This window comes from Medicago sativa, chromosome 7, assembly GCF_051527215.1.
Source record: "Medicago sativa cultivar Bolivia chromosome 7, Bolivia_mono, whole genome shotgun sequence".
Lineage (NCBI taxonomy): Eukaryota > Viridiplantae > Streptophyta > Magnoliopsida > Fabales > Fabaceae > Medicago > Medicago sativa.
In genome coordinates, this window is record NC_140755.1 from 75032801 (window position 1) to 75176979 (window position 144179).

The 144179-nt window shown below is 32.8% G+C and overlaps 10 protein-coding genes and 2 pseudogenes across 19 annotated transcripts; 6 read left to right on the forward strand and 6 right to left on the reverse strand.

Annotated features, from left to right (window-relative positions):
• Window positions 1–15631: 15631 nt before the first annotated feature.
• Window positions 15632–20201, forward strand: LOC146908467 (LOB domain-containing protein 30-like). Of its 2 annotated transcripts, XM_085725014.1 has the most exons (3): window positions 15632–16060; window positions 16381–16700; window positions 19567–20201. In XM_085725014.1, the coding sequence occupies exons 2-3, from the start codon at window positions 16383–16385 to the stop codon at window positions 19960–19962; spliced, it is 714 nt and encodes a 237-aa protein (XP_085581140.1). In that variant the 5' UTR covers window positions 15632–16060; window positions 16381–16382; the 3' UTR covers window positions 19963–20201. The 2 variants fall into 2 exon arrangements, with proteins under 2 accessions (XP_085581140.1, XP_085581139.1); XM_085725013.1 differs by having other exon boundaries at window positions 15635–16700.
• A 1288-nt stretch (window positions 20202–21489) lies between these two features.
• On the reverse strand, window positions 21490–24648 carry LOC146908468 (pentatricopeptide repeat-containing protein At1g01970-like). The gene is made up of 2 exons (XM_085725012.1): window positions 23948–24648; window positions 21490–22408 (listed from the first exon to the last, which is right to left on the reverse strand). The coding sequence occupies exons 1-2, from the start codon at window positions 24446–24448 to the stop codon at window positions 21626–21628; spliced, it is 1284 nt and encodes a 427-aa protein (XP_085581138.1). The 5' UTR covers window positions 24449–24648; the 3' UTR covers window positions 21490–21625.
• Window positions 24649–36018: 11370 nt separating this feature from the next.
• LOC146908469 (protein FAR1-RELATED SEQUENCE 5-like) lies at window positions 36019–36830 on the reverse strand (annotated as a pseudogene).
• Window positions 36831–39320: 2490 nt separating this feature from the next.
• On the forward strand, window positions 39321–39557 carry LOC146908470 (wound-induced basic protein pseudogene; annotated as a pseudogene).
• Window positions 39558–41848: 2291 nt separating this feature from the next.
• Window positions 41849–52744, forward strand: LOC146908471 (brefeldin A-inhibited guanine nucleotide-exchange protein 2-like). The gene is made up of 11 exons (XM_085726076.1): window positions 41849–43155; window positions 45334–45651; window positions 45855–46200; window positions 46296–46718; window positions 46806–47098; window positions 47479–47752; window positions 48575–49080; window positions 49586–49907; window positions 50037–50418; window positions 50869–51548; window positions 51862–52744. Exons 1-11 carry the CDS (start codon window positions 41942–41944, stop codon window positions 52471–52473), a joined length of 5370 nt encoding a protein of 1789 aa, XP_085582202.1. The 5' UTR covers window positions 41849–41941; the 3' UTR covers window positions 52474–52744.
• Window positions 52745–53320: 576 nt separating this feature from the next.
• On the forward strand, window positions 53321–54579 carry LOC146908472 (putative calcium-binding protein CML18). Its single transcript, XM_085726080.1, has 2 exons — window positions 53321–53410; window positions 53688–54579. The coding sequence occupies exon 2, from the start codon at window positions 53688–53690 to the stop codon at window positions 54144–54146; it is 459 nt and encodes a 152-aa protein (XP_085582206.1). The 5' UTR covers window positions 53321–53410; the 3' UTR covers window positions 54147–54579.
• A 1125-nt stretch (window positions 54580–55704) lies between these two features.
• TTN9 (titan9) lies at window positions 55705–62239 on the forward strand. 2 transcript variants are annotated; one of them, XM_085726077.1, is made up of 8 exons: window positions 55705–55998; window positions 56071–56140; window positions 56277–56367; window positions 56850–56911; window positions 57866–58116; window positions 58271–58310; window positions 58408–58539; window positions 61502–62239. In XM_085726077.1, exons 1-8 carry the CDS (start codon window positions 55951–55953, stop codon window positions 61690–61692), a joined length of 885 nt encoding a protein of 294 aa, XP_085582203.1. In that variant the 5' UTR covers window positions 55705–55950; the 3' UTR covers window positions 61693–62239. The 2 variants fall into 2 exon arrangements, with proteins under 2 accessions (XP_085582203.1, XP_085582205.1); XM_085726079.1 differs by having other exon boundaries at window positions 55708–55998; window positions 58277–58310.
• A 1060-nt stretch (window positions 62240–63299) lies between these two features.
• Window positions 63300–76734, reverse strand: ARK2 (armadillo repeat kinesin 2). Of its 2 annotated transcripts, none has more exons than XR_015017642.1 (19): window positions 76575–76734; window positions 74507–74607; window positions 74249–74371; window positions 73865–74050; window positions 73468–73689; window positions 73182–73335; window positions 71828–71977; window positions 71496–71584; window positions 70736–70939; window positions 69831–69938; window positions 68531–68665; window positions 68305–68436; window positions 67493–67631; window positions 66901–66993; window positions 66048–66173; window positions 65768–65893; window positions 64797–64940; window positions 64144–64256; window positions 63300–64059 (listed from the first exon to the last, which is right to left on the reverse strand). XR_015017642.1 is itself a non-coding variant. In XM_085722992.1 (19 exons), the coding sequence occupies exons 1-19, from the start codon at window positions 76717–76719 to the stop codon at window positions 63899–63901; spliced, it is 2667 nt and encodes an 888-aa protein (XP_085579118.1). In that variant the 5' UTR covers window positions 76720–76734; the 3' UTR covers window positions 63300–63898. The 2 variants fall into 2 exon arrangements, 1 of the variants encoding a protein (XP_085579118.1); XM_085722992.1 differs by having other exon boundaries at window positions 64144–64272.
• Window positions 76735–91164: 14430 nt separating this feature from the next.
• Window positions 91165–94152, forward strand: LOC146908475 (4-hydroxy-tetrahydrodipicolinate synthase, chloroplastic-like). Its single transcript, XM_085723332.1, has 3 exons — window positions 91165–91336; window positions 92485–92565; window positions 93079–94152. The coding sequence occupies exons 1-3, from the start codon at window positions 91245–91247 to the stop codon at window positions 94004–94006; spliced, it is 1101 nt and encodes a 366-aa protein (XP_085579458.1). The 5' UTR covers window positions 91165–91244; the 3' UTR covers window positions 94007–94152.
• An 8274-nt stretch (window positions 94153–102426) lies between these two features.
• On the reverse strand, window positions 102427–103359 carry LOC146908476 (protein LITTLE ZIPPER 1-like). Its single transcript, XM_085727060.1, has 2 exons — window positions 103126–103359; window positions 102427–103010 (listed from the first exon to the last, which is right to left on the reverse strand). The coding sequence occupies exons 1-2, from the start codon at window positions 103215–103217 to the stop codon at window positions 102815–102817; spliced, it is 288 nt and encodes a 95-aa protein (XP_085583186.1). The 5' UTR covers window positions 103218–103359; the 3' UTR covers window positions 102427–102814.
• An 11744-nt stretch (window positions 103360–115103) lies between these two features.
• On the reverse strand, window positions 115104–123391 carry LOC146908477 (SMAD/FHA domain-containing protein). 4 transcript variants are annotated; one of them, XM_085730042.1, is made up of 13 exons: window positions 123109–123391; window positions 121943–122115; window positions 121723–121826; window positions 120607–120687; window positions 119993–120096; window positions 119818–119904; window positions 119389–119591; window positions 117895–118096; window positions 117757–117807; window positions 117565–117663; window positions 117415–117474; window positions 116841–116962; window positions 115104–116455 (listed from the first exon to the last, which is right to left on the reverse strand). In XM_085730042.1, exons 1-13 carry the CDS (start codon window positions 123379–123381, stop codon window positions 115270–115272), a joined length of 2745 nt encoding a protein of 914 aa, XP_085586168.1. In that variant the 5' UTR covers window positions 123382–123391; the 3' UTR covers window positions 115104–115269. The 4 variants fall into 4 exon arrangements, with proteins under 4 accessions (XP_085586168.1, XP_085586167.1, XP_085586170.1 ...); XM_085730041.1 differs by having other exon boundaries at window positions 116841–116965; XM_085730044.1 differs by having other exon boundaries at window positions 121943–122739.
• Window positions 123392–132389: 8998 nt separating this feature from the next.
• Window positions 132390–139236, reverse strand: LOC146908478 (zinc finger protein-like protein). Of its 4 annotated transcripts, none has more exons than XR_015020453.1 (8): window positions 138878–139236; window positions 137791–138227; window positions 136621–136735; window positions 135296–135967; window positions 134932–135009; window positions 134348–134561; window positions 133248–133334; window positions 132390–132783 (listed from the first exon to the last, which is right to left on the reverse strand). XR_015020453.1 is itself a non-coding variant. In XM_085730046.1 (8 exons), the coding sequence occupies exons 1-8, from the start codon at window positions 139142–139144 to the stop codon at window positions 132532–132534; spliced, it is 2073 nt and encodes a 690-aa protein (XP_085586172.1). In that variant the 5' UTR covers window positions 139145–139236; the 3' UTR covers window positions 132390–132531. The 4 variants fall into 4 exon arrangements, 2 of the variants coding, with proteins under 2 accessions (XP_085586172.1, XP_085586171.1); XM_085730046.1 differs by having other exon boundaries at window positions 134397–134561; XR_015020454.1 differs by having other exon boundaries at window positions 132744–132783; window positions 134340–134561.
• Window positions 139237–144179: the final 4943 nt, after the last annotated feature.

Genomic DNA, 144179 nt, shown 5'->3' on the forward strand with positions numbered 1-144179 from the left:
GTGTGCGCGTGCACGCGTGTCTGTTTTCAACAAAAAAAAAATTTAAAAAAAATACATTCGAATAATTAAATGGGTGTGACTATGAAAGCTAAAGAAATAAAAAGTGAATAAAAAAATCAACAATGTTTATTTGATTTTACTGGTTGTTTGATATGGGAATGATGGATAATGAAGAAAAAAAAAGATTAAAATTTCTCTTTCTGTATTTGATTGAATGAAAACTGAGATAAGTTTAAGATACATATTTTGTAAATGACATAAATATTTCCATGTAAAAATGAGATTTACATATATGTGTGTCTATAAGTTCATAATTTCCTCTCTAAAAAGTTCATAATTTATAAACATCAATTTAAATGCTTAAGATTTTCATTATCCATTTCAAGTAAATTTATTTTACCAAAATGTTATTTTTCTAAGAGACCAAAATGTTATTTTTAAAATATAAATGTATATATAAATGATGTAAACTTATTGTTATAAAAATGAGACAGTTATAATAGTTTCAACTTTCATAATAATTTTTAAATTTCACAACACTTGTCGTTTTTGAGAATTTACATATATCAAGAAATTAAATAAATTCTTTTTTTGTATTAAATTTTATGTTTTTCTATAATACCCTTAACTATTTATTATTTTATTCTATTATTTCTCTTTCTACGGTAAATAGGTAAGAGTATTATTGGCAAACCAATAATTAGTGTTGCATTGAAATTTGAAAGTGTCAAGTAAAGTGAAACAAAATTGTTCTTAAAAAACGACAAATATTGTAAAACGGATGGAGTATTTTGCTTGAATGTCGAGGAACGAAACAAAAGTCAAGAACCACTAGTAGACGGAAAAATATTTCATGTCCGAAAATAACCACCTAAATTTTGTATTCATGGCTCTCCCAATGATTATTGGTTCTTAACTATGTTATGAATGTACCATAAAATTTAGGGTAGAATTAAAAGATATACTCACTCCGCCTCAATTTATAAGCAAATAAAAAGAAATCATTTCACACTTATTAAGAAAATCAACCAATTCTTACTACTTTTTACTTAAGAGTCATAGGTCAAACTCAATAAGAATTTTCCATATGCAAGAGTCATATATCAAACTCTGACCATTTACTTAAGAGACTCAAGTCACTACCACTTAAGCAAATTTATTTTTAGTATTTGCACTCTCATTTTAACGGTTTTGAACAACAACAAGGGTTGAAGATCATATTATTTTCTTAAAAGAGTATATTAGAAAATGTGATTTTCAAATTTCTCGACTTCAAAACAAATGTTTCCATCAAATTCCCTACAATCATGAAGGAATATATTTAATGAACAACATATATTAGCGTATACATAGATATGATGATATTGAATAGATGTTATAGATTAGCAATGTGAGACGGTACAAAATAATTTTGCACGCACAATCAATCAAAACTTTTTAAATTGGCTCATAAATTAAAAACATTAATTAATATGGCGATTCTAAATGTTTTGATTGGTTCTGTATGCAAAGTTATTTTAGAGCGTAAACCCGCCACCATTAATCTCTTAAATTACGATATGAAAAAGTACTTTTTTTCTTCTTTTGTAACTTGCTTTTGGCCAAATCGGTTCAGCAACTTCCTTTTTGTTTTATAGAAGTATCACTATCGGGATCGAGGAAAGGGCAGCGAAGCACGATTATTTTTTCATTTCATTTTTTAAAAAGTTGGGACCAATACATAAAATTTTATGGACACTTTGACTAAATTAATTTGAGAAGGAATATAAAATGAGAATGTTTGATGTTATGATTGATCTGGTCTTAAACCATTCCTATGATTCAATACTTAATTGACAATAATTAAAAATTATAACATAGATAGTCTTCTTTTGCATCAAATTCCCTTCATCCTATCTTTGTTTAAGAACTGGAATCCACTGCTCCTCCCTAGAACTGGACCAGAAGATAGTGATTGACAAGCACACGGTAAATGTGAGAGTGAACGTGTGTTTGATCGAAAATTGGTTAAGCGAGGAAAAAGAAAAAAACAAGGGTTGAAATTGAAGGAAAATTATATTGAATTCGAATTCAAATCGGAATTGGAAGAGGGTTTGATGATAAAAATAAATATAAAGTATACCTGTATTAATCAAATAAAGTGTACGTTAGAAAGTTTTTGTAGTAAATATTTTTAAATTAAATATACTTTTGTCCCCTTTATTTATAAAAGAAATGAAGTTTTTTTTCTATAATTTTAAAATTAAAAACCATTTTTTTGGTTTCTTTAAATCTTTAAATTAAATGTTTCCATTTAAATTTCCCTCTACTCTCAAAAGGACCATGTTTTTCCCCTCCACTTTCGAAACCCTATATGCTACCCTCTTCTCTCCCTAAACCCTTCCCATTAACGAAAAATAGAGAAATGGAAGAAATTTCGGTGCCGGAAGATAGACTTAGCACTTTATTGGATAAAGTTTTGGCCCACATTCTATCATTCCTTCCCATCGAACATGTTATCTCAACTTCATTTCTTTCAGGGTCCTTATACAATGTACCCGTCCAAAAATTGTCATTTACCATTGGCACCCATTTTCTGACAAAAATAACATTATGGGATTTTGTATTTTTGTCAATCGGAACTTGCTGGGTTGTTTTGAAGGCAAGTTTTATCTTGAAATAACATATATTCATACCATTTACAAGGAATATTTAAGTTTTATCTTGAAATAACATATACTCATACCATTTACAAGGAATATTTAAGTATGTCGCTCAAGATATGGTCTAAGTACATTGTTCAAAGAAATGTTCAAGAGCTTTCTTTGATCCAGCATTTTATTCTGGAGGAAGATTATCCTACCCTGGAGAGGGCCCACTATCTTCTTATCCCTAAGTTACCATAGACGGTGTTGAAGTGCAAAACGCTTCTGTGCTCAAACTATGTTGGTTCACCACAAAGATAGATGTTGTTGAGTGTATCTTTGTGTTGCGCTTGAATTTCCATTACTAAAGGTGCTTCATTTCGAATTCTTGGAATTCGATACTGATCGAGATTTAGCTTTAATCCTCGCTGCATATCCTAATCTTGAAGATTACAAAGTGTCCCATGTATACAATTCAAAATGAGAATATTTTCGTCGTTTCAGGGTGAAGAGCGCCCCTTTACATGTAAAGTTTGGTCATTTGAGATTCAATCAATTGGTGAAAGCAGATATCACTGGTTGTTTATTGACATTCCAATGCAATCATTTCCAAATCAGATGTTTCTCATAAAGTTAATTGATGATATGCAGCTGCATACCAAAAAAGAAAGTAGATGAGACGCTAACCCTATTAAGAAACTAAACTAGTAGGTACCAAACAAGTATCATCAACTTTACATAAAGGACCGGAAAACAGCATTCGAGGGACCACAAACAAGCGTGGTCCACAATGTAAAATACAAAACAATCAAAATTTCCACAAACCTTAAAAATGACAAACACGCTGACGACAGATCCGTTAAAGTAATATATTACCAAAAGAAGAAAACCATAATCGGTCTCTTTAATTAAGTTATCAAGAACAACAAGGTCAACCCATAAATTGCAATGAGGAATAGGTCGAAAACAACTTACTTGGTGTTATGGCAGGAGCAAGATGAACAACGATCTTGTCTCTTGCCCTTTGTCGTTACAACTTCGTTTGGCATAGTGAGGGCATTTTATATATAACTTTGTAGCACTAAATATATATATATATATATATATATATATATATATATATATTACAATTCATTTTCAAAAGCATAAATATACATCATAAATTTATATGAGCATAGCTTAGTTAGTAAAGACATTGCGATGTGTAGGGATTAGGGGTTTAATCTTCAAATTACCTACTTATTTACTTCAAAGGGTGAATTTTTAGTCATTTGACTACTTAACCGGAAAAGAAAAATATACATCATAATTGTCTATATTGTAAAAAACATTGAATGATTTGTGATAAGTTTTATTTGACTATAAGTTATTCTTTTTTTACTTTTGAAAACAAGAAGGTTGTGTTGTTATTTGTTGTGTCACGTGCGTTTGCATGTGTACGCCAAGAGAGAAAAGATTTGTGATGAATGTGTGGACTATATGATTAAAACATCAATTATTATGATATATATATATATATATATATATATATATATATATATATATATATTTAAAACCTCCTCTAAAAAATTAAAACCTAGTGCAGGCAAAAGCCCACATAAGTTGCAACATGCATCCGTCCCTGATAATAAATATAAAAGATAGTTGAAAACAAATGAGAGAACAACTAAATAATTAGTTTTGTTGATATTCCCCCTCTAATTTTAAAGTGGTAACATTACTAAATATCATGTGATTATTTATGGAAAACTAATTTAGTTCTTTGACAAAAAATAGAAACATAATACATATATGTAATAAGGGTTAAAGTTAAGAATCTCTTTGTATTTCGGACTTATATAATATTTTTTTCTTACAAGTCATGCATGATTAAAAAAGACTTATTATAAAAAGTGAGGAAGATATATATTCTTTGAAATATTCCCTAAAAAAAATCTTTGAAATATATATTAGTGGTTCATGCATGTATAGTTGAAGTTGTTGTTTGTAATTGAAATATATGACTTCAAAAGTCATATTTAATATATGAGGAATTAGACATATATGTATTTATGTCAGATATATTAGTAGGTTGTGCATGCAATTTGTGATTGAAATACAATGCCAAAATTCTTGATTAGTTCATGAACATTAGAGAAAATAAATTGTGTGTGAATTATCAAATATTAATTTCTTAAAATTTAAAGTTAATTATATATTAGGTTAATAAATCATGGAAAACCCCAAAATGTAGAAATTGATTATCAAAATATGGTTTCAATTAGAACATATGTTAATAATTTGTTGAGGAGAACGATGGGGCTCTGCTAGGGTTTTCGTGATTTTCGGTTCAGTCAGCTCCGGCCGCCTTCCGCAACCCTCTCTTTCTTCTTGCTGAACGTAGGGATCAATACACTTGGAAAAACGCAGTCGCGTTAATGCTTTTGGGTGTTACAAAGACTGGTTCACTTTACTTCCATAACTTTGATTCTTACTGACAGTTTTCCACAATTTGAAATTCTGCCAGGGGTGGTTTCACCGCCCGGCGACCCCTGGCGGTCGCCCGGGCTCGATAGATGATTTTTGTACATTAGACCCAACCCAAAAGGACATTAACACACTTACAAAAAGAAAAATTTGGGCAAAATGTGAAAATTCTCACACGCAAATAGGCTCGGAAAAGACATTTACCTCCTAATTTTATTTAGCACACTATTGACGGGTTCATCTTTCTTATTTTAACAGGTTAATTGTTCAAATTGACCCTGTAATATACATTATGTCTGAAAAATGACCCTGTAGAATACAAAACATATATTCTAGCATTGTAACTTGAATTTCTTCTTATTTTCGACCACACTATTATATACGCGTAGTCTAAAAATGTGACCTACATGTTGAATTTTTTCACTATTTTTTTCATATATGTTTAGCACGTTAAAATATAGCTTTACACAAAAAATTAAATTTCTTCGACCAGGGATAAATTAATTATGAATTTTTATTCCCTCATAATTATGAATATCTTAAACAATTTATAATTAATTTGTATCTCGTTTAAAAACTACAAAATTTCATTGTGAAGGTTTTTATCATGTTCTAGTCATGCCTACAAAATTAGGGAACTAAATTTGACTTGTGAGTATACGCTTACGCGGAACAAAATTTCAATTTTGCATGTTTTGGTTGAAAAATCAAAATAAATTTAAACGACTTTGAAATGCTATGTAACTTTACAGATTCTTTTTATGTATCTTTATAGATGTCTCTGCAAATAATGAGCTCAAAATTCGATTTATAGGTCGAGATTTCCGTTGTTTTGTTTTTTGAGATTTTGACACTTTAAAACTTCATAATTAATTTGTCGTTTGTCGAAAATTTATAATTTTTTCTGTGTAAAGCCATATTTTAACGTTCTTAACTCGCCTATAAGAAATCATGAAAAAATTCAGTCTCTTGGTTGTTTTTTCGGACTTCGCGTATATTACAGGGTTTTAAATAATAAAAATCTCGAATTACTTCAAAATACATGTTATTTAATTACAGGGTCAATTTTTCAGATTTCACGTATATTACATGGTCAATTTCAATTAATAACCCTATTTTAAATTGTACTTTTGTTGACAAAATAAGGAACCTCTTTTATTTCGATTTATTTCTGTTTATATATTATGTCACATGGAAATTTGCGATAAATTTTTTGCCCGGGTTCCATAAATTTCCTGGCTCCGCCACTGAATTCTGCACTACGGTTTCTTTTTATCTGCTCTGTAGATTTTCGATTTTCTATTTTGGTTCCAATTCAGCCAGCCCCGCCATGTTTGATTGGCAGGCTTAACTTGCTGGTTTCTACTTCAACGCAGACACGAATTCCTGCTACCGCTGTTACTAGTATTAATCAAATAAAGTGTATGTTAGAAAGTTTTTGTAGTAAATATTTTTAAATTAAATATACTTTTGTCCCCTTTATTTAAAAAAGAAATGAAGTTTTTTTTTTTCTAATTTTAAAATTAAAAACCAGTTTTTTGGTGTTTTAGATCTTTAAATTAATTGTTTCTACTTAAATTTCCCTCTACTCCCAAAATTGGGCCATTTTTTTCCTTCTATTTTCGAAACCCTCTACGCTACCCTCTCCTCTCTTCTCCCAAAACCCTTCCCTTCAACGAAAAACAGAGAAATGGAAGAAATTCCGATGTCGAAAGATAGGCTTAGCGCTTTACCGGATAAAGTTGTGACCACATTCTATCATTCCTTCCCATCGTAGATGTTATCTCAACTTCGGTTCTTCATGAAACCAATCGTTTCTTCACAAAAAAAACAATCAATTGTTGTTTTCAATTATTTTGAGTTTCTTCACTATTAGTAATCTTTTATTCTCCAAAGTTTCTCTGCTTCCTATTTTCAAAAAAATTTATTTTCTTCTGACAACAAATCGTTTCTTTAAAACAACAAAAAAAAATCATTCTAGTTTTCAATTACAAATATTAAAAAAGATCTTAAAACATATATATATTTATTCAGTGGCAGCCAGAAATATTGTAAAGCCCGGATAAAAAAAAAATTTGCAACACATTTATAAGCGTGTACATAAGAAATTGCAAGCAAATAATCAAAAAATATAAAGAAATTGCCCAATTTATAGGGGTTTACATAAGAAATTGCAAAAAATTTGGGCCGGAGCCCAGACAAGTGCCCGGGGTCGCCGGACCATAGAACCGCCCATGTATTTGTTTCACAAAGATAATTTTGTCATTTAAATATAGGGTTAATTATGTTTTTGGTCCCTACAAAATTGCGACCATGTAAGTTTAGTCCTTACTTAATTTTAATAGCATTTTTAATCCCTACAAAAAAAATTACTTATAATTTTAGTCCCTGCTAAAATAAATTTTGTTTAATTATCCTTAAACTCTTAAATTTTTTAACGATTCTTTTTATACAAGTTTAGAACACTATGAAAGGTTCATTTACTAAAATCTATAATTTTTTAACATGAAATAAATTAAATATGAATTTTTTAAAACGACAAAAGTTTAAGATATAAGTAACAAAAATATGGACGTAGAAATCAAATTTTTGCGATATTTTTTTCGGAGGACCTTTTAATAATGTTCTTAACACGCCTATAAAAAATTGTTGAGAAACTTAAGAGTTTAAGCATAAATTAAACAAATTTGGATTGAGTAAGGACTAATATTGAGTGCAGAAATTTTTTGTAGGGATTAAAAATGCTATTAAAATTAAGTAAGGGCTAAACTTACAAGGTCGCAATTTTGTAGGGACCAAAAACATAATTAACCCTTAAATATAATATATTTCTTATCATATCTTATCTTGCCTTTATCATATCATATACACCAAACATACTCCACAGGTAGAGTCCTAAGTTTTAATTCTTCTGTAACTTTCTTTTAGCCAAATGGATTCTGCCACTTCCTTTTTGTTTTTATTGAAGCATAACGGGATCGAGGAAAGGAGCACGGTAGCACTATTATTTTTTCATTTCATTTTTTAAGAAGTTGGTACCAATACATTAAATTTTATGGACACTTTGACTAGATTGATTTGAGAAGGAATATAAAATGAGGATGTTTGGTGTTATGATTGATCTAGTCTTAAACCATTCCTATCAAAACTTTAGATTCAATACTTAATTGACAATTGCTGGTCGGGTGGCAGACTTTGTTTTTGATATATGTCGTTCAGAAAACCGAGACATTGCTGGTCGGGTGGCTTTACTTCTTTGACAAATTTGGGCTGCACGTAATGATGTCATTTGGAATGACGCTCATCATACTTCAACGAGCATTGGAAGGACAGCACTAGATGCATGACAACAATGGCAAGAGGTTCATAAACACCACTCAGCACCGATTGTACAACACGAGCATAGGAGAGTGCAAGGTAACAATTCAGTTTGGGAGAAACCGAACGAGACGTGGTTGAAGTGCAATGTGGATGTCGCGTTCCATGATCGTAACCATATTACATCTTTTGCGTGTTGTGTTAGAGACTCTCGCGGACAATTTATTCGGGCTCAAACGAAATGGCAGCGGGCAAATTTGACAGTTTTGGAGGGGGAGGCAGTAGCCTTACTTGAGGCCATTCACTTTGCTGATGCGAACAGATGGGATCGGGTTTTGTTCGAGTCAGACTCATCTACTCTAGTACAGGCTCTTTCGTCTCTGGGCCATGGTGATTCGGAATTCTATGCTATTGTTTCTAGTATTATTTATCAGTTATCTTTACATTCCAACTTCGAGGTGAAGTTTGTTAGGAGACAAGCGAACATGGTTGCTCATAGTTTAGCTAGGGCGGCCTGTTCTTGGGCTAGTCACCGTATTTTTGATTCTTATCCTTATTGTATTGAACATCGGTTGATTAATGATATTAGTTAACTTTGTTTCGGTTAAAAAAAAAATACTTAATTGACAATTCTTAAAAATTAGTATTCCCTCCGTCCCGGAATATCTGACCCATTTTCTAAAAAAAAGTGTCCCAAAATAACTGACCCATTTCAATTTTCAATACAATTTTCATCATTCCCAATACAATATAACTCTAATTAATATTACTTTCATCATTTCCAATACAATATATTCCACTTTTCACTTTATTTATACATTTTTCTTAATCTGTGTGAAAAACCAAATTGGGTCAGATATTCTGGGAGGGGGGGAGTATAACATAATCTTCTTTTGCACCAAATAAATAATTGCACTCTAGCAGCCAATTTTCCTCATAGTTAGGTGACATCCTGTAGTTCAAAACACAATTATTCAAACTTAATTTCTGGTAAGTAATCACAATTAGAGTTGCATTATTTATAATCATATCTAGGTGTTCACCGCACGGGTGGGTGATGGTCTTCCTTAAAAATAATATATTATTATGATTACCCTTTTTGAACTATATTAATTTTGTTGTTAGCCAAAGTTATTTATAGGCATAGGTCTAATCACAAGACACTAGTGAGACAAGTTTGAAAGAAATTCAAAGAGTAACAATATGGATATTCTATCATGTGTTGCAAACACACAGCATTTTTGTTCAGTATTTTGTACTTGCATGATAATGACTTAAAAATAATTGATATTGGTTACCCTTATTTGGTTTTCAAGTTGACCAATAAGATTTGGGTTCACTTTAATTAAAATAAAATATGTTGGATTATCATGTGTTTGATTAATTGGGAGCAACTGTAATTTCAAAAATAGATTTGTAAGCCAATAAGGAATTTAGATTGGTCTTGCATTCACTTTAGTGACAGTTAAATCAAAATCATACGATCTTGATTTCAATCTCAGTATTTTGATGTTCGTTTTGAGTTATTAGTGGAAAATAGATCAAATTAATAACTCAAAATATGTATAGAAATTTGAATGTTTTAATTTCAATCAAACACTCTTTGTTGTGTCGATTATGTGAATGCATGCACGAGATTGTTAAATTCATGCAATGCAAATTCGCTAATGAGGCTCTTCCCTCGGTCTTCAGCCATGTCCTATAGAAGATAGAAACCCTTATTATTTTCTTTTATAGTCATATCTTTTTCTTTGTGGTGCCCGGGGTTCGAACCTCGAACCTTACCTATATTATGCATTGTCCTTACCAACTGAACTAAACTTACGAGACTTTTGTAGTCATATCTAATCTAATGTTTCAAATTTATAAAATATATAAAAAAAATCCTATTTTGTTTTTCAACCATACTTTTTGTTTTGACAAATCGACCGAGCATACTTATTTTTGAACACTATAAAATATAGAAATTCAAAGTAAGTCAATTTTATATCCCTTTTCTAATATATTTTTTATTGATTGAGTATTTTTATAAAAACTCCAAAATATCTACTACAATAATGTTTTATGAACTCACTTAGGTTGACTCAATGGGATATTCTTCTTTAAGATTTCGGGTTGAACTTCCTTGATATCAATTTCATTAGTTAGTCTATCCAGAGTAACGTAGTTGTTTTTAATTTCATTAGCAAATAGGGTGTATGGGGTTCGAACCCCGGCCCCCGGCACATATTGTGCATTATCTCTTACCAAATGAGCTAAGTTCATGGAGACATGGAGTTTTAACCTTTAATTGAGTAATATTTGACTGATCAAAGACTATTTTAAAATATAGTTTTCTTGAAATTTAAAAGATCTAATTTGATGTTACTCCTTGTATTTTTAGTAACTATTCCTACGTAAGCAAAATGGTGAGGAAAGAAAAGTGATTAAGTCAACCCACGTTTTGACACAGTAGTGTGGTAGAAGCATCTATCTGTCAAGATTTGATTCCACACAAACCGAACGGCGCGGTGACGCGTTCTTGCTTTGCTACCACCAACTCGATCTCTTATACAATGCACATTTTTTTAGCTTTACCTTTTTTTTCTCTTTTAATAAAAAACCGATATTCAATCACATCAAAATTCAAATACAATAACATAATTAACATGCTAAAAAATTCCCCTTAAAAAATGTAAAAAACGTAATGGTTAAATATATAAATAATATGATGAAATTGAAATGACTGTAATACTCATGTATTCATATTTGCAACTTTAACGCTCAAATCAATGATTAAACCTCTAATTGATTAAAGTTGATGTTTCAATATAAACCAAACGGACACTGTAATGAGACAGTAGATCAAACAACGCAACACATAACGACGAACAACATAATATCACACTAAAACATGAGAAAAAAAACCTAAATATCTAAAAAAATCACTTATTTATATTAAAATAGTGAGAAAAAGACGACGATCAATGATTTTAGGTCAAAAATTAAGCTAAAATCACCCTCTCAATGGAGAAAATAGAAGAGAGAATCAAAAAAGAGAAAACTATGACCTACTTATAGAAGAAGAGAGCCTTGAGAGAGGCTTTTTAAAACCTCCTAAAATACTAAAAGATGTCCTAATGATAGTTATTAAAAAAATCATATATAGTAATTATATTTGGAAGGTGCATTTCTTTTTATTTTAATAAATTGGTTGTGCCCCTATTTGGAAGGTGTATAATCAATATTTCAAAAACATGAAAAATGATATTTTTTGCAATATAATTTTATTTTTTTTAACAAATATCCTTAGAGCAATTGTTATCATGACTCTAGAAAAATAGTTGTAAAAAAAATCACCTTGTTTTTCCAAAAGTCCCCGACAAAAACTTGATATCATTACAAGTGCACGGTTTTATCGTCGAAATAAAATATCAACCTCGCACGGACTTGCGAATCTCAATATGTATCCTTTTTTATTTCCTAAGCATGAAAATAAAGAAATATTTTTGGATTGTTTTTACAAATCCTGAACGCTCCAAATCATTTTGCCTTGTAAATACATGTCTAAGGGTGAAATATTCTCTTTTGTATCATTTACTCTATCTATAACAATAGAGGAATGATATTTTGACAACCAATTTTAAAACTTTTAGTGACAACCTTTTTTCCTTCCTTCTTATTGGATAAAAACAATAAAGAGAGAAAAAAGAAGATAGAGAATAAAGTATAATAGGAGTATGGGAGAGAGAGTTGTCACAGTTGTTTAAAAATAGTGGTTCTAATATCGTTCCGAGAAATGATATTTGAACAACCATTTTTAAACAACTTTTGTGACAACTCTCTCATACTCTTATAATACTTTAGTCTCTCTCTCTCTCTCTCTCTCTCTCTCTCTCTCTCTCTATTGTTTTTATCCCATAAGAATGAAGGAAAAAAGTTGTCACTAAAAGTTGTTTAAAATTGGTTGTCAAAATATCATTCCTCTATTGAAAGATTGCCTAAGATTTTGATTAAGCACTATAGAGATTATGAAAATTTTGTCATAAGGATGAGCTACCCAAACAAAATAAAGAGGATGCACAAAGTAATAAAAACAAGAAAACTTTATTAAAACAACTATGCATGTACAAGATATGTTTTATGGTAAGTGGTACTCCCTCCGTTTCTTTTTATAAGCAAATTTTACTTTTTAGATTCATTCAATTAATGATGTATGTGGTCCATATTATGAACTACATACATCATTAATTGAATGAATCTAAAAAGTAAAATTTGCTTATAAAAAGAAACGGAGGGAGTACCAAACTAGGGAAAGCCTAGGCATGTCTATAGGCCAAGCAGTATTCTTGCAATACACTTGGTAGCCTCGTATTGAATGACAGTTACATAAGATTATTCAAGTTCCCAAAGTAAAAACCACAAAATATGAGTTTAATGAGATATTATAGATGTAGATCCCATTATGGCTGGTTGTAACAACTTCTATTATGAATGCTTGATAATTTGGCCTCTCCCATCTTATGTGATAGTTACGGTATTTAATGGTGTCAAATCATAAGTGTTATTGAGTTATTTCCCACTTCTCTTGATCATTGAAAATGGCTTTGATTACCCTAGGTATTGGCTTGATCAATAAGACTTTGCCTTTTAGAAGTTTCTAGCACAATTTTGCACCAATGCTGCAAATATGTCTTATATCGCCTATTTACAACCTTTGATTGACGAGTTGAAGAGGTTGTGGAGTGGTTTTGGGACATATGATATTGCGCAAAAACTAAATTTTGTGATGGGAGCAACCTTGATGTGGTGCATTAAAGATTTTCTTGTTTATGGGTTGTTTTTTGGATGGGATACACATGGTAAATTTACATGTCTTATTTGCATGGAAGACACATAAATTCACATTAAAATTTGGTGGGAAGGTAATGTGGTTGGACTCACATCGTTGGTTCCTATCATCATATTATTAATTTAGAAGGAATAAAAAAACTTTTAATTTAGAAGGAATAAAAAAACTTGTTAAAGGTGATATTGAAAGTCGTGGACCACCTTTAAAACTAATATTAGAACAAGTCCAGAAATCAGAACCAATGGAAGGAAATGCAAAAGGCAAATGTACTACAGGTACTATTTCCTTTGAGCCAAGAGGTTATGGACAACATCACAATTCAACAAAAAAAAATGTTTTTTTTTTATTTTTATATCTGTCATATTATAAAGATAACCTCTTGAGCCGCAATATTGATGTTGTGAATATTGGTCAAAAATTTATTTTACATGGTCTATTTTCATACCTCGTTCAATTTTTTTTAAGAAGCTAAATTAGCCAACTCAAATTGACATTAGGGATAATCGAACCTAAGACATTAAGGAAGAGCATAATTCTAAGTCTCAAGTCAATAACTAGACCAACCAACATGGATTATACCTCGTCCAAATTAACAGAGGTTATTTGAAATATTAACCCTATAATTTATTACTAACATTTTTTTTAAAATGCAGGACAAATATACTTGAAAGCAACAAGTTATGGCCAATTTTAACACTAAATGTTGTGAATATTTCCAACATGCTTTTAGAGGCACAAAATCGTGGTGAAGATTATTGTCGCGGCTTGATTGATGAAATCACATGACCAAAATTGAGGTTGAAGTGGAATAGATCTGATTAAATAAAGAAGCGTGACGTTGCCAAGAAAAATAGTGCATCATAAAGGTGTGGAAGCACACGTGTGTGTGTGTGTTTACTTTTAGGAGCAGAAATTGGGACGACCTTCAACCCTAATTGAGTTGCATGAACGTCTCTATTCATGTTAAACTACGCATGATTTTGTTGATGACGGGTTAAGGAATTATATTGTATTTTCTCCTACTTGTTTTATTAATTAAGTTATTCAACTTAAATTAGTTTATAGCATTATTGTTTCAATTTTTAATTAACTAATTCAATTTTTTATGGTGTATATATTTAAGAAATGATAAATGCATTTGATAAGAGATTTTGATATTCAAGAGCAAACTCTTCTCCCTTATGAGCAAACTAATCGACATAGTTGGAATCAAAATTAGTCTGGATGAATATGTAGAGTTTGCTGGAGGAAAGTACAAAGGTCGTTTGTTGAGTGTTGGTAATACATTTGCACAATATCAAAAGGGTGAATCATGATACATGGATATGAACTCTTCTTGCAATGTCATTAGCACATATTAGTCCTATAAAGAATATGCTAGATACTAAATTGATAGTAAGTTGATAAGCTTATGGACCAAATTGATAGTATGTTAACATATAAGAACTTAGTTGATAGTAAAGTGGTTAAATATAGAGTAGTTGATAGTAAGTGGTTAAATATAGAAACTAACTTAACATTTTAATAGAGTTAGGGACATTTTTAAAATATTCATAAAGTGTCTTAGAAAGTAGGAACAAATTTAGTTGGTTCACTCATTCATTAATTATCGAAAGGAAAAACCTTATTTTTTGTTTTTGTTAATCATGGAAATATCTTAAACATCACTTATTGGGACAAAGGTTAGTTAAAAAAAATATATATATACATGGAGCTAGTAATATATTATAGGGATTAAACTACAAGTTTGTACGTTAAAAAAAATATACATGGAGCTAACAATATTTTATAGGGATTAAATTACAACGATGTAATCTTTTGGTGTCCGGGATTCGAACTCCAAAACTTGTATATATTATGCATTGTCCTTATCAACTGATATAAACTCACGGGGACACACCAATATAATCTTACGTCAATATTACACCATTCAATATCGCTTACTTTATACACCCTCCGGTCACTAATATAAGCAAAAATTCACTTGTTAGATACATTCAATTAATGATGTATGTGGTCTTTATTATATGTCACATACATCATTAATTGAATGTATCTAAAAAATGAATTTTTGCTTATATTAGTGACCGGAGGGTGTACATATTTATATCATATAGATTATTCATGTCAAATTTTGGACAAATTTAAAATCAATCTGCTAATATATGGATCGGTGGCCAATATTATTTATTAAACATCACCAAATTGTCGTTTTGGTTATCCAGTAATTACTCCAAACTCAACTAAATCTCATCAGATGATGTTGATCAGCTGGTAATTGTGATACAACGATAGTCTTTCTAAAAAAAAAAAAACCGAACATAGTAAAGTGTATCTTGACCAAACGAATTAAAGCAACCTCCATATACTATCACATTAATGTCATTTTTCCACCATAACTCCAAAGACTAATTAAGTTTATTTTTGTAGTATATTTTATAAAGAAGTGAAAGACAAAATTGTGAGTCGTTTTCGACAATGTTGTTGTGTGATTGTAAGAAACTTAGAAAAGGAGAGTTGGCGTCTTTTGTCCTCCACGCAGCTTAAAACATGCTATTAACAAATTTAGCCACACCATGACACGTTTCTCTCTCTCATATTAACAAAAACCGCTTTAAAGATACATATACATCACCCTTACTCTAAATTCAAACCTTCTTCCCAATACATAACTTGCATTGATCACATGATATACAACTATATAGAGTGAATAATCTCATTATTTGTGTGTTTGGGGAAGAGAGTGGAAAACAACATGCGTTTATGTTGAAAAAATTCACGAGGAGAAGAAGGACAAAAGAGGAAAAGTGAATCATTCAAGGTATATATAACCATAACTAATCTTATATAAATTTTTATCTTATGTTTTTCTTCACGCAAGAAGCAAAAATGTGGAGGTTAAGCCTTTGCTCCTTCGCGTGGCTTTAAAGAATTTTTCTTAAATTTCCTCATTAAATCACTAGCTATATAACCCCACCAAATATTCCTACAAACACTACCTTAATTCTTTCCTTTCAATTTTTCCTTCATAGATCATATGACTCTCACAAATTTAATCAAACCCTAGTTTCTTTAAACCTAATTATTACATCACAAAAAAAAAAAAACATAACTATAACAAAAAGATTAATTACCCTTTAGAGATGAGTCTAAACTCTAGTGGCAGCGGAAGCGGTGGTGGCGGCGGAAGCAGTGGAAGCCCTTGTGGGGCTTGCAAGTTTTTGAGGAGGAAGTGTGTGCAAGGGTGTGTTTTTGCTCCATACTTTGATTCAGAGCATGGTACAACACACTTTGCAGCTGTGCACAAAGTGTTTGGGGCTAGCAATGTATCCAAACTCCTTCTTGGCATTCCAGCTAGTAGGAGGCTTGATGCTGCAGTCTCTCTTTGCTATGAAGCTCAATCAAGGTTGAGAGATCCTATCTATGGTTGTGTTGGTCACATCGTTGCCCTTCAGCAACAGGTAACTTATTAATTAATGGTTAATTTAATTAACATGTTTATTTTTTATTTTTTATTTTAAATGAGATGAATCAAGATGAAGTTTGTTTGGCATATATCATCATTTTGATTGTTTGTTTGCTTCTTAATTTGAATGTCTTGATTATTCCTTTCCCTAAACTACTTGCTAACCAGGTGAATCATAAGTTGGTCAACTTCTAAGAATTTCCTTTTTTTTTTTTTCTTGACTCAAGAATCAAGCAGCATCTTCATAAGGAATTTTGAAAGTGGTCAAATTGTGATTGTAGAAGTTTTTTTATTTTATTTTATTGGCTATTTAATTTAGACAAAGTTGCAAGATGATGCAAAACCATATATGATCTCATTTAACACCTCCCAAATTTATTTTGTTTTGTTTTTTAGCCAATGAGTGAAAATGGAATTTAACCCTCATCTTCTTATGTTCACATTAATGCTTTTGAAATTCATTTCTTTTATGAAATTTGGAACTTTTTTTTTTTTGGTGTACAAGGCTAAATTTGAAACTCATTTTATAACAGAAATTTGTTTGGCATATCATCATTTTGATTGTTTGTTTGCTTCTTAATTTGAATGTCTTGATTATTCCTTTCCCTAAACTCATTTTATAACAATAATTATGATTATTATTGTTATTGTTTTTTTTAGGGAGATTATTATTGTTATTGTTATTATTATTAAACTTATTTTACCTAGAGCTTATAAATGAAGCTATATATATAAGGATATGGACACACGTCTACATACATGAATAAGTTTCCATATTCATTTTATGCCTCAAAAAATAAATAATTTTCTATACACTAAGAGATATATTATGCATATATACCCTCAACATTCCTTCAACAAAACCTTTTGTGAAAAAAAAAAATATTCCTTCAACAAAACCTTTGCTTACATTGTAGTAGTGCTTTTGTGCCATCCAAAAGAGAAACAAAAGGAAGGTTTGGGGAAAGAGGAAAACAAAAAAGGTAGGGTTTCCCATTTGCGAAGCCATGGAAGTAACTAAAGAAGAGGGAACAGTTTCTATACATTAATTTTAGTGAAATCCATAAATCTTTTAATTGATTAACAAATGATATGTGGTCGGTTGTTACGTACTCAAATGGGTAGTCTACACAAAGTCCTTGGTTCATGCTGTTTTTAGGGAGATGGTCGGTAGTTTCCATAGTTCAGTTAAGCAATTTTGATTGGGAAATCAACAATATTCACATTAATTTGTCCCTATCCTTTTGTGAAATTTATATAAATTACCTTGATGCAAATAATTTCACTCAAACTCTCTTCCGTTCTCTTGAGAATGTGTCACCGTGAGGCAAGTCTCACATATAGTAGTAGTTAATACTTAATAATTCCATAAAATACGGGGTAAAAGTCCCTCAATTTTTTGACATTTTCTTTTGAATAATATGGTTTCAATAGTAAGTCTTAAATTTTAAATTATGTTGTGCATGTCAAGTATTGTGAAGTGACTCTCTTGGTTGGAAACATTTGGAATGCCCTCGCTATCCCTTCCATTATCTGTCATTAAGTCTTAGTCGTTAGATTAATCTAACGGCTATAAGAATGGATATCTTGTTAGTCGATAAATTATTTGGATGACAAGGAATTGATTTTCTTTATTGGAATGTTTTTCATTTTTCTAAAGTGAAATCTAAGTCATCAAACACGAGATTGTATTTTTTTTAAAATAGAAGAATTAAAGCAAGAAGATAAATGGTTTTTCCACTTAGCTATTTGGACTTATATTATCCAAATTATTATATAAACTCTTTTCTTTATAAGTAACTTAATGGCTATAAGATATAAGAAGTAGGGAATCCAGGATTCGAATTCCGACCCTTACATACTAATGTTTATGGAGTTATCAATCGAGTTGCACTTATAGAGTATTTACCTAAATATATGTGCTTCATGATGCTAGTTTTGAACGAAGGATCACAAGATTGAGGAGTGATATGCCAACCAAGTTACCTCTAATTCATACCGTGTAAAAAGTGTTTGCATTTCAATTAATCATTATCGTTAGATAATTGAAAATGTTTAATTTTTATTGTAATTTCATAAATAAAATATTTTAAAAGACTAATTAGTCCCTACTATAAATAAAATATATAATAAGTCATTTTTTCCTCAAAAACAAAACTCGCTTTTTAACACTCTTTGTATATTGTCTTTTTTTACTGAGTGAAGTTTTACGACTCGTTTATTTCTAGTCATTAGATTATTTGACCAATATTTATTTTTACAATGATATATATTAGTAATATATATACTCTACGAATACTATAATTGATTGACTTTAAGTAACCTATATACTAGTATCTCTATTGTAGATAATTTGATAATCCCCATGCTTAAAATAGGTCAATGTCAAAATCTATATAAATTATTTTGTGAAGATTGCTGATCTTAGATATTTTTTCCCTTCAAGCTTAATCATGTTTATTTGTTTATTTTTCCCAAGCTAGAGACTTTGTTTGTACAAAACTCTTATTTATCTCTTCAAGAAGTTTGTTTAAAGTCACACGTTCATACTAGTCAATGTCAATATTCTTGCATCCTAGGTGGCTAGGGTTCCTTATTCTCAAATTAGCTCGGGGTTCTCAACTTATTTTTAGTATTATCATTTTTTATAAAATATTTCAGCATTAACATTAGTATATTTAATTAGAGTATATTTTGTGTATACATTAGAAGATTGGAAGAAAAAAAAGTTACACACATAATCAATCATAAAGATATTTTGAAAATCAATACAACAAAGTAGCATCATGGCAAGATATAATTACATGCATTCGTAAAACTTTTTAATAAATGGAGTTTTTTGTGGGTTCTTTGTTCCACAGGTGATGAGTTTACAAGCTGAACTCTCCTACCTACAAAGCCACATTAATTCAACTGGGCTAACCCAACAAGCACCGCTACCACCACCACAGGCGACTGCGGCTCCAACAGTCTTCTCCTTTGCGGACCTACCACCAACCACCGCCACAACCATGCCGGTCACCTATGATATGTCTACACTTTTTGACTCAATGGGACAACCTTCATTGTCCATGCAACAACAGAGGACCAGTATTGATCCACGTCAATACTTAGCTGCTCATCATCATGCCCCAACATCAACCACCGCTGGGATTCAATCAGTGGCATGTGACCTTACTCATAGACAAATTGGCTCTTCATCTGTACCATCGTCCAATGCCTCATCATCTGCTTCGTATTCCAAATTTTCTAAATGATCAGTCATGTTTTGAATATAATTCATTAATCTATTCTGATGTCTATTACAAAAATCTGTCTTTCTTTTTTCATCTTTCGGCCAGACATGGGATATATATTAGCAAGGGATTTTAAATTTTCAAGCATTTTTCAGTATAGACCAATTAATTATTATGTATTAATCTGCTGCAAAAAAACTATGATGTATTAATCGTGGTTATATCGTTATATTTAATTTCTTCCCTTTCTTTTTGTTTCATTTTTTCCAAAGTATATTGAGAAGTTTTCAATTTTCTTTCACAATTACTTGTTGACAGTATAATATGTGGCTGATGTTGATGAGTCATGAATTATGGAAAGAAAAAGATGCGTGTACAGTATATGTATCCCATAATGATCAATGCATGCTATGTGTGAAAGTGTTATTTCATGTTTGCAAACTTTACATTCTATATTTATAAGTTCTTGCGCATCCAAATATTTATAAGTTCTTGCGCATCCAACTTGTTGTGTATAACTAGGAGTAAAGGGTATATCGCTTTTGGTTTAGTTGCTAGAGAATAAAAAGGTTTAAGATTGGTGAATATTATAGTTCTGTCTATGAATTGGTCTTTCCTCCAACGAGTACAGCATGTATGTGTGTGTATTGAGTTGGCTTTGCATGTGTTTCAAAGCTTGATTATGTGAGAAGTAACAATTTGTTGCTTTGGTTCAAAAGTAAGGCAATGTTTGGTTGTGCATCAAGCTTGCAATTTTCGTGTCCCGATGCTAGTTTTACCATGATTTTGTGAAGCTGGATATCCTAGCTTCCCTTTCACCGTACGGCTGCGTCAAGTTTACCGCCAAAACAAACACCAAGTTTGCTGGGAAGCAGAGAAAAACACACACTTGGTCTCACGATCCCTTAGTTGAGATTTAGAAGACAAAAATAATGTCTTAGTTCATTCTTACAATCTTATATCCATATAGCCACAAAATTTAGTACACAAAAAAAAATGCAACCCCCACCATCACGAACCAAACTCCAAGGGGTTGGTCGAGTGGAGCAAAACAAGTTCTTACATCTGATTTTGAAGAACATTGAGAAACACAAGAATGGTTGAATTGTGTATTGAGATATTTTATTAAATAAAGTTATAATTGACCTTCGATAGCGGTTCTGTATCGACAAATCATGGCAAGATAACCTCTGAGTAAGACTGTGAGATAAAAAATAAAAAATAAAAAAGGGGGGATAGATAATGTACAACAGTTTGTATCGCTAAACAAACTCAAGTAATTTGATAGAAGTCAGATACGAAACTGTTGCGAGATCTGTTTTTTAGTATAATGATTCTGTAGGTGTTCACAATCATGACCATGTCTTAGAGTACTATGTGGATTTCCAATTAGAACCAGCAGTAGAGTGTTTTTTTAACAATTTTGTGCATACGTATAAGGACTAAGAAAATTTCGTGCATACGTATAAGGACTAAGAAAGTGAGAGAATGTACATGTCACAACTCTCTTCAATAGAAGAAATCTCAGCCAAAAGACCAGAAATGCAGTGAGAGAGGAAAGAAAGGGGGTAGTTTTCATTGCATTGCACATTAAAATGGCTATAATACATTGAAAACAAGATTGCTTCCTCAGGGGCATTACTCATACAAAACTTCAAATAAATTATAGTGCAGTACCTCTACATTAGCTTATTTGGTGACTGGTAGTGGTGGCAAAGTCTCTTAAAACAAGCTCTACCTCTTCTACCACCCCGAGTTTCCGGAACCACCCAGCAAGTATTCTAGAAGTTTCTTCCTTGACCATAATGCCATCACTTTCCAACTCTATTAGAAACTCTAATGCTGTATTTAGCATGCTTTCCTTTTCATAAGCAACAAGTACTGAAGATATGCATTTATCAGTAGGTTCGATACCTGCTTTTTTCATATTTTCAAATGCAATTCGAGCCTTTTGACTTTGACCAGCCATACTGTAGGCATAAATAAGAAGACCGCACATTTTATCATCTGGGATGATACCGGCCAGCTGAATTGCATCAAAGACCCTTTCTGCGCCTTCTGCGTTACCGATTCCGGAGTAAGCTCTAAGTAATGCTTTGTAAACCTCACTTCCTGCATATATTTCTTGAGCATCCATTTCTTCAAGTAAACTCTCTCCTTTTTCAGGCATTCCAGCTCTGATGTAGGCCATAATCATTGATCCGTAAGATCTTTTGTCCAAAGGTTCACCAAGCAATTTGATCTCTTCAAAATATTCCTCGGCCCGGTCAAGATGGCCAGCCTTGCTGTACATGTGAACCATGGTAGTCAGAATTACTTGATCACAGATGAAGCTCCTTTGCTTCATTAACGTAAAAATATTCTCAGCAGCTTCGAGTTGATTCTCCTTGCTATAATAATGAATTAACTTTGTATAATCGCGAAGATTAGGTTCAAAGGATTCTTCAACAAGAGCATGCTCTGCCACCTATGAAAGTATATAAATCAAATTTTGTTTCAGATTGTAGAGAATAAAGTAAATAAATGTTTCACTCATGCAGCCAAATCAAGTTGCATATATTCAGGTAAGAAAACGACCACCCACCAAGAAAAGTATTTGAATAAAGTAAAATGTTTCTATTCTTTTTTTATAAAGGTAAATTGGTTCCTTGAATCAAAATTTTAGTAGGACGATGTTTAATTAGGTTGCCAGATGTTTAGAATACGAGATCAGTAAATTGCACCGCACTTCCCATTACCAATAACAGCCATATGATGGACACAACAATATTCATAATACATATTCATTAAACTTCTTTTAATTAAGCAATCGCTACTTTGTGGTATACTATATGCCTAAACCACAAACTTGAATCTAGTTGATGTAGATAAAATGTGAAAGCCATATGACAGAACACAGAGAATGATATTTAATAACTGCATTCTTTACAGTCAAAGAAACCCCAGAATGGCCAATTTCAGGGAACGTCTCACTTTATTCATTTCTCATCTGACAGCAAAAATTTGGGTGACTAAAGCACTTAATAAGATAAATATACAGATTTCTAAGGCTTTGTTTGCGAGTTTGGAGGGGAGGGGAAGGGAAGGCTTTGAGGGGTGGAAAATATGAGGGAAAATGGAGAAATCTTTCAAAAAATTTAAAAGAGTAGTTTTTTAGAGAATGATAAATTAATGCATATGATTACTATATTTTTAATTTTAAAAATTATATAACAACATAGATTAAATTTGAAGAATTCATATAAACCCTCCAAAACCCCCCCCAAAACCCTCCTCTAATACAATTTTTTAGTTCCCCCAAGTGAGGAGGGTTTAATATTATGAAGAAAAGTTAACCCCCCAAAGCCCTCCCCTCCCATTTTTCTCTATTTCTTCCACTTGATCATTCCTTTTTTCCCAAGTCTTCTCTTTCCTTCCCCTCCAAACTCGCAAACAAAGCCTAAAGCAACTAGATGCCGACAAGATGTCTACAACTCCTCCAGAATAAAATCTAGAAACTCCAATACATTAACTAAAAAATTAGGTCCTATTCTATGTTACTATGTTAGATAGAGCAGTAAATATGTCATATGCAAAACAATATACAGAAACAAAAAGTATTGTGGGCCTGTTTTAATTGCCTTATTTGAGTGTCTACTAGCATAAGCACTTGTGAGATTGTTTGGGAGAACTTGTGAAAACAAATTATGTGCATAAGTTTTTTTCAGCTTATTTCCGTAAGTTCTCCAAGATAGCTTAATAAAACAGCTGATAGCTTCCATGAAAATAATTTGACTTTTTTTTTTTATCTTGTGTAATAGAAATATGTTATTGATAAGTGCTTACATATAAGCGCGTATGCGATAAGCTGCAAATTAGGTTTTTTATCCAAACATGGCCTATAATAAATGAAATTAAAAGACGCAAAGTGCAATTGCCATAAGTGCTAACATATAAGCTGATAGATACAAATTACAATCTCATTATCACCATTGTACCAAAAAAGTAAAAGATGTGAAATAAATACCTCAAGATAAAGAGGATGATCCATATTCTTCAACTCTTTCAAAACCGAAAGCCAATCAGCTCTCGTAGGCTTCATAATCTCCACCCAAGCCCTCAAAACATCACATAATCTTCCTTTTTCTTCCGAAAAACATATAATTTGTCTCATAACGGCTTTACATCGCTTAACCATCTTAAAGGGAAGTTTAGCTATAGCCTGTTTTTGTTCTTCCGTGATATTACCCCGTATCTCATTCCACCTAAATTTTTTGTAGCTTCCTTCTATCACTTCTTCTACAATTTCCTCTGCACCGACGCTAACTAATACTGAATCAAAATGGTGTTCATGAATATCAAGATAACTCGGTTTTTTCGATAAGGAGTTTCGTTTGTTATGAATTTGATACAATTTGGTTGTGTTTGAGTAATTAGGATTGTAAAAATTGCATACAAGGTTACTGCAATAGGATCCAATTATGAAATTAGGATTAACACATAACCTAATATCTGCTAAGATATTCATAATGAAGAACACTAAAGTTTCATTATATTGAGAACCTGAAAATGGTGAAGAAAAATGCGAATCCGTTTTATACAAATGTTACTGCCGACACTAACCGCTGGGTTTTCCGGCGAGCATTGAGTTCAGTTAGATTCCAACATGCTTCTCATTCAAACGAAGTGGATTGGGTTTCGGATTCTGTTTTTTATTTTCTTACATTTGAGTGTGATATGTTTAAAATTTGGGCTAAATGTGTTTTGATTTATTTTAATCCTTCTGAAATTTTTCTTTCACTTTTATTTTTTATAAAATTTTTAATCATCATTTTTAAGTTAACTTATGTATTTTTTAATAAAATTGTGCATAAATGTGTGAAACATTGTAAAAATCTCTTTAAAAAATATAATTTTTTAATAAAACTTGAATTAAATATGAATTTTTAACCGCCAAAAAATATATGAATTCATGTTTTGTTTAAAAATTATAATTATTTTGTTGGTGAGATTCTCATAATATATTAAACTATTTTGTAAATTTTGTTTTTTTAAACCAAGAGAAAGGACAGGCATCAAGAGGAAGCAACGACATCTCAACTAGGTTGGCACAAGAATCAGATTCCCTGCTGTTACAGCAGGGTGCTGTAACTGATCCAGACCATTCAATTTAAATTGATGGCTGAGATTATTTTACTGTGTGAAACTGTGATTAAATCTGGACCGATGGATCTCATATCTACAGTTGAGATGTGCTACAACGTGCAACTGTGTGTAAATTTACAGCAGCAAATCCTAATCCGGTTGGCACACTAATGAACCTCCATCATATATCGTCAATCTCAAAATATTACTAAAAAAGGGGGGGAAATGTATATAAGAGGAAGGACTGGGCCAAAACCCTCAAACAAGAAATAAAATGAAAGCAAAATAGCATACTAAGGGAATCTGTAAGTAGGAAGACCACATTTGTCTCTAAAAAAAATGAAAATGTAAAGCAGATGGTAGTTCAGTCAACCAAACGGGGTCTTGTACATAATGGCACATACTAGTCAACATGTCGGCACAACAATTCTCTTCGCGGAAGATGTGAGAAGAGATAACATGAACACCCAGATGACAGGCATTATGCCATCTATTACGAAGCAAAACCAGCACTAAAGAGGCATTCTTAAAAATCAGTAGAGCACTGGTGGAGTCACTCTCTATCAATAAATTTCTCTGCCCATGGTGGGCAGCAAACTCTAGAGCATAAATAAAACTCATAATCTCATAATTAAAAACAGAAGAATGATCCAAATTACAGGTAAAGGCACCAAGGAAAGTACCTAAATGATCTCGGAAAAGACCGCCATAAGCAGCATGACCGTCAATGACAGAACCATCTGTATTAACCTTCAACCAAAGGATAGTAGGGGCCTTTCATTGAACCAAGGTAATTTCCTTAAACTGGGAGTGGTGTGGGGAAACCGAGAGAACATCAAGAAGACCAGAATCCGTAGCCAAACATTTACCAGATGACTTGTTACCACTCATAGCCAACCAAGCGTGTAGCCGAACCTTGGTGGCATGGATCGGCGCCTTGTTTAGTGAGCACTGTGGTGCAAAATTTTATTAAAAAATATGAATTCTACATATAAGTTTATTTAAAAGGAGGGACCAAAAGTGAAAATAGAAAACTTTTGGGAGACTAAAAGTCGAAGAAATTTTTTAAAGGGTCTAAAATGAGAAATTAGTATATTTATAAGTAATACCCTAAAATATAACATAATGTATTAAAAATTAAGGATTAAATATGTAAAAGGTCCCTGTAAATTCGCGTGTTTTTGGTTTTCGTCCCTGTATCTTTTTTGTTCTAAAACAAACCCTGTAAGTTGTTAACATTTTTTAGTTTTAGTCCCTGACGTTAACTTCTGTTAAAAAAACGTTTTGCTGGCAAACAGATACACACGTGGCGAAGGCTGAGTTGGCGTTGAAGGACCAAAACGAAAAACGCAGATTTGCAGAGGGACGAAATTGAAAAAAGATAAACATCAAAATTTGAAATTTAAAAGCTATATCTTCATCCCTCTGTTTCATCTTGTTCATCTCCCTGCCAATTTCTTCATCTCCTTAAAAATGGGAGTTTAATGAAATTTAAAAAACCTAAACTCCAATTTCTTCATCTGCAATTTTAGCCTCACCAAAACAAACCATATATTCTTCCTTCAAATTCATATGTTACCTTTTATTTATCATCATATTACATGTCCTTCTAATTAATTAATATCGAGGAAGTTTCGTGACTCCATTACCCACTAGAAACATATCCCAACTACATGCAAAATATTGGAGTTATTGACCCACCAACAAGTAAGTGACTCCAATGCAGCAGTCATCTCTAAAGACCATCGCGACAACAAAACATACCCGCACCAACCCCAACTTGAAAACTATATACAAATGCTCCCTATGCATCTTTTACTTTGTTACTTTGTAGCTACAAGAGCCTATTTCATTTTCAATGAAGAATCATTCATTCTTCCTAAGATTCACTCATTCTTCCTAAGATTCACTCATTCTTTTCTAAGAGATTAAAAGAAAGACAAAAGAGAAAAACATAACTATGGACAATCAATTGAATATAGTAAAATGAAAATATAAAGAAATAGTTTGAACATCTTTTCACTTGTAGTTGTGTACTAATTAAGAATTTCACTAAAGTTAAACAAGCTTAATTAATTCCATATGATGCTTCATAAATAATACAACTAGCAAATCAAAACAATAAAAAAAAACATAAAAACAAATTTCAGTCATGCAGTAAGGCATAGAACCAACAAACGCAAGCAAGAATAAAAAGATTCATCCCTAAGAAATCTCAATTAGTTTATCCAGAGGCATATGTGCCACTTTAAAAACACCGATGGAGATAACGTGGTTTGTTTTGGTGAGGCTGAAATTGCAGATGAAGAAATTGGGGTTGGAGATGAAGAAGAAAAAATAGAGAGATGAAGAAGGTCTGGTTTTTAAATTTCAAATTTTGATGTTTACGTTTTTCCAGTTTCATCCCTCTGCGATTTTGCGTTTTTGGTTTTGGTCCCTCAAATAGTCACTTATCATCTCTCATGCCACATAAGCATGTTTTGCCAACTCAGCAAGTGACATGTGTGCCTCCATTAGCCAGCACAACTTTTTTTTAACGGAACCTGACGTTAGGGATCAATTCCAAAAAGTTAAGAAGATACAAGGGTTGTTTCCCAACAAAAAAGATACAGGGACTAAAACCAAAAACGCGTCAACTTACAGGGATCTTTTACATATTTAAGCCAAAAATTAATTAATATTATGAATAAAAGAATGATGGGTTATCTTTGAAACATACGAGTAAAGAAATATAAATTAAACTAAACAAATAAGTTGCATAAAATAATTAAAAACCAAAGATTAATGTATTAACATAATATATTATATCATATTAATAAAAAAAAAATATGTACGAAAATGTTTGCCATTTTTTTTATCAAAATGTATGTATGTGGTTTGGTTCGATTTGATTCGGTTTTGAATAATCAATCCAAAATTTGATCTGGTTGGAACCCACATCGCAAAACACCAACGAGGAGAATCTCATATATGCCATCAATTTGAAAGTCTTGTTTTATTCATGTTTGATTATCGTTTTCCTTATATTTGCATTGTTGACTCTCTTTTTTCTTGATCACATAAAGTTGCAAAATATCCATCCGATGGCCTCGATGGCCTCGTCAAGCAACAGTGGAACAAGATGAGCTATCATCAATGTTTCTATGACATTCAAAAATCCGAATAGGTTTTTCTACACTTGCAAAAATGGTGATGAGCGCGATAAGCGCTGCAACTTGTCCTAATGGTGTTAACCTATTGGAGGAGTTTTCGAAACTATGCAGATCTTGGAAAGTACTTTGAAGGTGAAGATTCTACGAAGGGAAATGTAGAAGAATAAATGAACACCTTGGTTTGGAAACACGCAAGAGAGATTGAAGAGTTAAAGACTGATATTGAATTTAAAATCTCCAATATGAACAAAATATTGGAAGATGAGTTGCTATCCTTAAAGGAGTTTGAGATGGAAATTGCAGACATTAAGTAAATGTTTGAAGGTAAAATCCATACATTAAAAAATGAATACGCACAACGTCTTGTAGGACATCATCATGCTAACAATCTATTTTTTCTTATGATTTAAGTATTTTGAACGAAAAGTCACTCTTGTAATGTTTCATTGTTGAAGGAAGAACTGTGAAAAACAGAAAAGTCAATTTCAATCCAAAAGTATGTAATCACGGTGATGATTCTTATACTATTATGCTTTTCATTTAAATTGAAATGGTGAACATAATAGTCGTTGGTGAAGAAGAGTGTGGCCCTTCAAATTAGGTGTTATTGAATTAGTGTTTAATTATTTCAATTATGTTTGTTAATGATGTTTAATTAATGTAATGTAGGAAAAAATAATCAAATTTTAACTTTTTTGTTACGTATTGTCCCATTCAATATCAATCACTACAAAAATTTGATAAATTTATCTCAAGTAGTCAAGAGAAATTGTTATTCTGTAATTAATGTTATTTAATTATGGCAAATGTTACATTAAAAAAGATTATTAAGAATTTTATTTACCTACATAGTCGACTAAACTAAAAAAAAGTCTAAAATAACTAAACAAGTCATATATGTCATAGGTTGAATTATAATGTTATGTTTTGTACACCGGATAATATATATGTGACAATTGTCTGTCATTGATTTTAATATCTTTCATTGATTTTTGTTGTATTACATGTTACCTTGTAGCGTGATGAGTAGTCATTTTCACGGCGTATTGTTTTTCTGCATTTTGCATAAAAGACAAGTTGTTACAATATTAGCCTATATGAATTGAGAGAGCTTGTATATAATAAAAAATTACCCATTCACCTGCTCAATATGAATTGGTATAATATTGAAAAGGACATTAATATTAATATGTAAATTAACATTATAATATAATTAACACAAAATTATCATTTTCAACCAGGAGACATTAATTTTGACATTTAATTTTTGAGATTTTTTTTGGAGAAATTTTGGCATTTAATTTATATACCAATAACACAACATCTTGCAATACATATAGTTTAGATGCTAGCTATATTACCAAGTTTTTTTTTTAATAAAGCCTTCAACTTCAAAATAGAGTTATGTGATTTATAATGATTGAAAAGGTGGAGTTTACATGAATTGGGTTTATTGCTATGAAGCCCGGATACTCCAAAATGGTGCCGTACCAGTGTCGGATACGTATCGGATATCGATACTCCGCGGATACTTCGGATACCGTATCCCAGAAGTATCGGAATTAATTATTTTAATTTAAAATATATATTTTATCGGATACTTAAAAGATACTCGACGGATACACACAGATACTTATAAGATACTTCACACAGACGTATCCAAAAAAAAATGAAGTGTATAAAAATGAGATTGTGTTGTGAAAATTTAAGATACGAATCACTATAATTATTTTTCAATTAACAAATTAAATATTATGATTTTGGTGGATGAAAGTAACGAGAGAGTGGAGATTTAATCAATCAACATTAAACAAACTTTGTTTTGAGTTCTTTTATTGATACATTTGTTGATATCCTAACATATGAATGAAAATAGAATATGATTTATACAAAAACTTTACATTTTTTATTTTGATCATATGTATTTTTATTTTTTTTTTGTAAATTGTAACTTTTATGATTATATAGTATGAGTAATCAATGTTTTTTTTTAGGTATTTTACACGCATATAAATTTTAATATAAATATTTTGTTAACGTATCTTAGCCGTATCGTATCCTAAATTTTAAAAATTTCGCGTATTCGCGTACCCGTACTGTATCGTACACGTATCGCACTACGTATCCGGGCTTCATAGGTTTATTGTAATGCTCAAACAAAGGGATACAAAGACAATGTAGTTAGATTGTATTATAGTGTTGTTGAAGGTGAAGATGCATGGAATTCTTACACAAGCAGTTGCACAACATCCTTGATCTTGAAAGAAAAAAATATTGAATCAAGAATCATCAACAATGGTGCATAGAATAGTGAAATTCTTAGTAATATATATGGAAGAAAAAAAATTTGGGTAGTAAAATTTGTTTTTTATTTTGTTTACAACATATTGATTGTTTCATTCTTAATACATAATTGTAACTAATTTCTATATATATTTTTATGACAGATAATAATGTTATACTACCAGATCTAATCTCGGTTGAAGAAGTTTTTATAAAACATTGTATACAAACTTTGTTCTGTCATGCACGTTTTAAATTTTATTTTATTTTAATGAGTCATTATATATCTTGAATGATATTAAGGTCGATGTTGACGATAACAGATAGTATAGGAAAGTCAATAGGAAAGTCAAGAATGTGTATTAGTAACTTTGCATGCATCGAGGAACGAGCACGTGACAAGACCGCAATGTTTTTACTTAGATTACTTTCGTCTAATGTTTATAAATTTTTTGACTACAACCAACACAATATTATACTACTGAAATATCAACTTCAAAGAATTGCATACTAAATATTAGATATATAGATAAGAAATTATACATTAAGGGGAGAAGAGGAATATTTTAGATTAAAACCTTCATGTAAATATAACAATGTTGATAGTAACGTGGTTGGTGATTAATGAAAATGCACGGTTGATAATATTATTATTTTGTAATCAATATCAATCGTTATTAATTTTACTCCATGTTAACTTATGTCCAAGGGTATTTAATCACTAATTCTTTCTAATATAGAATTTGAAAATGAACTAGTCTAGATAATATAAGGACGTGTATTTACAATCTAACTAAAATCTAAGGTAAAATCAATTTTTTTACTGTGATACATGTTCTATTTAATATCATGTACTCCTACATGAGACGTCAAGCAGCTTTTATAAAGCCGTCATATTTTACGTCAAGGTCAACTGAGTACTTTTCTTTGGTGGGAACATAAACAATTATTAAAACAGTTCAAAACACGTAAATGACACTTCAAATAATGTCGTACATAAAGTAAAAACCAAACAGTTTCACAAAACGATTTCACAAATTAAGAATTCTGATTGGTTGCGCATGTCTCGAAACATAATGGAAGCAGAGATCGTTGTTTTATTAAATTAGAAATTCTCTTTTTAGACCATTTACTTAAGACATTATAAATCTCATCCATAAAATTATCAAGTTAACATAAACTTCAATTGTGAGTGTTTTACACATCAAAAGCTGACTTTAAAACACACAATGAAGTTCTTTAACAACGGTAAGAATGAAGATGTGATTAACGAGTGAGTTTATTTTTATACAAATATAAATAATCATGGAGACTCTATGAAATATGTATCAAGTGAATAATTCATTTTGTTTGACTTGAATATAGAAACGCAAATCTGAAAAATGGTGACGCAAACAGAGGGTTTCATGCTGAAAAAGTGATTGCAAGTCCATTACTCAAGGAACCCACTATACAAGAAGTTATGAATGAGATTTAAAATGTTAAGATTCTCTTGCACCTGATGATGAAAAGGTGGGATGTAAGTGTTATTTTTATCATAACATCTATAACATGGTACTTGAACTATGTTTGTTATTGTTTTTAAAAAATAATCCATGTACAACATTGTATTTTTATCTTAAAATCTTATCTATATGTACTAATTAAGACAATTTCTTCACATTGGTATTTAATGAGAATACATGTACAACAAGGCATCATTTATCATTTGGATTCATATTGTCTTGTGGTATACACTAAGTGGAGACAACTGCGAATTAAAAAAATGGTAATTGTAATAAAAAAAATTATATTAATACAATACATTTAGGGTATTAAAGTAACATCTTTAATCTTCACTTTTATTCTTTTAATAGGCCGACTTGATCTATCATTTACTAAATGGTCTGAATTATAGGTCAGCCTTTTGCATTAAGCAAATTGACTTTATGCATTATAAGATCATTGGGGCAAGAGGCATAACATGCACTGAAAAGTAGGTAAATGATATTGTGATATTGACTTATATTTTGTCATACCCTAAAAAATGATGTATACAAATGTTAAAAAAATGGTGGAGTATTGCATGGCCCATTGTTTAATACTAGTACACATATAAGAATGATATATTTTTTGTGGAAAATTGGAAAATCAGTTGCTCTTTTGTTGGTTCGGTTTCAATTAATTTTCGAACATTTGACCAATACTAATACTAATTAGCACATCCAAAGGGCCAATGCAGATATACAAAGACATGTTTGTGAAAAGTTACTCAACATAGAACATAAACAGTGATTGATAAATATTTGGACATGATCAGAAAAAAAAAATAACCCTATAGATTGGCAGGTAACCAAAGCCAACTTACACACACAAATGATACCCAAAATCCCAAAAGAAAATTCATTAAAGCTAATAATTCTTTCACATCAACAATATGATACAACCAACAACGCCTAAAATTTCAACTCTTAAATGTGTTATCAAATTCATCAAGTACTCCGAATAAGTAAAAATCATAAAAAGGGTAGGTATACCATTCAAAAAAATTGACAAAAGTAAGTTCAAAAAGAGTGATCAATGAACCAAAGTATAAAGTCACCAATCGACATTTAGCATGTATAATTCACACCAACAACCAGCAACATGATTATCATGCCACAATTTATTGACATAAACAAAGACACAAACACCGTCACTAAGTTCAACATCATTATCTAAATCATATTGAATCGGCAATGCACATTTACTTTTCATTTCTATCAGAATAATAAACTCAATATCAAGCATTTCTCATAAAAAATAAATGAAGAATGTTTTCATAAAACAAATATCAAACATGTTATTCTTGAAATACCTGTTGCTGCTCCTTGCAGTGAAACCTTGGGAAAGATGTTGAAAGATCATCAATCAATCGACAAGGGAGGAGGGACAAAATTTGGTAAACCTACAAAAAGATAAGAAATTGGTAAACCCTACACAATAAACAAAAACCCTACACAATAAACAAAAAGTATAAGAAATTGGTATTATTACCTTCGCCAATCAATCGACAAGGGAGGAGGGTAAAAATTTGGTAAACCTACAAAAAGATAAGAAATTGGTAAACCCTACACAATAAACAAAAACCCTACACAATATAAAAAAAGGATAAGAAATTGATATTATTACCTTCGCACTTCAAAGCAATCGAATAAACAAAAAGTATAAGAAATGGTAAACCCTACACAATAAACAAAAAGTATAGGAAATTGGTATTATTACCTTCGCACTTCAAAGGAATCAAACACATTCGTTGGGATCTCGATAAATTGGTTGAAGAAGGAACGAAGTAATTAGGTTTTCGGGATTGCTTAGTTAATGCTCTTGGAATAGGAGAATTAAACAAGGAGATTTGGTCGTCCGCCATTGGAGAAGAAGAGGAACGTGAAAGAAGTGAAGTAATTAGGTTTTCGTTTCTACCAGAATAATGGACTCAATATCAAGCATTTCTCATAAAAAATAAATTAAGAATGTTCTCATAAAACAAATATCAAGCATGTTATTCTTGAAATACCTGTTGCAGCTCCTTGCAGTGGAACCTTGGAAAAGATGTTGAAAGATCGTCAATCAATCGACAATGGAGGAGGTACAAAATTTGGTAAACCTACAAATAGATAAGAAATTGGTAAACCCTACACAATAAACAAAAACCCTAGACAATAAACAAAAAGTATAAGAAATTGGTATTATTACCTTCGCACTTCAAAGGAATCGAATAAACAAAAAGTATAAGAAATGGTAAACCATGCACAATAAACAAAAAGTATAGGAAATTGGTATTATTACCTTCGCACTTAAAAGGAATCGAACACATTCGTTGGGATCTCGATAAATTGGTTAAAAAAGGAACGAAGTAATTAGGTTTTTGGGATTGCATGGTTAATGCTCTTAGCATAGGAGAATTAAACATCGAGATTTGGTCGGCCGCCATTGAAGAAGAAGAGGAACGTGAATGAAGTGAGGTAATTAGGTTTTCGTTTCTATCAGAATAATGTACTCAATATCAAGCATTTCTCATAAAAAATAAAAAATAAATTAAGAATGTTCTCATAAAACAAATATCAAGCATGTTATTCTTGAAATACCTGTTGCAGCTCCTTGCAGTGGAACCTTGGAAAAGATGTTGAAAGATCGCCAATCAATCGACAAGGTAGGAGGAAAAAATTTGCTAAACCTACAAAAAGATAAGAAATTGATAAACCCTACACAATAAACAAAAACCCTACACAATAAACAAAAAATATAAGAAATTGGTATTATTACCTTCGTCAATCAATTGACAAGGGAGGAGGGACAAAATTTGGTAAACCTACAAAATGATGATAAGAAATTGGTAAACCCTACACAATAAACAAAAACCCTACACAATAAACAAAAAGTATAAGAAATTGGTATTATTACCTTCGTCAATCAATTGACAAGGGAGGAGGGACAAAATTTGGTAAACCTACAAAATGATAAGAAATTGGTAAACCCTACACAATAAACAAAAACCCTACACAATAAACAAAAAGTATAAGAAATTGGTATTATTACCTTCGCACTTCAAAGGAATCGAACACATTCGTTGGGATCTCTATAAATTGGTTGAAGAATGAACGAAGTAATTAGGTTTTCGGGATTGCATAGTTAATGCTCTTAGCATAGGAGAATTAAACATGGAGATTTTGTCGGCCGCCATTGGAGAAGAAGAGGAACGTGAATGAAGTGAAGTAATTATGTTTTCGTTTTTCATGCCCAAGGATTATCTTTGTGTATATATTGCTTTGAATATATTGTTGTCAATAATATTGGTCATGCTTTTAATTTAGACCTTAAAAAAAATAGGTGTTTGTTTTTTTTTTGTTTTGAAGAGGGTAAAATGAAATATATTACCACATTAAAAAGGTCTTCATAGCATAAGGTGTGCTAAGGAAGAAACACCAGAATACAGACAGGTTCGAAACAATAATTACAAGCTTTCCTTGCATTTCTCATTGCCAAATCTACATCGAATACAACAGACGCCGAAAGATACTCTTCTTAGTAATTAGGTTTTCGGGATTGCATAGTTAATGCTCTTAGCATAGGAGAATTAAACATGGAGATTTTGTCGGCCGCCATTGGAGAAGAAGAGGAACGTGAATGAAGTGAAGTAATTATGTTTTCGTTTTTCATGCCCAAGGATTATCTTTGTGTATATATTGCTTTGAGTATATTGTTGTCAATAATATTGGTCATGCTTTTAATTTAGACCTTAAAAAAAATAGGTGTTTGTTTTTTTTTTGTTTTGAAGAGGGTAAAATAAAATATATTACCACATTAAAAAGGTCTTCATAGCATAAGGTGTGCTAAGGAAGAAACACCAGAATACAGACAGGTTCGAAACAATAATTACAAGCTTTCCTTGCATTTCTCATTGGCAAATCTACATCGAATACAACAGACGCCGAAAGATACTCTTCTTATTGCATTTCTCATTGCCAAATCTACATCGAATACAACAAACACCGAAAGTTTTCCTTGCATAGCTTCGACAAAAGTTTTCAACAATTAGACATAGCTTTCTTCAGTTTCATTGTCAACAATTGCACTACCAAAAATCACACTTTCATTGTGATGGTTTACTCTTGAGAAAATAACTAAGGATGTATTATACCTTATTTCCCAATCTGTGGCATCAAAGTCAAACACATAACAAAACATTGTGTAGTCCATACGGTTGACGACGTCACACCAAAACAAACGTCGAATCATTCCATTCTCATTGACAGTGTACCTCCAATGCATCATATCATCCATAATACACACCCCTTTAAGAAATTCGAGTGCATCTTTTACACCAGACATGTTGCTTCCCCTGTCTCTGAATTGCTTATTATACACATCTCTCCTTAAAAAACTCAGATTTTCATTACCGCCAGCCTGTATAGCGCAAAATAACCATAAATGCGTAATGTTGGAATGTCATATTTACTCAGTGTTTACATTTGGTATTTTTCATACTAGTTCATCTTCATGTGTACATGTAGCATTCACTTGTACTTGTCATATAAAACTGAAAGGTTGTTGACATCATCAAAACATTTTATGTACCAACATCCACTACGAAAATCAATATGTACTTGATACTTTGTTTCACAACCACACCTACTTGTTGGTGTACGCTCTTTTTTCCTAAGCAAACCTTGTTTATTCTTTTCAACCTTGATACTTTCTCTAATCTCTATGACAAAGGAAATTTTGTTGAACAATGTTGCATTTAATGTTCCCAACAACCCAACTATTTCTTTTGGCGAAGCCATGTGAACAACCATACAAATTGTAAATTAAAAATTAAAAATGCGATCAAGAGCATGTTCAACATCAAAATTGCATCCAAAGGCTTCTTCTGATTAGCAATCACCGCCCTCCGAACTAGAACTACTTCTCATATCATGTACATTATAAATCAATCAAAAGAACTCAATAATGATATAAAATTAGTCGAATATTTAGGAAGACAACATACTAAGTAAATTCATCATACCTCAACATCATCATCGTTAATTTCAGAGAAACGTCATACGTTAAATGTATCTAGAATTTACTTTTTATGTCCATATTGTAGTTTCTAACACCGATAATTGTGAACAAAAAATAGTGTTAGTTGCATATATTTTGTCCAAAATATCGCCTGACTATTACTCCATTTCACATGTTCAATGTTCATTGTCAACTAAACATGATATAATTTTCGAATCAGGGAGACTATTCAAACACTGACTTTCAACAAACCTACAACTAGTAATTATTCAAACTCTAAGGATGAAATAAACAAATATCACTAAACATATCAAACGAATGCAATTAACTTATGAGAGGTTTTATCGTGAATAATTTTCGAATCAGGGAGACTATTCAAACACTGACTTTCAACAAACCTACAACTATTAATTATTCAAACTCTAAGGATGAAATAAACAAATATCACTAAACATATCAAACGAATGCAATTAACTTATGAGAGGTTCTATCGTGAAGTTGGACAATTGACTTTTTCGGTGCAGTCGTTTACTTCAGTCAATCAAATTTCAAGTCATGACACGTCAGATGTAGGACAAATTCTAATATAGACCACTTGCTCCATATGTTCCACCATGGACAAGTTTCTTTCAAGATCTTAACGGTTAGATTTGTTTGGTCTCTATGTTATCGTGGTACACTCTCTACACATGATTTTTCTTCTAATTCCAATTCTCTCTCCTCTCTAATTTTCTTTCTTTATTTATTCACATTCTCTCTCATCCATATTTTTATTAATTCAATCTTCGACATCTTCATCATACCTTCACCATCTTCATCAACTTATTCATCATCTTCACGAGAGAAGGAAAAAAAATCCATAATTTTTAAAAAAAACATGAAATTACATAATAAAAAAAAAACATTTCAACTAATTACATTTTCTTAAAAACACTTCCAATTTCAATTCTCATTATTTACATCACAAAACATCATAGATGGTGATACTATACCGTGCGTAAAGCTGCAATGTGTTTTATGATGCATATGAAGCTGCAATGACTTTTGGGGTACCTAGTTTTCTTTATGAACTGTGTTGTTGTTTGTTATTAGGTGGGGCGCGAGCATTTGGTTTTTTATTTTATGGGGACCAAAACTGAAGGAAACAAAAACTGAATAGAAAATTATGGGTTTCATGGATATTATTAGTACGAAAATTATTAATTCTCAAATTGATACGGGTTTCATGGATGCTGAATCAAAGATGTTCGACGTTACTGTAAAAAGTTGTCAATTCGATAAAAAATAAAGATTCAAATGCGTTTTTTTTAAATAACCCTAAAAAGTAAAATATGTGATTGGATTGTGGATTTGCAAAATAAACTTGCGCTTTCTTCATACCTTTCAATTCCGATCAAAACTACAAAAAATTAGTTGAATTTCATTGAGTACAAAGGGAGATCCGGTCGGGTCGGAACGCGGGGCAAAAAACCAGTTTTACAATCTACGGGCGAAGAAGATGAGTTTAAAAACAATAAAAAATAAAAAATGTACAACGCACGACTCAAACAAGCAACCTAACGCACGACTCAAACAAGCAACCTATCACACAGTAAGACATTAACATCACCAACTGCACCACACATTCCATTGGTTATTTCTAGGAATTTTATTCTATTTAATTATGATTAACTGTTTTGAATTGTGAGCAAGTATTAAATGATTTAATTCATTTAATGTTGGGTTTCTAAGTAGAGCAAGTCTTGCATTGACACAAAGCTAAATAAAATTAATATGAACACACATACATTAACGATAAAATTTAAAAAAGAAACGATGTTAAATAACCCGGTTGAAGACCCACGTAACCCAAAACATTAAAACCACTAATTCAAGCCATTTTAACACCGAAATTTGAGATCTAAACACAGATTCTTGAACAAAAAACATTTTATTTTTGATTTCAACAACGGTCAGAGCACGCAACCAAATGCAATCCAACGATTCGAATTTATAGAATTTAAGAAATTCGTCCTAGCAATCTTGTTCATCCCAAACCCATGAATTCATCCACAAATTCATCTCAAACTGATATATTCATTGCTAACAACACTTTGTAATTAGAAAATCTCACATGTTCAGATCTAAAGAATAAATCTCACATGTTTGTGATTTAAAACAAAGTGAAAAAGTCAGAAAAATTCATCCCAAACATAATCAGAAATTAATTAGTTAGGATCTAAAACAATAAATAAATAAATAAATTGGAATAAATGTGTTGTTGAAATGGAGAATAAGACAAAAACAACAAGAAATATGATTTACGACATGAACTCTCCTATTTTTTGATCCTAACTCAGCCAGAAGGGTGGCTCCTCCGATAAGAGGAAAAACGAGGAGCAGAAGCCAAAAGAACATAGAATCTAAGCCAACGAGAACAAGGCAGTTATGACAAAGTGATAAACATCAACGCTCCATTAGAATGAATAACATGTTAGTTTGTTATTTTAATGGTGGTATGAAATGGAAGATAATTTTGATTGTTTTCTGATATATATGTTCTAGTGACTTTAGAGTTTGTTATTGTAATGGTTTAATTTTGATTATGGTTACATAAACCTTCAACTTTGAGGACAAAAAAATGGAGAAGAAGGAAGAAAATGTCAAAAAGGAGAAATGAAATAAATATAGTATGAAAGACAACCCAATAACACTAGTGAGGTGCTTAAACTGACGGTTCAAAAAATCTAATAAAACTAGTCTATGGTGATACATATTGAGCAGGTACACGGTATATACCATGCAACAATCAGCACACATGACATCATTTAAAAACGTGGCGCATTATTATTGGATGTAGGGTAACTTCACCGAAAAAGTCAATTGAAGAACTTCACCATATAATTTTCCTTAACTTATATCTCGCACAAACTAATTTTTCCACTTTAAATGTAAACATATCGATAGAACCAAGTACCTGTCAGATTTCAAGCTTGGGTATGTGACAAGGTTGAAGACAATCAACACAAGTTGTTTGCGATTCAAGGACTTGAATGGGTTAGGGGTGAAGAGGTCCAACTTCAAGAATGGTAAAGAGGTTCAGATTTATGGTTAGTGAAGATGTTCAAATTTCAAGCTTGGATCTGCGACAAGGTTGAAGACAATCAACATAGATTGTTTAGGGTTCAAGGACATGAATGTGTTATAGATTAATAAGTTCGACTTTTAGAGTTGTGAAGAGCTTCAGATTCATACTTAGTTAAGAAGTTGAAATTCAAGCTTAGGGAAAAAGTTGAGGTTTACACATGGTGAGATTTAACCCTAGTGAATAAGATCAGATCCAATCTTAGGTGAATAGGTTCCGCGTGTAAAAATGTAACTTTGACCGATGACTATTTTTGCTTTCATGAATCTGGGGCATAACTGTCAATATAATGGGAGTAGGGTATGATCTATTTTAATGAAAGTAGGGGGTGAGATTGAAAAAAAGCAGACACATTAAACCGCCATATGTCCTTCATAGAGTGACTTTCCCATGGTGGGGAATTCTTTCCCTCTCCCACCCTAAATGCCACCTCGATACAGATATATGTAAAAACTTACATTTCTTCGACAGAAAAGGATCAACAAGCATGTTGCAATCAACGAACAAAATATGCCAACCTACCTTTTGGACTTAAAAGGTAGAAATCGCCACTTGTACAGCTTGACCACACTTTCCCATACCGGAAAACTATCATCCTTTCCCAAGCTAAATGATGCCTCTTGTTTGCATGATTTACTCTTCAATCTTCTAGTCAAGACTCAACATCTTCAAAAGGCTAAAAGAAATACCTTCTAACATATACATCAAATTATCCATTAGATTCTTCTTTTATTAATTTTTTTGTATATTAGACACAAATTTAGACTATATAGGATACACAAGACACTTAAAAAAAAAAAGACATACAAGACACTAGTAGATTCCTTCAAACAAAAGACAATAGTAGATGTGCTGGAACATATGCAGGTCCAACGGTGTGCTGGATCTTAGCACAAAATGTGGTGATGTATTATTGTAGCATAATCATAGCAATATAGCATAACTTATGCACTGAATATAGCATAACTTATGCTATTGATTTTTTTTTTTCCTTCATATTAACTTTGTTTTATCATAAAAAAAAACAGTACTCCCTCCGTCCCAATTTATTTGACCTCTTGGTTCATTTCACACAGATTAAGAAAAATGTATAAATAAAGGGGAAAGTGGAATATATTGTATTGGGAATGACAAAAGTAGTATTATTTAGTGTTATATTGTATTGGGAATGATGAAAATTGTATTGAAAATTGAAATGGGTCAGTTATTTTGGGACACTTTTTTTTAGAAAATGGGTCAGTTATTCCGGGACGGAGGGAGTAGTAGATTCAAATCTCACCAATACGGTTAAAGAAAATTGCAACGCGCAAAATTGACTTTCACACCCTTGTTTCTACGACTTGTACTCAGATCTACATCTGCATGTAATAATCAACTAAAAATTCATCCAATAGTCATAACTGCCACCATTATACGTTACAGTTTTTCACTTCACAGCAAAGAACTAAAGGGTATTTCAGTCAATCCAATTTCAAACTTCAGTTACGAAAACTTCGGGAGGAGATCCTCTCCAGTGCAGTTTTTGTCCTGTGAAATCTCAACCCCATGTTTTCCTTGTAATCAATGCAATTTTAATCATTAAAAAGAAATTAATGGTGTGGATGTGCACTGGACCTGCTCCAGTGAACACTTCACAGGAGAGAATCCATGCCCGAAAACTTCACACTCACAAAAGCAACCATCATCCACACTCTCTTACACTCCACGATCAGATCCCGTAACAAACTCGTTCTTCAACGAGTCAACTCGCCGCCATTAACGAACTCAATCGACCTTCATAACAAACTTGGGAATGGCTTCTTCGGAAGCCGATTCCCGTCTCAGCCACGTCATCGTCCCTGCTCTCGAGAAAATCCTCAAAAACGCTTCCTGGCGAAAACACGCCAAACTCGCTCATGAGTGTAAATCCGTCACCGAAACCCTCACTTCACCGAAGAATATTCAATCTCCGAATTCCGATGCTACAGCCGATGATTCCGGTGAGCCGGAAGTTTCACTACCTGGACCGCTTCATGATGGAGGAGCGATCGAGTATTCTTTAGCTGAATCTGAAACGATTCTATCTCCTCTCATCAACGCGGCGAGCTCCGGTGTGTTGAAGATCGCCGATCCGGCGGTTGATGCGATACAGAAGCTGATTGCTGTAGGTTACCTCCGCGGTGAAGCCGATGCTGCTGGTGAATGTCCTGAATCGAAGTTTCTAGCGAGATTGATTGAATCGGTGTGTAAATGTCACGACCTAGGTGATGATGCTATGGAGCTTTTGGTGTTGAAGACGCTTTTATCTGCAGTAACTTCAATTTCGCTTCGGATTCACGGTGATTGTTTGCTTTTGATTGTAAGGACTTGTTATGATATCTATTTAGGTAGTAAGAATGTGGTGAATCAAACGACGGCTAAAGCGTCGTTGATTCAGATGTTAGTGATTGTCTTTAGGAGAATGGAGGCGGATTCGTCAACTGTTCCGATTCAACCGATTGTCGTGGCGGAATTGATGGATCCAGTGGAGAAATCTGATGTTGATAGCTCTATGACAGTGTTTGTGCAAGGTTTTATAACAAAAATAATGCAGGATATAGATGGAGTTTTGCATCCATCAGGTACGCCGAGTAAGGTTGTGGCGATGGCTCATGATGGTGCGTTTCAGACTACTGCGACAGTTGAGACTACGAATCCGGCGGATTTGCTGGATTCGACGGATAAGGATATGTTGGATGCAAAGTATTGGGAGATTAGTATGTATAAGACGGCTTTGGAAGGGAGGAAAGGGGAGCTGGTGGATGGAGAGGTGGTCGAGGAGAGGGATGATGATTTGGAGATTCAGATTGGTAATAAGCTGAGGAGGGATGCTTTTTTGGTGTTTAGGGCACTCTGTAAATTGTCTATGAAGTCGCCGTCTAAGGAGGCCCCCGCTGATCCGCAGTCGATGAGAGGGAAGATTGTGGCATTGGAGTTGTTGAAAATTTTGTTGGAGAATGCTGGAGCTGTTTTCAGAACTAGTGAAAGGTAGAGTGTACCTTCTATTTACTCTGTGTTGATATAACTCTTTTTTCTCTCTCATTTCGCTGTACCTTTATTTAGGGGATTCAGTTCAAACTTTAAAAGAGTTAGCATCTTATATTAGTTAGGGTGGTGAGATGTGTCTTGGTTTAGTTGCGGTGTAGATGACTAGCTGTTATAGTTGTGAGTTAAATATGGTACTTGGAGCTCATAGACATGACTACATTATGTGGACTTTGTGCTATTATATCATTACTTTCAAACTTCCAAGATGGTAATAGTAATACTAATAAAACCAAGCGAACAGCTAAATAAGGAAATAGATCATCTTTCATAATAAAATACTTAATTACCATTGATATATGGGAAACAAAGCTGACTGGCCTTTCCATGCGAAGAAACGTAAATATCTGAGAGAGCATGGGAGAATGAATACCAGTGGATGGGTAGAGGGCAGTATACATGTAATTAAGAAGAATTTGTTGTGTGCTTTTACAGGTGCCATACCAGACATGCGAGTCTAGTTGCCTTTTGTCACGTTGATAAATATGGCACTAGCATCCCATATGTAGTAGATGTATAAGAGTTACAAACCAAATTATCCAAACACGTGCAACAAATTTTAATTGTAATAGATATTTTGGTGCCTTTTCATATTTTCAATGACTAGCACTAAGTTTTGGTTTTACAATCCTTTAGGATCTTAAGCATAGTTTGTAGGCATTAACTTGGCTATGCAAGTTGGTGCGCCACCAGCAAGGTTTTCCTATTTCAAGACAAGGAGAATTTCAACTGCATTTTATCAACAATGCTAAGATCACATATTGACCGAATACTCCCTATAATGGCTTCGTTAACCCTCTTCCCTTGAGCTAAGTTTGGGTTAAGATAGGCCTGGACTGTTCTTAATTCTAATGTGGAACTGGACTTGTGCCACTGCTGATGTTGACCTACCTCACATGCTATTGTCCACATCTTACAAACCTCAAGGTCAAAAATTCTAGTCCTAGGATGAAGGGGATGTGCTAAAACCCTAAATTGGCGAGATAGACGACCAACATACCGCATATAGTGATTTTAGCAAGGTGTTTTTTTTTTTTTTTTTTGTTGATGTTTTTTCATATTTTCAATGATTAGTACTTAAGTTTTGGTTTCCAATCCTATTGGATGATACACATAGTTTGTAGGGGCGTTAATTTGGCTTTGCAAGTTAGGTGCACCACTAGCAAGGTTTTCCTATTTCAAGACAAAAGAAGAAATTCAATTGCATTTTATCAACACTGTTAAGATCACATATTTTCTAGATAGTATGGCCAAAGTACTCCCTATAATTACTTCGTTAATCGTCTTCCCTTGAGCCAGGTTTAGGGCTGAGATAGGCCTATTCCATTCTCAATTTTAACGTGGATTTGAACTTATACCACATCAGATATTGACGTACACCACGGGCAATTGCCCGATCTTAAAAATTTCTAGTCCTAGGCATGCGCGGGATGTGTTTAAATCCCAAGTTGGCTATATTGATTGCAATAGTGCTACTTATAGTGCCTTGGCCAATCATCATCCTTGTTCATTCTTAATTTTAATTACAGTGAACTACTGTTTAGTTGTGTGTTGTTGATGCACATCACAGGCAATTGTCCGATCTTACAACTTTCTATTCCTTGCATGAGCGGGATGTGTTTTTTTTTTTTTTGGAGAAGCCAAACTTGCCCACCGAAATTGGCACCAGGGAGAATCTAACTTGAGACCTTGAGAGGAGTACACTCCAAGGTCCCATGAGCGGGATGTGTTTAAATCCCAAGTGGGCTATATAGATGGCAATAGTGCTGCTTATAGTGCCTTGGTCAATCATCATCCCTGTCCATTCTTAATTTTAATAACAGTGAACTACTTTGTAGTTTTGTGATGCTAGCTCACTCTGGCTCTCCACCCACACCAACATCCATGAATTGCATATGATTATTATCGTTGTGCTTAAAAATACTATTGTGTTTCTAATGGATAAACTACTATTATGTTGTGATTTTTTGTTCTTTTAATATTTTCCCTTTTAATTTCATTACTGTATCATCTTACTTTTTCTGCTTTTTAGGCACTACATGACACATTTTGCGTTTACTTTATTGTGATACTTTTCTGGATAAACAAGAACACTGATGTTTGCATTGACTGGTAAAACAGGTTTTTGGGTGCCATCAAGCAGTACTTATGCCTATCATTGTTAAAGAACAGTGCTTCAACTCTTATGATCGTATTTCAGTTATCATGCTCTATCTTCATCAGTCTGGTATCAAGATTTAGAGCTGGGTTGAAAGCAGAAATTGGAGTATTTTTCCCAATGATTGTTCTCAGGGTTCTAGAAAATGTTGCTCAACCTAATTTTCAGCAAAAGATGATTGTGCTTCGTTTTCTAGAGAAACTTTGTCTTGATTCACAGATATTGGTAGACATTTTTATCAACTACGATTGTGATGTCAATTCATCGAACATATTTGAAAGGTGTGCTATGGAATATAATTTGTTAAGCTTTATGAATTATCTGTGCAATTTTACATTATAGATGGATTTCCAATTTATTAGCATTTTATGTATTTGAGTTGGTTTTTACACTATTCATGCCGGTTCGGGTGTGGTTGTCTTGACTATCATTGAATATAAACTATACTTTCTCTCTAAATATTTAATCATTATGTTCCTTCTAGGATGGTAAATGGACTTCTTAAAACCGCCCAAGGTGTCCCTCCTGGTGTAACAACCACAGTTTTGCCGCCTCAAGAGGCAACTCTAAAACTTGAAGCCATGAAATGTTTGGTTGCTGTTTTGAAATCAATGGGAGACTGGATGAACAAACAAATGCGCATTCCCGATCCTCATTCAGGCAAGAAAATTGAAGCAGTTGATAACGGCCATGAACCTGGAGATTTTCCCATGGCAAATGGTAATGGAGAAGACCCAGTTGAAGGATCAGATACTCATTCTGAAATATCCAATGAGGCGTCTGATGTTTCTAATATTGAGCAACGCCGGGCTTATAAGCTAGAACTTCAGGTAAGCAAATGCATAAATTTTGAAATAACAATGCAGATCTATGTTACTGCTTCAACTGTTCATCTTCTATGAAGCTAATGCAAAGTTTATGGCAGGAAGGTATATCGCTCTTTAATAGGAAGCCAAAGAAAGGAATTGAGTTTCTCATCAATGCCCACAAAGTGGGTAACTCACCGGAAGATATTGCTGCTTTTCTTAAAGATGCATCTGGGTTGAACAAGACCTTGATTGGTGATTATCTTGGAGAAAGGGAAGAATTATCCTTGAAAGTAATGCATGCCTATGTGGATTCTTTTGACTTTCAAGGGATGGAGTTTGATGAGGCAATCAGGATGTTTCTTCAAGGCTTTAGACTGCCTGGTGAGGCACAAAAAATTGATCGAATCATGGAAAAGTTTGCTGAACGTTATTGCAAATGCAATCCAAAAGTCTTTTCTAGTGCTGATACAGCATATGTCCTTGCTTATTCTGTGATATTGTTGAACACTGACGCTCACAATCCTATGGTGAAGAATAAGGTGTGCTCATTTAATTCTAAAAATTGATGCTCACATGATTATGATATATGTGATGTGTTAGTTTCATTTGGTTACTTAATTTTGCAGATGTCTCCTGAAGATTTCATAAAAAACAACCGTGGCATAGATGATGGAAAAGATATACCAGAGGAATACTTGAGGTCTTTGTTTGAGAGAATATCTAGAAATGAGATCAAAATGAAAGATGTTGATCTGGAACACCAACAAGTACAGGCAGTGAATCCCAACAGACTGTTAGGCTTGGATAGTATATTGAATATTGTGGTCCGTAAGCGTGGGGAGGACAGTCATATGGGGACCAGTGATGATCTGATCCGTCGTATGCAAGAAGAATTCAGAGAAAAAGCTCGCAAAACTGAGTATGTTCTCCAGTACTTTCCGATGATAATATTTTTGTCTAAATTTTATTCTCAATTTATTTATAAACCTTATTCTATTTTTGACACAAAATACCTTCTGTTGCCACCTTTCGTTTACGTTCAAGCCTGTTATCGGTCCTACCACTTTTACGAGTACTTACATGTTGCTTTTCATTGTACATTCAATATATCAATCCAAAGCATCCACAGTGGTCTTCTTTTTATGTTATTTTTTTGTAACTTTAATGCCACTCAGATCACGTATTTGGAATTTTAATTTATTCTTCTTTTTATAGAAATTTATCCTATTTCAATATCTTGAGAAGAATGTTCCTCTCTCATACAGCATGCATAAATTATTTATTTGCTTAAATTTGTAGGTCAGTCTATTACGCAGCAACTGATGTAGTAATCCTTAGATTCATGATCGAGGTGTGTTGGGCACCAATGTTAGCTGCTTTTAGCGTTCCTCTCGACCAAAGTGATGATGAAATTGTAATAGCTCTGTGTCTTGAAGGCTTCCGCTATGCTATTCATGTTACATCTGTGATGTCAATGAAGACACATCGGGATGCTTATGTGACTTCATTAGCAAAGTTTACCTCCCTGCATTCTCCTGCTGATATTAAGCAGAAAAATGTAGATGCAATCAAGGTTGGTAAATTTATATTTATTCCTTGCAGCTTGTGGACATCATAATTAACTGAAGTCATTATCAATTAGTAATTCTTATTGTTACGTTTTGCTATCCTGACAGTGTTGGTGTGACTTTGTGTTTCCCTTTCATCACTGTGGTATAGTTTCTATTGTATTTGTTGCGTTCATTCCTTGTTATCTTTCATGATATAAGTCCTTTTTTTGTTCTTAAATGGATGTTTTCTATCTGTTTTGTTGTTTAATTATTTTTTTTTTTTTTTTATGTTACATGTTTAAAGATATATTCATGATTGTTTTTTTGCGTTCATTCCTTGATATTTTTCATGATATAAGTCCTTTTTTTGTGTTACTTTTTGCTCCGCTTCAAGTTGAGGTGTAATTAAGAGTTTTATTTTTGCTCTCACCTTCCCCTTTAATAGCGTAAGCATGGTGATGAATTTTGCTCACACACACACACACCAAAGCACAATAGAAGTAGCGACTAGTAATGGGTAATGAATTTTGCTCGATGATTTCATATCCCATCTAAAGCTGAATTCCTTGCAAGTAATTTCTTCACTACATATATAAAAATAAAAAGTGGCCATCCTTTCTATTTGAGTTCAATCAAAACACAGCGTTGTGAAATCAATGGATATGTTTTTGTGAAAAAAATTCTGCCTTTGCTTAAAATCATTTTTAGGAGAGCTATATTTGAAGAGACGTTATACTTAATTGTCATGTGTAGGAATAGGATGCATTATACAATATCTGAAAGCCAATTTTAAACTCTTGTGGTTGTGGATTTGACTTTGGATTTTCCTTCTGAATTGTTGATAGGCGATAGTTACTATTGCTGATGAGGATGGGAATTACCTACAAGAAGCTTGGGAGCATATTTTGACCTGTGTTTCCCGATTTGAGCATCTACATCTTCTCGGAGAGGGGGCTCCACCAGATGCCACATTCTTTGCTTTTCCTCAGAATGATTCTGAAAAAGTAAAGCAAACTAAAACAACTATTCTTCCGGTTTTGAAGAAGAAAGGACCTGGGAGGATGCAGTATGCAGCTACCACATTGATGCGTGGTTCATATGATAGTGCTGGAATCGGCAGTAATGCTGCTGGAGCTATCACATCAGAACAGGTGAACAGTCTAGTTTCTAACTTGAATATGTTGGAACAAGTTGGAAGCTCAGAAATGAATCGAATATTCACACGGAGTCAAAAGTTGAATAGTGAGGCCATAATAGACTTTGTTAAGGCTTTATGCAAGGTCTCCATGGAGGAACTGAGATCACCATCTGATCCGCGGGTTTTCAGCCTTACAAAGATAGTGGAGATTGCGTATGTACTATCTTTCCTACTAGTTAATGCATGCTACTTCCCTGCTCTCTCTGAACTTTATTCTCTTTTTTGTGTCTCAGTGTTTATGGGTTGGGGAATATGATTTACAACAACAAATTGAATTAATTTTTGGAACCTTGATTTGTGGCTTTGATTGCTCGCTATAATTTATTGCCTCTTTTAAATCCCCATCTATTGCAAAACAAATTGTAGGTTGAAAAAATTGGTCATTTTCCCGTTCAATTGTTGTAAAATAACATGGGATTTTGCATGTGATGAGACCTTTTTTTGGATAACAATTTGTAAGGTTTTTTATTTTATTAACGAAGAAAACTTGCAAGTTTCACCAAAGATGAAGTTGAGAAGGTGAATTCATCTGAAAAAAATTCAGGACAGAATTAAACGTTATCTTATGATTTTGTGGTTCAGGATTGATTAATGAATTGAAGTTTATTTACTGCTGTCAAAGTTATTATTTGATTTTGACACTAATATTCTGTAACAGGCACTATAATATGAACCGTATCCGGCTTGTGTGGTCAAGCATCTGGCACGTTCTTTCAGATTTCTTTGTTACCATTGGTTGTTCAGGAAATCTTTCGATTGCAATTTTTGCTATGGATTCCTTGCGTCAGTTGTCAATGAAATTTCTTGAGCGGGAAGAGTTGGCTAACTATAATTTCCAAAATGAATTTATGAAGCCTTTTGTGATTGTTATGAGAAAGAGTAGTGCTGTTGAAATTAGAGAGCTTATTATCAGATGTGTCTCTCAAATGGTTTTATCTCGTGTCAACAATGTTAAATCAGGATGGAAGAGCATGTTCATGGTACGTCTACTCAATCTATGTTCTCTGTAGAGAGCTCCAATTCTCACAGATGATGTTGTTGTCGAGTTTATCTGGTGAAGAAAATATTTAATTTTTTCATTAACTCATTGCTTGTGGACTTGATATCAGGTATTTACAACAGCAGCATATGATGACCACAAAAACATTGTACTCTTGGCTTTTGAAATTATTGAGAAGATTATTCGAGATTACTTTCCATACATCACTGAGACTGAAACTACCACCTTTACAGATTGTGTCAATTGTCTAATTGCATTCACCAATAGTAGATTTAACAAAGAGATTAGCTTAAATGCCATCACTTTCCTTCGATTCTGTGCAACAAAACTAGCTGAAGGAGACCTTGGCTCTTCGTCAAGGAATAAAGGAAAGGAAACTTCTGGAAAGATTTCCACAGCTTCACCTAGAACTGGAAAAGAGGGGAGACAAGATAATGGAGAGGTGATGGACAAGGACGATCATCTCTATTTCTGGTTTCCTTTATTGGCTGGTAAGGACTTTTTTTAAGTTTGTCTAGCTATGAATTAGGGCAAAAATAGTTGGCTTTGTTTCATAACTTGCTAAAAAGATTAGTACTTTGGCGATGTTTTAAAATCGGACATGAAGACTATCAGATTATGGTTTAAGTAGATCAACTGGTTCGACCGCAGTTGAACTAGCTAATACATAAGTAAAAAAGTATTACCAAAGTAAAAAATAAAAAATAAAGCAGCATAAAAACTAGTTGAGCAGCTGTTCAACCAATTCAACCTCGGTTCGATTAGATTGTGATTCCACTGAGGTTGAACCCATCAGTGAATTGGCTAGTTCCCAGGTCAACCGGTTGAGCGGGCCGGTTCGGTCAGGTTTTTAAGACATTGATTATTGCTATCCAGTATATTCTAGTTGTAAGAAGCATAGCTGGTTTCATCTGTGCTTAGTGATTATCTCTTTTGTGCAGGTTTGTCTGAGCTTAGCTTTGACCCAAGGTCTGAGATAAGGCAGAGTGCTTTGCAAGTCCTATTTGAAACCTTACGCAACCATGGCCACCTCTTTTCACTGCCGTTATGGGAAAGAGTATTTGAATCAGTCCTATTCCCGATTTTCGATTATGTTCGTCATGCTATTGATCCTTCAGGGAATAGCGCCCAGGTCAATGAAGTGGAGACTGATGGCGAGCTTGATCAAGATGCATGGCTCTATGAAACATGCACGTTAGCCCTCCAATTGGTTGTAGATCTTTTTATCAACTTCTACAGCACTGTTAACCCACTTTTAAAGAAGGTGCTGATGCTCCTTATAAGCTTTATAAAGCGTCCTCATCAAAGCCTGGCTGGCATTGGTATTGCGGCATTTGTTCGTTTGATGAGTAATGCTGGGGAGCTGTTTTCCGATGAGAAGTGGTTAGAAGTGGTCTTGTCACTAAAGGATGCAGCAAATGCAACACTCCCCGACTTTTCATTCCTCGATGGTGGAGATTTTGTGACTAGAAATGATCAACATACTTCAAAAGCTGAAGATGACAGAGATCCTGCTGAGTCTAGCTCACATGATAATGCAGAAAGCCCGAGGACTGACCGTCTTTATGCTTATTTATCTGATGCAAAATGTCGGGCAGCTGTTCAGCTTTTATTGATTCAGGTTGTTTTTTTCGTTCTGTTCCTCCATACCAAAAAAGAGTATCATAGAAACAGAACAAGAATTTATAACTGATGTTTTGCTTAAAATATCTTTTATTAGTATTTTTACGGAAATTTCATTGCAAATATCTTATAGTCTTCATATCACTATTTTAGCACTTCTATTGTAGTTATAGTCATATCACATGTTTTTCAATCAGTTTATTTTTTTCATATTGTGCGCTGACAACCACAATTATATCTTCCATAGAAATAGAATAGAGATGTATTTGTTTTTCTAAAATATTAACATTAACTCTCACTGAAATTGACAGGCTGTGATGGAGATTTATAACATATACCGAACTCAACTTTCAGCAAAAGCCATGCTAGTCCTCTTTGATGCTATGCGTAATGTGGCATCACACGCTCACAAGATTAACAGCAATACTATTTTACGCTCAAAGTTACAAGAGTTTGGGTCTATGACCCAAATGCAAGACCCTCCACTGTTACGACTTGAGAATGAGTCCTACCAAATATGCATCACATTTTTACAGAACCTCGTTGTGGACAAACCACCAAGCTATGAGGAGGTTGAGGTTGAGACTCATCTAGTTCAGCTTTGTCAGGAGGTCTTAGGGTTTTATATTGAAGTAGCAGGCTCTGGACAAGTGTCTGAATCTTCTCATGGTAGACAGCAACATTGGTTAATTCCTCTAGGCTCTGGGAAACGAAGAGAATTAGCTGCACGTGCACCACTCATAGTGACCACTCTTCAGACTATTAGTAATTTGGGAGATAGTTCTTTTGAGAAAAATCTGGTGCATTTTTTCCCTCTTCTCTCAAGCTTGATAAGTTGTGAACATGGATCAACAGAGGTCCAAGTCGCTCTCAGTGATATGCTTAGTTTATCAGTTGGTCCTCTTTTACTACGGTCATGTTGATCGCTTTAGTAAGATTGGCCCTGCTTTTCGAGATGCAGGATTTTTGTGTAGATCTTTTTGTTCATATTTTCTTTCTCACCCTCGCCTTTGATCACGTGGCAAAAATAGAGTTTGATAGTGCACCCAAAATTAGTAGCGATTTATGTTTAGATACACCTTTCAATTTCTGCATTTTAGAAGCCTAGCTTTTCTAATCAGAATTGATATGTATTACCAAGAGGTATAATGTATGCTTAATTTCTCAATTTTTAAAAGAATGAGTTTCCTATCACCTCCTGTATTTCCCTGTTTTGTTAAGTCTGATAATTTTCTTGTATGTTATTGGTGATTAATTTTCTTGCTGTGGTGCAACGAACGATTTGTGTTGCTGAAGTTGCTATTTTCAATAGAATTGAGTTTGTTAATAATGATTAGCATGACAAATAAATTACTTTTACTCAAATTCACTCAAGTGAAGGTTCAAATCGATATTAATTTTTGCAAACAAGTTCTCAAATAAGATGTCAGTCTATTTTTATCACAAGATCCAAATACAAATCATCAATCTAGTTGCAGTCCTGCGGGACTAACATAATGTTGAGAACAATTAAACAAATTAAGCAGTTGTCTACTTGTCTAAGCCTGACTTCTCATTTGAAACGAAAGTGAAATTTGCCGGCAGTTTTTATTAGTGTGATTTTTATGACTTTTCAACAACACACCAAACAAAGACCTAATCAAACTAAAAAAAAGAACCAGTCCAAAACTTATCCATTTTTCTAGTGCATGTGTTTTGTGAACAGAATTTCAGGTTCCTCTATAAAGTGTACAAAAATATCTCATGCTGTATAAAAGAAAGGGTTAAATAGTTGGAGTTGCTCCCGTTGAAGACCTCATGAAGCTAAACATGTTAGCCTCAAACTGATATCTTCTCTTTTATTGAGTGCATCTACCATAAGTAACCAACTTTACAACACTTCTATATGTATACCCTTTTTTATATAGAAATGTTAGTATATTAGTATTTTCTCATTCACCAGATTTCCAACTCCACTGTTATAACTCCTTTGATTACTTTGATCCTTAGTTCAAACTAGTTAACAATTATGTTAGAACTTTTTGGGACTTGCTTCACCTTTCTTAACAAAAAGGCCAAATTCCTCTTCAATCAACCAAGAAGCATGAGCATTATAAGAGAACCTAACACAAGATTATCTTCTTTTGTTGATATGGAGATGTCTAATCAGTTCAAACAAGTTTTCAAGCTGATTGACACTAATGGAGATGGCAAGATATCAACCAGTGAGCTAAGTGAGTTACTTTCATGTTTGGGATGCAAAGATAGCATAGCCGCTAAAGAAGCTGAAGGTATGGTAAATGTTTTGGACTCAAATGGAGATGGGTTTGTAGATTTGGAGGAGTTCATGGTTGTTATGGATGATAAAGAAGGCAAGTTTGGTTGTGCTAATGACAAGGAGCAAGATGAGTATCTCATGGATGCTTTTCATGTCTTTGACACTGATAAGAATGGTTTAATTTCAGCTAAGGAACTTAAGAGAGTTCTGATAAATTTAGGATTTGATCATTGTAGTATTGGAGAATGCAAACGTATGATCAAAGGGGTTGATAAGAATGGAGATGGGTATGTGGATTATGAAGAATTTCGGTCTATGATGAAATCAGGACAAGATTAGTCAAGTAATGAAAGCTTGTTTGAGAAATCAAAATAGGATAGGAATTAGCATAGTGTAGTATTGTCCATATTGGATAGTCTACGATTATAATATACTGTAATATTCAAAGAAGTGATCAAACATCACAATTTAATTGTGTCTATAGTCTATACCAAACATTTAGAAAGAAGTCTAATATCTGGAGCATGTGAAGAATATTAGTAATGCAATTGAAGAGAAGTGTTCGAAGGAGCAAAGAAAAACAAGAGAATATTTTGATGAATAAATGCTCTGAGGAAGAAAAAGAGAGTCCATGGAATAAGTCAATACTATAAGTCTATGAAAGATTGTGTGCAATTTCCTCTTAGACATGAAGCATTAATCTAAAAAAGAAATTATGTGAGCAAAAGAGAAATATAATTTAGTATTGATCATTTGATTGCTGAGAAGAAAATTTTCTGCTTAATTACAATTATTTATTGGGATATTAACTTTAAAAAGTAATTCTCCACACCATAATGATGTTCCATCCATAATAGATAATCAATATATATACATTACGAAGACAATTCAACAAAAATACATAACCTAAATACATTATAAAGACAAGTCATCCAAAATACATCATTAAAATGCAATCACCAAAAAAAGTCAGCACTTCACATAGCCTGTCTTCCTCTACGTGTGTTTGTCCAGTTTCTACATGTCTATATTCCTATTCTACATGCCTACCTTCTTTATTCAAGCATTATTGCTATGATAGTTTTTATGAGTTGTTATTGCATATATTGAAGTTTTTTTTTATTAAGGGACCAATGTGAATTTTTATTGTCAGTTTCAGGGTGCATTTCACACAAGTGAGGAATTTTGTCTGAATTTTATTGTCACGAAATCTGGCATATTAACACGCAATTTACCTCACATTCATTTCCATTCAATGATACATAATCATGTTAGACACACAATGTATACATACTTAATGAGAACCAAACAATTTGTTCAAAATAAAGAAAATACACAACAATCATATTATATACTCTAAATAATGCATAATAATCATTTTAGAACAACAATGAATACATACTCATTTCATAAAATAAGGTTACATGGCGAGAGAAAAAGTATTCGTTGCGAAATTTGATTCCATAAAAAAAAAATAATGAATTCAAAAAATAGACAAATACCCCCTCTCAAATTATAGACAAAGGGAGATTAGTAACTTTAGTCCCTGAATAGGAAAAGAGTCATCACTTTAGTCCATGAATGCAGAGAAATTGCAAAACAGTCCCTGAATGTAGACTCTGCTAGGTAATTTGGTCCATGAATGCATACTTTGTTAGTCAATTTAGTCCCTAAATGTAGACTCCGTTAGTCACTTTAGTCCCTGAAATTGACCAATGGAGTCTACATTCAGGACTGTTTTGCAATTTCTCAGCATTCATGAACTAAAATGACTACTCATTTCCGATTCAAGGACTAAAGTGACTAATTTCCCAATAACTTATGTGACGTGTCATTATCCATCAGACACACAAGTCACGTGGATATTTAACGGACGCATCATCAATTTTAAAAGGTGAAACTTGAGAGTTTACAATTTGAAAGAGAATATTTGTCTTTTTTCAAATTTCTAGAGGTAATTACGAGATTGTACGAATTTGGAGGTTTTTTTTTTTCCTTCCTATTCACTCGTTAATTTCATTTTGACCTCTACGTGAGAAACCCCGCGAGAGAGAAATCAGATCCAAACTCTTTCAAATTTCGAAATTAGCTGAAAACTGTTTCTTCTTTTCAATCGAAACTCAAAACCCTAATTCTCCAAACAATGGAAGCTCTCTACAAAAAACTCTACTCCAAATACACTACTCTCAAGGTTCTCTCTCTCTCTCTCTCTCTTCTTCGTTTTCAACTATTTTGTTACTCACTGACCTATTTATTCTCGCAGACTAACAAACTCTCCGAATTGGAAGATGTTAACAAGGAACAAGAACTCAAATTCCTCAAATTTGTCTCTGGTACTATTCTACATTCTTCATTTTACATTTACACGCTTGTGTTGTGTTCTGTGTGATTATTTAAGTTAATTTAATCACTAATAGTTATTTAGGAAGTGTAATTCTTTGTGATTGTGTGAATTAATTTGCGTTACAGCTGCGGAAGAAGTAATAGATCACTTGAGGACTGAAAATGATAAGCTTCTTGGACAAATTAATGATTTGGGTAATGAATTAACTTCAGTTAGGTACGTAATATTCTACATTTTACCCCCTTTTTTATTTTGTAAATTTTTATGGATATTAATTGAAAAAAGGGTTTTTGCAAAATTTATACAAACAATATCGATTTGGGTATTATGATTCAATTTTGGCCCGGTGGTGTGTGACTTGGGATATACGAGTGTGCTCCTCTCCTCTCTAAGATCATAAGTTCAACGTGCTAACAATTCTTGGGTTTGATCAGTCCATACATACAGGGCTTTACTCCGACTTCAATTGGTCCCCTGCTAGTAGATGGTGGGATTGGTCCCCCATATTAGGTGGTCTTTGGGCCGGATACTATTTCCAAAAAAATATATATATCATTTTTAAATAGATTTGGTGTATATGAATGTTTTGGGGTGTTACTAGATTTTTTTTTTTTTTTTTTGGTTTATTTGTGGTGGTGGATGCTGTGTGTGTGTGTGTGTTGGACTATGGAGGACTTAAATTTGTTTTTCTCATCCAGGGTTGCCAAAGACAATGAACTGGTTGAACATCAAAGGCTTTTATTGGAGGAAAAGAAGAAGAGTGAGACTCTCAATCTTTTCTGTGGTTGTTGAAAATATCTGCTAAATAATATCATAGTACATATGTTGATGAAAGATTGTTTTTTTGACTTGGAAATAGTACTTACAAGATCTTAGTTTATTGGCATGGTGATCACGGGATGTTATCTGATATCTTTCATAATAATTGAAGTTTATTATCATTATGATCACAAGTTTTTTTATTTTTATGTTTGAATGATTTCGGATGAGTTAGGCCTAAAGCCCAGCTTCTGATGGTATCAAAGCTCGTTCTATATTTTTAGGTCACCTGTTATCGAGGCATCTGTGGATGAGCAATACAAATTTTATGCTCTAAATGTCTAATCTTGGGCGTGAAGGAGTGTGATGAAAATCCCACATTGACTAGTTATATAGCCCAAATAGTAATTATAAAATGGCGGGCAACCCTTATCCCAAAGCTGGCTTTTGGGGTTGAGTTAGTTCAAAAGACCAAATTCAGAGGTCATAAGTTATCAACTTAAAAAATGTGCTTATGTCAGTAATATGGACTGACTCGGTAAAGAAAACCTGATTTTTCAACGAGATATTCATGGTTCTTCAAAGTTACTAAGTGATTTACTTATCCATCCCCAAAAGCAAATAATTAAAATTATTGTCTTTCAGGTGTTTCTTGACTTGCATGAGAATCTAACGTAAGTATAGTTTTTTAGTTTGTTGCTTTGAGTCTGAAATTGTTTTAGTTACTTCTCTTATTTTTGGTTAAGTCCTTATTAGAGGCAAGGTGCTCTCCATTATGATGACTACCTGGTTGATCTTTATCATATGAACTTATGTAGGAATCTTTATTCTAGGTCAGAATTTGATCATGTTCAATTGTGTTATGATTTGTGAATGTAGGTTCACAGTGTTCTTCCTTTGTCCTTAAGCATTTATATCATGTTTTACTGAGGATTTGGTTGTCAACATTTGGCAGATGAAGCTCTTTTTGAAGAAGTTGAGAAGTTGCAAAAGCTTCTGAAGGAAGGAACTTCCGGTGATTTAAGTAACAGAAAGGTTGTGAACAATACCTCCAATAACTCATCTATAAGAATGACAAGAAAACGTATGAGGCAGGAACAGGATGCATTGGACATAGAAGCAAGGTTTATACCATCTGAAAATGAAGGTAATTCTGTGGATAGAGAGTCAACACGAAGCTTTCTCAAGGAGAATGCTTCCAATAAGGTGAGGAATTAGAACCCTGAAATCGGAATATATTTGCATGTGTTCATTTATATATGAATATGAATACAAATTATAATTATGTAAGCACGTTTCATTTTATTATTTTGATGGATACATTAAAAACCTTAATATGATCACTTTTTGTTGTGAAAAGCGGCAGGAGTGCTCTACTTCTAAGGCTAATGATCAATCAGGTTGGTGTTAGTAATTAGTATTCACGCATCTTTACATGTGAATTGTTTCAATGGGGTTTTAGCAATATTTTTATTTATCCTTCATTGTGTTTAACAGCCGTTGATACACAAGAAAGTGATCATAAAAACTGGCTTGTTCATACTCTTTTTGAGTATACATTGGATATGAAATTATCCACTGACTGTCAAACTGGACGATTATGTCTCTCTGCAATGCATCAATCAAGTGGTAATTCATACTTTTGAGCTAACAATTTTCTATATAATTCAATCTTATTATTTTGTGAACAGTGTCCTTTTCTTATTATTTCTTAGTCTTAGTATACCATGTTTTTCAGTTAACAATTGTCTGGAATATTAAACTACTTTTCTATATTGTGTTAATCTGGTTATGTTGGGAAGGTTCTATTTTATTAATTGACTATTACTTTGTTAATATATGGATTTTTACAAAGTATTTCCATACAATTTGCTTTAATTCAACATTATCCTGGCAATGGTGCAATAGGATGCTGCACGGTATCTTTCAGTATTGAAATGCATATAAATGTAATTATACAAATTTAGATGCTCTAGTTAGGTTACATTAATGGGCCATGAGATGTTTAAAATTTATAGAATTTAGAAATCAGGGTATATATTGTGTGAACAAGACTCAATACTTTAATGAGCTTGAGTGCTAGCTTAAGAGCAATTACTATCAAATATCAAACTGTTACATTTGTTGAATGATATTTATTCCCTAATTTTAAAATTCTTCAAATATGATTCAATCTAATCTCAGAATTGTAAAACGTGCTCGTTAAAAAGGGTTTTGATGTAGGAGGGCTTTCTTAGTAATTTTATAGTATTTTATTTTAACCAAATCTTAGTAATTTTCTAGAACTTTCTATTATTATTTCGTTTTGTTTTATTTTGGCCCACGGGTTTGTTATTTCTTTCACTATATAAGCAGAACTTATGCAGCCTAAGAGGCACACTTTTTGATTCAATAAAATTATTCGAGATTTTCTCTCAATTCTGGTGGATTCCGGAAACCCTTATTTGATAGGTTTGTCGCTTGCAACCCTATTTTCACAAGTTTGTTGCTTGCAAACTTGTTCTTTTCTATCTAGGTTTAGCGCTTGCAAGCGACAAACCTATCAAAATAAGGGTTTCCGGAATCCACCAGAATTGAGAGAAAATCTCGAATAATTTTATTGAATCAAAAAGTGTGCCTCTTAGGCTGCATAAGTTCTGCTTATATAGTGAAAGAAATAACAAACCCGTGGGCCAAAATAAAACAAAACGAAATAATAATAGAAAGTTCTAGAAAATTACTAAGATTTGGTTAAAATAAAATACTATAAAATTACTAAGAAAGCCCTCCTACATCAGGTTTGAGGGATACTGTGGGTGATATATTGATGCAAGAGAAGTGGCAAATGGAAATGGCTAGCAATAACCAGGTTATGATTGAATCCATTTGAAAGATTTCAAAATTGACAGGACCATAACTTGGCACTTGAAAATGGAAAGACCAATACCATGAAATATCAATTGTAATAGTATGCTCAAGCATGACTGGTGTGAGAACACAAGGTCGTGCCACAAAAGATTTTCTTACTACTATAGGCTTGCTCTAGAATCAACCGAGTCCAGTTCTTTAACTCAATTAGCCACTGTCATGATGTATACTATTTGTAGATAATATGGTTTTTTTTTTACTAGAGATTCAAGAGAATAAATTGATAAGCTAAAGATTTGAAGACAAGTTGGAAAGCTTGTGATTTTTCATTTAACAGGAGCAAAAAGGAGTATATGTATTGTAAGTTTAGTAGGAACTAGGAAGTATACTAATTCTTGTGTAGAGGTGAATTGGAGACCATTCCATAGATCTTGCGGTTTATATATTGGACCCATCATACAAATTAATTGGGAAATATAAACTATTGGATTCAAGTGGGATGGATGAAATCAACTGGTGCTTTGAATGAGAAAAGCACCAGTCATATTTAAGGGAAATTTTTATTGCGGGACTGCTAGACTTGCAATTTGCAATTTTGTATGAGATTGAATCTGTAGTGGTAGAGGGTCAACAGAAAAGAAAGCTCAATATTGAAAACACAAGAAAACTACAAGAATGAGTGAATGTGCATGACACGATATGATTAGGAATGAAATGTGTTTGAGATGAAATTTGGTTAATCCCTATTTTGGAAAAGATGGTGGAATATTGCCTTATGTAGTTTGAGCATGTGTGGAGGAGACTTTTCGGAGCCTCATTGGCAGAATAAATAGGATGGAGGGTAAACTGTTATAGGTCAAAGGAGACCTAAACATACTATAGACATGATTAAAGGACTTAGATTTAAATGGTTTTCCTTTAGATATGGTTTTCAATAGGACATTTTGACAGTTTAGTCTATGTAGCCAACTCCAGCTATTGAGAAATGGCTTTTTGTTGTTTTCATTGCTGGTAGAAATGCAATTGGCAAATCATTATGCCTCGGCACTTATGTTTGCAGCCAGTAGGGTTGAACATTCAAACAAACCCAATCAAGGGTACATCTCTCCTCTTTTTTGTCTGCATATATCTTCATTCTGCCTTGCACATCTTCCAAATTCCTCTTCTGTTCATCCAATATTTCATCCTCTTATTTTCCTGTCTCTTTTTTCTCTTTAAAACAGTTGTTGTATGGGAGACTAAACGAAAATGTCAATTGTATGTTTTAGATGCTTTGATCATGTAAAATACAATCAGCTTATGTATCAATTGTTGTATGGGAGACTAAACGAAAATGTCAATTGTATGTTTTAGATGCTTTGATCATGTAAAATCCAATCAGCTTATGTATCATTTTGGCGTTAAACTTTGAAAAGTTTGTTTTTTCGATTCAGTTCAGCAGTCCATCAGGTGTTAGCTCAGTGGTAAAAGTATAACATTATAACATCAAGAGATGGAATTCAAATCCCCCCGGGGACGGTTGTTAGTCATCAGAGTCACTTTAACTATTAATATCCCTCTTTCCCCCCTTTTTTATTCAGTTCAGTAAACAATTCATGGACAATAGCCTATACTAGATTCTTGTTTGATTTGGAGGGCCTTCTCTGCTACATTTTATTGTTAAAATTTGAAATAAAATTCTAGACATTCAACATTTCATTACAAGTGCTTGGCTAAAATGTTTCTCTTATTGTCTTTATGATAGGTTACTCCTTCAGTATATCACGGATTAGCAGAGCCCCTGGAGAGGAAGCAGAACTGCTATACCATGTTCTATCTCTAGGCACACTTGAAAGATTAGCACCAGAATGGATGAGGGAAGACATCATGTTCAGTCCAACCATGTGCCCCATATTCTTTGAAAGGGTGACGCGTGTTATCAATTTGAAACACTGAGGTTTCTCTTTTCATGGCTTTAAATTTTCATCGGTTTACCCTCCACCTTTTGGATATGGCTTTGTTGTACATATTTCCTTCCACTTCAATTATTTGGAGTATTGATGAGAAACTAGGAATGAAACTTGAGGCTAAAACATGAAAATGACGTCACCTAATTAATTTGATTAATGAATATGCTTTGAGTCCAAATTGAAGTGGACACATTGGGAGGCGCAAGTAAAGATTCAAGAAGCATTCATGAACTGCATCTACATCTAATCAAGACTAAGTTTTATCTATTTTATTAGTATCAGTTTTCGTACTATTTTTAGACTGAAACGTAATGTTGTTAATTAGTACTCCATGTCATTTTAGTGTGTAGTGAGAATTCATTTCCTAGTTTAAGGTTATTTTCTATGTAAATGCACTTATCAATGCTATTGGTAAATACATGGTAGTGAGAAGTTGTTACTTCTACCTTTCAAGCTTAGCCTATAAATATCAATGTAAGACTTCACTTTTAATCGGTCAAGGGAAGAATTTTATGCAATTTGGATTTTGGAGAGCTTGGTGCCAAGTCACTTTTCCTTCTTTTTTTCTTCTTAGACTTGTGTAGTGCCTTACTTTTCCTCGTCTTCTACCGTCTCTATCTTTTTAATTTGAGATACTTTATCGTATGAGATGTTGCATATATTTCTTTTAAATTCTAAACTACTCATAGTTTTTCACTCATGCTCATTTCTTTTTCAATTGCGGTTGTTTCCTCAAGATAGATCCTAAATTGTTCAATTCTAGGATTTTATTAAGGATGATTAACATCTCATACTTTATCGTATGAGATGTTGCATATATTTCTTTAAAATTCTAAACTACTCATAGTTTTTCACTCATGCTCATTTCTTTTTCAATTGCGGTTGTTTCCTCAAGATAGATCCTAAATTGTTCAATTCTAGGATTTTATTAAGGATGATTAACAAATTATATTCAAATTGTGTATCAGACTACCTACTATTTGAATTGTGAATCAAATCTTATTATAAGGTGTAAGATACATGATAAATAAAAATACATTTTAAATTAAAATTAAAATCAAGCAATAGTAAAATTATAAGTCGAATATGTCTATTTAATTATTTAGACATGACCCTACAAAAACAATTGGACTTGAATCCCGATTTGAATATCGATTCATTTAATGAATCAAAGCATGAACTCAACATATCTTTTTTTTTAAAAAAAATGAACTCAGCATAGCAAACCACTTTTTTTTTTTTTTTTGACAAAAGCCAACAACTTTTGTTGTCATTTGACTTGTGACTACTTTCTTGATTTATTTCGAGGTTATTTATAAATTGATGCTAAAAACACTTACAAACCAAAAATAAACTTCTGGTTTACTTTGCAACACATTTGTGTTTTTAAAAACAAGGTGGAAAAAGCTCTCAGTTTAAATGACTAGAATTCAAAATTCATATGTATCATCAAAAGGCTTCTGAGTGCATTAGAATATTTCAGAATATAAATATCTCAACCAATACAAATTTCCCCAATAAATCAATCACTCCCAATGTTATGAAAGTGTTCAGCAGTGCATTAATTAAGATTCAGACAAACAGCTCACATGCTTTACCAAATGAAATCGTGTGTTAGATACCAAGATCCCTCCAACAGGTGGATTTAAATTGAATCTCTTATAAGAGGTCAAATCTTTAAACGAATCTAGTTATCTTCTGAGATTAGTCTCCTTAGTTACATTACAATAATTTGGTCTACCAAATTATAAAACTCCAATACTTTGACCAATCAGAACAATTACTTTCTTGCATTGGCATCTAAAAAATATGATAATTTGCATTACTTACACAAATCAATAATAAAATACAACAGTAGGCAGTTCCATATCATTTGGTCTTTTCAAAATTTGACTAACCCACTTTTACCTTGACATATATTCCCACCTCCCCCCCCCCCCCCCCACCCAAAATACCACATCTCTCTTCATCTGCTTCCCCCTCTCTAACTTACATACTTACATTCTAGGTCAGTGATGGCTAGATACCACGAACGTACTTGCTAAATCCCTGCTTCTCTTGATTTAAATAAAAATAGCAAGGTTTGCAAAAACTGCCCCCAAAAGCCACTTAAAATAATCATCAAGTGCCAGTAGATTGGTCTCACAAGCTGTAGGACAGGACCTAATATGCAATACCAGGTACAGTTGTACTCAATATTCTACACGTAATCGCCGCAATTCAGATTTGAATGGTGCGATAGAACTGAGAGTCCTATGAGCAAGACTCCGTATATCCTCTCGTGAACAATCCCTTGAAATCCTGACAAGTTCCCAAAGAGCACCTCCACTAATCATGTCTTTGGCATTTGCTTCTGCAATATGTACAACCTCAGTTGCTTTAAGTTTTATAATATGTACTTGCAAAAAATGAAAAACACGATAAGAAATCATATTACCATGCTGTGCCAAGTGGCAGAGTGCAAGCTCAATGTGACGCCTGATTGGTGCAGCTTCATTATTAGCATTTTGTACTATCCACGGAAGTGCACCATCTTCTATCAATATAGACCTGCCAGTTTTTACCCCTGAGAGTGAAAAATATAATAGTAAGAGCAACTCCGTAGCTTTGTCCTCAAATACCAAGAACACATAAGAACCATTTTAGTTTTTATAGTGAATAGGAGTAGTGTGACGTGGATGATACTGTTGAGAACCGTTTGGAAGTAAGAGCATTTTCTTATCTGAAAAGTGGGCCCACTATAAGTTCTTATTTGAAATTACTATTTGAGTAAAATATGGTCTATGTTTTTAATTGTGACATGGGTTGGGTTGACATACTTAAATTTATATAAGAACCAAAAGTTAGTTACAGTCTAAAAGCTCTAAATTAAACCTCTTTATTTCATCACTCTCTCTTTAGTGCTAGAAATATTCAGTTTCTTTCTGGGAAGTGGAGTGGAGTGGACAAAAAAGAAGGCAGTGGCTTGCCGAGAAACGTGAATTTTACCTTAGTTATTGGATGAATCACATTTTGGTGACAGTTTCTAGTAACAACTTTATACATTTTACACTTAACATTTTCATGTTGAGAACGAGGAAGAAAGTAGACCTTGATTAGAAGCTCGAGACTCGCATTTTGCAAAATTGGCGATTCCTCGTGCAACTTGGGAAAGAACGTCTGGATGTCCACATCTTACTATTCCCAGTAATGCCTTGATACCTCCCTGAGATCTCAGAGTCATCAATATTTTATCTGGATGAAAACGCAAAGACAACATTATGAATAAACTTACAAAACATGTCTAGTGATGGTCATATGAAGATAATGGTGATTCTAAATGTAAAATCTACAAGTAAAAACTATTTTCAAATACCACTTAATGACAGAAAAACTAAATGAAGAACATTGACAATGAAGCTTGCAAAGAAGTTTCATATAATATGGGAGTTCACCCAACACATTTCATAGAGAAAGTAGAAATATTACTCTTGTAATCTCTAAAATAGAAAGTCCTGAAATGTTTCAGCTTTACGCGATACTATTTTGGAAAATTATGCAAATTAAATCTCTCTGAATAGACTGATTATATAAAGTGAATGTATTCTCTCATTTTTTTCTCAATTGTTACATCTCAACCATCAAACATGAGAGAGTGAGAGAGAGTGTGAGAGAGCGAGAGAGATAAAACAATAAAGAAAAAATGAGATTGAGTTTGTGGTTGAGACATGATAAGTGAGAAAAAATAAGAGAATTTCAATGGAGAGAATCCATTCCTTTATATGAAGCAGCATCTGCATTAATTTATTCCATCAGCGTCAATGTAAAGCAGCAAGTGAATCATCAAGACCAACCATTCAGGAATCATCAAGACCAACCATTCAGGATTAGTCGTCAGTCATGGCATCAAAATCAAACTAACTATGAGTACAACACTAACCTGGTATGCCTTTAAGTAATTTGCCAATTGTTTTTATTTGATAGTTATAAGAAATATATTCAAATTTTAGATTTTAGCAACATGAATGACAAGAAACAAAGAAATATACCAACATGAATAACTAGGAAAGAGGGAGATGTACCATTTCCACATAGGTTAGCAATTGCTCCAGCAACCATTCGAAGAGTTTGGGGATCTTCAGCGTCAGATGCAGCCATTGACAAGAGAGTAATTCCTCCTTCAGCCATTATAAGTTCTTGATTCGCTTCTGAATCGCCACAAAAGAAAGACAATATCAATACTAAAATTAGCTAAATGTACAACCACAAACAATCTGTACTGGTAACAAAGTCTGATGCAAGATCCTGTTGTCTAAAACATCTCATAATAAAAAATGAAAAAAAAACTACAATATTCATTACCATTCATAGCCAGATTGGCAATTGCCCCAGCAGCAACTCTGCGAACAGTTTCATCCTCATATCTTCGAAGAAGCATCAGCAAGGATGTAAGACCACCAGATTCAACAATTCTCTTTTGATTGGCCTCTGCATATTAGATTGAGATAAATCACTAAACAATGAAAGTGGGCAAAGAAATGAGGAAATGGGGCAAAGTGAAAACAAAGAAGTGATTTAAGTTGCTTTCAACAACATTTACCCATAAGGAAAAAGAAACATGGAAATATAACATGCAAACAAAATTTTTCACCAGATATGGATTTTCCTGATGAGAAACAACCCAAATAATACATTGAAGGGACAGTCAACAGAGAATATTAAGAATTTCTAAAAAAAAAAAAAAAAAATTAGAAAAGAGAAAACAAAGATTGCTATTATTGTAGTAGGTCTATGATTTAAAGAAAAAAAATGCAGCAAGATTATACATGGCGAAAACAAAGCTAGCTATATTTGTAGGTCTATCAATGGTTTTGACTTTATGGTTACATCACTAAAAACTGATAACCCATTCACTTAATGCAAGTTTTGCACACGATAGTAGTAAGCAAGAACAACAGAAGCACAATTCTCAGGATCTACAAAATGAGCTTCACAAATGATGATAGGGGTTGAAAGCATGAGCAAAATATAAGCCAAATATCTGAAAGCTCTGTTTTCTGAACAAAACAAATTTACAAAAGGATGGCCTTTTTTATTTCATCCATCCAGAACTCTTACAGCACGGACAAAAGACAAAAACTGAAAAGAAGAAATAGAACATCTGGTAACAGTAGAGGATCAAATAAAAGAGCCTTAAGAAGAATTTAGCTTCTACCTTCGGCTGCTAGGTTGGCCACCACTTTCACAGCATGAATTCGTACATTGGCATCATCCGACTCCAGCAATGACAAGATCTTTTGCAATCCAACTGTTAAAATAATGTTAGTCATATATACATTGATGATCAGATGTTTATTCCAGTGTTGTAAACAGTGCAGTTTAGTGTAGCGGCTCGGCCCCTGGCCGCTATAGGACATGCAGTAGAAGAGCAGTTCAGTGTAGCGGCCATAGCAGCCAAAATAGCTGATGATGCCCCGCTATGGCGATTACGTCAGAGTGGATTCACAAGTTTAAAAAAACCCTCAAAATTTATAGAGTCTGGCTTTTTTGCTTGGGATAATTTAGGAATTTTGCAATTAAAAGACACCAGAACAGTGTTTGGGCTTCTCTCTCACTATGTCTCACTGGTCAGTCATAGCTAGTTGTTGAATTCTTATATGTACAGTATAGATTATAGAAACGGTATAAAAATTTCAAAATAGCAGTCTTTGCACTATCCGCTATCTCGCTATAGCGCTTTTGTGTCTGGCTGCTATCCAGGATTGAGAACACTTGTGTAATCAATGCATAACTCAGACAACGTGTACCTTGCTCAAAGAGTGTAGCAACAGATGACTTCTGACCATTTGCAGCATCTTTGAATTGGGAATGCCTAACTTGAGTCGTGGAGGAATCTGTTGCAGAAAATGTGCTCCCAGAGCTTCCACCTTCCAAACACCTTCTCATCTATGATCATAACATTAAACAAATGATTGTGTTAGGGTTTACAAAATCCTCAAAATGCCCCTAAAAAAGGTTTTAAAAATAGAGTCAATTTGGAAATTTCCTACTAAAATCAAATAGCGACTGAAGCGGCCACTATCCGCTCCGCACCGCTATAGTAGCTGAAGCGGCCGCTATTTGATTCCGCGCCACTACGACGATTACCGTAGCAGTTTGTCGCAGCTACGCGCGGCCGCTATATACTAATATGGTAGAAACAGAAGAACTTCATATCATACAACTTCCAATTTCAATGTGCTAGCCAAGATTTCCATATATATGTATCTTTTTGAAGTACTTTAAAACGTAAATATGTTAAGAACACTGTGAAACTAGCTTCTCGTTCTCCAACATTTGCACAAGTATTTTCAAAATGCTAATACAGCTAGAGTGCTAGACTATCATACAGTTCATTCTTCAATGTTGTCCTAACATATGTTTGGAGTAGGATTATTTTTATGACCTCTATTTGCTGATCTGCTTACATTTACGTTGACGAGTTTCCATAACTAACATTGAAGAATGTTGTTCTTTTTTAACCACTTTTCAATTACACTGCAAAGCTAACGTATAAAATCCAAGCTATAATTTAACATTGAAGCATATGCTTCATCTTCGGTCAACATAAAACAAATACCTGCTCAGTTTCAAAGTTCGCTTGCAATAATTGACTTCTTAATATTATTATTTCTTCTTCAAGTTTCTTCTTCTGATGAGCTTCATCCTCCAGGAGGTTGCGAAGCTTTGTAATTTCCAAATCCTCTCCTGCCTAGTACACAATAAAAAGTTTCTAATATACCAGAAATACATGATTGGAATAAAAAACAAAAGCCAAAGAAGTTTTCTATTTAAAAGATACTCACCTCTGGTTTTGTATATTTCCCCAGCTGCCGTTTTAGATGTGTTAGCTCTTCTTCAGCTGCCTTTCTTCTATTGCTTTCGGTTTCGAGCAGCATTTTGATCTCAGCAACTTCGTCTGCAGAAGATTGTGCAGGCCACTGTGCCAAAAAGACATAAATAGCTAAAAAGTTAAGCACAGAATAAAATATCCAAAAGTAGGGAAAAGATGTAAATAGAACTCCACAAGGCAAACCAATTCAGAAGCCAATAGCGAACATAAATTGTACTACCTCTGTCCAAAATATACCTCACTTTAGTACGTTGCACACAAATTAAGAAATATAGTTAATTATGCATGAGAAAGAGAAATTAGGAAGTTTACAAAATTACCCTTCAGTAATGGTAGGAAAGAGAAATTAAAAGAACTGGAAAAAGAGAGCAACAAAACGTAAGGGATATAATAGGCAAAGTAACATCAATACTTCGTTGATATTATAAAATGCATATAAAACGCGGCAATTTGTTTTTACTAGAATGACATATTGTGAGGCAGAGTCGGTAACATAGGAACCAGTGAAGATTGAAGTGTTAATAATATAATTGAATTAAGCACAAGCCATAATAGCTTAGTCAAAAACAAGGAAAGCCTACTAACAAAAGCCATATTACAAGGAGAGAAAATTGATGACCTAAAGCCAACTATTTTAGTTAGATTATTTATTTATGAAAAAAACCTTGACTTTACTTGGTAAATAGTATAATCATGGAATATCAATTGCAGTCTATTCCCACTCCCTAATTGGCATGATAGAAGTGTAGTGAGACTTGCTTAACGGAATTTGGAATTAGAAAGTCAATATGATTGAGTAGAAATGAAAGCATATTGACTCCAACATCTGCCTACAGCCTACCTCAGTCTTGAATTACAAAGAAAATGGAAGATAAATATCCTCCTTAGCAAACCAACAGCACAGGAAACGCCCAAGAAAAGAAGAAAAATAAGACCAAACAAAACCACCCGAACCCTAAACATGTATGTTAGAGAAAACCCATTAATAGCATATGTGATTTACAATAAATTGGAGCCAAATGCCAAATCTTATCCACATCAAGGGCTGTGCTATAAAACCTGCTAGAAAAATACATAAATTATGTTCCGACCAAAGAATAGCATATTGCAAATTGTGACAAAACTTGGGTTCTTTAATTGAGTTCAACCAATTCTACCAAAACCAGGCTACAATAACACTATATATCCACAAAAAAAAAAAAAACTCACAATTAATCCAAAAATATGGAATATCATAGTTTAAAAAGGAATACCTCTCCATTATCAGCATTGTAATCATGTCTTTCTTGATTCAACACCAACTTCTGTTCCAGCTCCTTTACAATTCCCATATACTCCATCTGGCATTTCAGTTTCTCTTGCTACAGCGTAAAATCGTACCACTCAATGTAAGACATTGACCAAAGATTAAAAAAAAAAAAAAAATCAAAATGTTAAAACTTAGCATCTTCAGGGATTTAAGTTTTCAAAAGAATGTGACCATAAGGTAACATGTCTTATCTCAGCTTCAGAAGACAGTGTAAGGAACTAGAGATAGCCTTAAAAACATTTGATAGCAAACAGTGAGTGCCATGTTATAAGGAACTAGATATAGCCTTAATAATGCAGATTACCCCTTCGACATAATAGTTGGAAGGGCATAGTCCCTATACTACACCCCTATTGAGTGCAATGATATATCCTAAACTATTCAGTCAAGAAAGTGTGTGTGTGTGTGTGTGTGTGCGCGCGCGTGTGTCTATATATATCCTAAGAGTCGTGTCTATAAGAGATACAGATGCCTAAAACTTGATCAAGGTTTTCCAGCCAAGCAGAAACCGTCTTATTTTAGATATATCACTTCTTATCCTCAAAAAGCACAAGCTAAGATGCTTCTTTAGAAAATAACACTCATCATAGTCTCTCCTGCGTTAACAAGATACGGATTCTGTTTACCCAAGTCATACCCTATAATTACTTTACAATCTGTAGTTTCTGTTCACAGCACCTGAAATGCTGGAACCACGCGTGAAATCATCTATTTAAATCCTAATCTATACAGCATTATGCATAACATCGGTAAAATACATCAAAACTAAAAGACTCATGTTCCAAGGAAAAAAAACATGCACTCAACATTGTGCTACACTGCTAGCATAGTATAGATAATGCAACGAACCTCTAATGCATTAGCGAAGTTTCTCTCAACCTCCACAATACGACACTGTGCCTCCAAATTTATTTTTTCAATGTCATCCTCAAAAGCTTTATGTTGCCTCTCATTTTCTGCAATGAGCTTATCTAACTGTATTTCAAGCTTTCTTGACAAGCTTTTATAATCAAACTCCTCCTTTATTTTCAGCATATTCTCAACTTTCATAGCCTGAGACATATAATGCACATCACTTACGAGTTAAATAGAAGAACATACATAAATGAGAAAATGACAGTAACAACTCAGTTATGGTTAGGAAAAATTTAACTAAGAAGAATGAGCATTGAACATTGATCTAATTAAGATACCAGCAAAAGAGTATTTTAATGCACAAGGAGTCGGGCGTAGAATCTACAGTCCTCAAATTATAGTATTTAATAACTTCTGACCCAAAAGGTCGGCTATGAATGGCTTTTCAAATTCAAAATACTTTCCAACAGACACCAAAATAAAAATAAGAACAAAACGAAACAGGTATTAAGAGTTAAATTGATATTTGAATAATGCTAGCAACACACACTTTCCAACACGCTCTCTTTGATTGGGTAAAATATACATGGGTTCCACCAAATTTATATGGGGCCACATGATTTGGTGAGCCCAGTGTAAATTGTAATCGATCAAAGAGAGTGTGTTGAAAACTGTGTCAAAGAGTTTGTTGCTAGTACTTTGTATGAATTAGAAGTTATATATTACAGTATAGATACTCAAATATGAAACTGACCCTTTGGCCAAACAATATGGTACTAGAAGTTTCTCCTCTGTGGCGTGGAGATGGACCAATAGTCACTATCAATGAAGTCCTAGCTGTGCCTGCAAAGTATTGGAAAACATCAACCGGGGTTATATAGAATACTAGAACCAAAAATTCTTATAGTTACAAAAATATTTGTGAGAAAGAAATTATAAATACGTCAATCAAGGATTTGAGAAACCAGTTCCCCCAGACCATGAATGACATTATTACACTGAAATATTTGAATTTTGATTGCATCATGTGATGAAACAGAAGATAAGCATAAGATATGTCTAAGAAAAGAGATCACGGAAACTTACCACCAAAAGAATCTCGGAGCATTCTGGTGAGCTTTGAATCACGAAATGGAACATGGGCATTATTCTCGGCTAGAGCATTAATACATTTTCCCAGTGAACTAAGTGAAAGATTTATAGATTTAGCTTCCTCGAGCATGAGCCCTTCACTTCCTGGTGGAGAAAAAAATAACAAATATTAGGAACATACCAACTACCCTGTTTGGATAACCAACTTCATTAAGTGATTATGGCATTATCGCTTATCATATAAGTGCTTATGTATAAGCTCTTTCTATGACAAGATAAAATTAAGTCAAATAAGCGATCATGGAGAGCTTGTGAAAATAAGTTGAAAACAGCTTATGAACAGGTCTTGCGCTTATGCTGGTAGATAAGCTCAAAAATGCCAATCCAAGTAAACCCTTAATAACAGAAGCTACTCAGCCACTGAAGTTAAGAAAAGGACCAACACCGAACAAATGTACGCGTTTCAAAACCCACAATAAACAGGGAAGATTATAGGGTGGTTCATTTGAACTTAGTTATTTCTTAAACTAATGTTTACTACTATTTACAAAAAATGTTTCACTTTTCAGTTTTTCTGTTTTCAGGATTTTGTGAAGGAGCGGGATGAAAACAATCCTTAACAAAACCCAAAACAATAAATACTTTCACCATTTCCTTTATAAAATATTGGAAATAAAAAAGGAAAAATAACGTGTCAATTTTGAAATTAGTTATTGGGAAAAATCACATCAAAATAAAAACAGAAAATAATTCGAACATCTCTTAGCAGTTTCCAATTAGTATTTAGAACTTAGGAGTGCATATATCCAGAAAATTAAAAATAAAAGACAAAATAAAACTAACGTGTCAGAAACCATTAATATAATCAACTGAGCACGTTAACAACTCTTCATGTGTTGGGGGGGGATTGGGTTAGCTCAACTAGTCTGAGCTAAGGGTTAATTAATTAGTAATTACTAACATTGGCCATTTCAAAAACAAAACAAAAAAAAAAAACACAACTCTTCATATCAGAGATAACAGGTAGCATTGACAGAGATACGAGTAATAAAATCAGGCTCGTCAAAAAATGATAATAAACGTAATCAAATTACCAATACCAATAAAAATAACTTACTAATTTTTCTAAAAAACTTTTGAAATGTATAAAGAATAAAAATGTAGTATAAATTGGCAAGCAAAGTTCTACTTCTAGATATATCCACATTTTCCTGCAACAATGCCATTGCCAGCATAATGCATGCATTCACCCATGACAATGCTTCATGGAGAAGCCACTCTCAGAACATAGTGATTCATGACATGTATGCCATAATAATTAAACACAGAATTTAAGTTCAGTGCACACCTGATTTGTGAACACGCTCTGAACCTGCCAAGTCTACCACAACCAACTTGCTCTTCCGAACAAGTGGTTTTGAAGGTTTAATCAAGTGAGAGGCATCGCCATTTTGACTAGATACAATATCTTCGCTTTCTGCGACAGACCTCTTAATATGTACCTGTTTAATATCAGAAAATATAACTTCATCAAGATTGGCTGTTATTTTTAAGGAATTGCAAAAAGATGATAATTGCATTTCTTTATTTTCAACGTATGAAAAATAAAAGTTACGCAAGTTTAATTATTTCACCGTCAGCATAGCGTGACTGCGAGAAGACTCGGTGTTCATTTTGGTATTAGCAGCAACCCGATTAGCCTCCCCTATTCTTAACAACTCCAGAAAGCTCTGCTGATCCCTGATTTCTACAAGAGTTGCCCCAGGCAAAGATACATCACCAGTTCTTGGATCTTCTACTATCGGAATGTTATCGTTTGCTGGATTAAGCAAGTCCTGAAGAGTCTCCATGTAAAGCTACACATTTATAGCATACAAATATGAGATAAAGTTTTCACAAAACTTAAACTACCCTATGAATGTTGTGAACAAGGAACTATTTCATGATTAAACAAAATAAGGCAAAAATACTAGAAGATAAAAGTTGATAGATATGATTCAAAAAGCAGTAATGCACATAAAAATATACAACCTGATGATACGAGACAGTGACAGAGTCAGTATCTGGAGATAAATCGGCAAGAATATCCTCCATAGAACGCACCATGATTCCACGACTTGATGTGTCTCCTTCCCCCAATTGTCCAAGAGTAAAAGTTTTCCCCGTTCCAGTTTGACCATAAGCCATTACAGTCCCATTATAACCATCAAGAACACTCTGCCAACCACATATCAATCACATGTTAAACAGTATAACATTGTAAAAAAAGGACAAGATCGTAGTGAATACAGAGTGTTAAAACCAGAAAAGATCTTTATCAAATCATAAATAACACCAATATGAAACAGAAATGGATAGGATAGCTGGGAAAAGGAAGTTAATTAAACATTTAGAACGTGCACCATTGTAACAGACCTCTACGACTGGCTTAGCGACAACCTCATAGACACGCTTTTGAGATGCAGATTGAGTAAGCACCTCATCAAACTCATAAGTATCTGAATCCCAATTGTTTCTGCGAAGTTTCAGTCTTTTAAGCTGAAGGAGAGTAAAAATACAAAAGGTCAAACGTCAAACAAGGCTTGTGCATAAAACAATCCAAAAAGTGTATCTATAAATCAAAGCAATACACAAATTCTACAGATGGTTATTAATCAAGTAATACGAATGCACCTCTGGTTGTAATTCAACACAGTCACCAAAATCAGCATCTGCCATCTCTTCTTCCGCATTTCTAGGTCTCAATCTTACAGCCACTCGAACTCTTCCAGGCACTGTACACAAAATTATAGGATAACGAGTGAGTGATGCCACCCGTTGAGATTCTAAAAGTTAGACAACGATTGAGCAAAGATGATTATGTAATGCTAATGCTTAATTGGCCAGCACTTATCAGACTCGACATTTTTATGTATATTTATTTCTGTATACTTACAATTAATCAAATGTAATGTTTGCAAGAAAATCAATACAAGTGCAACTTCCTAAGTACACAAATACATGAACAACTTTCAATGCTGCCATTTCCAATTGTTGTCTTTGGTGTTTCCAACACCACCATATCAGAAAGCACAACAAAAAATAGAGATTTAATTGTCACACTGTTTTCAAGGATTGGATTTAATTCAAAATAAAATTATGAAAAAAGCACAACGACATCTCTCCGATATCAGACTTTGAACCCTAATATGTCCACAATCTCTATAAATTTTGACTAGTCATGATTAAGTACCTTTTAACCCTATACCTTCCTTATGTAATGAACTGCTCAGAAGCCTTTTCACCGTCAAATAAACAATTTAAGCCTATACTGTTACAGTCTCCAAGTATTCTCATACTCTATAATTTTTCAATTTTTCACTTAATAATAACACACTGTAATTTCAATTTTTTACTTAATAATAACACGCATATCACTATGCGAAAGTTCAACTATAAGTCTCTTCCAATTTACACATACGCAACCATGCGGTTATCATAGTTCCAGCTCGTTACCCACTATCTCCCGAGCCATAAGGAGATTTCACCTATCATTGCATTAACTTGGTCTCGCGCCTATAGTCATTACAGGATCCACCCTTAATGGTCTAAGTTCCAAATCTAACATAGTCTGGCACTAAACATTACCTTTACAAGGTAAACACCATCTAGCTGAGCCTTTTTCAGGTATCACCAGATTCTCTAACTCCTGGTGTACAGTTCCCCTTAATTTCAATACAATAAACCTTCTCTGATATCCTACCATCATGTTAACTATTCTGAGTGGCGACTCCACTGTCCAACGAACTATATAATGGCCACCCTCCTTTGATAACTACAAAATCCTCTTCTAGCTTCGTCCTGGTGCTTACAAGAACAACATCCAGTAATTTCTTCAAAAAGCTTCCAAAGCAACCTCAGTAGCCTTCAAAACATCAATAATACAAAGTATTCTCCAAGTCCAACATTCACCTATCAAAGCCTGGTTATCAGATATGACCTATACCACTGGTAGTGGGATTTAAAGAATTCCGCTACCATTGGCATTTCAATAACTAAACTTATCCTAACCATACATTTAATATGATTCAAAGGTTGCAGCTACTAACTTCACAAATCACTTCTCTTAGCAATAGTTGAAAAATAAAACACAGTTCAAATTCAAAATCCACATCACTTCAGTGATATTTTCCTACTAATAATATGAGGAATATAAGACTAATAATAATACAGATGAGTTTAAATAAGATAACGCAAAAAAACTCCACAAAATAAGATAACACATTAAATAAACCTACTAATCAAAACACATTCAAAAGCTCATAGACATTACTTTTCTAATCTCTAGTCGAAAATTCTGCAATCAGAGTCACATCTTCATCATCTCCAAGCTCGAAGTACACAACATATCAATAATTCCAGATCTAAAGTACAACTACGCAATTTTAAATAAACAATATCAATCATGCATCTGATTAATATTCAATTCAACAAACGGTTGGTCCTATATCACATACTAGCTTTCCAATTCACATTTCTAACAATCAAAATTTACCTAAATTACACACGGAGTAAACATGAACAAAAATGCACAATCAACAACGAATCCGTGCAATTCGTGAACAACCGCTATAATCATTAGGTCAAGCAAAAAGTCACAATCAAGAGAGTGAAGAGCTTAATTATTGCGACCTAATCGTAATTAAGAGCTGCATTACCACATTTGAATCTGGTTAATTAGGTAATGGTAAATGGAACTAACCGGCATCGTTTTTAGCGGCGGAGTTAGGGCGGCGAGGAACGGATCCTCCCGGTGAGGGAGAGGAAGCTCGGGGACGAGGTTTGAGAGGACGATCGAATTTGGCGCTTCCTCTTTGGGCGCCATTACGGTTGAGATTTGAAGCCATCGTGTGAGAGAGAGTGGAAGAAAATGGCGTTTAGCGGTTTTTGGAAAGTTAAATAGAAGAAGAAGGAGGAAATGGGAGAGGTGTTGTGGGGTCCAGTGTTGTTGATAGGTGGTGGGACCCACTGTGGTTTGTAGTTGTAGTACTTTGAAAGTGAGATGAGAGGGAGAGGAGAGAGAGACCGTGGACTGTGTAGACCGTGGAGTGGAGGTAAACAATTTAAAACACTGTTTTCCAAATTAACCGGTGTTTTAAAAAAATTATGGGTGCGTTTGTTTTGGATTTTTTCCAAAAAAAATCTATTTTTTCTTTTAAAAAATCACTTTTTTCATTTTTAAGTGTTTGTTTTGGATTTTTAGAAAAATCATTTTATCAAAAAAATCTATTTTGATCCTAAAATGAAAAGCTATTAGGATTTGCTTTTCTCAAAATCTATTTTTTTCAACAACAAGGAGGTAACACATGTACAAGTTAAAACTCATTTTTTTAGAAAAAATGGATTTTTATGGGTAGTAGACAAACAAAAATAAGTTCAGGTTTTTTTTAAAATCTCTAAAAAAAAATCTCTAGATTCTTTTAACATAAAATCTATTTTTTTTAAAGCTGAAACAAACACACCCTATATTGGACATCTCTTAAATCCGCAATGTTAAATGGAACAGACTGATTAGCGGTAAAAAAGTAGTAAGAATAAGATAAATGTAATAAATATGAAAATTTTGTGTTGGATATATGGTAAAACCGATATAATAGAATTAAAGATGACAATATTAGAAGAGAAAGTTGGAGTAGCACCAAAGATGGAAAAATATGGTGTAAAATGTGTTTTAGTGGTTTGGACAAGTAGGAAGGAGATGGGAGAGAATCATAACACAAGAGATGAAGGAAGACATAAAAAAGAAAATAAATTAGAAGAATTAGTAGAAAAGATTTAGAGATTTTTTTTAGGGAAGAAAAGATTTAGAGATTAATGAGTTAGATTTAAATATGGTTTATGATATGAAAACATGATGTAATTTGATCCATGTAATTAAGTTCACATGGTGGTATGATGTTTGGTTGTTGTTGTTGTTAGAAAAATATACTTATTTTATTAGTTAATTTAATATTTAAATGTATTTTTTATTAATTTGTCTGTTCTTAGAATTACTAAAAAAAAAAAAATCAAAGGTTTGAATTGTGTGCATAAGATATTTGGTTCATTAAAAAACTAAGGTTTTGTTCGGTAAAAATAGAGATAGTTGATACTCCCTCCGTTTTAAAATGAGTGTCGCTTTAGCCAAAAAAATTTGTTTCAAAATGAATGTCGCTTTCAGTTTCCAATGCAATAATAACTTTTTCTTTTCAATTGTATCCTCCAATTAATACTCTGCACACTACTTCCAAAGTATTACTTTTAAAACTAACCAATAGTTAATAAGGATAATTTGGTAAAATAACCATTCTTTTTCTCTTAATCATTGCATTTCTTAATATGTGTGTAAACACCTAAAACGACACTCATTTTGAAACGGATGGAGTATTTTTTTTTTTTAAAAAGCGGATAGTTGATAGGCTAATTAAACTGTTTGGTAAAATTAAATGTTCAACTAACTAATAAATTTAAAATGACATAAAGGACAGTTGGAAATCTTTTTTTTAATTTAATATATATTTTATGTATTAGTAAAATAATTTCTTTCCTTATTTTTTTATTTTAGATTTATTTCATTACATTTTTTATACTTTAAAAAAATTAAAGTTTATTTTTCTTAAAAAAATTATTTTTAAAAATAAAAATTTAAAAACAATAGTTTTAAACGAACCACAAGAAGGTACCACGAAAAAAACAAACAAAAATAAGTTATATATAGGGTTTTGCTATAAGATATCTTTTTTTTTTGACAAAATAAAAGATATTCATTCATTCAAATTGAAAGATTACTTCGATATAACAAAAAGGATGAATCTATGAACAGGCTCACAACATCCATGTTAATAGCATAAAACAGCAAAGTACAAATGCCTACACATATGACTATATTTAAATCTCCGGAATAACCATGTTTCCGGATCTGCAACGTGGATGACGTCAAAGTCATTGATTGGATCTGCACTGGATCGAAGATGATGACAATCTGAAGCGATCAAATACCTGAGAGAAACAAGAAAAACAAACAACGTCGCACAAAGACGACGAATAACCAACGTCGCATGTAACACCCCGTTTTCCCAACGTAAAAATTTCTTAAATAAAATCAGAGTTTTTCATCATAAAACGGAATGTCACATTTCTTAAAAATCGTAAATGGAATAAATAATAATTTATCCTTCAAAAATATAACAACATAATCTTTAAAATCTCGCAGCGGAAATATTTCAACATCATAAATAGTCTTTGGCACTAAGGCCTCATCATCATAAAAGTCTAAAACATAATAACTGGTTCAGTCCAACATCTTTATTATAAAATCTCATAAAACAATACGTAAGGAATAGAAAACAAAGTCAAAACTCACATCCTGTTACGTATCAGAGCACCTAAAGACACACACTTGAAAGGAGTCCACTCACGACCGCAACTAATCTTGGTTACCTGCAAGTTACCCATACGAAGAGCAACATTTTCAAGCTGAAGGAGTGAGATTTCACAAAACAATAATATTAGGCATATATTTCAACAATTATATCTAACATCTTAAACTTCATTAACTATCATCATTAATCTTCCTACATTAGTCATAAACTTCATCATACATCATCAAAAATACAATCATAAACATCATCATATATCTTCATAAATATAATCATAAAACATCATCTTATAGCATCATAAGTACAAACATAAACGTCTTCGTATATCATCATAAATATATTCATAAAAGCATCATCACATATCATCAATTAATAATCGCAAACAATCATCACATACTAATCGCAAACAATCATCACATATCATCAACTATTAGTCATAAACAGTCTTCACACATCATCAAATATTAATCACAAGCATCGTATATCATCTTAATCGTAACATCATAACTTAACGACTTGACTCGACTATGCAACTATTCATCTTAAATCATCTTGACTCAACTATGCACCTCTTAACGTCTTAAACCATCTCAAATCATCATGAAATGCAAATGCATGTGGTATCAATCTAGGGCATAAGCCCTCATCGTCGTGGGTTGAGTATAAATATACTCCTAGGGCATAAGCCCTCATCGTCGTGGTTGAGCAAAAGCTCCAGGGCATGAGCCCTCATCGTCGTGGGTTGAGCAAGAGCTCCAGGGCATGAGCCCTCATCTATAAATGAGTATGCATGGACTCAACATCTTACGTCTTAGAAACTTCATGAACATCTATGACATCTTAACATCTTGACAACATAACATCTTAACAACTTGACGACTTCATAACGACTCGACGACTTAACAACTTCATATCATCTTAACGTCTTAACATCTTAACATCTTAGCATCTTAAAACATCATATATAATTCACATTAATACTCATATAACAATATCACATTGATAATATTAACAGCAACATGACAACACACAATTAATTCATCATATATCATCGTATTCAAGTATCAAGAATCCATCATGCATCTTGGTAAGAACATAAATAATCATGCACAACATATTTTCATGTCAAACCAAAGCTACTGGAAAGATATCACAATTATCAACAACTTTCATGTTTACAACAAAGATCAATTCAAAACAGAAACATATGAACAAAACGCAAAAACATGAAACAGAGAATGCTGTCACCGTACAATTTCGCTAAGACCTTCTTGGAGTATTTTCATCATAACTCAAAAACTAAAAATCATATTCACGTCAAACCAAAGCCACTGGAAAGCTAACAAAATTATCTAAAACTTTCATGTTTACGCCTAAGACCAATTCTGTACCGATCAATACCAGTTTTCATTTTAAATTCGGAAAAGTTGTGCTAAAAGTCCATAAAAATTCACTGTGACCTACGTGCAGTAATTTGACCATAACTCAAGTTCTATAAATCCTTTTGAAGTCAAACCAACGGCATTAGAAATCTAACATCCATACCTACAACTTTCATGTTTACACCTAAAGCCAATTCAAAACTGAAATGTGTGAAAAAGATGCAAAAACATGAAACAGAGAATGCTGTCAGAGATAGCTCTCGGGAAAACTCCATTTTTCATCCCAAAATCCCAATTTTGAATCCTCTAAGCCCAAATTTGGTCCCAAAGTTTGTTTAAACGTTTCTAAACATGAAAAGACACTCAAATCCATATAAAACTTGAACTAAAACATCCTTTCAACAAAAATCACCATTTGACCCATTTTTCATGAAAACCTTCAAGAACAACATAAATTCACTTCAAGCTCTATGATTATGATTACCCATGGATTATCTAAGGTTTGTACACAATTTCTACATCAATCTAACATTTTTCCATCATCTAATTATCAATTTTCACTCAAACCCTAATTTCTCATAATCTCACAAACTCATCCTACAACTCGTTAAATCTAATCGTTAGAATCATACACATAATAAGATTGAATGCTAGTCTCACCCTTTACCTTAACAATCGATGCAGCCTCTTCTCTCTTCTCTTTGTCTTCTCTTCTCTTCTCTTCTCTCTAAACCTTGTTTTCTCCAAAAATTGATCGTACGTTCTATGTCTTTCTAAACCCAACTTCTCTTATTTATAACCCCTCATCTAATTTCTCTTACACCTCAAAATTACTCTTTTCCTCATAATCTTATTTATTTCTAAATTAAATATATATCTCTCCCACTTAATAATATTAATACACCAAATAACACATAATAACATATTTCATCAAAATATATATGTATATAATATTTTAACACTAAATAACAAATATACCTCTTCACTGAATAACAAATATATTTATACACCAGATAACATATATATTTCCACACAAAATAACAAATATATTTCTGCACCAAATAACATATATATTTCCACACAAAATAACAAATATATTTCTACACTAAATAACATATATATTTCTACACCAAATAACATATATATTTCTACACAAAATAACCCCACAACTTAATATTTATTTTATTTTCGAATCGTATTTTATTAAACATTAAAATAAGTCACAACGTCTAATAAATTTCTCTAAAATCATATAAATCACATAAATCTTATAAATCACACTAATCATGTAAATATATTCTAAAACTCATTAAAATAATTAAATAATCGAAACGGGCGTTACATCGCACGAAGACGACGAAATCACAAAATAAAACGAAATAGATGTGAAAATCACTTATTTCAATAAAAGGGAAATAGAAAAACGAGTTAGAGGGGTGATTTTGGGTCAAAAATTGACCCTAAATCACCCCTCTTTGGTGGATGAAGGAGAAGAAACTAAGGTTTTTGTGACGGCTCACAAGAAATAAAGGAAAAAGAGAAGATATCATTATTCAATACTATACGACATCTTTTATGAAGGTGTCTTTTAGCAAGTTATTCTACGAGCATTTGTTAAAAGACACCAACTAATTTTTATGAAGGTGTCTTTTAGCAAAGTTATAACTAAAAAGTGGAAATCTCACCTTGAGGTGTGGATTGCTCAAAGATACCTTCATAGGTGGCTTCTAGCAAAACCCTTATATATATATATATATAACATATCAAGTGAGAATGAATATCTTATGTGAGAATGGTATGAATATATCTCAACCATTGGATCTAAGTGGATGGTTGAGATCAGAAGTCTTGTTTTAACTTATTTAGGTTATCCATTGAATAACTCAACTTTCGATTATTCACCACAAATAAATCTCTTTGTGTGACCAAGAGGTAGTGAGATGGGTTGATATTATTGCAAAAAAAAAAAAGACTCAAACATATGATGAAGGGAGGTGTTAGGGTTACACAATGATCAACCTTCCATGGTCTATTAATCATATATTAAAAGGAATAAAAAATCTTACAATCACATCGTTGGTTCAAGCAATATATTTTAGATCAGGTGAATCAGTTGCAATGAGGAGACAACAAATAGAAACACTGACGAGATCAGAAAACAAATATTCAGACACTCTAACGAAGGTCATTGGGAAGCAACTTATAAAGACCAACACCCACCAAATTCACCAATTGGATCGATATCAAAAGGGATTCTTAATGGAAGAAGTTATTAACCTTAAAAAGGGGAGACAGGTAGGTAAATTTATGGTTAACCCGAATAAAAAGTGGTATGATTGTAGCAAATATCAGGCACTACATATTCCATGTTTATATGTCATAGCAGTATGCTAAATTGTAATCACAACTGATGCATGCTTGTATCAAATGTGTACAAGTAACGTCGGTATTGTGGATCCAATTTGTTCTCAAAAACCTTAAAGATCCAGATGATTTATTTTAAAATCTATGTCATTAATCTAGATATGGTTCTCAGAGACGATGATTCATGCCTCATTATCCACGTATCTCATTTAGATTGACAACAAACGGTTTGGCTCGAAAGGGATGTGATGGCTTGCTGTTTGTTTTGTAGAGAGTTAATGACAATTGGATTGTTTCTCTGTTGGTAGTCAACTCATTCGCTAGTTTTTTATGCTCTGAACACTTTCTCCATTTTTTTTGCAGTTCAGTTTCGCTCTTGTACGCATGTATGTTGGATTGTTCGTGGTAGTGTTTCCTTTAGGTTTCACTTAATACATGTTTATGACTGTTTCTCCATTTTGTTCCCCTTTGGTGCTAACACTGTATGTATCACTCATTAGGGTTTTAATATGCGGTTATAACTTAGAGTCAGGTTATGTATTCCGCTTACAAAAAAAATTATACGTCATCAGTGTATAATTATTTTACACATGTATTCAATGATGTAATGCCACGTCAATTAATGAATTTGAAAACACGCGAGTTGTCAAATTTTTACTAAATGACGTTCCAACACCTCATTAGATGTGAGTGTAAAATAAATTTACATTGTCACTGTATAATAATTAAAGGGAAATACTGTAACGCCCTCCTTTTTATTTAATTATTTTAAATGAGTTTTAGAATATATTTATATGATTAGTGTGATTTATAAGATTTATGTGATTTATATGATTTTAGAGAAATTTATGAGACGTTGTGACTTATTTTATTGTTTAATAAAATAAGATTCGAAAATAAAATAAATATTAAGTTGTGGGGTTATTTTGTGTAGAAATATATTTGTTATTTGATGAAGAGATATATTTGTTATTTTGTGTAGAAATATATATATTATTTGGTGTAGAAATATATTTGTTATTTTGTGTAGAAATATATATGTTATTTAGTGTAGAAATATATTTGTTATTTTGTGTGAAAATATATATGTTATCTAGTGTACAAATATATTTATTATTCAATGAAGAGGTATATTTGTTATTTGGTGTTAAAATATTATATACATATATTTTGATGAAATATGCTATTATTTGTTATATGGTGTATTATTATATATTTTGTGGAAGACTATATTTAGTAGAGAAATATTATTTATAAGATTATGAGAATTATTAGTGTGAGTGGAATTGGGGGTTAGAATAGAAAGAAGAATAAGTTGTTGGACCTAAATAGATTTGGGAAGAATATTTTAGTATTATAAATAGAGAAGCTTAGGTTGGAAAGAGTTTACCTTAAACCGCTTTTTGGAAAAGAGGAGAACAAGAAAGAAGAGAAGAGAAGAGAAAAGTCAAGAGAAGAGGAGAATACCTTAGGAAAGAAGAACGCTGCTGCTGATTCAGGAATTAATCTAAGGTGAGGGTGAGACTATCTTACATTAATATTAAGTTGTTAAATCATTAGATTACATCTAACAAGCTGGGGAGAGTTTGTGAGAATTTGAGAATTAGGGTTTTGAGAGAGATTTGATGATTAGATGATGAGAACTTGTTGAATTGATGTAGAAATTATGTACAGACCTTAGATAATCCATAGGATGATTATTGGAAGTAGTTTTGAGGTTATAACCATGAGATTAGGTGAAACTTGGAGAAAATCTGCATTCTGCCCGAATTTTGATATTAAAACCTGTATTGATCGGTGGGGAATTGGTCTTAGGTGTAAACACGAAAGTTGTAGGTATGGATGTTAGCTTTCTAATGCCGTTGGTCTCACATCAATAGGATTTATAGAACTTGAGTTATGGTCAAATTACTGCACGTAGGTTACAGTGAATTTTTATGGACTTTCAGCACAACTTTTCCGAATTTAAAATAAAAACTGATATTGATCGGTACAGAATTGGTCTTAGGCGTAAACATGAAAGTTTTAGATAATTTTGTTAGCTTTCTTGTGGCTTTGGTTTGACGTGAAAATGATGTTTGGTCTGTGAGTTATGATGAAAATACTACAGGGAGGTCTTAGCAAAATTGTACGGTGACAACATTCTCTGTTTCATGTTTTTGCGTTTTGTTCATATGTTTCTGTTTTGAATTGATCTTTGTTGTAAACATGAAAGTTGTTGATATTTGTGATATCTTTCCAGTAGCTTTGGTTTGACATGAAAATATGTTGTGGATAATTTATTATGTTTTTACAAAGATACTTAGTAATTATTGTCGATGTTTAAATACGATGTTATATGAAGTTGTTTATGATTGATGAATATGATGTTTTAAGATGTTGTTTATTATCATTTGATATTGTTATATTATGATATGACATGAATTATTTATGTGATCCATATGTTGTCAAGATGCTTAGATATTAAGATGTTAAGACGTTAAGATGATAAGAGTTGTTAAGTCGTCGAGTCGTTATGAAGTCATCAAGTTGTTAAGATGTTATGTTGTCAAGATGTCAAGATGTTAGGATGTCATAGATGTTCATGATGTTGTTTAAGTTGTCAAGTTGTAGGAAGATTGAGTCCATTGCATACTCATTAAAGTTGGGGGCTTGAGGCCCGGCAGCCTTTGTGCTCATTAAAGTTGGGGGCTTGAGGCCCGGCAGCCTTGTGCTCATTAAAGTTGGGGGCTTTAGGCCCGGCAGCCTTTGTGCTCAAACTACGTTGGGGGCTTTAAGCCCGGCAGCTTTATGCTCACATGTTGAAGAGCCTAATTACGCTCATTTATGTTGTTGATTGGTACCACATGCATATTGAAGTTGTCGAAGTTGTCTAAGTTGTTGTCGAAGTTGTCTAAGTTGTTGTCGAAGTGGTCTAAGTTGTTGTTGAAGTTGTTGTTGCATTGTAGAGTCGTCATAACTTATATTTAATGATGATTTGATAAGTGATGTTCGATGATGATGTTTTGATTATGTTTTGATGATGATGTTTGATGATGATGTTGTTTATGATTGACGATGATAATAATATGATATTAAATGAATATTAATGCTGATGTTATGATGTCTTGAATTATTGAATATATGATGATACTTAGTTATGATTTAATGATGGTGTTTGTTTAAGAAGTTGATTATGAACTTAATTATGAAGTTGTTTTCGATAAATGATATGCTTTGATAATGATACTTATGTGAATTACATGTTGATGCTTATGATTGATATTGATGCTATGTGATGATTGTTGGTGACTATTATTTGATGTTATATAATGATGTTTAAGATTAGTAATTGATGATATATGAAGATGTTTATGATTAGTGTTATGATAGTTTATGACTAATGTAGGAAGATTAATGATACTAGTTAAGGAAGTTTAAGTTGTTAGATATGATTAATGAGTTATAAGATGTTTAAGTTGTTGAATGTACTTTATATGATTTATATGTTTAATATTTTTGTTTTGAGAAATCTCACCCCTCTGCTTGGAAATGTTGCTCTTCGTATGGGTAACTTGCAGGTAATCAAGATTAGAGGCGTCGTGAGTGGACTCCTCACATGTGTGTCTAGGTGCTCTGATACGTAACGGGATGGGACTTGACTTTACTTCTATTCCTTACGTATTGTTTATGAACTTTATGAATAACTATCGAATTAAGACTTATGAGATTTTCTAATGAGGCCTGTGTGCCAAAGATTATTTTTATTGTTGAACTAATTTCCGCTGCGAAGTTTTGAATTACTTATGTTAAATGATTTTGAAGAATAAATTGTTATTTATTCAGTTTATGAGTTTTTAAGAAGTGTAGCATTCCGTTTAAAGTTGAAAAACTCTGATTTATTTAAGAAATTTTTACGTTGGGAAAACGGGGTGTTACAAATACTATGGAGTGCCCTTGAAGTATTGGCTAAGAGAATAAAAATAAAAATATTGTATTGAGAAATGGTGAAAAACAGTGAGTTATACTTTTTAAAAGTTAAAAAACTGTTGATTCTGATGTAAACCTTCAATTTTTGGTTTCTTAAATAGTATCATAAGACCATCTACAATGGGGAAAATACTTGAGTGTCATTGATGCCTTTAGTGTATTTTAGATGAGATAAGATAATTAATGAATGATTAAAATAAATTATTTAAATGGGAGAATGAGTGGTTTAGAGAGAGATAAGAACAAAGACATCAATAACATGCCCAAAGCCAATGGTACCTAAATCCATAAGCATTGATATCTATTAGGTACCACCATTGATTTTTTTTTTGAGTGCTTAATGACTATAGGGTCTCAAATAAATAAGCATTCCCTCCACCCACGGATCCCATACCTTTTAACATTAATGTATTAAAATGCAATGATATCGAATGATTGATAGATAATTTATAGGTCTCATTTAAGAATTTTGTGTGAAATATTTAGTTAGAACGTATTAATATTAAAAAGGCTTAAATAGGTCTTTCGTCCCTGCAAATATAGGTCATTTGAATTTTCGTCCCTGAAGTTACTAATCCTTCCAATTTGCCACTGCAAATATTAATCATTTGACTTTTGGTCCTAATTAGGTTTTTTTTGCTGAGGTGGGCTGTCATTAGCGACGTGGTGCCCATGTGGCAAGTGATGATTGAGCGAGAAGGTAGGCTTAAATAGGTATTTCGTCCCTGCAAATATAGGTCATTTGAATTTTCGTCCCTGAAGTTACTAATCAGATGTAAGTATGACCATTTTTCAAATGATTAATATTTGCAGTGACAGATTGGAAGGATTGGTAACTTCAGGGACGAAAATTCAAATGACCTATATTTACAGGGACGAACGACCTATTTAAGCCTATTAAAAATTATAAATAACTGACTTGTATACAAGTCACCCATTTAAATACTCAAACATGAATTTCTCCATTGTGAATGTTCTAAAAACACTTACTAACATGACTCATAATTAATTTCATATCCATGTAACATTTTTATTTAGCACTTTTAAGGATAAAAAATTATGACGGATTTTTTTACAAAATTTTTAAACGCTGATGATTTTTTTTATAAAGACTAAAAATATTGACAGAAAATTTGATAGGATTTAAAAATATTTGTTTGGGTGGAAATCCCCCAATAGAGTCATCAGACATCTCCATTAAAATATTTGTTGACAATTTATCTTGGAATATGAAAATAACATTAAATGCATCTATATACAAAGGGTAATTTAATAATGACACACATTTCAGACAAATTTATTTGTTCAACAATTTTTCTTAATACTTGTGGTTTTTGTAAAATATTCTTATAAAAAGGGACAAAGAGAACCTCCGGTCACTATTATAAACAAAATCTATATTTAGACTCATTAAATAATGATGTATATGGTCTTTATTGTAGACCACATACATCATTTAATGAATGAATCTAAAATGTTGATTTTTGCTTATAATAGTGAACGAAGGGTGTATTGAATTAAAAATTAATAGTCATTTTGGTCCTTGAATGTGTAACGAGTAGCCAAAATAATCTCTAGATGTATCAAAATTCTAAAATAGTTTTATTGTGTACTTTCATGATAAAAAAAGTCTCTCTTGTTAAAATGTTTCGTTAAACTGCCACATTAGTCTTCAATATACTTATTTATTGTCATATCTATATTTATAAATATTTACTTATTGTCATATCAGTTCTTATAGTAAAATAACTATTGTCAACATTGAAACACTATTTTAATAGAATAAAGATTGGTAGACATTCTTAATGTGTACACCCTTTTGTACTATTCTGAAAATTTTCAGTTAACCAAATATACGGTGTGTGACCACATTTTTTCAGTTGCGTGACCACTGTGTAGAAGCTGAAAAGTGTAGTCACACAACTAAAATGTGCCTGACCACTATTTTTCCAATCAGTTAACCAAATAAATTCTGGAAAATTAGCGGTCACACAACTAAAAAATTGTGGTCACAAATACCATATATTTGGTTATCTGAATTTTTTTAGAATGGTACAAAGGGGAGCGCACGTTAAGAATGTCTACCTATCATTGCTCATTTTAATATAAGATATTATATTGATCGGCTATAAACTATTTACTAATTATCAATTATCCGGTATTTTTACCAAACATTGACTAATTTATTGGAGTGAATCATCAAATTCGTCCCTGAATTTGCAAGCATCATCCAAAATCGTCCTCAAATTTTGCGAAATATCAATTTCGTCCCTGAATTTGTAAAATGTCAATCAATTTTGTCCTTCCAATTAACTGGGGTGTTAACGGAGCTGACGTGGCCGCTAACCTCTCGCATGGACTACTATGTCAGACGCCACACAAGCAGGGACTAATATGGCCGATTGTAACCAACATATTCAAGGACTAATTTTACTGATTTGCAGAAAATGTAAGAATGCCATCTTCCCCAATGTCTCTCTTCCCCAATGGCTATTTCTTCCCCAGATGTATAAAATTGGAACCCTAATTTTACGATCTTTAATCCACACTCCAAAATTCCCAAAAATTCTTCCAAAAATTAGTGGTAACGTTCTTCTCCAATTGAAATAACCACAAACCCTAATTTTTTGATTGAATCCGGAATAAAAAAATCCCCAAAATTCCTTCAAACAAATTTGTTGTAATTGAATCCGAAATGATGAGGGTGGGTGTATGAGCAAAAAATGTATAGAAAATCAATCTTCATGTTCAAGTCAAAGGAAAGCGAGAATGAAGTTGTTTGGAGGGTGAGGTTGATGGACAAAGTTGATACTTTAGGAATTGAACTTAGGTTGATTAAGTTTTTGATAGTCATAGTTTGCTTGTTTGAGTTTGTGAACATGGTTCTGAATTGTACTAGACGTGTGTAATGTTGTAATGAAAAGAGGTTGAAGATGAATCTTCATGTAACCTTTCTGTGAAAATATTTACATCAGATTAATCCTTAAATTTTATGGCTATCCATCAAATCGATCCCTGGATTATGTTAAAAAACATCAAATCAGTCCTTGAATTATATAACTGACTATCAGTTTGGTCCTTGAAAGGCAAGCTTTGCAGAACAAAATACAAAACGCAGAAAACACAACTTGATCTTTGCAGCATTTACAACATTTGTAGCATCAACATTTCATCAGCATTTTTAGTCCCTAAAATACTTAAGGAAAATGTCACAGGGACTAAAAAGTGTGATTTTATTTTGCAGGGACTAAAAACAAAACTGTAAATATTTATAGGGACTAAAAACTTAATTAACCTCAACATCAACATTTTATGCATTTCCACCATTATCAGCATCAACATTTTTTGCATTTCCACCATTGCAAGCATCGACATTTTCTACATTTCCACCATTACCAAATATAGTAACCAACCAGAACAAAAATCATCTTTCTATTTTTTAAACCCAAAACCCTAATAAGACTAATCTAAACAACAACAAAAAACTGAAAACTTGAAAACAAAATCATTAAAAATGAAAACGAAATCATTAAAACTAAAAACGAAATCATCAAAACTAAAAACGTAAATAAAAAAAGGCCAAAAAAATGGTGAAAACGAACATGAGGAGAAGGTGAGATGGACGTGAGACTTTACCTTAACCAAAGACCGTTTCATTATTCGAAAACCCATTGTTGATCGCCGACGATGATGATGATTTTGAGAGGAGAAGGTTATGAAGGTTTTAGCGGGAAGGAGAAAGGTCGGGGACTGTTTTGATGGGTATGACTGAAATCTGAGGGTGGAAGATAAGGATAAAACATGGGTAAAAATGGAAAAGCATAAAAAATTGCATTTGAAAAGTGAAAACTGAATTTTTTGCGTTTCCATCAATTTAGTCCTTGTACACGTGACTTCCTTTTTGACACGTGTACAAGACAACACAACATGCAGGGTGCCCGCTCAGCATCACTAACAGACCTTTTGGACGGAGGGACCATTTTGATGGACGTGAGAGAAATTTAAGGACAAAATTAATATTTCGCAAAAATGATTTTGGCTGATGCTTGCAAATTCAGGTACGAAGTTGATATTCACTCAAGGATTATTGTGCATAGTCGATGCGCATATTAAAATGACTATTGTCCTATTAAATAAATGAAAGAAGCACGTACAGTAGTCCTGGCAGCCGCCCTCACATTTCCGAGACCATAAATCACACATTAGTCTTCTCTTCCACAATGATAAACAACTCTTCATTCAACAACACACTCTCAAAGCGACACCGTTTTCGTTCTTCTACTTCTAGGGTTTTGATTTATGGCTACATTCAAGACCTATACTGGCGTATGCTTCACAGGATCCGCTTTTCCGCTTCATCCTTCCAATGTTACCACTGACAAAACCACTAGGTTCAAATTTTCCATTTTACTTATCATTATCAGCTACTAATTGTTATTGTCTTTTGTTTTTTTCAACTTTTTTGTTCTGTTTTGATTTGTGTTCATGCATCATGTGTATTGTAGTTGATTCTTTATGAACATTGTCTTATTAGATGAATAGTGCGTTGATTTGTTAAAAATTGGTCCTTTACTAATTGCGAAATTCGAGAATTTCTTTTGTTGTTCATCGGTTTTGTGGTAAATGGTGATCTACTAGAGTGAAGGACTCTGGTAAAAAAATAGTTGTAAACTAGCTTTTAGAGCATATCTGATTGAATTTTCAGTGTTTGGTAAAATTAGTTGTTGAATTAGCTTATAAATATGAAGTAACATGAATGAAAAATATATGTTTAATTATTTTTTTCAATTAAGATAACAGGGGTATAATTGAGAGAAAAAATGATAAGCTATGAGTTACTTGGATTAGCTTATAAAAAAAACGCTATACACTTGTGAGAAAATGATGGTTACTAAGGCTCTGTTTGATAAAAAATATCAGATAGTTGATAAGCTAGCTTATAGAAGATGGTTGATAAGCTAGTTTATAGTTGATAGCGGATAAACTAGTTGATTGAATTTGTAGTGCTTTGTAAAATTAGCGGTTGAAGTAGCTTATAAATATGAAATGACATAGAAAAATGTATATTTAATTAATATTTATTTTTTTAATTAAGATTGTAAGGGTAAAATTGAGATAAAAAGTGTTAAGCTATAAGCTACTTGAATTCGCTTATCATAAAAAGCTATAAGCTCATAAAATTATGTTATAATATAAACTCATGAAAAAATGACAGTTACCAAACAAACCTTTTTTAGTTGTACAAGCTTATAAGCTATAAGTTCAAATATGTGTCTTACCAAACATACATAAACATGTCTTTTTTAGTCTTATGAGCTTATAAGCTAACTTACTGTGCTTGCCGAAGAGCCCCAATATGTTGTGTCATCATTGAGTCTACTCTATTTTCTTTTTCTGCTATAAGGTTTACGTTAGAGAGCCTGTATCTGTCTTCATGTACGAGGCTCGTGATTGATTGTGCTGCTGAGAAATTTTAATATCGTACCATGAATCCAATTTTTTGTTTGTTTAATGTTAAACGTTTGTCTGCATTATTCAGGAACTCTTCCTGGAAGCCTACACAAGCAGCTGTGAAATCCACTTTTCACCTCCCAATGCGTAGTTATGAGATGAAAAATAGGTAGGTTTAAATAATGAATTTACTGTTCCGAATTCATTAGTTTTCCTACTAAATTCTATATTTTCCATTTGTTTTAATCGTCTCATTTTTTCAGGTTTATGCTTTATATATATTGTGTGGTTATGTCTTATACTGTGTAGATTGGAGGGAAGTGAGAACTGTAGAATGCATGCTCTGGGTAGGATTTCTGGAAGAGACACAGAAACTAGTTTTGTAATCTGATCTGTGATGAAACCATAGAGGAGATTTAGACAATAGGCTCTCACTTATTTACACATTGAACATATTTTGGATTCGTTTTCCTCTATTATTCAGTTTGAGATTTTGTTTAGACATTGATTTTTATTTTCTATGTAAATTACAACTGTACCACTGCATGTTTTAAGGAGTATATTTAAAAAGTGGTCTCATGTGTTTCTGGCATCATGGCTGCTTATTTTTGTTGCTGCTGCTTTTGTTTTTGATCCCGTATCACAAAATCAGTATTAATGAAGCTATATATTGTATTTACAGGACTTGTACCGAGGACATAAAGTGTCTGAGATTGATAACTGCCATTAAAACTCCATACCTACCTGACGGTCGATTTGATCTTGAATCATATGATGCCTTGGTGAATATGCAGATTGAGAATGGAGTTGAAGGTGTTATTGTTGGTGGCACAACTGGTGAAGGCCAACTAATGAACTGGGAAGAGCACATAATGCTTATTGCGCACACCGTCAATTGTTTTGGTGGGAATATTAAGGTTATTGGAAATACTGGAAGCAACTCAACCAGGGAAGCAATTCATGCAACTGAGCAGGGTTTTGCGGTTGGAATGCATGGTGCTCTTCATATAAACCCTTACTATGGCAAAACCTCCTTGGAAGGTATGGTTGCTCACTTTCAAAGTGTGCTTTCCATGGGGCCCACAATCATATATAATGTGCCTTCACGGACTGGTCAAGACATTCCTCCACATGTGATTCAAAACTTAGCTCAAAGTACTTGCTTGGCTGGTGTCAAGGAATGTATGGGAAATGACAGGGTTAAAGAGTATACTGATAATAGAATTGCTGTGTGGAGTGGGAACGATGATGAATGCCACGATGCTAGATGGGGTTATGGGGCTACTGGAGTGATATCTGTTGCAAGCAATTTGATTCCGGGTTTAATGCGAGAGCTCATGTTTGGGGGAAAAAATCCTACATTGAATTCTAAGCTCTTGCCTTTGATTGACTGGCTTTTCCACATGCCAAATCCCATTGGTTTGAACACGGCTCTTGCTCAACTTGGAGTTGTCAGGCCAGTTTTCAGGCTGCCATTTGTACCTCTCCCTTTGGAGAAAAGGATAGAATTTGCCAATTTGGTGAAGGAAATTGGTCGACAGCATTTTGTTGGAACTGAAGACGTCCAGGTTCTTGATGACGACGACTTTTTCTTGGTTAGTCGATATTAATTCGGTGGTTAGTTGTTATTGGTTTAGGTTACCTTGTAGACTTATTGTATCCTTTCTGTTTTTTTCCTTTGTGAAACTTAAAAAGACAAGATTATGTATGTTGTAGCACTCGATTAAATAAACTCGACTACTAAGATCTTGTGAAACTCTATGCTTATTGTATGAAGTATGAACTACTGAACCTTGTTTCAAATATGCCAAAACCCTTTTACAGAAACAAACCCACCCATGCAATTTTAGAGGTGGACATGAAACCAGTGAAACATTATTATAATGAAGAACAAGCTCTTGATTATGGTCCCTGACATTTATGTTTGACAATTTGCTTTCTTTCCTTAGTTTTTTATTTTTAATGTTGTGACTTTTTCTTCTTAAGAATTTTGCAAATTGGAGATTTGTATCTTGTCTTTTACTGTGTATTCGTCGCTTTAGATGTCTATGATCTTCTGGAATATACTGCAGTCATAGGAATAATAGTTATAGAAAATGCTGTCACAAATTCTTAGCATTTTTGAAACAATGCTTGTGTAGACTTGGTCAACAAGCTCTACACAAATATGACTAAATTTTAGAGCTTCACAAATATTTATATTATTCCTATGACCTATGACTAAATTTTTGTCACAGGTCAAGAAGCTCTAAATTTAGTCATAGGTCATAGGAATAATATAAATATGTCACAAATATGCTTGTGTAGACCAAGTCTACATATTTAGTCATAGGTCATAGGAATAATATAGTCACAGAAGACTTGGTCAAGAAGCTCTACACAAGCATTTTTTTCCAAGGAATTTACCCTGGAGGAATGGGAAGAACTTTATTTCAAGTGAGACTAGTAGAAAGGTTCACACAAGGGAATTTTGAAGCAGGCTAATGAATGAATGTGAAGGCACACGATTTGTGTTTCTTTGTGTAACATTCAAATCATATTGAGGGTAGGGAAATTCCTCCCTAAAATTTCTTCTACTCATTTAGTTCACATTAGATTTTTTGTTGTTGTACTTTTCATACATCGTCTACATTTATAAGAAAAATTATACTGCTACACATTATCATTATCAGAAAGCTAAGTTTTGTAGCTTTCATTTAACTGAACGGGTGAGTGATTATATTAAATAATCAAATCCGATGGAGAGTGCTTGTTGAGGTTATAAAATTTAAATTGATTATTAGAATTTTTTTGAGCGAAAATAAATTAACTACATTTTCCGTGGATTCTTGGGTCAGGTTCTATGAAGTCCCTCACCGGTGTACCATTCTATTTAACCGTTAGATTAAAATTTACATGATCTAATTGTTCATCACCACACCGAATCCATTTTCTTTCCCTCTCCTTTTACATACCTCACTCTACATCCATCACCCGCACCTTTTTATTTAAAATACGTTTTCGTCCAAACCTATTACGGTTTGAAGTGCAATGTTTTGTTACAAACCCTTTATGGTTCTGCAAATTTTTAGTGAGTTGGAGATACAGACCAAAAGAGATTGGGACATGATTGTATTGAGAGACATTGTAGATGTTCTCTTTTTATTTTTATTTCTACTGAATCTTGTACCATTGAACAAATCCAACAATATGTTTGTCTGCTTTACCGATGAAGGACTTAATTGATGCTCACCCTAGAATCCACCAAACATTTTGTAAGCGAAGTTAAAACAAAAAGAAAAGAATAAAAACATCCTCAAATGATGAAGTTAGTTCTTGACAGAAAAAAAAGGATGAAGTTAGTTAAAAACATTGGCAACCGAAAGTTGATAATTAGGATTAGAAAGACAAAATTGGGAAAAATAAAAAATGCTTATATTTATATTTAGATAGATATTTCAATGTAACTATGAACTATAACTAACACATATTTTGTTTTGGTATACTATAGAATATCGATATCGATACCATTTTTTAGATATTTTACGGATCTATTTAAAATTTTCAAATATTGTTGATATTCTCTCAAAAAAAAAAAATTGTTGATATTTAATTGAGTAATCACTAATATTGAATGACTTTGTTTGAACGTTGAAGAAGAAAGTAAACTAAAATGGATGATTCTTTCAAGAATGAAATATGCCACGGTACTTAAGGAAGCAAGGAAATTTGACACCCTTGTTGTTGCAAATCTTGCCATGAGATATTTGAGATTTAGACAATATTTGGATAATAGCTTAATTTCCAGCTCATGGTGACTATCATCATAAGTATTTATGTATAAGCTATTTCTATGACAAAAAATAAAGTCATATTGTTTTCATAGCTTGAAGTAGTTTTCAGAAGCTATCTTGAGAACTTATGAAAATATTATGAATATGTCAGAACTTGTTTTCAAATGTTGTCCCAAACAATCTTAGAAGTGCTTATACCAATAAACAAGTTCAAATAAGACCATTCAAACAACCTAAAAAAGACCAACAATAGTTTCAGCAGAATTAGAAGCACTAAGAAAGTCACAAAGTTCCTTTAATATCAGCCATGATCACGATGAATCACCAAGTGATGGACAATCATTTGAGCATGCAACTAATGACATATTTCATGAGTCTGCATCTTTTTAAAATTTCACATTAATACAAATTCTTGATTTAATAATAAAGGAAGTAGCAGCTGAGTTTAAAGCATTAGAAAAAGCTGTATTGATTATTCAGCAATTGATGGAAAATAACACATGCACCCAGCCCAGCTGAGTATTTTATGCCAGATATATACCACATTCTTGTAGTTGTACATGTCATTTTCTGCCAAAGTTGTCCATTGGCTATAAATATTACCGAAATAGAGATTATAAAGGTCGTACAATTCTTACTTTACAGGCCGATCATATCGAGTTAAACTCAAAATCTATCATGGTATCGAAGTTATCATATATCTCATATCAACTAACCCAGTATTAATAGCTTGATCACAAGGGTGTATCGGAAAAACTCACAATAACAAGTTTTGGAAGACGGAATTTAGCCCAAAACCTACTGAACACAATAATGGAATAATGCGTTTTTTTTTTCTCCAAATAAATACTAACCATTTAAGATCCCTAAAGAATCGATTAAATATAAAATCAACAACAGCTCCTAAGTTTACAAACTGTTAATCTACAAAACCATGCAACATTCACCTACAACATTTTTCTACAGCTCACAAAATGTTTTGAACAGGATTATATAACAGAAAATACATTTTTTGAATATTCAAGCTGGCTCGATGATCGTCGGATATAGTCCCTTCGGAAGATGTGTCGCTGTCAATAACAATCAAGTCCTGTTTGCTGACATGATGTTCCAGAGATTTGTTCATTTTCAGCATCCCATATTTTCTTCTTGAATAGGTTGAATAGTGAGAATGTTTTGACAAATGTTTTGGTTGATTAGTTTTAGTTTGTTGAACACTCATCCTTTCATCCAACATCATGCAACCACCTGACTGATATTGAGTAATACTAGGACAGACATCATCTGTAGCCTTTCATCCTGAAATAAGTTGGTTATTTAGGAGGGGCAGATAATATCATATGAACTCCATGGTACATGAAGTGTTGGCATTTCTCACTTGTGGTTTGTGAGCAATCAATTGATCATGGACAAGTAAATTTAGAACTTTTTCATGAATTCATTATCTTCTTGACTTTCAATCTGTTTTGTACACGAGATTGTTTAACTCTTAAGCCCTTTAAGCTATCTATCTGATATCAGTATCCTTACATTTAGTATCCTTAGAATTTGGCTAAAGCCACCCGACAAGGTTTGATTTTTGTTGTGTCGCCATAGCCAAGTATGTAGACTCTAATATATTTGGACTAAAATACCCTAATTTACTTTCTAATACTTGACATTAATTGTATTATAAATCTCTAAGTTCTTTGTCACAATTGAGGGTTTAGTTGAAAAATCATAAATATAAATAAAATGGTAATTGTGAATATTTCACAATAGCATTATTTTTGTTTGTTATCACCACGCTTGTCATCTTCTTAAGCTTGATTAGTGGCACTAGGGAGTGAAAGCAGAGACTGCGTATACACAGCTATTCAGTATCTCTCTGATGATAAACAGTAACGACGATAGAAGTGATGCTCTAGCAGCCACTCTTTGTCATTAAACTTCCTCAGCCTACCTTCTCACCACAATTTGTAAAGGATATTAGGGAAATTTGCTGAGCAGGACGTTTAGAAAAAACAATAGTCTAAGTCCAAGATGAATCCACTGCATATTTGTGCATCACTCATATCTTAACTTTATTGATCTGCACAATACATGCACTGAGAAGATCAATACAGTTAAGATATGAGTGATAAGCTTTGAAGATCAAAATATCTTAACTGTATGGACAGGGTTTCTTTGAAAGGTCGATAAGCTTTGAAGATCAAAAGTATATGTGTGGGTGAGGCGGCAAGTTGAAAATGTGAAGTTGCAATGTTAGGTTGAGAGATGATAGAAACTAGAAAGTCGTGACTTGCATACGCACCTGCAGCGTAGTACAGACCTCACTGGCAACCTCAACAGAATTTTCATTCTCGTCTTCGCCATCTTGCAGAGGCGCTGATCCGTTTGAGTCAGAGTATTAAACACTTTATTTATACCCAAAAAGGCCGTTAACTTGCTCAATGCATCTCTTCAATACATGATCTCTTTTCCAAGAGTAAGTGTTTTCATTGTTTCCGGTGCACTTTGTCAATGCATTTCAGTTCACACGCTACCCCACATTTTCCTGGAAATTGTCTTCATTACGAGATCGTTTTGTTTTCCATTCACTGTATACTCAATTTGGAATAATATTCTTGTCACGTAATTTAAATGCAATTAGTGAAATAAATTAGGGGATTTAAAATTTACAACGATCCAAATTAAAACTTTAAATTGGTCTAGAATTGGAAAATAAAGGAGATGAAACCATTTGCAAAGTGAATAATATGTTGTGTAAAATTTGAATCCAACATAAGAGGAAAGAAGTAAAAGCATGCTTCATTGCATATATTACCAGCCAACACATATATGAATCAGCAATGAGAAAAAATATTTAAATGTTCTCAAAGTAAAAGAATATCACTTCTCCTGTTTCAAGATAGCAAGAGTTCATAGTACCATATATAGATAAACATCACCAATCCAACCATACTATCAGTTCCAACTATATCACCACAATTTGTAAAGGATATTGGTAAAAAGTTCGGAGCAGGATGCCTAGAAAAAACAAGAGTCTGAGTCCAAGATGAATCCACTGCATATTCATTCATCACCCATATCTTAACTGTATCGAAGTCCACAATCCATGCACTGATGAGTCCTCCAAACACAAACATATCATATTCTGCATATTCTCCACAATTTTCAAAATCAACCTTCCTTTAAATCAAAGGCAATAATAACAAACATTTTGGTCTCATAGTTATAAACCAGCCAATGAATTGAACCATTCAAGATCGACCCGACCCGACCAGCCAATGAGTAAGTAGTGAGAGTATTTTCATTGTTTCCGATGCACTTTGTAAATGCATTTTACTCCACAATTTCCATTTAATGACATCTCCATGTAGAGATCTTTTTGTTTTCCACTCTCACTGTAGTAGTAGTAGTAGTATTGAATTTGAAATTATTCGAAATGCAATTAGTGAAATAAATTAAAAGGGTTTTTAAAATGAGTTTAATTATTTTTTATACTATAGTATACTGTACCATTATTTAATTGGGGAGACATAAATTACCTTTTTATGAATCAAGTATAATTTTTCTCTAATGACAAGTAAGATTCGATTTTGAGATAGACGACAAGGAGATCACATTTTAAATAAAGGAGATGAAAAAAGTTTGATCTTGCTAAAATGAAAATGGTAACCGATTGTAAGAATAAAGATGAAGAAAAGAAGATTTTTTTTTTTTTTGATAGGGGTAAATTACACAAATTCATCAAGTATATTAATTAAATTCTTTTTTTTTTGAATAAATTAATTAAATTCTTTTAAATATACAACTATCCAAATTAAAATTGCAAAAGTCACTCAGATTGGATTTATAATGTTTTTATAAATAGGATTTTGATTTGGATATCTAAAAATAAGGCTACATTAAATTGAATTTGATCAGATAAAAAAAAATTAAATAGATCAATATTCAAACCAAACTGAACCTTGTGAGATTTACTTTTAGATTGGATTGGATGATTTTTCTCCCTATTTAAACCTCACCATGAATACTCTTAGAATAACACATGAATTTCGGATAACTCTAGGGAAGACGCGAAAGACACATATATAAGTATTTTGGACCCAGATGATTTACATTTACAAATAAAAATTGTTAAACAACATAATGTATTAATGTTTAAAATCCTTTAAAAATCAAATATCTAAAAATATATTGATTTTAGTTTTTCACGTAAATAAGCTATCAAAACTTGGATCACAGTCATAGAAATTAAGATGTGTAGTCAACATAAATAAAATAAATTAAGATGTATATTTTTCTTTTTTTCGGAGGTAAGACATATAAAAGATTTTTTTTTTGAAGAAGACATATAAAAGATTATTGTTTGATTTATTCATACTATTTATTAAAGATCCATATATCTCTGTAATAATAAAAGAAAAAGAAGACTCATTATTAACTCACAATTTAACATTGATACATTTTTGAAAGAAACATTGATGCATATAGTTAAATAAATACGAACATTATCTATAAAATATCTAAATCAAGGAAGTAAAATATATATGTACATTTAGATTGAGCAATTTGGTACACTACAAAAAAGTTCTTAAAGAAAATATGAAAATTTTTCACCTCAAACCTGATAAGACTCAGCCCAACAGGAGAGCAATTTTCCAACTTTTTTTTTTTTTTTTTTTTTTTTATGTTATTTAAGCCTCTACATTTTTTTGGTTATTTAAACTTATGAAGAAAAATAACTTCAAGAAAACAAAGCAATTGAGTTCCTACCCATCTCGAGGGATTAGTTTATGAAGTTACATATATATCACAATTTTTTTTTGAGTTTATGAACTTCGCCAAAAAACGAATTGTTCAAAATAATTTAAGTTAAATTTTTGTGTGGAATAATTATTGAGCAGATTTTACTTAGCTTTCGATCTTAATCCAGATTATCAGACTTCTCTTCGTTGAAAACCGGAAGTTCAAAAAATAAACTTCAAGCAATAATAAGTCATAATTTTTTTTGGTAGTTGCATATACATGCAATAAAAATTTCCATAAGCCATACGTTTTAGCTTTAAAAAATATAAATTAATAAAACAAAAATAGAGTTCAAATGAATATACAATATTATCATAAGTTTGAAAAATGTCTTGCTTCATTTTTTTTCTTTACGCTTAAAAATATGTTGAATTGGCATTGAATCTCATTGGCATTTCAATTTTCAATTGTATAACGAATCGATGAATGATAAATAAATCAATGTGAATGGTGAATGAAAACAATCTAAGTGAATGATTTCTTTTTTCAATATGAAAATATCATTTACATATTAAATTTGATTGAATAAAATCCCAACCTTTTCAAAAAGGCCGTGTACAAATTTCTACTTTACATGGATTTCTTATATTGGTTCTTGTATTCCCTTGCTTAAATTTATATATAAAAAAGTTAAATATGTTTTTAGTTCCTATATATAAATATAGTGAATTATGTATTTTATCTTCATAAAAAAGTGATATGTTTGTGTCTCTATAAAACTTTTTATTCAATGATGTTTCAACTTTTAAATTTTTGAATGAGTTTTTACGTACATGTTTAAAACATTATAATCCTCTGTAAAAGTTAGCCCAAAATTCGATTGCATGTCTAATTATTACTGGCATATTGATTTTTTTAAGCGTGTTATCATGAACTTTTGGCGTTTATTTATTTTTTTATTTAATCCATTACATATTAAAAAAAAAACTCTTAAGTTTTGGTATGAACTTTTAATAATGTTCTTAACATGCATGCATAAAATTATTTAAAAATTTAAGAATAATCAAATAAATCTGAACTAAGCATGAGCTAATATTGCGTCTTGAAATTTTTTATAGGATGCATACATGTTACTTTATTTTATGATGCCGAAAAATGAAATTCTCTATATTTATAAAGATCAAAAGCTTATTTAACCATAAAAAAAATCTTCACCACTTTATCATAAGAAATTTAAAAATATTTAAATTTTTTAATTATACTTCTTAATGTTAAAGGCGGGGAGAAATCGATATGATGTCTCCACATCTCACACTTGCTTTTGTATAGGATAATGGATGGCTTGCTCTTGTATAACAATGACAAGATTTAGTGCTTAACCAGTCAAAGATTGTTGTTAACTACCAAATATTATTATTATATCACAAAATATGCTTATTCTGTTATTCAATTGAAAAAGTTTATGACTGATGGATTCAATGAAAAAAAAAATACTTGTTCAATTGGAAAAAATGGTTATTCAATTATAAATAAAATTGTCCCATGAATTTAATTAATAGCTTGGCTTTAATACAATTACACTCATCCTAAGAGAAGAAAACCAAGACATTTTTTTCTCTATTCTGTTTTCCCTTCTCCAAACATACCCTTAGGATGTCAAACATTTGAACCAATACACCAACAATATTTCACAATATTATGTTCTATGTAATGGTTACAATTGGCATATTACCTATTCATCTTTATTATATCACTCTAAACTTATTGCTTGAAAATAATTTAATTTAAAAAACTAAAACAAACAAGGAAAGTTAAGATTCAGAGCTAACATATCTGAATCAATGATAATTGACACAAAATAATTAAACTGTATATATAATAATATAATAAATATTAATTAGCAAATAATAGCTAGTTATTGTTGGTATTGATATTTTGTTGTGAAAGTTTCATTTGGAGCTGAGACATAAGGTCTTGATTCTCTTTGTGAAGAAGCATGGCTTGTTTTCTCAACTTCTCATTCTGCTCTATGATGGTTTGATTCTCCATATACAATTTCAAATTTTTCATCTTAATCTGTGCTTTCACCTCAATCATCCTTTTCCTTCTGCATCACCAATCATACAAGTTAATTAATCTTTATGTTATGTATTAAGATTATGCAATATATATTATGTATGCATATATAAAAACTATATGATAAAAAAATATTAGAAGAATACCTTTTGAGGTGGCTCAACCTAAGGTGCCTACAGTTGTGTCTCTTGGAAAGAGGAGCATAAAGAGTGTCATGTTGTGAAGAGAAACAACACATTATGTTTCCCTTTTGAGAGATAAGGTTTCTCTTGCAACGAAAAAAATAGGGGAAGCTAAGAGATATTGATAGTTTGATAGTTAGTGAGGTGAGGTGTAACAATTAGGAAATAAGGGGGGTATATATAGGTGAGGAGAATTTGATATAAGAAACTAAAAGGGTGAAAGAAAATTGATGAATATAGCTGTGATTTTGTGTTTGTATCTGTGTGTGAGAGAGATAAGAGAGAGACTTTTATGGTAATGATGGCGTAAGGACTCATGATTACAAAGGGCAGGAATAGAAGAGGAAAAGCAGAAGAGATGAAGAAAAAATGTCTCTCTTTTCTTTTTTAGGTCTTTTTTTTTATTGCATTGTTTCAGAGTCCAATTGCTGTAAGTAACTTTAGAAATTGATGTTGGGGCACATAGAAATAAGTGACTATGCAATCATTTTGGTCATTTAAGGTGATATCTATAGTTTTTAAATGTATCAAAATTGCCAAAAATGTTAAGTGCCCGTTTGGTTCAGCTTTGAATATAATTGATTCTGAGAGAATTGATTCTGATAGAATTGATTCTGACAGAATTGATTCTGGGAGAATTGATTTATGTTTGGATACAATTATGTAGAATTGATTAAACAAAATGATTTATGTTTGGATGCAATTATGTAGAATTGCTTTTGAATGTATAATTACTAAAATAGACATAGCTAAAGGAGAATCGATAAAGAATGAGAATTGATAAAGGGCAATAAAGTAAAATAACGTGTTGTAATAATAAAATATACAAACCTATACACGTTGTTCAAGGAGAATTGATTCTAGAAAAGCTAGAAGCTAGGATTTGTAGCTTCATGGAGAATTGCTTTTGGAGGACAAAAGCAATTCTGAAAAGCTGAACCAAACACGTTGTTTTTGGCTAGAATTGCTTTTGGCACTGTAGAGAATTGATTTTGGGCTAGAATTGCTTCTCAGAAGCCAAACCAAACAGGCCCTAAGATTAGTCAATTTTTCATGAGTTTAATATTTAAATGTGTTTTTGTTAATTTGATTTTCAAAGATATCTTATATTAGTCAATTTAATTTATAAAATTTAAAAAATGATTATGTAATTTTAAATATTTTTTTTTTTATAGAAGAAAGTTTTAGTGAATTGGACTTAAGGTTCATCAGAGTCAAGACAGACCTCAAAGTTCAACGAACGTTAATAAATATACTTATAAATCATTCATCGAGATGGTTATCCCAAAGATACCAATAAACCAAAATGGTACTTACTCATACATTTAAGAAACAAGATCAAGATTTTCTTAAAAGTAAGTACTGTACCCATTCTTTAGAAGTTTCCCATTGAGTTTCAAGACCTTACAATTGGGATTTGGGATATTCAAAAGATAAAGTCATGTCATGGGGTTGTTATCAAATTAGTTGTGCTAATTATGGTAATATAGAAGATTAGCTTGACATCCATCATATATTTTCAAATTGGGTAATATGCATTAACTCCAGGTTCATTTAAAATGGGCCACTTTATGGTTCTTCTAGTTTCCATAGTTATTAATGCTACACCAGTGCCTTCCCACTTTTTTCAGGTAGTCCCAAGTAACAAACAAGTGAATAGTCACACATATAAATGGCAACCGCCAATGTGTGTTTCATAAAGAAAAAACTAACTCCAATTTGTTGTTTCATATATAAATCTCCAAATATCGAGGATGAAAAAAAAAAGTATTCTTTCATATGATTATTACTCTCAGAAGAGAGAAAAGTTTACTGAATCTATCTACTAAATTATTATTGAATGAATGAATACATAGAGAGGGGTTTATTTGTATAAAAAAATGATATTTTTTTTGAGAGAGAAAAAAAAAATGATATTTGTATAACCATTTTTCAATAATTTCCTCTCTTATATTCACATTATGTTTTTACTTTATCTTTTTATTACTTTGATTTTTGTACCAATATCTCTTTTTCTTTGTAAATATATATATAGTTATCACAAAAGTTGTGATATAAATAGTTGTTCAAATAACAAAACTAAAAAAATAAACCCAAAAGACTATTAAACCAACTATGACTTAGTCAAACTAGAAAAGAAAGCCAAACTAAGTGTTTTTGTTTGAAGATGTGAAATTATGTTCACTGAAATAATATTTTTAGGAATAAGAATTACATGAATAATATTCATATTCACGTGTTAGATAAAAATTTATATTTATTAAAGAGCACTACTATACATAGCGAGAACTCCTTTCGGAAAATTTCACGACTTATACGTGTCTAATGTCCAAAGAAAGAGAGTAGCATATAATTCCGTTTTTCATGGAATACATGGGTTTTATTGGTTGAATGACCAATGGCACACATTCACGATGTATTCGGGATGAAAGCTTCTCGTGATAACAAGCATAAGCCTTTCCTAAAACTGTTTTTTTTAAAGGAGATTTCCTAAAAGTGTTACAAAATTTGTTTGATTTTAAAAAAATTAAAATAATAATAAAAACAAACTTAAATGTGAGTGACAGTGGGAAATTATTGTTAGTTGAATTTTTTTTTTTTTTTTGAAGGATGTTAGTTGAATTTTATTTCTATAGAAATGTTTTTTTTTGAAAGATTTCTATAGAAATGTTAGATTCTCAGCATGAAGATAGAAAAATAAAAGTTGCATGAGAATAATTTTTTTAAAACTTGAAATAGACATTGAAACGTTGCATTCTTAAAAATAATATTAGCATCCTTGAACCAAATACATTTAAGTATTATCATTCAATATTCCCCCACAAGCAAGATATCCAAATACTATTATTAAGATAAACTCTCATATTTAGATTTCTTAACATTTCCCTTAGCTTGGGTGTTATGTCTAAATACCCAAGTTAAGTAAATGTGTCCATTCTTAAAGTGCCATATTAATATCTTGATTACCATCCCCTAAAACTCTTTCAATATTAACATGTATTTGAACTTAGTTGTACATGCCAACTTGTTGTTATCCTCTCATGGTTTTATAAGCTCCTGTCAGTTTAACATTAGAACAAAAGACTAATATTAGAATTTGAGTTAACTTAAATTTTACAAAATTACTTTTTTAGATGATGGCTGTCCTAACTTATAAACGTTTGTTGAGACCGTATTTTATTCAATATGAGAGATTTTTAAGAACAATTAATTGATTTAATTAGCAATAAGATTTTATTTGAAAAGCAGTCAAAAGGGTTTATTTGTTTCATTTAATTGGAAATACGTAAAAAAGTTTTTGTTTGAAAAGCATAACCAACCTTTTTAATCCTCTTTAATTGTTTCTTTCACATTATGGAAATGTGTCGACGTGTATGATTTGAATAAGTTCAATTAAGAAAATCCTTAACATTGTCATGATGCTTATAGTTTTTTAATATTTTCTTGGAAGACATAACCCCCACTTTTTCATTCATTTCACGTCACCTGGTTGAACCAGTTAAAGTTTAATTATTACTCCCTTTGGTCACTATTATAAGCAAAAATCAACTTTTTAGATTCATTCATTAAATGATGTATTTAGTCTATATTATTGACCAAATACATCATTTAATGGATGAACCTAACATTTCTATAATAATGTATTAATCTATAATAATAATAATTGTCGATTTAGGAGAAGAGACAAAGATGAGTATCCTCAAGGCACTTCAGCGCAGTGTGTGCTACGATGAAGGGATAGTATTAATAAAAGGGTTATTACAACTCATCCCAATCAAGAGTGTGGATTTTGAATAACTTGACTCACTTTAAGAACGATGCGAGTTGAACGAAACCAACTATTTATGATAGGGTAAAAAATATATTTTCTTAGATTTTTTGCGGTTATAAAATCACTTATGTGATCATCGACTAAAGTTAGGTCTAATAGAATGAGTTAGACTTTTACAACGTGATAAATCAAAGTTTAAATTTCAGTTATAAAAGATATGTCTATATTTAGTGACGGATAATCCTTGAAATAAAATTATATTAGGTGAAATAAACATAAGAAAACAAAACATATTTAGTGCATTTATGCATTTTTGATATTGTTCATATTTTAACTTTAAAAAATTAGGTTTAAAATCTAGAACACAACATAAATCATTCGATCTTGATTTAACCGTCCTAAATGATGTTTGTGTTATTGACTTATTGCATGAATGTGGATGTAAATAAATTTGGTGTAATTAGTAACAAAAGTTAGTGTCCTCGCTAATACAAGTTCTTGATGAATAAAACTAATGGTTGACATTCTTTTTACTTCAAAAATAAATTTAATGGCATAAATATGTAGGCTACATGATTCACTAACTAAAGTGAATCCGGGTCCAAACTCCAAAGCAAAATATTTTTGTTTTTTATTTTTATGTTTATAAAGAGGTGCTTTTATTGAACAAAAAAAAAAAAGAGAGGTGCTTTTAAAGAAAATTCTATTCAAATTTTATTTTGTTTTATTTTTATAGAAATATAGGACGAGAAGATAATGTCTATTGATTCAAAAAAACATTTACAATGAAAGTTATATTTAACTCTCATCAATGACATTAATGGATGCTCGAACTCTTATTTCGAATCTAAAATCTTTCTTTTTATCACTAGATCAAACCTTGAGTTTATTCAAATATAATCCTTTCAAATAAGGTACTTAAAATAGATGCAAATGGCTAACAATTAATTAGTTTAAGAGAAGCAAACTTGAACCAATTAAAAATCCTGGTCAAAAAGGCCAATCAGAGACAGCTTCATTACATGATAGTATCAACAATTATACTTTAAAGTAATCCCAACTTCAAAAGAGAATCATGTGGAAGTCACGTGCGGGTAAGAAGAAGCAAATGGAAAATTATAGAGATAATGAAGATGAAAGGGGTAAATAGTCAATGAGGTTAGGTCCCTTATTTTGTCCCTTTTCTTCATGTAATTGAGTACCAAAGCCATGCTCATTTATTCGGAAAATGAACCCCATTTTGGCTTCATCTTCTTCCCTATCATCATGACCACCATACCCCCCTTCTCACTTTCATTGGATGGTTTTTGTTTATATCATGATTATACATAGTGGAACCTTGTCCAACTTCGTCTCACCAATTTCACATGTTACCCTTAACTTGTTGGAGGCACAAAATTTTGCCTTGGCATAGTTCACAATATTTTTTTAGGTCTTAACTCTCAAATTCTCAAGAGAAATATTTGACTCTATTAATTCATCCTTAAATAGTTAAAGTTTAATCAATGATTATTTCAGTCAGAATTCGAGTTTAAGTTCTCCCAAATAATTCATCCTTAATTAAATTTCATTAACCACTCTATTGGTTAGATCACAATGAATAACTTATAGTATAGTAATTTGTAACACATGGGTAAAAATCTATTTTAATTTGCTTATTTTACATTGGAAATTAATTTGTCCTATGCTTGATTATATATAGTTTGTAAATAACCAAGATGGTAAAATGAATTGATGGTTCAATATATTTACCAATTCACAATTATTCCCCTACTAGATTTAGGAGAAAAAAAGCAACAATGCGACATATAGGTAGAGGTAATGTGGAAATGATATAGCTAGGAAAGCGAAGTTTCATACTATGGCAAAACGTGTGGGGTTAATTTTGATATTAAAGTGAGTCATTTTCTTTTAGTAGAATAGAAAAGCTAGAAATGAAACACAAAGGGAAAAGAGATGAAAGCAATTTTCCATATAATATATTTTGATGATGATTTGTATCTTTTTTCATGATAGTGTATTTATAATGAATTCTTGCATGTTTGATTTTTACCAAAGATAAAATTCAAGGATAGGTTTTTATGTCCTTTTTTTGTTGTTGGTGAATTCATCATGTCCTTTTGAACAAGGAAGGTTGGGCTATTTGATGAGGACATGGACCATAAGGGCTTCACTCATTTCTTGTATTACTACCTCCAAATTATACTTGGCACTACTGGGGATGGAAGATGTTAGTAGTCAACTATGATATCAAACTCCCTCTCTATTTTCAAGATGTTCTTATTGCCTATATTGTTATTTATATGTATATAGTGTATGGAAGCTAGCAACTTGTATTATCTATATATATATTTTATGTAGTTTTAGAGAAGATTCTTTTGGGTGCATGTGACATGTGTGGCATTAAGATTATTTACATTGAAGGAAGGTGATAAACATTACTTTAAATAATAGTTGAATTGTACTTAGATTTATATATTTTACTTGCATATTGTGATGCAAACCAAAAATATGAAAAGGCAATGTAACTCGATTGATTTATATTCCCACCTTTTTTTTATGAACATAGGGTACCCATGAACATAATGTCACTTCTAATTGTAATTAATCATTTGACATATAAAGATCCATTTTGATGCTATTTACCCTAAAAAAAAGTTGATCGCTGTTATTTAATTATTTCCAAGAAAAAAAAATAATAACTACAAAGCTAAGCGAACTACAAGACATACAAGCGTCGAAAATGTCATAAAAATAAGACACATGAGCTCCTTCGAAGAAGTTCCCATTACATGCAAAATAAGAAAAAAAATTAAACTTTAGACTAAAATTAGCTAAGCAATCGGATGATCTGTTTCCATCATGTCAAGTATGGTTGATCTAAATTTGCCAACTCATTTTCTTAAGGTATCGAATACACCGTATCAAGGTAGGAATATTCCCGTTAATATCACAGTTTCATGTAACCATGTCGACTAATTACAATTTCGAGTCACTCTCAACTTGAAGGTGGACAATTCTATGTCTCTGAGCCATATCCATACTAATATACATGTCTCGCATGGAGCACACCACATCCGTCAGGTTTACAAGCATAATCGATCAAACAAGCACAACTGCTATCTTAAAGGAGACTGCCACATCTTGAAAGATTAACCGAGCTTTAATGTACACCATCACAGTTGAGTTTGATTTATTCCTCTCGAGATCGTTTCCAACCAATAAAAATAGTATCATTATGTTGAGGTTATACATTCAAGTGTGTTTGCTTGCAATTATCAATCTCCATTGTCGTCATAAAAATCACATGAGTTGGGTATTAATAGGGAGAAAAAACCTTCTTCAAAGATATTTTTACTCATCCATATCCACAAGGTGCCAAGTGCCAACACCCTATTTTATACACACCGATCTAAAAAGAAAATAAAATATCTGGCTACGTGTATAAATAATTTAATCATCTATAAACCATGCAACACTATCTACGTCGGTGATATCCAAAACTTATTTATTTAAAATGAATTTAAAATACAAGTCTATGTGTTGTTTTAGAGAAAATATAATCCTTGTTTCATATTAAATTAAATAGATAAATTTTTGTTAACTATGTTGAACCAGTGATTAATGAGTTGTGACACCTTTAATTTTGGCTAGAAATGCCAAAAGTTACTGCTAAAAGATAGTTTTTTTTTTTTCCTACTAAAGAAATATCAAACTCTCTCCTACCCTTTATAAAGGAAAAATTATATATAAAACTCACATTTTTGCATGATATATAATTTAAAAAGAAAAAGAAGGTAAGATAGAGAATATAGATGGAGATAGATGGAGATGTATATCGATCAACAATTATATAAAAAGAAATGTTAACCAGTGCCCCTAGGACACTCTTCAAGGACCATAAATAGCAAGTATTTATGAAAATACATGCAATTATTGCATTGAAAATCGAAATATTTAACTTTTTTACAAGATAATTGCTTATTTTAGTATGCTTAAAGAGTGCCCCAAGGACACTCGTTAACAAGACCCTTATATAATTAAGTGAAGTGAGAAGGAGAGGCAGTAATTTCACATGCAATATTTATTATATGATCAACGGATTGCTCATTCACCTCTCACCGTCAAAGTATATGTGGTCCACCTCAACATCACCAATAAATTTCACCTTACCTTACATTCAAATTAGAAATCTATGATTTTCCTCTCTGCCACACAATGATCCACTGCCATTCATTACCTTCAAAATTGGTACACATCCTCATCATCATCATCATCACCACTTTGCTTCGTCTTCTATTACCATCATAATAATCATTACATGCATTTTTAAACATGTACACCCTCCGGTCACTAATATAAGCAAAAATCCACTTTCTAAATTCATTCAATTAATGATGTATGTAGTCTATAATAAAGACTACATACATCAATAATTGAATGAACCTAAAAAGTGGATTTTTGCTTATATTAGTGACCGGAGGGTGTACAATCATAGCTATATGAATCTCATGCAGTGCAAAGGAACAGTAGCTGCCATCTCGTTACATTTAATGTTATAGTATTTGTATTTCTATATCTGTGAACTTACTGTAATATTGTCACAAATTTTGGACGTATATATTATTATAGAGAATCTTATTATATACAATATTTTTCCATTACTCTCAATTTGAGATTTATTTATTTATTTATTTATTACGGGCTCTCTAAGTTTAAATCTTATTAGCACTCCTAATGAGGTGTACACAAGGAGAAAGCCCTTGACTTCTTATTGCTATATACTACTGATAGGACAATTGAGCTCAATTTAACCACAATGATCTTTGAGATGGAATTAAAATATAACTTGATTAACATTAAAAATATTTGTAAGACAGAATTTACTAAGAGGTTGTTATCTCAGTTTGAGTATTTTTTATTTAACTTTTTGGTAGGTTTAATAGAAAAAATAAGTTTCACGTAGTTGCTTACACTTTAATAATAATAAATAAGTGTGTGTGTCTTTTTAAATTTTAAAATAAGTGTGTGTCTTTTTTTTTGTAGTGGTCGAGGTTTGAACCCCGGACCTTGCATATTTTATGCATTGTCTACGCTCACGAGGACAATAAGTGTGTGTCTATATATATATATATATATATATATATATATATATATATATATATATATATATATATGGGGTTGCTAACTTACTCCCACCTAAAAACATGAAGGAGTAAGTTAGCAACCCAATGCCACTGGTTTAAGTTCTTTCTAAACACAAGGATAAATTTGTAAATTTCATTTTATTTTATTTTTTTAAAACAAAAAGCATGTTTAAAACATTCTATGTTGTCTTTTTTCAAAGAAAAACCACTAAAGTTAATTAACTGTAAAACACTCGATCTAATATATATATTTTTCAAATTGAATAATGAACTAAAATGACTAATTGAAACAGTACGAATAATATCGATTGCGTAAAATGCTATTGAGGGTCATTCTTTTGTCATGTTTTTTCTTTCACATGATTAGTGTAATAATGTCTTTGATCAGTGTAAATAAAAGACGGAATGAATTTTTTTTTCCAACAAAAAAACAAACTGTATAATTTGGAATTAATTATTAGTGAATGATTTATGGCTTTGATTGGGCAACGTTGTACAATAGACATACGTAGGTTAAATTCTTCAAAAAAAAAAAAAAAAGAAGAAGACATATGTAGGTTAAATAACAATTTTTTTTAGGGAAAATAACAGATTTATTAAGGAGTACGTTAAACAACAGATGTTTTCTGTTATAGAGGTTTTTGTTTTAATTAATTAAACGAGATTTACAAGACTACCCTTACATTCAAAGTTGGTTTGAATAATAATGAGTTGGTATTTTTGGTCAAAACCAAGTGGGAGTAGGGTTGCTAACTTACTCCTTCATGTTTTTTGCTAGGATATACCCACTAGTTTTTATTAAGGTGTGTTTTAGCAAAGATATAACTAAAAAGTTGTTAAATACACCTTAAGGTGAATGTTGCTAAAACACACATTCTAAAAAATAAGTGGGTGTATGTTAGCAACTTCTATAAGCATTTGCTAGGATACACCCACTTATTTTTTAGAAGGTGTGTTTTAGCAAGTTATAACTAAAAAGTAGTTAAATACACCTTAAGGTGTAACTTGCTAAAACACTCCTATATACACACACACACACACACACACACACACACATATATATATATATATATATATATATATATATATATATATATATATATATATAATTGCATTTTCGATCACCAAACATAATTGTGCGACTTTAGTTCAACATTTTTTTTAGCAATCTTGGCCGCTTATATTTTTCCTATTTGTAATTTGGTAGTTCCTATTCAATTTCCCACAAATTTACATTGATTTTTTTTTTTTTGAGAGAAAAATTTACATTGATATCATTTACTAAGATGACACAAAATTCTCATAGACAATATGACTGTTTTTTTTTTAATAAATAAAATAACAATTAAAAACTCGGAAAAAATGGCCAAAAAATTTAAAACCTTGATTATAGATTTGATATACTCTCAATTGTGTGAGTTGATATTTGGTGTTTTTCTTTTCAATTTTAAAGAACAGTTAGCTTATTACTATGATAATTGAATTTTGAGTGTCACATCAATAAATGATGTCACCTCAACATAAAATTTGGAGGAAAAACTTAGGGGAATTAGTCACTTTAGTCCTTGAATGGGGAACGATTCGTCAATTTAGTCCCTGAATGCAGATAATATGCAAAACAGTCCCTGCATGGTCAATTTAAGGGACTAAAGTGACTAACGGAGTCTGCATTCAGGGACTAAATTGACTAACAAAGTCTACATTCAGGGACTATTTTGCAATTTATCTGCATTCAGGGACTAAATTGACGAATCGTTCCCCATTCAGGGACTAAAGTGACTAATTCCCCAAAAACTTATTATAAGATTTGAATTTTGAGTGTCGCGTCAATAAATGATGTTACCTCAACATAAAATTTGGAGGAAATAAAGAGAAGGATTACCAAATCATAAAAGGGGAAATATATGGGGCATAAATCTTTAAAGAAACGGAAGGCTAAAATCGCACAATCGTGATTCTTAAACGTAATTATTGTTTAAATTACTACCATTTATATTGCGATTTTGATTATTAATTACATGAATAAGTTTTGTAACAAAAAAATATACCAGCTAAGGAGTAAGTTTAATTTTTGAAGGAAAGGAGTAAGTTTAATATTACTCTGTATCAATTTTAGATGTCTCACATTGTATTATTTTTTAAATAAAATCAAAGACTAAGTAAAAAAAATAAAAAACAAAGAAAGACAAGAAAAAACATCAGGATGAACCACGTTTCAAACAAGCTCATAAATCTTGTCTTACATCTGCCCCACGAGATCACATATCTCTCATCTCTCACAGAAAAGGTTCTGTTATTCCAAAGTTATTTTATAAAAAAATAAATGTAAGTTGCAAGTTGAATTCAAACGCATTATCTTGGTTTCTGAAAAAAACTACAAATAATGACCTATTTCTTTTGATTTTTCTTTCAAAACAAAATAATGACGAATCTTTAAGACCTAGTTCAACCTGCAATGCCAATATTGTCAGGTTCAATATTTTCTATGGTGTCTCGAGTTTAAATCCGAACTTTTCATTTTGTGCGTGTGTGAATTTATTGTGTTATTTATCATTTCGTCTACATACCATAAAAATAATTGCTAATGAAAGAGTTTGAACATCAAATAACTCTAACCGAGTAGAGATCCTTTCCATTTCTTAATAGAAATGGCAATATCCTCAACTCCAAATAACGTGCTCCGTAAAGGTTGATAAAAATGGTTATGGCATTGAGGCTACGATCATTCAAGCATGGTGAACTTAAGCTTCAGCTTCCACACACATAACATAAACTCTTCGGCTATACAAAAGTAAATTCATAATAACCAACAAACTGTTACTTTCCAAAATAAACTCTACCTGATAATCATTACACGCATGACACAACCTAATGGCTAATCCCTCAAAATTAAACTGAATAGGATCACAGACAACAAAATTCTCCCTTGCCTTATAATGCCGACATTGCTGGGTTCTCAGATTCAAATTAGATCAATCCGCTCATTATTCGCATTTGATGAAAAAAAATGGCGGGAAAACCCATTTGACTAATAAAATTAATTACAACAACCTGCCTTAAATATAATTACAGAGGGTAGGAGAAGCAAAGAGACTAATCAGTAGAAAAAAAAAATACAGAAGGATTCTTTCGGTATCTATAACTTACATGCACAAATATCTTTCTAGAACCCCCTACTATCCAACAAAATCAATCTTCTTGAGTGTCTTCCTCTTCCTCATCCTCATCCATAGAATCACCCTGCTTTTGATCCTCCTCGACATGGTCGACACCCTGAGTTTCTTCATCGGATATTGATTCACGCTTTGTGATCACTCTACCATCATCATCGCCAGTGTCACTACAACTCTCAGTATCTGAATCAGATGAACCACTATGGTCTTCTCCCTCTCGACAAGCAGCATCTTCAAATTGTTCTTTCAAATCAGGAGCAACAATGCCAATCATCTCACTTAGTGCTCGTCGTTCGTTTTTTCTGGCAACAGCAGCATCAGAAGGAGTGTTTGGACTCTCTGCCACCACAATATTTGAATCATTCAATGTCCCTGAACCTTCATTATTGTCTCTGCTTTTTGAAGGTTCATTTTCCTCATGTAAAGAAGGAGCAGTACTGCAAGCCCAGCTAGCGGCGACTTCAGAAGTTATAAGGTCTTCGGTTCTGATTAGATGGCATCCAGCTTCTGCAACCTCAATAGTCTTTTGAGTATCTATATGATTATTTGATTGTGAGTGTTGTGAAAGTTCACGACAAGGTATTGGATCATGCTTCTCCGTTTCCATAGGTATTTGATCAAGCTTCTCTGTTTCCATATCATCATCGATCTTCATAGTGTCCCCTTCTAAAGGACCATCCTTGTTCAAATCAAAATTCCGTTCACCATTATTTGACGGACTTTCAGTTTCCAGAACTCGTTCAGTGCCTACAGTATCTCCTTCCATCATAGCTGTTGTGCCAACACCATCAACATCAGAACCAACACAATCTCTAACACCGTGGTCATGATCAGCACTGGTGAATTCTGCCTCTTGTGTATTTTGAATTGCTTCTTGTGTATTTTGGCATCCTTCACTTCTTATATCACAGTCATGCTTCTCAGTGACACTTGCTTCGTTGCTCGAGGTTTCAACTTGATCTCTGTTAAGCTTCTGAGCAGAAGTAGTAGATCCTGCCTTGGCAGCATTGTTACTGTGGCACACGACACCTTTTTCTCTTCCCGAGGTTCCACCTACGACTCCATCCATATCTACAGAATTATTGTCATAATTCTCATCATCTTCTAGAGTTCTCTGCATGGCCTTCAATTGTTCCTGTTGCTTAGCAAACAATGATTGTATCTCCTCAGTAGTGGAATAAAATGATCGCAGCTGCGTTTCCCTGCATAAATCATTAAAAACTTCAGGTACAAAATCTAGGAAATTACAATCAACATGAAGATGGAGGCAGGATATATTGCATCACAAAGCAAAATTGCCAAACAGCAGTACAACGCAACAGCGCATTATCCCTCAAATTAGTTAAATTTGAACAAACCCCGTAGAAAAAGCACCATACAACATTGCAATCAATTATAAGTAAAGGAAGAAAGATGTTATAAATAGAACAAGGGTTTATCAGCAGCAAATACTAAAAAGATCTTGTCTAAATAAGAATTTTTAAAACATTGGATAATTGTGGATCTTATTGTACATGTTTCTATATATTTTCCAAATTAAAGGAGACCCAATCCTGTGATCATAATTTACAACAAATCAAGCCGTACCGAAGCATGAGTCTTTCCCTGGCACCTTTTAACCTCCTCCTTTCAAAATCTAGATCTCGCATTGCAGCATTTATCTCAAGCTCAAGAATTGAAACTTTAGCCCATGCTTCTTCACGAGCTGCCTGCTAACGACAGCAGTAAATATCTAAGTTAGAAATAAATAAACTTAACCCAAAAAAATAAGAGCTTAAAAGGACAAGATAGAAAACAAAAAGGAAAAGAATCAATCAGAAAGCCAAGCAACATGATAAATATAAGAATCTTCAATCTTTGGATCATGAGTACTAGTATGTTAAAATCATTATAATTGTTTCAATAACTTCTTCGGCAGTCTCACTGAAATAACATAAGCAAGAAACCTGGGTGTAAGCCAAGCAATACGATAAATATAAGAAACTTCATTATTTGAATCATGATACTAGTGAGTTACAATCATTACAATTGTTTCAATAACTTCTGCTGTCGAACTGAAATATTATTAGCAAGAAACCTGGGTGTAATATATAATTTCAATAAAAACACATTTGCATCAAGACATTATTAGTATTGAATGCAATAAACTTTTCATAACTACCTTCTCGCTCTCAAGCTCTTTCCTTAATCTTCTTGTTTCTTGTTCAAGTTCTTCTACTTTCTGCTCCAAGGATTAGAATTTAATTTCAGCTAGATATCAACTAAAATATGATAAAGCAACATGATATTCAATACAAAATTGTTTGATTACCTTCATTCCATTTTCAGCGTTCTGCTTCTCTAGATGTACTTGAGTTTCCAACTGGCGAACTTTATTATCAGAGACAACCAATTTTTGCCTAGTATCCTCCTGCAGCAAAAAAGGAAAAAAGAGGAAAATCTCTGTAAGTAAATAAAAATCTTGGCCTGCCTTGGGCTAACAGGAGGGAAGTCAGAACCATACCAGCTTGGATCTCAATGTTTCAACCAGCACACACATTTCTCTTTCTGACTCCTACAACACATAATAAGAAAGACAGCTTGTAAGCCCTTAGCTGGAAGCAAACAGTTTCCTACCAATTTAGCATTAGAACTTTCAAACCTTTAGCTTATTTATTGCTTCTTGTAGCTCGCTTTCTCTTTTTAAGGCAGCATCTGAGAGTCGTTTTATTTCCTCCTGAGCCTCAGACTGCGCTCTATGAACAGCAGCTTTTAGATCAGCTGCGGCCTTTTCTCGTTCTTCTTTTCTCTGAGTCCGCTCTTCATCTAATTGTTCTTTGAGTTCAACAATATTTACCTTTTGACTGCAAGCAGGAGAGGGACACACAATTAACAGCTATAGTGTGGAACATAATTATTACTACTTTTAGAATTATCCATCTGAAATAAATTAAGAGAAAACATGCAACCAACAAGGTACATCCTCCTATGACAGTCATATAGTACAAAGAAATTCAAAATAATTTGAGTGTTTCAAAACTTCGACAGAAGTTGTGTGAAACAAATCTCAACTTTACCCACATGGGTACTTAATACTGCAGACAATCAGGTCCAAGATAAATGCACCTCCAGGGAGAGGCAAATGGTAGAACTAGACGTGGCTTGACATTGATTTGGCACTTCATATCGTGGGCCATTTGGGGCTCAGAAGTGGTTGCTATATTCTCTAAAGAAGGAGCCAGGTTTCTACGAGCTGGTGGGTCTCATGCTCTGAAAGCATGGGTACTTGTAAAAAGGTGAAGTACCCGTACCAGGTACGCGTACGGTACTCGTAGTACTTCATTTTTTGTCATTATTCTATCATGAGTAAAATTGTGGTTTTCTCTTATATATTAATGTCATAATGTGCATGAGTTTTTTTGTTGTTGTAACCAACTCTAACTTTCGAATTTTTAAACTTTTATCGTGATGTTTTTGTTGTAAGTTGAAGAATTTAGGTCTCATGTTATATTATATAACAAAACTCATAATTTTCTTGACGCACCCACACCTTAATTTTTTTAAAATTACCGTATCCTCGTACCGGTACCTGTATTGTACCGGGTACTGCACCCGTACATATGCAACATAGGTCTTATGTAATAAAGGAGCCGCAATGGAAATGGCTGGGTAGGGTGCCTACAGGTTCCTGTCTCTAATCAATTATGAATGGTGTGTGGACCCCTTGAGTATTTCTCTAGGCGTAGTGGAAATGGTTCTTGGGCTGGAGCATCTGTTGTACTCCCATCTAATATAAGTTTTTGGTGTTCTGTTTTTTTAAAAAAAAAAGTCAGATAAAACAAGGTTAATCTCTACTACAATACATAGAACGGTTTCTTGCATCCCCAAGACCTTTGATGCCACAAAAAAAATGTATGGATCAAAGTCGGAATTCAACGTAATCTTAATGGACAGTCACGATGGCAATAACCGTTGGTGTCATTTCTGTTTTTTTTATTCTCTTGGTAAAAGTCAATCAACCAAGGTGCCGATGCAGCTATGTAAATATGAGCCAATTATCATACATTATCTGAATCATGATGAATCTAATAAAAGAAAACGATACTAAGTATTGTGGAAGTGAAAAATGAAACCATAAGAATTATATAAATCATACCTACTTATAAGTTCATTTGATTCAGCACATGACTGCATAGAAGCACCAAGTCTTTCATTAAGGTCTTCCAGAGCATGTTTTTGTTCAGCAAATGCCCTGTTGACATCTCCTAGTTCCTTTTGTTTGAGATCAACCATTTGCTGTAAATCTTTTATTTGATCAAGGTAACATTTTGTGATGGACTCTTTGGCAGATTTTAACTCCTACAAATTGGATCATAACTTAGTTAAGACATTGCATATTACAAATTGTTAAAGAAAAAATTGCATAAAGATAGTTGTTAAAGATCACATGTGCCCTTTCTTGTGAAACAAGGAGTGGTTATAAATTCTTGTGAAAGGGGGTTTACAAAATGAAATAATATTGTATGCGAAGTATTGAAATTGAATTTTTTTGGCAAGGCCTCAGCTAACACTGGAGATTACATACACTTTCATGGCGCTCAACAGCTGCACGATTGTCACTACGCAAAGTATCAATTATAACCACCTGACTCTCCAATTGCTTTCTCAATTCCTGTCAAGATTCAAGATAATTGGATATAGTTAGAGGAAAAAAAAAACTATTTAACAATAATATACAGCAATCTTCTAAGTTAACACACCGAGTTAGATCTTTGAAGGCTTCGAAAATCATCAAGAGATATAGGACCCTCAGCAGCACCAATGCCCAAACCTTTCAATCTCTTGTTTTCAGAAACAAAATCCTCTACACATTCAAGAAAAAAGACAATGAAAGGAAAAAGCATAAGAAAATGAAACAAATGCAAATATCAGTATCAATATCAACATACTTTATATCTTAATTACCAATATCAGTGATATGTGTGTGTAAACTGTAAGTTGTAAGCCTTAACTAACTCTGTTGAGTTGGGTTTATGAGCTGGGTAGTTATTCTGTTATAGTTCAGTAACTGCTGTATTCTCTAATGTTTGTACTTTGTACTCTAGGAGTTCCTCAGTTATCTATAAATAGCTAACAGTTTATCAGATTATATACAATGAGAATAGCATTTAATTTTCAGTTCTGTCTCAGTTTGTACATTCTCTTCACAATTCATCCCAATGAAGAATTTTAATAATCAATACATGGTTTAAATTGCAAGAGTAACTATCAGTGTATATAGGAAGCTTGAATTTGACTTATATGCATACATCAGAGTAAAATGCAGGGATGATTAAATTTAGTTCACATTTGAACTCTTCATCATAAAATATACCTGCTTTGCGTTTAGCAACTCCATTGTCTGCCACAGGATTTGAAACATGCACCTCTCGATATACAAAAGCAAATGCAACTTCTGCAAGATAACACAAATAATAATTTGGAAACAGAATAAAACCATACTGCTTGATAATATAATATGCTCAGAAGGCGAGATATACTCAGCCAGAAAATCATCAACTTTTTTAAAAAAAAAAAAAATACAGTGTTCATCCAATTTTATAAAACAAATAACATCCAGAAGGAAAAGTAAATAAACCAAAGTTTGTAGTACATCCAAATCAAATACAGAGGATAATTATTTATTTTTTCTTACAAATAACAATGAAATTATAAAAAGAGAGGATAGATGAATAAATAAGACATGGGGTACAGATATGATATGAAACGAATATGGCAAAGTTTGAAAATTAGAAGACACGGCGCGGCTCTAAACAATGCATATCTTAAGGCAAAAAAGAGAATGCATATCATTGATATAACAAAATGTTATCATTGATCTAATTCTTAAGGTATTCCTATCTGTCCAATAGAATATTAGTTCATAAATAAAAAACTTAAATTTTGCTAAACATATCTAGAAGTATGTGAAGAATCTGTGAAGTGTCCGATTGTGACATAATTGAAAAAATCCGACACAAATGTAGCACAACAAAGCTACTGTTTTTTAATGTCTTTGTTTCCTTGACCAAAATATGAAGTTTCTCAAATCTTAATGATATTTTTGTTTGAGTTATGCTAACAAGTGCCCTCACTTGTTAAGGATGCAAAAGAGGAAATAATTTATAAAATTTATGTAGAAAAAATTCTTTTTGAGGTTTCAATGTCTTGAATACACAATTTCCAAGAAAAAGTTTCTTCTTTGGACTTCTAAACAAGTTCCCCAAGGGCACTTGTTAGCATTTCCCTTTTTATTTTCATACTTGTAATAGTTAAAGGAAGTTGAATGATCAAATATAGGGACCGGGGAATAAGTGATCAGAACTACATTACAGACAAGTAAGAAAGAAAATTCTACAAATTTAACAACTAAGGAGAAAAAAAGTTGAATAAGAATAAAATAAAAAGTAAAAACAGGAGACATTGAGCCAATGGAAGGAATTCATGTTACCATGCTGAGGAGGAGCCGCAAATGATATAATATCACCATGGCAGACTTTGACAGCAGCACCATTCTTTTTCAACTTCTCCCAGTTAAGGTAAGTTCCATTTGTGCTGAACAATGATTCACAAAAGTTAGAATATGATGAGATTAAAAAAAACACTCTTTTCTTCCTCTCTCAAGTAAGAGGAAGGATGAGGGTACCAAAGCTCTATAACGAAGCCACAACCTTGTATCTTTCAAGAATATTGATGTGGTATTCTCCATATTTTCATTAGTAATCTTGGTCCTGTATATTCTGCAATGATTTGCACTAACGGAATTCGAATCAATCTGGAAACGTACATCCTCTACCAATCGTCCAATGCAATGCTCATCAGCAGTTAATAAGATATTAATTCCCTGGTTACAAAACTTTAATCATATAAAAATTGAAAAAGCAAGGAACACTTGAACCAAAAAATAAAAAATAAAATAAAGCGCCATTGCCATTGGTCACGGCAAGAACAACCAGGTCACATGATAAACTCCAATGCAGAAGTGAACTCCAGCATAACTTTCTTCTATAGATGTCCATAGATGTACGACTCAAATAAATACAAAACAATTTGCAGCCCGTTTACTTTGCGAAAACACTTCCTATTTTCATTCCATGTTTTCACTATTTATTTAATTACACAATTGTCATCTTGTTTTCAATTCGTTTGCAGTACAAATAATTGAAAACAGAAAACAAATTGTAAAAAAGGTGGCAGTTTCTTAAATAAAAGTGAAAACAGTAGATATTTTCTCAAAGTAAAAACCCTTAAAATTAAATAAATTAACAATACTAAACATTGGTGTGTCATTCAATTAAAGTTAAAATACCACTAATACAATGAACAGAAATTGTGCCAAATATGAAAATTTTCAAGTAAATCACCAATTTGCCCCCTGAAATTGTAGGATCTGACATCCACACCTCTGAAATTTGTGAATAGGCAAAAATGACGCTGATTCTGAATCATGTCGAGCAACTTGGTCATTCTGCTAACTTGCATCAGAGAGACTATCAAATTAGTCCCTGAATTATATCACTTAGTAGCAAATTAATCCATGAATTATACCGATTACTAGCAAATCAGTTCCTGATTTATACCACTTATAATCAAACTAGTCGCGCAGAATTATATCGCTTAATGTCAAATTAGTCCTTACAAATAACAAAATGACCAAGTTGCCCAACGTCATTCAAAATCAAGTCTTTTTTGCCTATTTACAAATTTCAAGTGGATAAATGTTAAACCTCTACAATTTCATGAGGCGAATTGGTAATTTAGTGAGAATAATTTCATTATGATACAGAAATGAATTAACCTAATTTGAAGTTGAATTAAGAGAAATGAAGGCTATTACCTGATGCCTTTTGCGGGCATTGTTAGAGATGGCAGTGAGAACACCCCAAACATTAGGATCAGAATTGTGAAGAGGTTGAGAAGCGAAATTGGAAGCAACAGATACAATGCGATCTTTGGCTCCTAAAATTGATGCTGGATTCTGCTGCTGCTTGTTAGGAGAATTGCCGTTGGATCTCGGGGTTCCTCCGTTTCCGCGGGTTTTCTCTTCCTCCATCGCCATTGATTGATTGATTGCACAGTCACAGAGTAGATATAGAGAATTCGCGGGCATTGAAAACCCTAATTAGGTAATTCGCGGGAGTGTGTTTTTATATTGGGGGGTGTGTGGAAGTTAGTGAAGTGTCACTGAGTGAACCTTGTTTTTCGGTGGCTAGTATAGCTTCCCTCGGAAGTCTCGCAAGTCGCAACTTCACCCCTTGACTTTGGATCATTCCCGGAGGAGTGCTATGGACACTCTCTTTCTAACAATCTCTCTAACATTCACTCTCTTATTTGGTGAAATTCAGGTGGATACCACACGTTGGAAATGGATCCCACATAAAGTTGTGAGACCCACGTAGGTTTCACCTAATAGAAGAGTGAGTATTAGAGAGTGTTAAAAAGAGAGTGTTGCATTTCTCTTTGTTTGTCCCCCAATTACTCACTCATTTTCAGAATTCATACCATCTTGTAAGAATTTACACATACCAATAAATCAAATAAAGTATGTTAGTACTCCTGCCGTTTCAAAATACATGTCCAAGTCAACTATTTCACATATGCCAATGCACAATTTTGACCGTTAATATCTTTAATTATCTAAAGTAAAAAATTATACAAATTTAATATTTTGAAAATATTTGTCGAGACAAATCAAACAACATCATACATGCTAATATTTGTACTTATACATTAGTCAAAAAGTATGATCAAAGTAAGTCAAGTGAATAATGCACATTGCAAAAATTGGACATGTATTTTGAAACAGAGTGAGTATTTTTTAGGGGTAAAGATCCTCTCCATTTGGCATAATAAATGGAGTATACAACTTGGAGAGAGATAGACACATAAGATAAATAATGGGTCCTACTATTAAGTGGGTCCCACCATCATTTATTATTTTTTAGTTTTTCAAAATTTTTGTGTCTATATCTCTTCAAAAATATGAAATAGAGAGAATAATAAATGGAGAGGATCTTAACTCATTTTTTATTATGTTATTTTTCAGAATTCTTAATGGAAAGGTATATTGATTAATGAAAAGTTATAGAATTTAGTAGTTAATGAAAAGGTATATTGATTAATGAGAGAGAATTTTTTTTCTTAAAAAAACTTGATAACACTAACCGGTTAGAACCGACTAATTTGAGAGCCCTATATAAAGTATGGATTAGTTCATCAAAATTGTCATCCAGAAAAAAAAATCAAATTTAAGAACTTGATAAGAGCAAACTCCAACGTCTCAAGTCTAACACCATCAAATTAATCCAAGTTGGTTAATGAGATAGAATTGTTGATTACATGGAGAGATACTACATGCATATATAGCCAAATCTAACGTAACTAATTATTGTAATAATTATTGTAACTATTGTAACTAACTATATAAAAGTAGAATCCGTAAAAGTAGAAAAGAATGCAATCACACGAACTATAGCTAGGCAAATTAGCAAGAGTGTGAATGTAGCTTGCTGAAATACTTCCACTACTGTCCATTTGTCTCTATCAAATCCATGTATGTGATTGGCAAAACCAATACCGACTTCGTGTGCCATAATCTCCACCGCAATATTGATCTTCTAACACATTTGTCATATAACATTTTGACCATTTGATGCAACTCAACCACTACAAGTAAAATGTAAAAAAGGTACTTGATGTACCACCAGGAATCAGAAAGAAGCATTGACACCAAAGAAGCCAAGGAAAATGAGCCAAAAATTGTCAAGATAATGCTAAAATGAGTAGCATATGAAGGCCAACATAGCCAAGCTCTGAAGGATAAATAGTAACCTAATATGCCAAACAAACAAGCTCTTGTGGTCAAAGGGTGAACTTGGAATGGGGAAATTGTGTTATTACCTGCACTTTGAACTTGAAGGAATCCTAATAGTGTGGGGAATGTAAATGCATAGATTTTATGACGGTGGGTTGTGAAGGAATAATGGGCTTGGTTACATGCAATCGAGATAGGAGTTGTTATGTTGAAGGTTTGCTGGTGGACATAGAAGGTGGCTCGCCATTGAGAGGTTGCTTCAAATGGATAAGCCATATTGAATATATGCTAGTACTAAGCTAGGCACTAGGCAGTGTTGTGGTAGATATATTTTAGTTCTATTTATAAGGTTTTTGGGGAGATTATTTAGTCCAACTAAGAGTTCCAAGTTTCAACTTTTGGGTAGACTATATGTGTATCTTTGGTATCATGGTGGATTTTATTCGAAATCACGTTGAGTTGGTATGATTTTGCAAATCTACCTTGAGACCAAACAAGTACTAAGACAAATCTTTAGTCCATGTCATAGTCCTTTAGTTGTATGTTTCTTAACTATTCCAAAGAATGTTAACAATTAAGAACAAATTTTCGGATTTGTGAGAACTACTAAACTAAAGAAAATGTAAGTAAACGAAAAGTATAACGAAATTGATGAATACAAGTAAAATAAGTTATGTGATTGATCGAGTGTGTCTAAAATGAAATGGACAAGTGGTATTTATTAACAAAGATACATAGGATGTAATATTACTGACAATAAACATGTCCTATTAATGAGTAAGATTATGATTGTTGTTGTATGTGACACCCCAAGTTTCGCAGCATTTTCTAATACCTTGTCCATTCAACTTTCTCTCTCTAATTCTGCTTCCTACTCTCTCCGTTTCAAAATATAAGCAAAATTCACTTTTTAGGTTCATTCATTTAATGATGTATGTGGTTTATGAACCACATACATCATTAAATGAATGAACCTAAAAAGTGAATTTTGCTTATATTTTGAAACGGAGGGAGTAGGTTCTAGCTGTGTTCGTTATCTTGAGCTGTGAAGCTGGAAGATGAATCCCTGAGGCTAAATTATATGTTCCACGTGACTGTGACTTTGACTTCTGACATTGCTACGACTATGTTGAAACTCTGAGGATCTGAGGATGATTCGACTAACTCATCTTCGAGTGGTCAATCAATTGGCTACCTAAGCATTGACTCATCCGTAATTCGAGTGTGCTGTCTCAGTTAAGAATTTAGATCATTTTAAGGCATAAACAACAATTTTTCTTAATTATTACTACTCCCTCCGTCCCTTAATGTAACCCCCCTTTGCATTTTTCACATTTCTTAAGAAAAGTTGTCAGTGTAATTAATGTGTCTGTTTTGTGTATTAATATTACCAAATTGTCCTTTGTTTGTATGTGTATTAAATTTGACTATTCATATTTCAAGACAAGTTAGTAGTATTAATTAGGGGTATCTTTAGGAAAAAAGTAATAAATGCATCTAGTAATTTGAAAAGGGGGTTACATTTAGGGACAAAAATAAAATCAAATGGGTGGTTACATTAAGGGACGGAGGGAGTATTATTTTTAGGGAAATGCTAACATGTGTCATCATGTGCCCTTATGACACATGTTAATGTACTAAACATAGAAATTTTGCATTGGAAATTGTGTTAATTTATATCTCAAAAGGTTAAATATTTCATGTGAATTAATTCTTCTCAATAATTACTTGCTATTTTTAGAATTCTTAATACTCCCTCTGTCCCTTAATGTAACCCCCCTTTGCATTTTTCACATTTCTTAAGAAAAGTTGTCAGTGTAATTAATGTGTCTGTTTTGTGTATTAATATTACCAAATTGTCCTTTGTTTGTATGTGTATTAAATTTGACTATTCATATTTCAAGACAAGTTAGTAGTATTAATTAGGGGTATGTTTAGGAAAAAAGTAATAAATGCATCTAGTAATTTGAAAAGGGGGTTACATTTAGGGACAAAAATAAAATCAAATGGGTGGTTACATTAAGGGACGGAGGGAGTATATACCTAAGGACACAAGTTAACAAAACCACCTTTTTATAAGATGCTAGCTAAATTGTTGCTACGAGGTGGTAGCATATTTTTTTTAAGCACTAATTTTATAGTAGCTCGATCAACTTTCAAGGATCTTCACAATCGTTCCTGTCTTTCTCATTACTTCATAGAATTGTATTTTCTAGGATATGGTTTCCATTAGTAATGGCAACACGCCAAATCTGTTTGACAAAGTAAATGTATTTTCATAACTAAAGTTACTTCTTGTAGAAATATTGTTATTATGTTCGTGTCCGTGATATTAGTTTTAGTTGAATAAGTCCTTTCAGTCATATTCTTGTATGATTTGGTCTATCTGCAAAGAGACATGTAATGTAACTATAGGAATGGATCTCCTCAAATAAAATGTTATGGTGAGAATAAAAAATAAATACATAAAATTTACTTTGTGAATTTTTACTAATTAAAAATATTATGAAAGTTATCACATTCACATTCTACAAAATCAATTAAAAGATTGGATACTCATAAATGTAGGGTGCTAACATATACGTGATCTTGAAAGTTTGACCTCATTTTGATATTTTGAATCAAGGTGACATTTACAATGGGAAGGGTGATTCCTTTCCCACCATGGGAAAGGTGAGTTTTAACTGACACGTGGCAGTGAAAGAGGTTGTTTTTGATTTGTTTGTTTTGACAAAAATAATTGAATGCAATATTAAACTAAAATCTGATTTACACCACCCTTGTTAAATAATTCTACTATGTACACCTCCTTGTCCATAATACCTCTTTACAGTCACGTGGGAAAGAAAGAAAAATCTGAATCTCATGAACAAATGGCCAAGTACAGACTGAAGTAAAAACATGAATCTCATGAACAATCATCCTCAATAATTTAGAATTTATTTTATTTTAGCTTATCATTGTTGCTGCCTCTGTGTTTGAAGCGCTGCACAAATGTTGTTATTGGAAAACACCTTACAATTTTGTTCTCAATAATTTAGAATTTCGATATGCTTTCACCAATCTTTGCATTTTACATAGATCCAGTGGAAAACAGACATGTATATATATGAATTTTACATGGAAATTGATGGTTACATCTTGGTAGAACTCTAACTTTCTCCCCATCCATAAACTCTCCATGACAAATTCGACAATTTGTGGCTGCAAAACTTGTACCACTACCTCCAGAACCATAAATTTTCCATATAATTTCTATCTGTTTTCACTAATCTGTTATGATTTTTTGAATCAAAATTGAATTCTCACTTTCATTGGGGGTGTCGATTGTATGAGGATTTCTGAAAAGGGGATCTGGAAAATTCAATTTCTGATAAGGGGATTTTACAGTCGAATTTCTAAAACAACAAGACGAATTGAAGAGTTGTAATTTCTGAAAAGGGGATCTAGAAAATTCAATTTTATGAGGGATTTAGGAAATAAGTCGAATCGAAACTTCTGAGAAGGGAAGCTGAAAAATTCGATTGATTAAAACAAGGTTGGTGGTGATGGTGTCGCGAGAGGGAAGGGTGGTGGCGAGTGGTGGTGGCCGGTGGCGTGTTTGAGAAAGAAGGTGGGGTGCGGTTCTGGTGTTGGAAGAGGAATGGAATAAAATAAAATATCATTAAATCTTGTGGTCAAATTTTTTGTGAAATCTTTAAAAACAAAAAGTCACCAATGGGTTGCAAGTGAGCAATCTCAACCATTCAATATTTTTATTAATATATCAAGGGTTGAAATTCACCTTTCCCATGGTGGGAAAGGAATCACCCTTCCCATGGTAAATGCCACCTTGAATCAATATCTACAAGAGTCGATATATCGATCTGCTAAATCTACAAATAAGTCAGCATTTTGATTTGTTTTGGTGAAAGTCAGCATGTTGATATACAATGTTAGAAATGTTACCTTATAATTTTTTTTTTTCCTTCAAAAAAAAAAACTATTAAGAGGTGTCGGGGTATTTGGAACATGACTTACTAGAAATTTATTATTGGTAGTGGGATGAATCCTAGGTGAAGGATCACATGGGAGGTTGATTCCTTTCCCATCATGGGAAAGGTGATATCCACCCATTAGATTAAATAGGTGCACCAATTTTCTTGTGGTCTATCTACACCATATATTTTTTCCCTTTATCTTCAACCTTAATATCATGAACTCAGGTGACTTATCTAGGATGGTGCTGGATTAATTGCTGATTTATGTACAAATTGGTCATGCTTATGTACAAATTAATTGTTTTCGAACTGGAATTTTTATGTAGAAACACAAATAATTTCATGTAGATATTGCTAATTTCTTTTTTCTTTGTAAAACTTATTGAGAATTTTACCAGCGAGAATGACAAGTTCTTGGTGAGTTTAGAGCCCCAACCACGTCAGCTAATGTTTATGCATTTGATTTTGAGAATTGGAATCATTCATACCAAAAATGAAGACACTTAAATCTTTAATTTTTTAAAGCCATTGTAGATGTGAATGTAAGATTCCAGATCTAAAAAAAAAAAAATACTCCATTGTTGTAGTAGTTTTTTTTCCAGCAAAACATCATCGAATTCCAGAATTGAAATGTGAAAACTCCATTGCTATACTAGTAGCTTTTTGCCAGCAAAAGAAATGCACCATATTTGGCATCTTCAAATCCATAAATACCAAAAACACAGATCAGCAACTGGTTTGTGAAAAAAAACTAAAACACAAATCAGCAACTGGTTCGTGAAAAGAAAAGAAAAACAATCTTGAAGAAGATTAAAAGGGGGAGGGGACCGAAAATTAAAAAGAGGAAGATGGGACTCCAAAAATGCAACGTGTATTTACTTGAATGAAGATTTTTTTTTCTTGTGCCAAGAGAAAACTATAATTTTCGGTAATAAAAGAAAATCATGTTTTCTTTTGTTTTGTTGATGGCAATTTTGTGCTGAACATGAAGAAGAGATTGTTCATGGCATCAAAGACGGTGACAGCAAGCAAACAAGAGAAAAAAGAGAGACAAGATCAAAGCTGCTCAGAAGAAGACCCAGAGAGACTAGGGAGAGAGAGAATGGTTAAGGAAGATAATGAGAAAAAAATATAGTATTGATGTTGCTGGGAGAGAAGAGGGATGCGGTTGTGATGTTGCTGGTGATGATGGGTGAGTGGGGAAAAAATATATAGTGTGTACAGCCTATAGTAAGATCAGTGTTCCCTTTCAATCTCATGGTTAAAAAAAAACTTTCCCATGGTGGGAAGGGATTCCCTGGTACCATGTGAAACGCCACCTGAATCCTAATGCCTGGCATATATTTTGCCTAAAAAAAGTGGTTAACATATTTTAGTTGAAGTAAAATCACTCACGTATGATTTTATTTTTTGACCAACTCAAGTTTGATTTCTAATTAACCATGTGTTTGAAAGATTTTAGCTTCATAAAACCATAGTGATTAGACATTTGAAAAGTGAGAATATTTACTTAAACGTGGATCCAAAACATATTATAAAACAATTTTTAATTGTTTTTCACCTACCCTAGGCTCAAACTTAAAATATTTGGCATGTTTGTCTAGAAAATAGGAGACTCGAGACAACAAAAGAGAACATGCTTTGAACAAAAAAACAACCACGCAGGAAACATAAATAATTATTGGCTTAATAGCACTTTTGGCCCCCTATGTTTGACAAAATTGCGATTTTGGCCCCCTATCTTTGAAAACTACAAAACTGCCCCTTATGTTTCGTTTTCGTTGCACTTTTGGCCCCCATGGTCAATTTTGACCTGGTCCACGCTGACATGGCACACACATCACTTATATGAGGGGCCAAAATCGCAACTTTTGCAAACATAGGGGGCCAAAAGTGATATTAAGCCTATTTTTTATTTTTTAATTCATTTTCTTTTTTTTTTCCAATTTTTTTTGTTTTGCAAAAATTAAAAAAAAGAGGGAAAATTAATAAAAATCAAAAATACTGAAAAAATTTTAAAAAATTAATAAGAATGAAAACAAAAATCTGGAAAAAAATTTTCGCATGACATGTGTGTATATGCATACCACATCATTAAATCATTTTAATAATAAAAAAAACATTAAAAACTGAAATTTTTTTAAAAATAACAAAAAATCAGATTATTTTTTAAAAAAAAATAAAAGATTGATTTTTTTAAATTTTAAAAATAACAAAAAATCAGATTATTTTTTTCGAAAAATAAAAGAAAAAAGCAGAAAAGACATTTAGATTTTTTTTCAAAATTTAAAAAATTAGAAAAAGTTCGGATTTTTTCGAAATTTAGAAGATATTTAAAAATACTGGAATTTAATTTTCCAAATAAAAAAAGTTTAGATTTTTTTGCGAAAAAAAAAACTGGAATATATTTAAAATTTTAAAAATCTGGATATATATTTTTTAAAATCCAATTACAATATTAAAATTAAATTTTGAAAATCATATAATCTGAAGAAAAAAAATCAATTTTAGTTCAAAAGAGATTGGAAGAGCAACTTGAGGTACTCACTTTTTAAATTTTAATGTCTCTTAAATAAGACATTAAAAAGTTGGAAGAGCAACTTGAGGTACTCACTAATTATGAATTAAATTTTAAAAGAGCAACTTGAGGTTCAAAAGAGATTTTGAAAATTAAATTTTGAAAATCATAATTATGGAAATTAAATTTTAAATTTTGAAAATCATAATTTTGAAAATCATATAATCTGAAGAAAAAAAGAGCAACTTGAGGTAAAACATAATTATGAGGTTCAACTTGAGGTACTCACTTGTGGTTCAACTTGAGGTACTTCAAAAAAGAGCAACTTGAAGAAAATCATAATTTTGAAAATCATAATTAAAAGAGCAACTTGAGGTACTCACTAATTATGAAAATTAAATTTTGAAAATCATATAATCTGAAGAAAAAAAAATCAATTTTAGTTCAAAAGAGATTGGAAGAGCAACTTGAGGTACTCACTAAATTTTAAAGAGATTGGAAGAGCAACTTGAGGTACTCACTAATTATGAATTAAAAAAAATAAAAATAGGCTTAATAGCACTTTTGGCCCCCTATGTTTGCAAAAGTTGCGATTTTGGCCCCTCATATAAGTGATGTGGGTGCCATGTCAGCGTGGACCAGGTCAAAATTGACCATGGGGGCCAAAAGTGCAACGAAAACGAAACATAAGGGGCGGTTTTGTAGTTTTCAAAGATAGGGGGCCAAAATCGCAATTTTGTCAAACATAGGGGGCCAAAAGTGCTATTAAGCCATAATTTTACTATGTTTCATGTTTGACAAAAGCATAGCAAATAAAACCTCTAAATAATTTTAACCATTCTCTGCCTTTTTTTTCTTTCTAATCTAGTATATTACTGAACAAATGGATATTGGGAGCAATCTTAACATGCATAAAGAATTACAGAGAAATTATGGGAAAATACATTGTCATCCATCTTCTAGGATCTCTTTGTGTACATGCATGCATGAAGTGCTGCAGTATTTGTAATTATACCGGTGGAAGGGAACTTTACCAGCAAGTGATGAATGACAACAGGAACATAATATGTCACCGGGTAATCCACTATTACTAGCTGAAGTGGTTGAATTATCAGCTTGAATTTTGAGGGCAGCCATTCTTTTCTCTGCAGCAGCTGCTCTTTTTTCTCTTTCTGCATCCTGTGCTCTTTTTAATTCCTCCTGTTTATTTAAAGATAACAAAATCCAAAAAATTAAAATATTAAACAGTTTGTTCATAAATGTGTGGTGTATTTTAACACAGTAAATTCTGTTTTAATGTTGGACGAATGTTTAAAAAAAAAAAAAATGTTTCTAGTACAGAGCAGAATAAGCCAAAAGATGTTTAAAAAATAAAACAAAGTAGAGGATATAGTGAAAAGCAAATAAATAGTTGTTCAAGAAAAGGTTATTTTCACTATTTCTAGTACAGATCTTGAAAACGAGAAACAACGTAAAAAAATTCATAATTAGTAAAAGGGAAAATAGAAAACATTTTTTAAAAACCAACAAGACTCATGCATTTTGGTTACACTAAAAAGGGTGAAGAGAAATCTTCGGGGACAGAATAGATATGAATGTCTGCTTTGTTCAAACAACAAAATAACATTGTTTATATTTTCAGCTAGCAAATAATCAGTACTAACCTCTTTCGATAATTTCACGCCACTTTTTGGTTGAGATTGTTCTGTAGCAGATGTTGAAGCAATCTTTTGTTTTTCAGCAGCTTCAGCCTGAAAACCACATTCAAGATTTGTCAGAGCAACAAATATCAACAACGATAAGCATCAGTACCATATATGATTGAAAAACAACAGGGCAAATCAAAGCTTCCCAACAAAAACTCTTCAGAATATCTGTAGCCAGCCTCAAGCTATATCCATAAGCATCAGAACCAAGAATGGCAAATTGAATTTGCAAATCGGCGAAATACAAGAGTGATATTTGAACTTGCAAATCAGCGGTGAAGTACGAGAGTGAAGAGTACCTCAAGTTTTCATAATCCACAAAAAGTTCATTTGTTCATGCACACTTGTACTAAACTCATTTACAAACTATGTTTGATAGCCAAAAGGGGGAAGAAAAACAGAGGAATATTATTTGAAGGTGCGGGTACCGTTTTCACTCTAGTCGACTATGCAAAAATATCAAGATAACTCTGAAAACTTCAGATAAACCCTAACAAATTGTAAGTAAAAAATGACATAAGAGTGCATGTTAAAGATGATACTGTCAGTTGAGTTCCATTTTACAAATGTTGGTAAAATCATAGTTGTCAAACCCAAAAACTGCGTGTTGAAGCCGACCACAAAAAACATTGCAGCGGAATAGCTCATAGTGGAATGACCGCTATTCTAAATGAAATAATTAACGTTGTAACCACAAATGCCAAAAATTTAAATAAATTAACCAAAATTAATGAATTATTAGCAGTAAAATGTCATAGATGTTAAGCAAAATAAACAAGTAAATACCAACAACGGTCAAGAAAACTAACAAGTTTAAGTCTCTAAGGCTTTAAGTAACTAAACATTAAAATTTAAATAACAGCTTTCAATAACAAGGAAAATTTCAGCAATTGGATAAAGTAATTTTGACCTGGTAATAATTGTGAAAATTACAATTATAAAAAAACTAAAGCTTTTAAAGACAATAATATGACATGATATATTATAAAACAATTTGAAAAAATTAATTCATTTCTGAACCGCATAAATAAAACAATTGTATATTCACACTTTTTCACCCTTCACATAAAGTGGCATTCTCTTTCTTCATCTGTGTTTCTGTTTTGCTCTCTCCATGATCCATTTGCCCCAGACACATACAATGACCAAAATTATGCCACCAGAAACAGAGCAGAAACAGGCCGCTGGTCGCAAGATGCTGGGTTGCCGGTTGCTGGATGTTGGATCATCGGCTTCCGGGTCAATGGAGGTAGGATGTGGGGAGCAGCTTCTCTGGTTCAATGTTTGAAGGTGAGAATGTGAATTTCGTGATTTCTATTGGAACTCTTAAGCCCTAATAGGAAGTGAAATGCCCCAAACAATCCCCCCAACTCAGTAACATCTATTTTTAAGGGTATTTTAGGAGTTTTGAAGTTCTAGCCCTGTAGCGCTGCCAATGGCTGCGAATTTCTAAGATGCAGTTGCACCCACTAAGGTTGTGAAACCAATCTGTGACGCCACAACTTGCTGATAGCAGCCACAGGCTGCTCCGACACAATAGTGGTGCTATTGACAACTGCTGCTAATATGTATTGTAATCATGTCCAAGAAAACTAATGTGAGGTCATCATACTACATAGAGACCGAAAGAATAAAGATGTACCTGAGCCTTCTTTTCTTTTGCTTTACGTAATTTCTTTAATTCTTTTGCTCTAGCTTTTCTCTTAGCATCTTTTTCTGCCTGCACAAGCACAAAAGGAGACAATAATTACTCTTCCACAGAAGTTCTTAGATTTGATTAATAAAAGGTAATAATCACGTCTGGTGGGGACAGGTTCCCTAATATAAAGGATATGTTTTTCAACCAGCCATACTTATTTCCTAGTATCCCTTTTACTGCCAATAACATTTATCGGCAAGTCATCACAAATAAAGAGAAAACTATTGATAGCAAAAAAATAATTAATGATTTGATTTTATATAAATCATAACAAAAAAAAACTTATTCCTAAAAATATCAGAATCACCTGCTTAGCAGCTTGTGATTCTTCCATTTCTTTAGTCAATGCACTAGGCACTTTTGCAGCATTCCAATCCCACTTGTCAAGATTTGAAGCCATAAACCTTCTGAAAGTGTTCCTGACTTCCTTGTCAGGTGCCAACATATATGGCGTCCGTCCCCTTTCATCTTTGATACATGGATCTAAGCCCTGTTCTAAGAGTTCCATAACCTTTTCAGAGTCACCAGATTGTGCTGCTTGATGTAAAGGAGTTGATATAACAGGTAACTCATTCTCACTTTCGTCATTACTCAAAAGAAGAGGTTCATCATTTTGGTTACTGGAACAACCTTCAGCTTTGTTGTTTTCATCCAACCCAGCGATGTCCACTTTACTCGCAGTTCGGGCGCCATTTCTTTTAGCTTTGCGAATTGGCACCCCGTCCTGTTGGTTACTTTGTAAAATTTCCTTCTCATCTGCTTCATAGGATACTAAGGTCAACTGGCCATAGACACGTTTTGCTTCTCTGAGAGTTGGCCTGCGGACAATCATAGCAATGTTTCTAACACATTGTGAATTGGTAAAACATGGCTTTTCTCCATCATAAAGCAGTTCGCGACTACTTGAAGGTGCGTGTATAAAAATGCAAATGGAAGCATCAAAATAAGGTCTCCAAGCAGTAAGCAGTTCGTGAACTTCCTACAATATGAGCATGCCAATAATCAGTTCAGATTTACACGTCACTCTGCACAATCTCCCAAACACAATAAAAAAAAGGTAATAAATAAAATTGGATGAAGAAGAATACAACAGTCTATTTGTCAAAAATCATGATCAATAGGGCCAATTATAATTGCTTGTATAACAACTTATAAGTAAACAAACACATCACATTAGGAGTTCTAAAGTCTTTGCAAATGAAGTTAGCAGCAGTAATTTTAATTATAAATAAATAATTGAGAATAAGCAGCCTGTACTTTAAGAGGAGAATTCAACATGGGAAATAGCACAACAACAAATTATATTGCTGTTGCCCAATAAACTAAGAAAACAAAATCAGCAAAGTTTTCAGAAAAGACATTACTATACAAATCTCTAGTTATTACTAACATACATACACATAACCTACCACTTCCCACCTCTTGAAAAAAACAAAAAATAAAACACGCATAGTATTACTGTTTATACTATACATTTGTTAACCATAGTACAACTACGTCTAAAACAATATGCACAACAAATTGGCTAGCTCAATATGTTAATTTCGGAACACAAAAGAGCAAATTTTTTAAAAAAAAGTGGAAATAAAATAAAATTAGCAAGCAAACCAATATAGGTTTGATTAAAAATACCTTTTTTAATGCAAGTTCATTGTAGCGACGAAGTGAAGCACCAGCAGAATGTACAGTCCTGCCAGAAGCATCCTTAGCTGACTGTTTTTTTCCGGCCTTGGCCCTCACAACATATCTGCATACGAATGATAAAAGTTTAAAGTTACAAACAAATTTTGAAATTCCATTTACAATTTTCAGTGAATTGAACTAGTGATAATAAAAATGAATAAGAAAATAGGAAGATAGGTATTTGGTCAACAATTATGAGGTATGTATGATATCATATAGGTCATACCACCTTGGGAACAGCCTAAGGGCAGGAAAGAAAAACAACTGCAGAAAAGCCAAACAACTATCTGGAGAATATTAGGCATAAATGATACAGCATTCCTCTCATTCTCGTTGGAAAACTTAGCTGAACAGAATTAGCATACAAGAAGAATGTATACACAAATTCATTTTCATCTTGTTAGAATATTTTAAAATACCTATCTTAGAATTGGTTGTCATATTTCCTGTTTTGTTTCCATATTATGTTATTCAATTAAAATTACGAGTTTAAAAAGGAAACAGTGCTTTATCTATTGGAACATCATCAAGATATTTTGCATCGCATAAATATCAATTTCAGAGTATCTGGTCTTTTTATTATTACTTTCCTCCCACTATACATAAAAGACTAAAACTCTATAATTTCAACAATTCTGATAAAATGATTGCACCTAAATTCTAATAAAAAATGTATATTGCTCATAAATGAGGATAGCCAAAATGTTAAGAACCCAAGAGAAAATAAGATTGGCTTGCAACATTGCATTACAAATACAGCCATACAGGTACACACAATCTTAACAAGATTGGCTTGCAACATTGCATGCAAGAGCAGAAATATTCAGTCTTAATGGTTACTTATGCTTGAATCATCCGGTTAAAAGAAAATGTAACTAGAGTATATGACAGCCAAAGGACTGACCTCCAACATAACAGGAATTGATAAACAGCATGCTTCACAGATATTTAAATATTAATCTTTTAACATGGTGTATATATCATGCATATATTGGTAATCTCCACCTCACACGGTATGCGTAAATGAAACTCCAACCATACTTTATTAGATAAATCACACAAAATGTGCAAAACTCTAACTGATTTTAAAATATTTAGTAAATAAAAGAATTTGCTAACCTATGAAATGTCTTATGAGCCACAACTGTATCACCATCAAAGACACAACCCGCAAAATGCCCACCGGATGCAAGCAGAACGATCCTCAAACGGGTGTTATCCCGGGGTTCAACAGTCAGAGATTTCAACCTCTCCGCTAAATTCTTCTGCACTTGCTCATCCTCATACAACACATTTTCGCTCACATTCATAATCAAAGACTTCCATACAGAAACTCTCTGCCCTGTCTGAAGAGAGATGAATAGCTTTTGTTTTAAGCTTACACCTGATTTATTAGGCACTACATTTTGACTATGAGACTCATTTTCACTGTCATCATCGTCATCACTTTCTGATCCAGATATACTTGACACGTCATAGTCTTTGACAAAATCAGCTGTCAAATCCTCAAAATCCTCTTCCTTCACAATATTTTTCCCAGCAATTGTCAGCTTAACCTATCATCAATACATCAATTATATCAGCCAATCAAAAACCACTACCATTCCCTTTTACATCCACAAACCAAAACGGATATTTAGGCCATGTTTGCATAAACAACTTATTTGCAGCTTATAGCATACGCACTCATCATGATAAGCTATTTCTATAGCAAAAATTAAAATAAAGTTAAATTTTTCTCGTAAGCTTTCTTGGAGAGGTTATGAAAATAACCTAAAAAAAACAACTTATGAAAATACAATTTTTATTAATAAGTTCTTAACAGCATTGAACAAATAATGCTATGCTATAGCGGTTATTTAACAGCATTGAAAATAAGTCAATCCAAACAGGTCCCTGGTTAGAACTTTGAACTCAAACATGAGCATACCAAGCTTCCATAGAAAATATTTGAGTTCTTTCAAGTTTCAATTTTTAGAAAAATGGGTGCCGTAAATTTTACTTAATTTCACTGAAATGAGGGCAATTGAGAGTATTTTACACAATTGAAAATGGCCCAGTAAAAAAGGTTGAATTTTTTTTCACTTAAAAATCAATATGGGTACTCTAAACTCTACAAAAAAAATCAGTAAATTCAAAAATTGAATAAATAAACAAATAATTTATTAAACGGGGCGAATATAGAGAGGGGTTAATTGAAACTAACATTGAATCGATGAATATCTGATTTGAAGTGAGAACGTTGATCTTGAAGAGAATCAAAGTGAGCCTTGCAAGTATTGCAGGTCAATCTAGGACCCGAAACGACGGCGTTTTGAATATCATCAACGGCGTCGTTTGAGGGTGGTTGAAGGGTTTGGGTGTGGTGGTCGGGAAGTGAAGAGTGAGGAGAAGGGAGAAGACGACAAGAGTCGAAGTAGTTTGATGGAAGTTCGAAGATTGAACGGTGCCGTTTTTCCTGAGACGATGCCATTGACGAGAAGTTCGAATAAATTGTTTGGTTTCTATGCTATTGGGTGGGAGAAGACAAAGGAGTCTGCCCTTGCTAGGTCGGACAAAACAAAACCAATAAAATCGAAAATTTTCTCTTTAAATCATTTTTTGTCTTCATTTGATTTTTAGATACTCCATCCGTTTCAAAATAAGTGTCTAATTGCACACATATTAAGGAATGTAATAAAGTAGTCAAATGTCATAGCAATTTTACTAAAATAATAATCTTACTTTATAAGAAAAGGACAAACTAAAGTTGCATTGAAAATTGTGTGAGAAAAAAGTTTGAGAGGGTAAAGTTGGAAGAAAAAATTAAAGTTGTATTGGAAATGTAAAGTGACATTCATTTTGAAACAATTTTTTTTCCTAAAGTGACGCTCATTTTGAAACAGAGGGAGTATATACAAATACTTCGGCAATTTTACGTAAATTAAAAAATATAATTAATGTCGTATAGAAAATGGTGATTGTGAATTGTTTTAAAAAATACTCCCTCTAGTCCCTTATACAAGAAACAAAAGACATAAAACATCAAGACCAGGGAAATACATTGAAAATAGTCGTTTCATTTAATACACCTTTACATTTAAAAAATATTCATGAATACCCCTAAATAAATTACTCTTTATTCCACCAACTTACTTACTTTTAATATTTTCTCTCATAATAAATAATGGTACAAATGAAATTTAGCCTCAAACATAGTTGAAACTTGGTCAATATTTCTTATAAAAAGGACCAACAAAATTCTTACTTTTGTTTCTAATAAAAAGGACTAGAGAGAGTATCTTTTATTAATGGTATCAAAAAAAAATAAGAATTGGAAAAATCGAATCTTTGGGATAAAATAGCATCGGACATGAAGTCAAGTAGTAGTTTTTCCTCTATTATGTCTGCCACTCAAAGCGCTGGAAGTGAAAAACTGTGATAGATTTGTAGCTATATTATGGAGTATTTGGCGTGCGCGTAATGCTTGCTTATGGGAACATAAACCAGTCAATGCACACACATCTTGTGTTCTAGCCTTGGATATTGTTCGAGATTTCATGTGGTGCAACCATCCCAATGATACTATGCATTTAGCTACTCCAGGATGGTCTAAACCACAGGCAGATTGTGTAACGCCCGTCTTAACTATTTAATTAATTCAATGAAGTTTAGAATATATTTATAAATATATGCTTATATGATTTATAATTTGAGTAATTTATATGATTTATAATTTGAGTAATTTATGTGATTTATGATTTGAGTAAGTTATACGATTTATGAAGAAATTATGTTGAGTATATGATGTTGTGAAGTTGTTATGTTGGTGTGACTTATTTTATTATTAAATAAAATAAGATATTAGAAATAAAATAAAAATATTAGAAGTTGGGCTGTGAGGTGGAAAGAGTAAGTTTATAGGTGAGATGAGTAATAAGAGTAAATAAATAATACAGACATAAGTGGGAAACGTTTTTACGTGAAACGCTTTTGGAGAAAAGGGAGAAAAGTCAGAAGAGGAGAACCAGAGGGAGAGGCTATCGATTCTGCAATTACAAGGTAAGGGTGAGACTAATTTTCATTACTATTAAGGGTATGATTCTATAGGATGAATTTAGCATGATTAGGTTAAGTTTTGGTGAGAATTGGGAATTAGGTTTAAGACCGAATTTGATGATTGAATCATGAAAAGATGTTAGGTTGATGCTAAATTAGTGTACAGAACTTAGTTATACCATAAGATGATAATTAGATGTTAAATTGAGGTGAGAATTAGGAGATTAAGTGAAAAGTTGGAACTTTTAGGCTTCTGGCCGTACTGACATTCATCGCTCGCACCTGCGAGCAAGAACACTCGCATCTGCGAGCTAGAACCCAGAACTCGCAACTGCGAGCAACACAACTCGCAACTGCGAGTGACCTGTGAGCTCGCAACTGCGAGCAGAATAACTCGCCACTGCGAGTAAATACGTAGGCACCCAGAATGCACACTTTGCTCGCCATTGCGAGTGAAGTTACTCGCCACTGCGAGTTAGGCTGTTAGTTGCCCAAAATTGTCCCGATGCGATCCTTTCGCACGTGTAGTCTTGAGATGACCTTAGAAGTAAGTTAGAGAGCTGTTTAGGATGCTTTCATAAGCTCCAGAAGTCTGTTATGGTGACTGAAACTAGAAGTGTTGCTGCATGAATGCTATAATGATGTTTTATGATATTTATATTGATGTAATTAATTCTTTATGTGAATGTTAACACATTCAAGCGTTGTTAATTGTTGTACGTTGCTGCTGTTTTCTGTTGTCGACTGTTAGTGTCTTGAGGTTGCATGAGTCGGTCTATGTTGTTGGAATTTAAGAAGTCGTCCATGATTATGAGTCGTATGAGTTGTACACGTCGTTGTCTAAGTTGTTGGAAGTTGAGTTCATTGCATGCTCATTAAAGTTGGGGGCTTTAGGCCCGGCAGCCTTTGTGCTCATTAAAGTTGGGGGCTTTAGGCCCGGCAGCCTTTGTGCTCATTAAAGTTGGGGGCTTTAGGCCCGGCAGCCTTTGTGCTCATTAAAGTTGGGGGCTTTAGGCCCGGCAGCCTTTGTGCTCATTAAAGTTGGGGGCTTTAGGCCCGGCAGCCTTTGTGCTCACACGTTGAAGAGCCTATTATGCTCATTTTGTTGCTGATTGGTACCACATGCATTTGCATATCAAGAAGTTCATGATGTCTAAGTTGTCGAGTTGTTGTCGAGTTGATAGAGTTGCATGGTCAAGGATGAGTCGTGTTGTCAAGTTGTTGTTGAGTTGATAGAGTTGCATGGTCAAGGATGAGTTGTGTCGTCAAGTTGAGTGTTAAGTTGCTTATGATTTGTGATGAAAATTAGTAATGATATTTGATGATTGTATTTGTTATGACATGAAAAATATACTGATTGTTAATTGTTGACATGTTATTAATGTTTAAGTTGTTAAATGCATTTTATTGGATTATATGCTTAATGTATTGATTATGAAATCTCACCCCTTCTGCGTATATGTTGCCTCGACCGTGGGTAATGTGCAGGTAATAAAGATTAGAGGCGTTCGTGAGTGGACTCCTCAGTTGGTGTCTAGGTGCTCTGATACGTAACGGGATGGGGGCTTGCTTTTACTTCTATTCCTTACGTGTCCCTTTTATGAACTAATTTATGAGATTTTCCAATAAGGCCTGCGTGCCAAGACTTTAAAACGTTGAACTATTTTCCGCTGCAATAGTTTAAGATTTTTTTTATGATGTTGAATTTGAAGGATAATTATTATTATTATCCATTTTATGATTTAAATGAAGTATGTGACATTCCGTTGTGATCAAAATACTCTGATTTTAAATGAAATTTTTATGTTGGGAAAACGGGGTGTTACAATTGGTATCAGAGCAGGTCGGTCCGTCCGGCCAAGTAGTTGAGTCGCGTAGTGTCATTTTACAGTTTTGTACTGTATTTAAGTTGTCCCGTTTGTTGTTTGTTGTTTAACCCTTAGTATGAACTGGTTGGAGTACAACCATGTTCGTATTAAATGTTTTAGTAAGTCGGTGTACTCTTCTTCAGCCGAAGAAGAAAGTGGAGCAGAGTTTTTGTCTACTAAGCAGCTGAAGCAGTTAGAACGCGATGGGATCTTGATGTTTTCCTTAATGGCATCCTTATCTTTGGAGAATCAAGCAGTGATTGATAAGTTGCAGGTGGTGTGTGATTTTCCTGAAGTTTTCCCTGATGAAATCCCTGATGTACCACCGGAAAGAGAAATTGAATTTTCTATTGACCTTGTTCCGGGAACGAAGCCTGTGTCTATGACACCTTACCGTATGTCAGCTTCTGAGTTGGCTGAGTTGAAGAAACAGTTGGAGGATTTGCTAGATAAGAAATTCATTAGACCGAGTGTTTCACCTTGGGGAGCGCCGGTATTGTTGGTTAAGAAGAAAGATGGAAGTATGAGGTTGTGCATTGATTATCGACAACTGAATAAAGTGACTATAAAGAATAGATATCCACTTCCTAGAATTGATGATTTGATGGACCAGCTGGTGGGTGCACGTGTGTTCAGCAAGATTGATTTAAGGTCGGGTTATCATCAGATTAAAGTAAAAGATGAAGATATGCAGAAGACGGCCTTTAGGACGCGATATGGTCATTATGAATATAAGGTGATGCCTTTTGGTGTGAGTAACGCGCCTGGCGTGTTTATGGAGTATATGAATCGCATTTTCCATGCATTTTTGGATCGCTTTGTGGTTGTGTTCATCGATGATATTTTGATTTACTCTAAGACAGAAGAAGAACATGCGGAACATTTGGAAATCGTTTTGCAAGTGCTGAAAGAGAAGAAGTTGTATGCTAAATTGTCTAAGTGTGAATTCTGGTTGAACGAGGTAAGTTTTCTGGGCCATGTTATTTCTAGTAGTGGTATTGCAGTTGATCCATCTAAAGTTGAAGCAGTATCACAATGGGAGACTCCTAGGTCAGTTACAGAGATTAGAAGCTTTTTGGGTTTGGCAGGATACTATCGAAGATTTATAGAAGGATTTTCTAAGTTGGCACTTCCGTTAACACAGTTGACATGTAAAGGTAAAACCTTTGTGTGGGATGTTCATTGTGAGAACAGTTTTAATGATTGAAGAAGCGTTTGACGACGGCTCCAGTTTTGATTTTGCCAAAACCTGATGAACCTTTTGCGGTGTATTGTGATGCGTCCAAATTGGGCTTAGGCGGTGTGCTTATGCAAGATGGTAAAGTTGTTGCTTATGCATCAAGACAGTTGAGAACTCATGAACGAAACTATCCTACTCATGACCTTGAATTAGCTGCAGTCGTATTTGTCCTTAAGATCTGGAGACATTACTTGTATGGTTCGAGATTTGAGGTGTTTAGTGATCACAAGAGCTTGAAGTATTTGTTTGATCAGAAAGAACTGAATATGCGACAGCGGCGGTGGCTCGAATTGTTGAAGGATTATGACTTTAGTTTGAATTACCATCCGGGTAAAGCTAATGTTGTTGCGGATGCCTTAAGT

Excerpts from the sequence above, each read along its gene's own strand:
- LOC146908467 (XM_085725014.1), top strand. The coding sequence starts at position 16,383 with ATGAGTCTAAACTCTAGTGGCAGCGGAAGCGGTGGTGGCGGCGGAAGC. Across the intron at positions 16,701-19,566 it reads TCGTTGCCCTTCAGCAACAG|GTGATGAGTTTACAAGCTGA; the intron begins GTAACTTATTAA and ends TTTGTTCCACAG.
- LOC146908468 (XM_085725012.1), bottom strand. The coding sequence starts at position 24,448 with ATGAATATCTTAGCAGATATTAGGTTATGTGTTAATCCTAATTTCATA. Across the intron at positions 22,409-23,947 it reads ATCATCCTCTTTATCTTGAG|GTGGCAGAGCATGCTCTTGT; the intron begins GTATTTATTTCA and ends ATACTTTCATAG.
- LOC146908471 (XM_085726076.1), top strand. The coding sequence starts at position 41,942 with ATGGCTTCTTCGGAAGCCGATTCCCGTCTCAGCCACGTCATCGTCCCT. Across the intron at positions 46,201-46,295 it reads CTTATAAGCTAGAACTTCAG|GAAGGTATATCGCTCTTTAA; the intron begins GTAAGCAAATGC and ends AGTTTATGGCAG. Across the intron at positions 47,099-47,478 it reads GAAAAAGCTCGCAAAACTGA|GTCAGTCTATTACGCAGCAA; the intron begins GTATGTTCTCCA and ends TTAAATTTGTAG.
- LOC146908472 (XM_085726080.1), top strand. The coding sequence starts at position 53,688 with ATGTCTAATCAGTTCAAACAAGTTTTCAAGCTGATTGACACTAATGGA.
- TTN9 (XM_085726077.1), top strand. The coding sequence starts at position 55,951 with ATGGAAGCTCTCTACAAAAAACTCTACTCCAAATACACTACTCTCAAG. Across the intron at positions 56,141-56,276 it reads ATTCCTCAAATTTGTCTCTG|CTGCGGAAGAAGTAATAGAT; the intron begins GTACTATTCTAC and ends TTTGCGTTACAG. Across the intron at positions 56,912-57,865 it reads ATTGGAGGAAAAGAAGAAGA|ATGAAGCTCTTTTTGAAGAA; the intron begins GTGAGACTCTCA and ends AACATTTGGCAG.
- ARK2 (XM_085722992.1), bottom strand. The coding sequence starts at position 76,719 with ATGGCTTCAAATCTCAACCGTAATGGCGCCCAAAGAGGAAGCGCCAAA. Across the intron at positions 73,336-73,467 it reads GCAGTCACGCTATGCTGACG|GTACATATTAAGAGGTCTGT; the intron begins GTGAAATAATTA and ends GATATTAAACAG. Across the intron at positions 64,941-65,767 it reads TGCTAACCTATGTGGAAATG|ATAAAATATTGATGACTCTG; the intron begins GTACATCTCCCT and ends GTTTTCATCCAG.
- LOC146908475 (XM_085723332.1), top strand. The coding sequence starts at position 91,245 with ATGGCTACATTCAAGACCTATACTGGCGTATGCTTCACAGGATCCGCT. Across the intron at positions 91,337-92,484 it reads ACCACTGACAAAACCACTAG|GAACTCTTCCTGGAAGCCTA; the intron begins GTTCAAATTTTC and ends TGCATTATTCAG. Across the intron at positions 92,566-93,078 it reads AGTTATGAGATGAAAAATAG|GACTTGTACCGAGGACATAA; the intron begins GTAGGTTTAAAT and ends TTGTATTTACAG.
- LOC146908476 (XM_085727060.1), bottom strand. The coding sequence starts at position 103,217 with ATGTGTTGTTTCTCTTCACAACATGACACTCTTTATGCTCCTCTTTCC. Across the intron at positions 103,011-103,125 it reads AGGTTGAGCCACCTCAAAAG|AAGGAAAAGGATGATTGAGG; the intron begins GTATTCTTCTAA and ends TTGGTGATGCAG.
- LOC146908477 (XM_085730041.1), bottom strand. The coding sequence starts at position 123,381 with ATGCCCGCGAATTCTCTATATCTACTCTGTGACTGTGCAATCAATCAA. Across the intron at positions 119,905-119,992 it reads GCCTTCAAAGATCTAACTCG|GAATTGAGAAAGCAATTGGA; the intron begins GTGTGTTAACTT and ends GAATCTTGACAG. Across the intron at positions 118,097-119,388 it reads TCAAATGAACTTATAAGTAG|TCAAAAGGTAAATATTGTTG; the intron begins GTATGATTTATA and ends TCCTGCTTGCAG.
- LOC146908478 (XM_085730046.1), bottom strand. The coding sequence starts at position 139,144 with ATGGCATCGTCTCAGGAAAAACGGCACCGTTCAATCTTCGAACTTCCA. Across the intron at positions 138,228-138,877 it reads CAGATATTCATCGATTCAAT|GTTAAGCTGACAATTGCTGG; the intron begins GTTAGTTTCAAT and ends TATTGATGATAG. Across the intron at positions 132,784-133,247 it reads GCGTGAAATTATCGAAAGAG|GAGGAATTAAAAAGAGCACA; the intron begins GTTAGTACTGAT and ends TTAAATAAACAG.